Source organism: Oncorhynchus clarkii, chromosome 26 (genome assembly GCF_045791955.1).
Source record: "Oncorhynchus clarkii lewisi isolate Uvic-CL-2024 chromosome 26, UVic_Ocla_1.0, whole genome shotgun sequence".
NCBI classification, from domain to species: domain Eukaryota; kingdom Metazoa; phylum Chordata; class Actinopteri; order Salmoniformes; family Salmonidae; genus Oncorhynchus; species Oncorhynchus clarkii.
The window spans coordinates 17471085-17609220 of record NC_092172.1 but is presented as its reverse complement, the minus strand read 5'-3'; the positions used below and the strand labels follow the sequence as shown (position 1 = coordinate 17609220).

The 138136-nt window shown below is 44.8% G+C and overlaps 1 long non-coding RNA gene across 1 annotated transcript; it reads left to right on the top strand.

Annotated features, from left to right (window-relative positions):
* Positions 1–38771: 38771 nt before the first annotated feature.
* LOC139384825 (uncharacterized) lies at positions 38772–100699 on the top strand. The gene is made up of 3 exons (XR_011628882.1): positions 38772–38851; positions 92849–92889; positions 100506–100699. It is a non-coding gene; the product is annotated as an uncharacterized lncRNA (long non-coding RNA).
* The last annotated feature ends 37437 nt before the right edge of the window (positions 100700–138136 follow it).

Below are 138136 nucleotides of genomic sequence, written 5' to 3'. Positions count from 1 at the left end.
TCCACAATTTGTAGTTTTGTACCTACCCCCATATTCACCTTTTCTAAATCCCATAGAGGAATTCTTCTCAGCCTGGCGCTGGAAAGTGTATGATCGCCAACCCTATGCCTGCATGCCGCTTCTCCAGGCAATGGAGGACGCATGTGGGGACATAGAGGTTGCCTCTGTCCAAGGTTGGATACGCCATGCTAGGAGATACTTCCCTCCATGTGGGGACATAGAGGTTGCCTCTGTCCAAGGTTGGATACGCCATGCTAGGAGATACTTCCCTCCATGTGGGGACATAGAGGTTGCCTCTGTCCAAGGTTGGATACGCCATGCTAGGAGATACTTCCCTCCATGTGGGGACATAGAGGTTACCTCTGTCCAAGGTTGTATACGCCATGCTAGGAGATACTTCCCTCCATGTGGGGACATAGAGGTTACCTCTGTCCAAGGTTGGATACGCCATGCTAGGAGATACTTCCCTCCATGTGGGGACATAGAGGTTACCTCTGTCCAAGGTTGGATACGCCATGCTAGGAGATACTTCCCTCCATGTGGGGACATAGAGGTTACCTCTGTCCAAGGTTGGATACGCCATGCTAGGAGATACTTCCCTCCATGTGGGGACATAGAGGTTGCCTTTGTCCAAGGTTGGATACGCCATGCTAGGAGATACTTCCCCCCCCCCCCTCCCCCCCTACCAATTCCTGGACTGCCCCCACGGGACCCCACACACACAGTTGTGTTCTTTACTGTATTCTAAAGAATATACTTTTGGTTTACATATGTTTATGGTTTTGTTGTATGCTACTGTATACAACAGTAATGTTTGGTCTAATAAATATGTTCTGTTTCTACATTGCATTGGTGTTTACAGTGTACTTGTTACCCCTCTCAGCAGATTACTTTCAGTGTAGAACATGGTATTGAAATGCAGATATAAGCCTATGAAATACCAAAGAGCTTTAGATTTAGAACAACAGTGTTTACATGGTATATCCATTTGATGCAAATGCTTCATTCTGACATGTGTTTATGGCATTTTGAAAGTAGTGTTACATTTTGAAGGAGATGTTAGGCATTTTGCATTTTGTGTGTGCAGTTTGGGGAATTGTGTGTAGAGTTTTGAAAAAGGGAGACAGTTTTGAAAATGTGTGTAAGCAGTTGGAAAAAACTGTAATGAGGTGAGAGGATGTCATCAGTATGAGTAGTGAGAGCAGGGTTTGTATGGTTTCTGTGAGTGATGCTGGGGTTTGGCTAGCCTAGTGTAGAGGAGGTTGGTTTACCTCATAATTTCAGGCATATTGAGTCCTCTCCATTTCCCACAGAAATAACAATTAGGCCAAATGGTTGACTCATTAAATATCTCAAACAAATCCTGAATTAGTACAAATGTGAAAAATGCCTAAAGCTAAGTTACGAATGAGGCTAAAGGAAAATATAATCAATGGTCTCAAAATAGGGATTTTTGAAGGGGAAATGATGACTGTAGTGCTATTGAAGGCGCATTTTTTACAATTACATAGGCTGTTCTCATGACAGTTGGGAATTTGGTAATTGCCTCCGTGTTCCTTAATTTCATCAAATGATTGTCATTATGCGTATAATTTCTGGCGGTCAAATGGCATTGAGGAATTTGCTGGGTCATGAAATCTGAGCAGAGTGAGTGAGGGAAGTGGTGTAAGTCTATCTCTGTGTGTGTGTGTGTGTGTGTGTGTGTGTGTGTGTGTGTGTGTGTGTGTGTGTGTGTGTGTGTGTGTGTGTGTGTGTGTGTGTGTGTGTGTGTGTGTGTGTGTGTGTGTGTGTGTGTGTGTGTGTGTGTGTGTGCGCGTGTGGGTATGTGTGTGTGTGTGTGCGCGCGTGTGGGTATGTGTCCAGAGTTATGCTAACAATCTCCCTCAGAAGGTAGGGTGACCATACTCTGCACCACTCACTGTCTCCCACCATCATCACCACCACCTTGCGTTTTGGAGAACGCGCACAGAATCACCGAATCCAGACATTAAAATAGTATTAACAAATGTTGAAATAAATATTGAACTCAGTAGGAAATCAACTAAATCTATTGAATCTATTAGAAAATGCATACATTTTCCCAAGATTATCATGAAATGAAAAAAAAATGCATCAGTGATTCGTTTTTTCCTTCAACTTTCGAAAGAGGCAACTGCACAGGAACGCCCCTGTCTGTGTGCACTACCACTTAATGTAGCCGTTAGCAATGATACTGTCATGATGTTGGACTGGGGGGTAGGTTTATGACAGTCATAAATACCTCTTCCCCCACTTTTCCTCTCTCTACCCTACTGAGGTTACATTTGCAAAACCCTTGGTTAACATAGAGATTCTGGGAACATCAGAAGGTGGGGGGAAATTAACTATATTCTGGTAATCCGACCAATGGAACATATGCGGTGGTACTTAATGAATATGATGTCAGTTCGGTTGTCATCTGAGACATTCTTATCAATGATAAGATTACATAAACTCTACAGTGGAAAGTCTACACATCAGAGTTCGGATTCACATGGAATTGTTATTTAATTTAAATGTTTGAATATGAAATTATTCGTGATGGGATGAAATGGGATTTTAGCTTCTAAAATGTGAGATTTGGGTTTTCATATCAATCAATCAGTGGCCCGCCCCTGTGAAGGGACATGGGCTTTAAAACTTTTCAAACACACCCTCCTCTCCCTTCCTATATAAGCCCTTGACGACAATATAACCTCCTGTTCCGAAGATGTGAGGACGACGGTCCGATGTCAGAATGGTTCAGATAATAACTACAGAACGAAGCCAACATCAACGTGAGCTTTGGTTGCGAATGGTATGAACTTTGAACTCTTATTCACTACAGAAGTGATACCTCCTAGATGTTGAGTTGGCAACAGCAGATGCAACGAGGGTTAGGAAGGAACAGACATAGTATCCCGTCTATCACCCAACGACGTTACTACAACGTATCCAATTGACAACCAGAGACATTCTTCAAAGGACTCGGTTTGGCAACACGACCTTCCATCTACCACCAACCTACCGAAGCGCAGCTCAGAGTAAATATTTATTGCATTTTCCTTTTCATAATGGGCGGTAATTTAGAATGCATCAGATACTGTATTTACAATAGCACAGCTTCTCCCTGTCCCCCTCAGTCTTCCCGCTCTTTCACTCAAACCCAGCCCCTTTTATTTTGTGTAACCAAATGTCATATCTGTTCCGTACGCTATGGACGTTTTCCTTTATGACGTCATTTGTAATCAAGTTATAATTCATTCTGTGTATGTGTAATTCTGTGTGATTAGTTAGGTATTTAGTAAATAAATAATTAAACCCAATTTTGTATTGCTGGTTCAACTTGTTAGCCAGGGTTCGTGCAGATAACCAAGAATTTACAACTTTCAGATGAGACTGAATTAAGATGAAGATTAATATTGGCTGCTATTGATGTAAAATATTACTAGGTCTTTAAGAGTTTATTTGGAAGTTAACAGCTCTATAAATATTATTTTGTGGTGCCCGACTCTCTAGTTAATTACATTTACATGATTAGCTCAATCAGGTAATATTAATTACGGATAAATTATTTTATTGAATAGCATGTCATATCACTTAATCCGGCATAGCCAAAGACATGACAATACTGATGTCATGACAACCGTCTTCTGGTAGATGGAAATGCTTTCCAAAAAACTAAATTAAACGTTATCTACAAAGTAGCCTATGTCTACCTGGCAGAATTATATCATGATTATTTGCATCAATCTAGTGGCCATTTGTTTTATAAACTTTGCAACCACATCAGCACTACAGAAACATAGTTAAAGGCTTTTGCAGAATGTACAAGTTTAGCCACCTTATGCCGGGCGGACGACATTTAAAATCCCATCATGGCTGAGCCTCATACAAAAAAACACATCTTTATTGTAGTTTTTTGTGTTGCCAACGTAATGTTTCACACACTTAACGATGTGGCACAGACGGGGGTCGGAAACTACAAGATTCTTCACTTGGTCGTGAGGAATCTGGATACCACACTGTCTCGACAAGGATGTGATGTGATTAGATAGCTAGAAAGAGCTATGGCTCAAAGCATCCTAAAATGTTTTCAGTCACACATTCACACTTGCCATACAGAGTTGAAATATCTATCTAATACATTTTGAATTGAATAACATTTAGTGTAAAGAGCTTGTCAGAGCTGAAACGACACTTTGGCAAGTACAATTGCATACTAGTAGTAGTCATCGCTCCTGCTCGAGAGTACACATTCTGGGTGATGTGATACAAAGTCAACATCTCACTGGCTCCTTTTCTGGAGAGCTCTCATTGGCTATTGCTGATCACCGTTCTTGTCTCCAATCTCCAAAACTTGTCTGGGGCAGATAAATCGGGGCCAAAATCATGTAGTGTACATCTGGCTTTATGCCACGATAGTGCCGTCCCAGACAAAATGTCCACGACTAGGTCTGCTGATTAAGTACCGCTACGTGCAGGCTCCGACAATGTTGTAGCAGTGTCAGGATTGTTTTGCTTTTATTGTGTAGTGTGGCCTCACAAGCCAATCGCAGAATGTGACGACAGTACTGAAGCAAATCGTACAATTTTAATTTGGTGACATCACACCAATGTGTTATGTGACATATGATAATCTTGAAAGAGTGAATCAGATGTACAGTCTGCAAAGGACTTAACCAAACAACAGTCTATGGTTGTTAGATTTTTCCCTGGCCTCCTGATGTGGTTTAAGCGTTGTTGTTGTTTTTGTTTTTTAATGTAAAAAATATATATCTTTTGTGAGTAAAAACCAAAAAAAAACAGGGAAAAACTTAATTTAGGACTAAACTGGCAGGGTAGCCTGCCAGACAAAGAATACAACTGATTTTATAGGGCCCTACTTTCTTGTAATACACCAACACCACTACTCTCTATGGCTTGTTTAACATAACCTCTAATATCAATGGCACATATTTGTGTCTCTCTGTGCCACGTCCTCCCCCTGTCTTCCTTCCTCACTCAATCACTTCTTTCTCCTTCTCCTGGGCTGTGCATTCTTCCCCGGCCAGAGCATTCCTGGCATTCTGAGCTGTCGGCCCACGTTCTGGGCTCATTGGAAGCTGGGGGTGGAGTGGAGGGAGTCCTGGTGGGTAGTTCTGCCCACAGATACTGTATGCTTCCCCCGGACTCTGGGCCCTGGGGATGGAAAGGTCCCTAGCCTAGCTCTATGGTTGTTACAGCCCAGCCTGGCACCATGCTGCTGTCACTACACTACACTGAACTGCACCTATAGCCTCATATTTATTTTACCTTTATCTAACTAGGCAAGTCAGTTAAGAACAAAATCTTATTTTCAATAAAGGCCTAGTGGGTTAACTGCCTGTTCAGGGGCAGAATGACAGATTTGTACCTTGTCAGCTCGGGGATTTGAATTTGCAACCTTCCGGTTACTAGTCCAACGCTCTAACCACTAGGCTACCCTGCCACCCCAACCCTATAGCCTCCTATAACCTCCTATAGCTTCCTGTAGCCTTATATAGCCCCCTATAACCTCCTATGACCTCATATAGCCTCCTCTAGCCTCCTATAACCTCCTATAGCCTCCTATAACCTCCTATAGCCTCCTATAACCTCCCATAGCCTCCTGTAGCCTTATATAGCCTCCTATAACCTCATATGATCTCATATAGCCTCCTATGACCTCATATAGCCTCCTCTAGCCTCCTATAACCTCCTCTAGCCTCCTATAACCTCCTATAGCCTCCTATAACCTCCTATAGGCTCCTATAGCCTCGTATAATCTCCTATAGCCTCCTGTAGCCTTATATAGCCTCCTATAACCTCCTATAGCCTCCTATAACCTCCCATAGCCTCCTGTAGCCTTATATAGCCTCCTATAACCTCATATGATCTCATATAGCCTCCTATGACCTCATATAGCCTCCTCTAGCCTCCTATAACCTATAGCCTCCTATAACCTCCTATAGCCTCCTATAACCTCCTATAGGCTCCTATAGCCTCGTATAATCTCCTATAGTAGTTGGTCAGATTAAACCTGCGCTCTGAATGCTGTCATGAGTATCTCCACTTTTTACTTTTAATAATTATTAACATCCATATTGAAAACACACATTGTGTGACATCAATGTGTTTAGACTTGTTGAAGTAAAACCAGAATACCAGAAACCTCATATTCCAAGGTCAGGACATTCCAAGTTTAAATGTAGAAATATTTGCAGGATTTTGTATATGTATATACAATATATTGTATTGTATATATTTTGTATATGTTATTGGAAATTCAGAGAGACAATGTGAGTTTCCCAGAAAGAGAGGGGGGAGAATAGAGAGCAAGAGAGAAAGGGACCGAGGGGGTTAGAGGGTATATCCTGATTTATAGCAAGGCCAGGGAGCAGAGACCTGAAGGTGCAAAGGCAGTGCTTCAAATAGAGATTGCTGGTGGCCTCTGGTGTGATCGGCGACCCAAGGTGAGGCACTTAACGATTTATATCTCTCATATCCCCTCATCTTCCCTGCATTAGCATGCACTGTGGCTGGGCTGTGATGGGGCTGAGCAGGGTCCCGCAGGCAGCTCCTCGCCAGCCAGGGCCATCCAGCTCCAAGCCCAGACCCTGGCCCTTCTGACTGACCCAGGAACAGGGCTACAGAGAGGAGCTCAAGCTGTAGCCCCCCTCACAGCGATAGTCATGATCTCACACAGGCTGGGTCAGAGGTGGGCTGGGTCAGAGGTTGGCTGGGTCAGAGGTGAGGTGGGGTTATGCTAGCCTGGCAGACAATTTACCAGTGCTCGTCTGTACTTCCGTGGGTACTGTTGGTTCCAATGTCTGTGTGTGTGCTAAGAGGACCTGTATGTGTGTGAATGAGAGCAGTGCAATCCAGTGCAGTACAATCCAGTGCAGTACAATCCAGTGCAGTGCAGTACAATCTAATGCAGTACAATCCAGTGCAGCAAAATCTTGTGCAGTGCAGTACCATCCAGTACAGTACAGTACAATCCATTGCAGTACAATCTAGTGCAGTACAATCTATTGCAGTACAATCCATTGCAGTATAATCCAGTGCAGTGCAGTACAATCCAGTGCAGTACAATCCAATGCAGTACAATCTAGTGCAGTACAATCCAGTGCAGTACAATCTAGTGCAGTGCAGTACAATCTAGTGCAGTACAATCCAGTGCGGTACAATCCAGTGCAGTACAATCCAGTGCAGTACAATCCAGTGCCGTATAATCCAGTGCAGTATAATCCAGTGCAGTGTAATCCAGTCCAGTACAATCTAGTGCAGTGCAGTACAATCTAGTGCAGTGGAGTACAACTAGTGCAGTACAATCCAGTGCAGTACAATCCAGTGCCGTATAATCCAGTGCAGTATAATCCAGTGCAGTATAATCCAGTCCAGTACAATCTAGTCCAGTGCAGTACAATCTAGTGCAGTGCAGTACAACTAGTGCAGTACAATCCATTGCAGTACAATCCATTGCAGTACAATCCAGTGCAGTACAATCTAGTGCAGTGCAGTGCAATCTAGTGCAGTACAATCCAGTGCAGTACAATCCAGTGCCGTATAATCCAGTGCAGTATAATCCAGTGCAGAACAATCTAGTGCAGTAAAATCCAGTGCAATGCAGTACAATCCAGTGCAGTACAATCCACTTAACCAGTCCATTGTTTTACCCAGCTATTCTGTACAGATGTGGGTCTCCTTTTTTTTCACTCACTCACACACACACACACACACACACACACACACACACACACACACACACACACACACACACACACACACACACACACACACACACACACACAGTACGCAGACTCTCCCAGCCCCACATCTGTCTGAAGTTGAGGCTGGCTAATGAGGAAATGTCTTCTCAGTTGAGTGGACTTGATGCGAGGAAAACCTACAGAATCAGCCCAACAGCTTCATCTGTCCAGCATGTGTGTGTATGCGAGGGGTGTGTGTGAACGAGGGGTGTGTGTGTGTGAGCAAACGTGCCGCTCCACTCTTAACATATTTCACCACATGGGACTGGCGTTGACATCCCCCATGCCCTGCGATCCTTCAGGAGCAGATTTAGAGTGATTTTCAGAGCAATTATACCTGCCACTTCTGACTGGTAGAGTTGCCCTCCTCTCAGCTCATGTCTTCATGCTAGGGAACTGACCCAGTGGTAGTGCAGCGGCAGGGCCTGTCTCCATGCTCCAGGGCCAGGGCTTCCTCAACTCAGCCCAGGAAGAAGCCCTTTCTCTAGCTACAGCCACTGTGGCCTGCAGTCTGACAGCCTGGAGCCTGGATGCCATTTGCAGTTAGTGCGAGGTGATAATGAGTTGCCAGGCAGATTGTCTGTCACCAGTAGGCTGTGCCCTTGTTGTCTGGCTGGTGGAGTTGGACTGTGTGGCCCACAGACGGGGTTTGGAGGGTCCTTGTGTAGAGGTGTAAATTACAGCATTACACGGGGGGATTGGTGACCTCCTCGCCACAACCCAGAGGTCATCCCCATATGTCCCCTACGCTCCCCTAGACACACATAGACCCCCATCCTGTCCAAAAGAGGTGCACAATTAAAGGATCTTGATTATGTTCCTATTTCTTTTGAGTTAGCTTTTGTTACTCAAGCTTTTGCATATTTTTCATATTTTATTGCAATTGTGGTTTACAGAATGAGATCCCGAATACAAACAAATATAAATGTGCTAACATTTGAATTTGTATTCCTTATAAGTGGTCATATGTAATATGTTGTAGATGTTCTATGTGCACATGCTTATGTCTATGCATGTGTGTGATCTCTCTGACCCCAGTGACCCCAGTGATCCCAGTCTTCAACAGTGGACTGTTTCCCCGTCTCGCTACCATGCAGCAGCCAGAGCACCACCATGCATCAGAGGGGCCGTAAAAGCAGGCCTAACCCATTACCCCCACTGTCCCCCACTCCACTCCAGAGACTGGGACCTAATGAGGGATCCACCTGCCTCACAATGAACCCCTCACAGTGTCTAGTGGAGGACTAGGGGTAATAAAGGAGGCTAGGAGTGTTAGGGACAATTTGATCCGTTACAATCACGTACATTACCACTTCAACTGCCATGTCCTCGCTGGCATCCATTTTATCTGAATCAAGGTAGATGGACAACACTGAGACTCATTTTCCGTGTGAGGAGCCATCGCGGGGAGCGGAGCACGTTGCACTAATTTCACAGATATTTCACAGAGACTCAAGAGAGCGGTTTAGTGTTGCAGCGCTCTTTCAAGGCATCACTAGAGGAGCGCTGAGAGAGGCTCCTGCAGGATGAGGATTTCGTCATTGTCTCCAGGAGGAATAACAGATACCAGAGGCCCAGGCAGGGATCAGGGAGCAGGGTGCAGGGAGCAGGGACAGACAGGGTAAATAAAGGTGGTGCTGTGGAGAGGAGGGGAAACACACAGCACAGCTTAATCAGGGCCTGGCTGCTCTGCTCTGCTCTGGGGGGACAGGAGTAGCTACCTGACTGACAGACAGACACAGATGCTTCTGATGCTTAGAAGAATATAACTGGCAGAGAAGAGCAGGACACAGGAAGGTGAACTTATGTAGACCCGGAAGGAGGGTTAGCTACATAGGTGTGTGTGTGACTGTGGGGAGGGTGTGTACAAATGTGTGTGTGTGTTGGCAAGTCATAAACCACGGGGGTTGCTGTAGGGGTAGGATTCCTACTGTCACTGCCCGTCCCCAGCCAGTGTAATTCTTTTAGGGGGCTCATCCCTCATCTCTCCATTAGCGTCAGCAGTCTGGAGCAACGCACAGAATCCCTCTAATTGATATGCAGTAACGTATTTGTCAACAGGAAGCGAACCCAGCTGGCACTCTCTCTCTCCACTGGGGGGCTGCCTGGGATAGGTGGAAAGCCCAAGGAGGGGCTGGCGGAAGGGGGCAGTGGCTGTGTTCCTGAGCACTGGGGCTATTTATTTTTCACCTGAACCAAATGAATCCTGTAGACAGAGCACTGACTGTATGGTGAAACACAGTGGACTAACTGTAGGTCGTGTGATGAGATACGTAAAGGAAAGGCTGCTGTTTTTTGTGTTTGGATATGGTGATGCCAGAGCAGTGGATGGAACAGTTGGGGATGCTGTTGTGGATATCGGTCAGATAAGACTCAGTAATGTGTTGTGTCTCAGTAATGAAGGATACGGTAGAGCCGGTAATCTCAGCTGCATTGTTCTGGGTCTTGACCTTTAGGTTCAAAAAGCCTCCTTCAGAGCACCAACCCCCCCCCCCCCCCCCCCCCCGCCCCACCACTATCCTCCCTACAGGAGCCCAGTGATGGGTGCTCCTCTTTATGGTCACTCTGCCCCCTGCATAGTGTAGTGCTGACTCTCTCAAAGCACCTCTGGGCCTGATAAATAATGGAAGTGGAGAGGCTTTCTCCTCTTTCTCCTGCTTCGCTCCGCACCATCAACTTCCAACGTCAGAGTTGACGACTCAGCTGTAAGGTGTCCATTATCTGGTGTGGACAGGGGAGTTGAGCAGGCTGGTCCTGCCTGGGGCCGTGGTGCTGTGTGCTAAGGTGTAGAACAGAACACAGTGGGTCCCCAGACCCCGCTGACAGCTCACTTTTACCTATGCCCTTTCCAATCACAGCTGAGCCAAGGGGAAGACAAGGCAGCCCCACACCCTATACATATTCATAAACCTCAGTTGAATGTCATGTTTACCTGTCAAGGATGTGATTAGGATGAACTGTGATCAGGTATGTTACTGAACTCCACCACCCCTGGCAGACACCCATCCTCACCCCTCCTCTCCCTCTCTGTCACCCTCCTGAGTCGCTGAGGGGAAAAACAGTCAACACAACCATTCAACAGTAAAGCGTTTGATTCCCTCTCTCTCCGTCACTATTTATTGTAATGCTTCCTGGTGTTACAGCGGTAGCTCATAATGAATTCTGATAAATTAAAGGTTGTATTGTTCTGCTGCCACGGCTGTGCTTGATCACGATGCCAATTACTGGGGGGTAATTTCCCCCCTCTGCATTTCACTCCCTAAGATCTGACAAAGGGAACTTTCTGCAGAGTGGAACAAGTTGACACACGGGTGACAGATTCTGTTTTTAATTATTCTCTTTTTGATTCAACATTACAACGGCACATTGTACATTTTCATTGTCTCCCAGCCCTTCTCCTGTTCCTTCTTTAGAGGAAAATCTGTTGACTCAATTGGAAATGTCACCCAGGAATCTTTAACCTGAATAGAAGAGTTTTGACTCTCTTTACGTGAAATGACAGACGAGGACACAGTCTGTCTTCATCTACATAGATGTACACAGACAAGTGCGCCTCTACCTAACTAGTGCAAGTCTAAAAATAAGTAAATAAAATAAACTAACATGCTGGGGGGCAGATGAGAGGAGGGCGGGGGGCTCTGCTTTTTTCATAAACAATATATGAGATGCTTTTTGCAAGTTAAATCCTTAAAGATTCACTGGCGGCTTTCCTCACAGTGCCTTTACAGGAGTGAGATTGCATGAGAAGGAAATGGCAAGTAAACATTGGGGGACAGATGAGGGGGGTGGGGGTAATAAACAGAAAACAATGCATTAAGGAGATAACGGTTGACATGAAGATTGCCGCCCCCCTCCCAATCCTCCCATCCCCTTCGCTCTGAGCAGAACCTTCTCCCTGAAGTAGCCGGGAGATGTTTGCACGCGTAACCTCTCTTCTTAGCGTGCTCGGATCACTGCGTTCCTTGTGCTGTTTGTTGCCTTTATTGGCTGACATGGAGTCACCTAGAATCTGCGTAATACCTCTCTGTGAGAGTGACCAGTAATTAAGTTGTGCAGATCAGAGTTCCCCCTCTGTTATCACTGTAACAATCAGCCTAGGATGCTTTTTGACTGCCGGTTGTGCAGTGACCTGTGCGCGTCAAGTCCTTCTCTCTTTATTGGGTTGTCTTCTGTCCACACTAATGGCCATAGGGGGCTGAGCCCAGGCTTCACCTGACCAGCACTCACAAAGCCTGCTCTCTGGAGCCGACAGGCGGAACGAAAATCACATTAACCCAGCCCAAACCAACAACCAAAACAGCACACATTCACACATCACAAAACGGGAGGTTCTCTGTGTTTGGCTCCTTTATCAGCGGTAGGTGTCAGTTTGGCTCATCATTGTTTACCAGGCTTTGTCATAAAGGGCGTCTGCCACCCACACCCCTTCAACAGGAGGGGCCTTCCTGAAGACTAGGGGCTGAGATGATTTGGTAGGAAGCCCTGCAAGTAAATAATGGCATCTCCTGACACATCAGAAGAGACAATTGATGAGTAGATGATGAGTAGTAGATCGTGTGGCACAGTCTGCTTAGTTGCCTGTTAGCGTGATGACGCTAATATGGGCTACAGGGTAGTCTTGAAGGCTTGATGTTTGTTGAATGGTAAAGGCCTTGATTCTGGGAATGAAGCGATATCTGTTGTTGCCCTTGTGCTTTGTCGACACTGCATGGTAAACCCTATCATTAATGTCTCTTAACAGGCTTCTAGATATGATCCTTCTTTTCACTAAATAACTTAATGGATTTGGCTCTTTACATTCTGTTGAAAAGAGTATTGACCATTTTTCCTTCGTTGAGTGTACGATAGAATAGTTTGTTTTATTGCATTACGTCCCTACTGCAGAAGGTCTCCAGTTCAAGGCCAGCAATATCCAGCCCATACGGCTCATTTTCAATTTCCCCACTATAATCACATGGGAATTACATTTTCCTCTTGTGCTCACTGGCTGCAGTTAAGGACAGTTTGATGGACGCAGACCGGTTTAATTTTCCAACACTTAGCAGTAGCTTTGGGGCACCTCACATGTGTCCTGACATATGAGCCTTTTGTCACAATTAAAGGGGTTCTGGCCCTCTGCCAGGCTACTGTGCCAGTCTGCTTCCCTCTTCACTGAACTCTCTGCTCAGCTGTTTGTCTCAGTCGGTCTAGTATCAGCCATATTACACACCAGAGGACTTTATGCGCCACAGGTCAGACATGTGGACGAGTGCCAAACAAAGCACACTCACTCAAATCAAATGGTCCTGAATGGCTCTGAATGGCATTGTGGGAATCTAGGCCACTGGAGCCAGGCATCTCAGACTCTGCCTTTAGGCTCAAAGGGGAAGGAATTGAAGGTGAATTAAAACCAAATTAGCCATCCCAGCCATCATCCATTGGCATGCTAGTCATTTTCTTGTGTAGAACCTGAGCTCGATTTTTTAGGCCTCCATCTCCTATCTCTCTCATCTTTCATCTCACTTTGCAACTCTGTCCAGGAGGCATCCAGGCACATTTATTTTCCTACCCTTCACATTGCACCTCATCATAAACTCCCTCCACCTCCACAATGCTACGGAGACTAAATCAACCCTCTGTATCTCCCAGTCGACACTCCCTCCCTATTCCAGGCGCAGGGAAGCAGTGGGGAGGGCAACAACCAGCCCTGGCAGTTTGTTGTTTTTATTTAATGTGTTTCTACTTCCATGTCATATTTTCTCTATTTAATTGATGCCCAGGCCTGTGCTGGTGCCCAGCGCAGCATTGAGAGGATGCTTCCTCCAAACAGGCCCTTATCCTCCTCTAATAGGCCTGGCTCTCCTCTGAGGCCTTCAGCTGTGTCAGGCCACTGCTGCCTCACTGCACCTCTGGTTTTACCCACTGCCGTGTAGCCCATTAGTTCTCTCTCCAGGCCTCACTATTCCCTGCGCTCATCCCTCTGCCACCCCTCCCTCCGCTACACCACCTTCCCTGAGGCCCCATCCCTCACCTCTGCACCCCCTATGTTTCATCAGCCATAATATGAGAATGTTTTCACAGTAAACATTTTTCATCTTGTTCTTCCTGTATAAGTAAGAAATCCAGCTCTCCTGCACCGGTGTGGCCTATCTGTTTCATTTGTGTTCTGGAGGTTCTGGAGGTTCTGTGGGCTCTGGCCCAGCCATCACTTCCTGCCCTGCTCTTCCTGCCTGGGAAGGCCTCAGTGCAGCCCTGCTGTTGAGATGGGTGGTTGGGGGGGTTAAGGCCTAGGTGGTGAGTGTGTTGTAGGTGAGTGTGTGTCCGGCTGAGACGGCAACCCTTTGGTGTCCACTGGTGTTTCTGGGCTATGTTTGTCCAAGCCTGCACCTCTGCCTGGGTGAGACCACCCGGCTCCTGCAGCCTCCTGCTGCCTTTCCACATCAGAGGAAAGCTGAAGAATAAAAGAGACCAGAATATCTAAACGCCTTGAGGGCATGGCAGTAGACTCATGGGCCACCCTTGAATCATTGATAGATCTGCAAAGCAGTTTGTTCTACCGAATTGAACAATGATATGTCATTATCACAACTTTGGGGGAAATCTATAAAATCAATGGGGACGCCGGTGGAACGGGATTAGTATTACTAAAGCGCTGAGAGGGTGTTAAAGCGTCTGAGTATGGATCCCAGTTGCGGCTCCGATCAATGGCGTTTGTGGACACTAAGCTCAATAACAAGCCTTCCAAGAACTGGGAAGACGAAGAAAGAAATAGATGTGAAAAGCACATTTGCTGGGAGAAGAGCTAATATCCTGTACGCGCCCGGCTGAACATGAGCTGTGGAGACGTTGGCGAGAGAGAGAGAGAGAGAGAGAGAGAGAGAGAGAGAGAGAGAGAGAGAGAGAGAGAGAGAGAGAGAAGGGAGTGGAGCAGTGTGGAGGGAATGGATTCCTCCGCTCAAATGGTACCAATACAAATAGAGGTGTCGTTATAGATATCCTTACATCATTGGTATTGGCAGATGGGTAAAGAATGTCAAATACATTGTTTTCAATGGGGGGGGGGGGGGACACACCTGTTATTTAGCGTTTGTGTCTGTATCGAGGGAATCGAATTGATTTAGAAAGGGTGTCTTTTAAAAATACAATCGATGCCTTTAGGTTATTGAAAGGGAATATATTTCCGAATGTACTTTTTTTCAGAGGAACAATTCCCTTCAAAGTGTCAATAGTCATTGGTCTCCCCTCCGTCAGAGTTGCGGAGGGTGAGTGAGATGACTGAGGCTAGATGGACAGCTCTGTTTGCATGCCTCCTGCATGGGAGAGGAAGGTACGAGGTGAGGCAAAGACACAGTAATTGGATCTGTAAAAGTCCAATTTCCTGTTTGGTGCCAAAGTCCCGACAAGATGACAAAAGATGCTGTGTTTAAAGAAGGGAGATGTTTGGCCATAAGGATAGCATTAATCTTGAGGGGAATGACAGCCCAGTAGAAATGAGGCATTTCCCTCAACACGGAACAAGAGGAAAGAAAACGAGCGTGTCCACTTTATCCTCACACTGCTGCTTAAAGAGCCTGGATATCCTTCTGGGCTTCCTTTTATTAAAATCCATCACAGTGGCTCGCCTTAGATTAGTTGAGTGGAGACTGCTTGTTTAGATGGAAAAGATACTACAGCTTAGTAGCATTCCAGTTAGGAAATAACTATGATATGGTCCATGATGAACGCTGTGAGGTTATATAGTAGCCTCTGCTCAAGGGCTTCTCATGCATTTCATTGGCTTTTCAATTTATTAAGGAGATTTCGAATACTTGAGAGCAAATTGTTCTGAGTATATTGTCTCTGCAATTGCTGGGAGCTCAAAACATCTTTACCTGATGTACCTTCATCAAAGGCAAAGAGATTGCCACATTTACATAGCCAGACAATATATTTCCGTTGAAATGTGTTCTATGTATAATCAAGTAGATTATAAGAAACAAAGACAGCAAAAAAGGTCAAACCTTGTAGCTAAAATAATACTAATCCAGATAATAAAAATGTCATTAAAGTCTTCAGTCCCGTCAATGAATCACATTAACAAGTGTACTTGACAAGAGCAGATAAACTGTTTCCACAAAATACTGTCAAGCTGATGGCTCAGCCACATAAAATATCATTTGCTGTATTAATTATGAGCTTGAAATATCAACCCTGCCCAGATCACAACCACACACACACAGACTTGAGTGGTTCTGATTTGCATATAAAATGTGTTTCTCCATCTGTCAAACCATTCTGAGAGAGCAACAGGACATTTTCTTTCTGTCAGAGCATCTGATTGGGTGCTCGCGTGTTTGCTTTTAGATTGCACGTTCAAACAGTAACCGGGACCCGGTCCAAAAGTGACTGTCAGGAGCCAGGGAGACTGGGAGATATGTAGCTAGTGAACTGTGGACAAACAACTCCTGTTACCAGAGAACACAACTGGGCCGTCTATCTCTCTGCAGTGGGAAACAGGTAGCACCAGGAGGACAACCCAACACAACTCAACAGACTGCAGGGAAGAAAAGACAGAGACAGAACAGATTGCTGGTTTAGAAGTGAAAGACACAGCTTGAAGGGAGAAAGTAAAAGGCAGATGAGATATCGTGGCAGGAGAGGGGGAATGTGAAAAAGGGAATGAAAACAAAGAGAGTTAGAGCCCTAACTACTTTGAATGGGGGCCAGTCTTTTCACCCATGCTTTGACAGAGATGAGAGATAGAGGGAGGAAAACAAGAGAGATGAGAGATAGAGGGAGAAATTAAAGAAAAGGGTGTAATTAACCAGCTTAATGAGTTTGTGGCTCTTTTGTAAGCATGGAGTTTTTTTTAAAGGAAGCCTGGCTTTTCAGGGTAGAAAATCTTCTCTTTCAGAGCTGTCAAAGAAGTTTCTGGTAGAGCAGTTATCACAGCATGTCAAATTGCTCCAGCTCCAGAAATAATTTGGATTTTTTTCCTGTTCGCAGAATGCTGCGAAACAAAAGCCCCCCCCGGTCTAATTTGCTTTGGTAGGGTCCCTCTGGGTGGGGGGTCCACGCGGACAGTGAGGGCCCTGTCTCCTTGGGGATTAGGGGATAGGGAGGGGTAGGGGTGAGGCGAGGGACGGGGGGTGGGGGGGTGAAAGAGCCTTCTAGCAATTTTACCCAAAATGCTGCAATTGTCCCCAAGATTGAACAGTGCAGAGCAGCAACGCTTATTTTCCCCTCTATTCATCATCTCTCCTGTATTTACTTATCTTTGTCTCAAAAGGGAAAAAAATCCAAGTGTTTAAAGGGCCCTTTCATGTGGAGAAAGGTTTTTAACAGAACACACCAACTCTGACACGGCTGAGTTAAACTAAGCTACGGTTATGTTATGAAGACAGTATGAATGGCAAATGAGTACTTTTCTACTTCTCATTGGTATTATACACTGAATTAGATCCTTGATTTCTTCAAATTACATTTCCCTAGGGCCTCAGTATAATGCCTTTTTGGGGGGGGGATGAGGTGTGCAATTTTGTGGTGTCAAATTAGCACAAAGAAAATGACACCATTATTCAGAGGAGGAACAGTTCTCTACTATTTTTACATCAATGTGCCATATGACTTGATGTTATTTTTCTTTGAAAATAAATCCCTTCATAAATGATGCATCTTTGGCGAGAGATCATTTGACAAGAGATAATAAAACAGTAGGAGCTGTGCTGGATTTACATTCTAATAAATGCAGACAAAGGAAGTTCACATAGAAAGATATTTCCCCTCTCTGTTTGCAATGAAATAAACCTAATTGACGTTGTCCTTTTCAATGAATGTCAAAGCTGACACAGCTGTACTTTACTGAATCTACAAGAGATTTACTTGACATTAATGCTGTCAGCTCCTCATTTCTGGCTGCTAGATGAAGAAGACTTTCATCATGTCACTACAACTGCAGTTGCAGCTTCTCATCGAAGGTAAAGGAAGGTTGTGGTTGTCTTTGATGATCAGTATGACAGTGTGAGGCCCACCTAGTCCAGGCCTGTCCTCACTCACTGAGGCTAGCTGGGCTCAGGATCCTGGAGTGTGTTTACTGGGCCGGACCCTGAGCCAAGGCTGATGGCTGTGTCAGCTGTACCAGAGATCATCATTCTGATTGGCCACACTCTCTCTAGTGGCCATGCAGAGGAGGAATGAGGACTGTTGTATGGACAGTGATGCGTTATGAACACAGTTATGTCTATAGTCCTGTTTGCATTGGGTGCTTTGGGAAATTTCAAATATCATGTTCTCAGCTATGTAAAATGGCCACGCTCACTGATAACAATATTATAGGCTCGCACATGCTGAAGCTATTATCACATGAACGTACATGTGCAGACACACACACTAGCCATTTCAAAATTATATTTTTATGGAGTTAGCTTGTTATTTTCAATGCTCAAATGCATTATTTCTTGCTTCATTATTGCATGTTTTGATGTAATTTCTGAGTGGGGCCGAGGAGAAGAGATTTGTTCAAAGTGGACCTTGAAATTAAGTGAATGAGCCTCTTGTCCAAACCGTCTTTGTGACCTAGGAAGAGCAGAAGGTTAATGGCTGGATGCACACTTATAAAATAACAAGGCCATCCGGGTAATGAGTTGAGGACACAAATTTCAAATAATTCCAAACTCGGTCCTAATAAGTAATACTTACAAAGAATACTTGATTAGCTTTCGCCTCCAAACACATCCTCACCTTGTGAACCCTTGCACACAACATTTGGTTGTTTTATGCAGTATGAATATTGAACATTGCCTCCCTTGCTGGCTGTTTAGCTTCACCACGACTTGTACAATTACGCTGGGTATAAAGGAAGGTGATCTGAATGCCGTTATCACTGATGTTACCTGCTGCTCTTGGAAGGGAGCCAAGCGAAATCAGCTCTTGAGATGGATATTTTGCCCTCAGATGAACTGTTGTATCAGTAAATGTGTAGTATACTGAAAGGTCCAAAATAAATGAAATGGAGTAACTCCTGCATAGTTGGCACTACAGACAGTACTGAGATACAGACATTCAGACAGACACTATGAAGAGGCACCTCGTCACAGCCCACCCACAGCTCCTACTGAATTTACAGCTCCTCTTCAGGAGAAAAGTCTCAAACAATTATCATTTTTCCCGTCCAACTTAATTACTGATATTTCAGTGTAATGTGTGTCTGATCTGAGGGAGATAATTAGGTGGGATATTGAGGAGGGCCTCCAGGGGCCCAGGCCTGGTGGATCAGGGCCTCAGAGATGACGAGGAGATGCCATCTTCTCAAATTATTCTGGGGGGGGGGGGGTGTGTGCTCCCAAGCAGCTTATGCAGCGAAGGCCTGGTAATTAAATGATGATTTAACCTGCTGAGTGTGGAGCAGCATGGCCAGGCCAGGCCGGGGGTGGGAGAGCACTGACAGGATTTACACTTAATGAATTAATAAAGCAGCACCAGCGCTGTGTGGTGAGCCATTCAGCAGGCAGGAGACTTCTGCTCTCTGTTTATCCACCTACCTCCTCTGCAACAGGGGAGGCTCAACCCAGTCTCTCTCTCTGTGTGTGTGTGTGTGTGTGTGTGTGTGTGTGTGTGTGTGTGTGTGTGTGTGTGTGTGTGTGTGTGTGTGTGTGTGTGTGTGTGTGTGTGTGTGTGTGTGTGTGTGCGTGCGTGCGTGCGTGCGTGCGTGCGTGCGTGCGTGCGTGCGTGCGTGCGTGCGTGCGTGCGTGCGTGCGTGCGTGCGTGCGTGCGTGTGTGTGTGTGTGTGTGTGTGTGTTCAGTGTTAGTTTTCTTAAAGTGTGTGTATTGACTGCAGTATTTTGCTAATGCTCATATTTCTCTTCGTGCATACTAATTCTCTGTTGATTAATTAGGCCTCTCTGTGGGGAACATTAAAGTACATACAATTAAAAACTCCAAGAACACTCAGAAATGTGCTGACTCCCCAACATCGACATTTAAAACCCTGAACCCCATGAGGGGAACATCCTCCAGTCCAAATGGTAAACTGCTGGATTGGTCATTTGTTTTACTCCTCAGGTTTGGTTCCTGACAAAATAGGGAAGAGATCAGTAATATAGTGGATCAGAAGCAGGCCCCCTCAGACATCCGTCAGCCCTTCCCTACTACTGTACTGTAACTGTAGTGGTATACCTCCCTTCAGAAACAGAGAGACAGAGGGACTGGAAGAGGAATAGAAAGAGAGAGTGAAACAGAGACAAGTGATCCAGAGAGGAAGAGAAGGAGCGAAGCCACCATATTGTTCGCTCGCTGTGCCTTTTAAAAACCTCCCTTCCTTCTTTTTCCACCATCACCGAGGTCATTAAGATGGACGCCCGGATTACAGGGAAAGACACCTAGTAGCCCTGTGCCTTCACTGGCTCATTGTGCCTCTCACTCCTCTCTTCCCCACCCCTCCCAAACCACCGTCACTACTGTATAACCCCTTGCACCCCACTCTCTCCCACCCAGCCCCCGCCCTAGTTCCATCCCCCGCCCCAGCCAGCATAACAGACAGGCCCAGTTAACAGTCTCAAAAAGCGGGGAAAGAATGCCGAGCAGAGAGGTAAAATGACTGGACCACAAATGACAGGTGTAGTTAAAATAGTGAGACGCAGAAAGGCTTGAGGACAGAGAGCCGCAGCCACGCTGTAATAAGCAGGATGAGGGAGCTCAACCGTTCCCTGTGTTTTCCTCTCGTTCACTCTCCCCTTCCTCAGGCAAACAAAATAAAAATAAGAGAAAGTTAACTTTTTTCTTCAGACAGCTCCTCTGTTAGTTTGGCTGCCTCACATCCTGCAGGTCTAATCTAACACAGTGTTTTTGAAATTCCAAAATGTATTTAAGATTAATTATTATATTAAGCAAATTTACAACAGTTATGAAACGTCAGATTGCAATTCCAGTTATTATGAGTTCTAATGAAAAGTAGCCTTCAGTTTGTCATTTCTGGGCTCAGGCTGTTTAATTGTAAATGAGACGGGGGAAGCCATTTTGTTTGGGTAGTGGACCTGTCTGGCAAGTTTAGATGGACATGGGGGATTTGTCCTCCACTGCTGATCTGCATCTTTTTTCTATTCTTCTCATCCAATCTCTCTGCCCAATTTTATCTCCACCTCTCCATTACGTCCAGCCCTGCCTCATGTTTAAAATAATCCGATCTTCCCAGGAGCATCTCTTGGAGGGCTGGATAGGATGGGGGAGATGAGATGTATGTGGAGGCAGAGCAGGAGAGGAGCGGGGCCATGCTGGCTCTACTGTAGCTGGGCTGGGGAGGGACCAAGCCTTATTCCCCCTTTCCCTTATGTGTTGGTTGAAAGTTTTAGTCTTATTGACATTGTGCCTCTACACAGGCCCTCTCAGAATTAGACTGTCCTTGTGGGATTGTGTGTTGTTTGTGCAAGTAAATGTGTTAGTGAGAGTGTGTTGACAAGTTACCAGCCAGAGCGGCACCACATGTGTACATACATTCATCCAAGCAGAGGTCACACACATACAATACTTTACAGGTCACCCAAAACAAACAAGCACACACTCACACAGACACACACATACACTCATAAATGTCTCTCATCTATACCCTTTAGTGATTGCAGACCTCAGGAAGTGTGTGTATGGACGGTCAATCATGCAGTGTGTGTGTGTGTGTGTGTGTGTGTGTGTGTGTGTGTGTGTGTGTGTGTGTGTGTGTGTGTGTGTGTGTGTGTGTGTGTGTGTGTGTGTTCGTGTGTGTGTTCGTGTGTGTGTGTTCGTGTGTGTGTTCGTGTGTGTATGTTCATCTGCGTGTGCGTGCGTGTGTGATCAAACACAACAGCTCCCAGTCGTATTCATATAAAACAATACAGAGGAACAGGAATTAGATAGTTCTCCCACTCATCTCTTCCTCCCCCTCCCCTCCCATCTCCATCACCCTGGGCCTCTACCTATCTGATGAGTATTAAAATGATTTTTAATGCTGCAGTTAAAATTAGCAGTAATGGAGGAAGAAAGCTGCCAACTGCCACCACAATTATTGATGCACAGGTATTAAACTTCATAATGTAGAAATTACTCTTTCAGGAGACTGAAAAGATTTGGCATGGGTCCTCAGATCCTCAAAAGTGTCACGACTTCTTACGAAGTCGGTTCCTCTCCTTGTTTGGGCGGTGTTCGGCGGTCAACTTTACTGGTCTTCTAGCCATCGCCGATCCATTTTTCATTTTCCATTTGGTTTTTCTTGTTTTTCCACACACCCGGTTTTCATTCCCTCAATACGTGTTGTGTATTTAACCCTCTGTTCCCCCCATGTCTTTGTGTGGTATTGTATGTTGTAAGTGCTTGTGCACATGTTGACTGGTGCGCTTCGGGTTTTGTACCCATGTTGATATTTTCTTGATGCCGTTGGTTTTAGAATTAAAATGCTCTGGCTATTACCTAGTTCTTCTCTCCTGCGTCTGACTTCCCTGCCACCAGTTACCATCATATGGAGTCAGCAGGAGCAGGTGCCCCTGGTATGGGGATCGAGGAGCGTGTCCAGGAACACACAGCAATGCTCCACCATCTCGGCGCCGCCATGGACCGCGTCGTCCAAGCTATGGACCGCTGGGAGAAACGGAGAGTTCCTCCAGCACCTCCACCAGCACAACAGCGGCTTCCACTACTCGCTCCCCCTGCACCCGGTTCCAGTGGGATTCGCCTCGCCCTCGTACGATGGGGCGGCTGCCCGCTGCCAGGGTTTCCTGCTGCAGTTGGAGTTATACCTGGTAGTGCGTATGGCCCAGTATATCACCAGGGCCAAGCTTCCTGCCATCCAGGACCTCTATACCAGGCGGTGTCAGAGGAAAGCCCTGAAAAATTGTCAAAGACTCCAGCCACCCTAGTCATAGACTGTTCTCTCTGCTACCGCATGGCAAGCGGTACCCGGAGTGCCAAGTCTAGGTCCAAGAGGCTTCTAAACAGCTTCTATCCCAAAGCCATAAGACTCCTGAACATCTAATAAAAGGGCTACCCAGACTATTTGCATTGCCCCCCCCCCCCCCTTCTAGCTGCTGCTACTCTCTGTTATGATCTATGTATAGTCACTTTATTAACTCTAACTACATGTACATATTACCTCAATTACCTCGACACCGGTGCTCTCGCACATTGACTCTGTACCTGTACCCCCTGTTAATAGCCCCACTATTGTTATTTTACTGCTGATTTTTAATTATTTGTTACTTTTATTTTATTTATTTATTTATTTATTAAAACTGCATTATTGGTTAAGGGCTTGTAAGTAAGCATTTCACTGTACCTGTTGTATTCGGCGCATGTGACAAATAACATTTGATTTGATTGCTCCAAGACAAAGTAGTGGCATCCTTTTTGATCTTGAGTAATTTATGGATACAGTGGGGAGAACAAGTATTTGATACACTGCCGATTTTGCAGGTTTTCCTACTTACAAAGCATGTAGAGGTCTGTCATTTTTATCATAGGTACACTTCAACTGTGAGAGACGGAATCTAAAAATCCAGAAAATCACATTGTATGATTTTTAAGTCATTAATTTGCATTATGTTATGCTGTTATGGTATGAAGGTTTGGCTTGGAAAGTCTCATTGATAAGAATTTGAAGTGCCAATAAGGTACTAGAGATGTCTTTCTCATGTTAGAATATGAAATCCCTCGATTTTGTTTAATTGCTTGAAACCCAGGCCAAAAATAACCCTCAAACCTCCTGTAAACCGGGCTCGTCATTCCTGAGCACATCCATGTGTGTTGTACAGTCCCTTGGTCCAGGTGGGGTGCCATCAGCCAGTAGTAGTAGTAGTAACACTGACAGGCCTGCTCAGCTGACTCCCCTTCTATGGACTGTGGTGTTTTGGTGGTGGTGCACTTGACTGACAAGACGTGTTGGTAAGTAAGACTGGGCGGGCCGGCAGTCTGAGGGAGCTCAATGTGTCTGCTCTCTCTCTCTCTTCCTGGGCAGAGGGGGAACATCTGTCTCTATTAGCGGTGTAGGTGTGGTTAACTCTGTACAAGAAACCCAGGGCATGTTATTCATGCAATATTAAGGTGACGAGGTAGGAGTGCTCCTGTGGGGATGGATGGAGCTGAGCTCGTCTCTGTTGCGCTATGCAGGCAGATGGATGGAATGATTGGTATGGGCCGTCGAATGCTGTGAAGAGATAAGGCAGAGAGAGAGAGAGAGAGAGAGAGAGAGAGAGAGAGAGAGAGAGAGAGAGAGAGACAGACAGAGAGAGACAGAGACAGAGAGAGAGAGAGAGAGAGAGAGAGAGAGAGAGAGAGAGAGAGAGAGAGAGAGAGAGAGAGAGAGACAGAGAGAGACATTGTTACGAGTGTGGTGGCAGATCTGTTAGGGCTCACTCTGACTGTATCAACTGATTCCCTTACCACCATAGTCTCTTCTCTCCATACCTTTATGTTATGGTCAAGATTGGTAATAACACAGGAAGACAGCATATTAGAGTCTGGTAACTAGCACATGACTGTTAGACTGAGTTCTGCTGTGCTAGATAGGGATCTGTGGTGATTGAAGTATTGACACATTATGCAGCTGGTGATATCATGGTCTAATAAGACATTCTACAGGCTATGGAGAGATGTGTGTCTGGCCTCTTATCTAACAGACAGATCTGCTGTAATCAAATGGTTCTATGCAGAGAGGGAGTTCTGAGGAGAGTGACATTTAGAGGAACACACACATACTCAGGGCAAATGCTACAGTATCCCTGCACATTGTACATGGGGTACTGGTACTGGCCCTGTATGTAGCTTCTTTTCTTATTTCTGGTGTATTTCTTTGTTTTTTTTATTAGTTCTCCTATTTTGATATTGAATACTGCACTGTTGGGTAGGGCTTGCAATACGCATTTCAGTGTACTTGTGCATGTGACAAATACAACACACACACAGAGAGAGTGAGGCAGCATGCAACAAACAGCACAATGTGTGTATCAGGTTGTCGTTCCAACAGATGAATATTAGTGCTGTGCCTCGCTAATGTCCATTCTGTTACTGTAAGACGGAGAATCCAGTTGAAGTGAACCCAGGGAAAACAGGCAGTAGACGCAGAGCTTCTACTGAGTTTGTTGGAATAGATCCCCTCTGCTGCTCTCCCATCAAGGGTATCGAATGAATAACATTACTTTAGTGTGATTGAAACTGTGCAGAGAAAACACACACACACACACACACACACACAAACAAACACAAACACATACACACACACACATAGTACACAAGAATAACACATTGTTTTACAGCACCGTTTCTGAGATTGTGTTCCTTTTTATATCTGCTGTTTTTGGGGAGTGTATACACGTTCTGTGCATATTTCTATATGCCTCCTGATTGGTTGCTACACCACCACCTCCTATGCCATATTAAACACGAGCCGTTCATTCAAAGCCAGCGTTTGTTGGCAGCAGTCTTGCGTCTTTTTTTAGCAGGTCTAGGACTCTGCAGCATTGCTCCTTTGCTGCCAAAATCAAAGGCAGCGAGGGGAATTCTGAACAAACCTCTAGTGTTCCCAGTCTGTGTGGATAGGTCCTACTGTAGCCTGGTTTGTATTACAGACATATTCCCTCTACCGCTCGCACACTCAACACTCAACACTCAACTGGGACAGACATACCGCTGAGTCACTGCTCAAAGAGGGGTCCCACTACTCATCTCACACACTGAGAATAAAGAGAGGTGCACCTGCTGGCACACTGCTAATATAGTCAAGTATGTGTGTGTGCGTGTCTGTGTGTGTGTGTGTGTGTGTGTGTGTGTGCGCGCGTGCGCGCGTGTGTGTGTGTCTGTGTGTGTGTGTGTGTGGTCTTATTCTACTATCCTCGAGGGGACCTGAAATCCCCAAATGTCCCCACAAGGATAATAAAACAATGAAAGTTCTCCCTTGTGGGGACATTTCCATGAGGAAAAAGACATCTCCATGAGGACAAAGGCTATTTTAAGCTTAGGGGTTAGGTTTAGGGTTAGGGTTACAATTAGGTTTAGGGGTTAGGTTTAGGGTTAGGGTTACAATTAGGTTTAGGGGTTAGGTTTAGGGTTAGGGTTACAATTAGGTTTAGGGGTTAGGTTTATGGTTAGGGTTACAATTAGGTTTAGGGGTTAGGTTTAGGGTTAGGGTTACAATTAGGTTTAGGGGTTAGGTTTAGGGTTAGGGTTACAATTAGGGTTAGGGGTTAGGTTTAGGGTTAGGGTTACAATTAGGTTTAGGGGTTAGGGTTAGGGTTAGGGTTACAATTAGGGTTAGGTTTAGGGTTAGGGTTACAATTAGGGTTTGGGCTTAGGGTTAGGGTTACAATTAGGGTTAGGGGTTAGGGTTAGGGGTTACAATTAGGGTTAGGGCTTAGGTTTAGGGTTAGGGTTGCAATTAGGGTTAGGGGTTAGGTTTAGGGTTAGGGTTACAATTAGGGTTAGGGCTTAGGTTTAGGGTTAGGGTTGCAATTAGGGTTAGGGGTTAGGTTTAGGGTTAGGGTTACAATTAGGGTTAGGGCTTAGGTTTAGGGTTAGGGTTACAATTAGGGTTAGGGGTTAGGGGTTAGGTTTGGGGTTAGGGTTTAGGATTAGGGTTACAATTAGGGTTAGGGGTTAGGTTTAGGGTTAGGGTTAGGGTTACAATTTAGGTTAGGGGTAAGTAGGATTTTGAATGGCAATAAATGTCAGGTCCCCACATGAGTATGTGTGTGTGTGTGTGCGTAGGTGTGTGCATGTGTGTCTGTCGTACTTGTCACCAGCAGGGCCAGAGACATCATTAGGAGCACCTCTAGTAGAAGTATCTCTCACTTGACCTGTACAGTTATGAGGCACTGTGCTGATTGCTGCTAAAACCAGTGGAAAGCAAAGGGACGTCCATCTCCTCTGTAGCAGATAAGAGAAAACATGACAGAGGACCAGCCATTTGTCCCCTGCCACCCCTCTTAGCTTTAAACGCATGGATAATGTGAACATGACCTATTTCTACCAGGAGATATGCAAGGTATACTGTACCAAGCTATTATGATAAGTAGATATAATGGTTGCAGTCATTTTTATTCTAAGTGTTCCAATATTCCCCCACAGAGGAGACAAGCACCATCTTATTTAGCCAGTCACATGCACATAGATACACAGTAATGATGCTTTCATAATGACTATAAGAAAAGAGAGAATAGCCTCATTTGTGAGCGGGTCCCTCTCTCTTCTTTTCCCCCACTAAGTGATCTGCCATTGTCTGGCAACAGCTCCTATAGAAACATAACGTATTAAGAAATAAAGCCAAGTGGCATTAATAACACGTTAAGAGGAATTCCATTTGTCTGTGAAATGTTTGAGGGATTGCTGCCAGGGGGGTTGGGAATTAAAATGGCCCCCGGTGGCACGGCTCCGTGGATGCAGCAGGAGGAGAGAAATATTTCAAATAAGAATAATATCATCATGAAACAATTTGCAACCTTATAGGAAAACAACTCACACAAATACACACGCACACGCACACGCGCACACACACACACACAGTCTCCCTGGCCTTGAGATGACACAATACAAACGCCCTGTCCCTCACGCCCAGCAGCTGATGTCTGATATTTCATCCTTGTCGTTTTATTAAAGATATAAACAGTTTTGCATCTCCAACAAATAGATACAGGCCAATTTCCCTGACACCCACTGATCTAATGGTGCAGATTTGGCAGAAGGAGCAGGGGAGGGAAAGGGAGGAGGGCATCCGATGAGATTGTGATGGCATATTATATTTCCACATGTGAATTTAATAAATGTAAAGAATGCATTATTTTATATTGTCAGTGTTAAATGGTCCAGTGTTAGATTTGGGCGAATATGACTCCTGTCAGATGAATGAAAAGATGACAATAGAACCGCTGCCATGATGAAAAGAAAAAGCTCATGACATTACCATTGAGTCCTGTGACTATTAGCAGCGGTAGCAGAGGTAGCGGTGGTAGCGGCGGTAGCGGAGGTAGCAGCGGTAGCAGCGGTAGCGGAGGTAGCGGAGGTAGCGGCGGTAGCAGTGGTAGCGGAGGTAGCGGAGGTAGCGGCGGTAGCGGCGGTAGCAGAGGAAGCGGCGGTAGCGGAGGTAGCAGCGGTAGCAGCGGTAGCGGCGGTAGCGGCGGTAGCAGCGGTAGCAGCGGTAGCGGAGGTAGCAGCGGTAGCAGCGGTAGCGGAGGTAGCGGAGGTAGCGGCGGTAGCGGCGGTAGCGGAGGTAGCGGCGGTAGCGGAGGTAGCGGAGGTAGCGGCGGTAGCAGCGGTAGCAGCGCTGCGGCTGTTCGTCACAATGTGATCTCGCCATATTAGTATTAATAACAATGAGAATATGCTGCTGTAATACATCTGTATGTTCAGCCTCACATTAACTGATTTTGTGTGGGAATGAAAGGAGGACTTCTAATGACATCCCTTCTTTTATTTCTCTCTCTTTCATCTTATTCCTCCCCCCATACCACTTTATCTGTCTCCTCTTCATGTCATTGTTTTATCAGCCTTTTTTTCATTTAATTTCTCTTTCTTTTTTCTGTGCAGCTCCTTGTCTCTTGTTCTCTGGATCCTCAAAGTCAATCGATTACTTCCATGGTGGCTGAGGTTCCTGGCTGCATTTATCTGACGTTCTGGGTATCTATCCCTGGTTCTCTGACCTGGGCCAACTCCCCCTGCCCCGCCCCGCCTCACCCCTCGTCTCCTTCCCAACTCTGTTGGCAGCATCAATATCCGTGTCACCAGTCTGACACTGTTCATCCTGCATCGATGAACATTTGGGGAAGGCAGATTTTGTCTGGGCTGAATAATTTATAGTGCGTGATTAGAAACCCAATCCTGAGTAGAGGATTTGGTTGCTTGTATGTTTGTCTTGGATCTTTACAAAATAACATGACCCAGTCTGATGTGAGATTGGGGGGGGGGGGGGGACCAGAGCTCGCTCTCTCTCTCTCTCTCTCTCTCTGTGTGTGTGTGTGTGTGTGTGTGTGTACGTGCGTTTATGTGCACGTGTGTGATACACTGATCCTGGTCCCGTTCAGCTAAGCTCCGGTCTGAAGTGATTGTGATGTGGATGGAGAAGCAGACTGAACACTGAACAGTCTGGCCTAGCTGTCCTTTATAAAGTCCTGTCATACTCAGTGCTGCAGCCTCTCCCAGCCTGTTTTAACACAGAGCCGCTGAGCCCCAGACACACAGATTGGGTTTGACTGGCACTGTCAGCACGCAGTAACACACTCTCTCATGGCAGCTCTCCCTTTCATGTGCTCAGATTCAAACGCACATGATTTGAATATTTTATCGCTCACACAAAGATTTTTTAAACATGAAGTCGCAAAGACAGTGGAAGTGGGAAATAACATAACCACGTACAAAACGCTGTAAGGACTACATAGAGCCGAGTCAGGCCCTGGAGGGCTACTCGCCACTCACCACTTCCATCTGAATAGGAACTAACTATCTGAATAGACTGGAGTGGATTTATGGGCTGGATGAGGTGTTTGAATCAAGTGTCTGATTCAGCCCTGAGCCCACCATTCATAATGACACGTCTGAGAGTAGGCTTGTAGTCTGTCACCTGTCACAAACAGAGCAGTTCTAATGGTACACTTCCATTGTTGTGCTTTCCAGCACACGTTCCCACTACAGTCAGATACTCAAAGTGTCACTTTTTGTGGCTATGGTGAATGTAGCAAAAGCTGTTGAATGTATATACATTAGTCTAAAGCACCACAGGGTGATTTGTTCTGCATCAAGTGGTAATGCTGCCAACTATCACACAGACACAACTTAGAGGAAAATCACTGATGGCCATTCAGTTGAGACTTCGTCAACCAGACCCTTCCCTTTGTAAAAATATGATACAACGTTTTACTCTGGTAAACTTCTGCATTCATGTCAGAGTGGAATGTCAATTAGGCCTATAATGTTTTCCTGTTTTCTCTGAACCAGGCCTCTCCTCATTACTTACTGTCCATAAGAATGAAGAGTGCAATTAACAGTCTTCAGAGCTAAGATAAATCATCCTCACCCCTAGCTGAACTATTTAACTATAATATTTTTGTTGGAGGTCCAAATTATGATTTCAACGCTTGTTGTTCACGAGTGACTCTGTTACTATCTCTGCTTAGATACAGTCTTTCAGACTAAACAACACATCTCCCTGTTAAATTAATAAAGCTGTTACTAGAGACTAGCAACCTGTGTTACAATATGTGTATTTCACTGTTTTTATCTCTCTTTTGTACGGATGAAAAATAATCAAATTTCCACTACACAAAGACAATTTTTATTTTTAGAGGCTGTTCACGAGGCAAAACACAATGTTAGTGTTTTATTGTCATTCACTGTACTGTCTCGTCCCCAGCCTCAGACCCTTTGTGCTTCACAAGGCCAGTGTCGACATCATGAACTTCTCATCATGGCTAGAAGTGTGTTTGGAGGAGGGGGGTGTTACTGTTCATTAGCACAGCCAGAATGCCTGAAGGCATGAGTCGAGGAGGAGTAGGTTGAGGGTTATACAGTAGTGGGTTGTGGGGAGGCGGTTTGTATGGAAATTGACCAGCGTGCTGTAACCGTTCGTCTGGTTTGGTGTAGGGCCTTTGAAGTGAGCTGTTGAACATTGCAGCTGTCTTTGTTCTTGGTAATTGCCTAAATGATCTCCATGGAGCACCGGCCTGTGCTACAACTTAACTAATCCAACACCAGCCCACTGATTTGACAGAAATCTCCTCTCCATGCCCAAACACGCACATCCACACACAACACCCCATTCACCATTCTGTTTCGTCGTCCTCTTTATTAGTCTTGCACAGCAGGGGGTGTGATTGTTGGGTGTACTTCTGTGTTCCTGTGTTGTTGGGATGAGGGGCTCTCTGTGTGCTCTCTGAGCGCCACACGCTTAACCCCTCCTCCTTGACGTGCTCCCCTCTCGTTCTCCCCCCATTGATATGGAAATGAGACGCAGCTCCATTTGTAAATCAGGGAGGAATAATTAGTGGGGAGCACTTAGCAACAACAACAATAATACACGCCTGTGATCCAGGCTGAGCTGCCCTCTCTTTATCGTTTAACCTGCCGCTGGCAATCGGACAAGCTCACCCCTGCGCCTGAGACACTCGTGGGTGGGGGGGTATCGACAACAAGTACAGTGTTTGGCCTGCTGGAGCATCACCAAGGTTCATGAAGCCAGTGGAGCATGGAGGGTGAGCAGAGCCCAGGGCCCTGAGCACAGAGCAGCACAGAGCAGAACAGAGCAGAACAGAGCAGCACAGAGCATAACAGAGCAGCACAGAGTAGCACAGAGCAGCACAGAGTAGAATCGAGCAGAACAGAGCAGAACAGAGCAGCACAGAGCAGCACAGAGCATAACAGAGCAGAATAGAGCAGAACAGAGCAGCACAGAGCAGCACAGAGCAGAACGGAATGGAATGAAGCAGAATGGGGCAGCACGGAGCAGCACAGAGCAGAACGGGGCAGCACAGAGCAGAACATAGCAGAACGGGGCAGCACAGAGCAGAACGGGGCAGCACAGAGCAGAACGGGGCAGCACAGAGCAGAACAGAGCAGCACAGAGTAGCACAGAGCAGCACAGAGTAGAACCGAGCAGAACAGAGCAGAACAGAGCAGCACAGAGCAGCACAGAGCAGCACAGAGCAGAACGGAATGGAATGAAGCAGAACGGGGCAGCACGGAGCAGCACAGAGCAGAACGGGGCAGCACAGAGCAGAACAGAGCAGAACGGGGCAGCACAGAGCAGCACAGAGCAGAACGGGGCAGCACAGAGCAGAACGGGGCAGCACGGAGCAGCACAGAGCAGAACGGGGCAGCATAGAGCAGAACGGGGCAGCACAGAGCAGAACGGGGCAGCACAGAGCAGAACGGGGCAGCACAGAGCAGAACAGAGCAGAACAGATTGTCTGGGTTGTTGACCTCAGTGGTGTACTAGGGAGGATATGGCAGAGGGCACACTACAGAGGTCAGTAGATATCCTGAGACCTGAGCTGTACAGGTCCTGAAGGAAGAAAGAACACCTTCAACCATGTCTATGGAAAGGCTTAACTGGAGATACAGTATTTCACGTCTTCAGGGTGAAAGGTAGAACAAGTAGAAAGAGAAATGTGTGTGTAGGTGTTTGGATAAAAAAATGGTGTATGCGAGTCTTTCAATAGGAGTATGCATGTGGTATTTACCTGTGTGAGAGAGGGTAGAAGACAGTGAGAGCCGGAGAGATCTAGATCGAAAGAGCAGTGACAGGGGATAGGGGTATGGAGTAAAACAAGCCTCCATTTCAGGAATGTGATTCAATATCATTTGAGTGGGAAACCTATCCGGAGAATCATTAGGGCCAATCTACATACAGTGCTGTTGTATAGCGCAGCATTGCTTCAAAGTGCCGGGTGTCATGTGAGTGCAGCTGTGGCAAGCAGGCGTAATGAAGAGGCCCCCTCCCATTGTCCCGGGACAGGAGCAGACAGGGCCACTGGCAGGGTATCAGGTACACTAAGGTCCCATATAAAAGCCGCCCCTATGAATTATAAATCATAGGCCACTGGAGCCACAGCCTGTGGGATACAGAGGGGGCGAGAGGGGCCATGTTCCCGGAACAAAGGCCAGGGATGGGAGGGAGGGGGCTTGAGGGGGGGTTGGATGTGAGGAGAGGGAGGGGGGTGTCATGCGGTATAACGATAATGAAGGACAGAGGACTGAGTTGTTTTTCTGTTGTGGTTGTCATTGGTGGTGGTATCAGTAAGACAGGGGGCCTGTTATTCCCTTCATGTGTGCGTGTGTGCATGTGTGCGTGTGTGCGTATGTGCGTGTGTGCGTGTGTGTGTGTGTGTGTGTCAGTGTGCGTAGGATGGTACTGACCCAGCTAGGGTCCTCTGGTCCCTCCCATTGGTTGCTGGGTTGCAGACCTGGTCCAGTTGGAGGCCATTGAGTGGAAATATCGTTTTTTTGGCGAGGCATGCTGATGAAAGGTTGATTGATATGGTGTCAGGCGCTCTGTGATGGATTAAATTGTGTGTGCAGACGGCTGTGGCCCCGGCCAGTCATGGCTGTTGCTGCCACTTCCGCCAGCCACCGCCGAGGCAGCTTTAAGAAAATGTGATTTTGGCAGCTCAGAAACACACGGCAGCCCCTTTCTCTCCGCTGCCTGACTTCTATTTAGTTTGAGAGTGCACAAGTGATTCTTTATTGGATGAAATCTGCGCCGGATTGGATAAAGTGTTGGAGCGCTGAGCCATCTATCACTATCACCGCCCAGCTCCAGTTTCCTCTTAAAAGAAAAGAATGAAAGCAAAGAACAGTAGAAAAGAAGAGGTAGAGGAAAAACAGACAGGCAGAGGATGTTGGAGATTTGAAAATTAACTGTGGCAAAGTAGAAAAAAAGATCTATCCTCCAACAGCTAAGCCCGTTACCTCGGCTAACAGAAGCCAACCCTTTCTCCAATAGAATCTAGAACCTGACTCACTACTGATCTGTCTGTGACTCTCCTGCCTCTCTCCTGCCTCTCTCTGCCCTAAAAGATCCTCTGACCCTCCCTAAAGGGCAGCGTTTGTATAAAGTCCTGACCAGAGGATTCAGGAGGGGGGGGTACACTAACCCTGACACCCCAGCACCTCTAAAGGCTGATCCTAGCGCCTGCAGCCATCTCCCCCACTGCCATGAACAGATCAACATCGCCCCAGGTCTGACAGACAGAGCTGACCACCACATGGCCAGCCCTGCTGCCCACCCTCCCTCACTCCCATCTTCCACTCTCTTCCAGCCAAACAAATGAATTAGCCCAACCTGCTTGTTCACTCAAATCTGACCATCTTCACATCCATCCATTTTTAAACACCACCCTTCTTTCCCTCCTTCTCCCCATTAGTGGCATGCTCTACAGAGCAAATGGACATGGATTTATTTAGCTCAGGGCAATGCCTCTGTTCTGAGCACATCCAAACGAGAGAGAGAGAGAGAGAGAGCGAGAGAGAGAGAGAGAGAGAGAGAGAGAGAGAGAGAGAGAGAAAAAGTAGGTGGAGAAGAGTAAGGGAAATTATTTAAAAGCCTAAACTCCTATGTATTTAATTTAGTCATCCATAATTCATTCTGAAATGAGCATCAGATGATGTAAATCTGTTCGGAAGAGGCTGCCTCTTTTCCAGGCCTTTACCCCTAAAATGTGTCCGTGGCCTGAGTGTCCTGAGGCGTTGTGGTGGATGTGGTGTGGGCCCGCCAGGCTTCCCCCTTAATAAATCATAACTGAGACGTAGGAGCACTTATCTATCGTCCTGGACGGTCAGAGACCTTTAATGAGCGCTGGGATGGGGAGCAGGATTCAGTCAGCACACCCACCCCCAGAAATATTTGATTAGGAACCATTTAAACACGCTACATCCACTCAGAATGTATGACCACATCTCAGAGACCCTGAATTATATCTGCCATAGATAGGAGGATCTAACTAACTCAGTCCCTTGGTTTAGCCTTGGCCCAGGCCCATAGTGAGAGCTCTCAATGGGGCCCCTCTGAGTCTGTGGGTAGGGGACCCAGCTTGGCTCTTAGTCCAGTATTGTTCCTAAGGGGCCTGAATGATGACCTCTGTACAGATAGTGTGTTTATGATGGTCTTTCAGTTGAGAGGACATATTCAGCAGTCACAGTCGGGTCATTTGTTTCTCTGTGTCTCCAACATGGGACTGCATTGTTTCTTTGGCCAGAGCTCTCTTTGTTCCTAATACAGCACTAGTCAATGAGATGATACTAAATGAGCTCCTCCACGACATGACCGATACACCCCATTTCTGCAATTGATTAAATTAACATTAAAGGTGTTTGACCTTCATGATAGGATGACACAAAGAAACATCCACACTTGTCATCATGCTGATTGTAACTTTTTTATTGGCTGACTCAATGTATTACTTCGTGTCGATATCTACACTTGTTCAAATGTAGATTTTCTTTCCTTGACGTATTAATGCGGTTTAAAGCAGTGGATGAAGCATTGAGAGGTTGGTGTAAAGAGAGAGAGAGATCCTATCTCAGGTTAAGTCCAGTCTCTTTGATACAGCCAGACTGTCATTAGAGTGTTGCTAGGGCCCTCAGCCATAAATCCACTATTCTAAAACACCTGACCCAGTATAATGGCAAGGACATTGTTAATGCATCATTTTTGTAATAAGTTGGAAAATTGCTTAGACCTCTCAACAAAGGGAGAGTGAGTGAAGGGAGCACTGACAGTAATAATAAAAGGTAAGAAAGTCTTTCTCTTTCATTCCTTTTAAGTTTCCAACATCCAAGACTGAAGCAAACTATCAAGAAAAAAAATAATTATGCGCTTGTTTCATCTGACTCTTTCTTCCCCAGTACAGAAACACTGGGCTGATTAAAGATGACTAAAATCTAAAACCGACGAGCTACCACTTCTCCTTCCTCCTCACTTCAACTTTTATTTTTAATGGAAAATCTGCCCCGAGCTCATTTACTCAGGAACAGAGGGATATAAATGTTTTAAAATGTAACCGAAAAAGAAAGGGAAGAAAAGGGAATGGAAGGAGGAAAGGACAGGTAATCGGAGAAAGATTTCAGTCTTAATAATTCATAAAGCAGTCCCTCAACCCCTTCTTTGTCTCTGCTGACTGGTGTTTGATGAAGGTGCAGCCTTTATTTTGGCCGGGCGCTAGGTAAATGCTGGAGTCGTGGAGCCGTGTAGATTTCTCTGTGATAAAGCCAGTCAGTGTGTGAGAGACTAACCAGGGGGACGGTGAAACAGCATTACCCAGGCAGAGCAGAGCAGAGTGGGGAGGAGTGGAGTGGAGCAGGGCTTGGGCAGAAACAAGGTTAGAATGGCAAGAGAAGCCCCAGGGAAACAAGGCAGGGAATCAACCCAGATCTTACACTGACTGTACACCTTGGGTCTCAGGGACGGGGAGAGCCCTGAATATTTTCTATGCTCTGTGTGTGTGATATTTCTGTTCAGTCTAAGTGTTTTCCACCCATGGTTACAAATGAAACAGGACTCACTGTGTTGCAGTGGAGAGATATTTTCCCCCATCAGCTCAGATGCAGCATGTTTGTTCTTAACAAAAAAACCACACAAGTGATTACTGTAATTGGCAGAAATATTATTATCATTATTCTGGTGATCTCTGTAGTTTTCCCTCTGGTGGCATCTCTCATTTTCCAATCAAAGGTGTCTGTCAGCACAGGAGAGGTCCTGCATATTCGAATGCCTCCCGCTAAATGTCAAAGTGAACTGAACTGAATATTTTCTCTGAAATCATATCAAAATTAATGGTAGCCTGTAAAATGGAGAATGTGGGAGTGAGTGAGTGAGCGAGTGGGAGAGAGGGAGAGGAGAGAGGGATGAAGAGAAAGGAAATGAGATGGAAGGGGCTTGAGCTGCTCTGAGGTATGGCCCTGTGATCTCCTTTTAAATCGCGGCCCAGCATGCTCAGCGGCGCAACCACTCAGACCTGCAGCCCCTCAGGGTTCGGGCTCTCTTTCTCCTCTCTCAGCCTCCTCCTCTCCTCTTCTCTCTACTGACCGCCGGCTCCTCTCTTCTCCTTTCCACCCCAGCGATCACACCCTCCCGACCAGGACATGGTTGTTGACACTGTGTTTGAGGAAGCGTTCTGTGATAATGCCCCGGTATTGATCAGCTATTCGCGGCGTGTGCTGCTGGGAAAGAGATCTGTATTCAATCCAGGCTGATTGCTGATGCCAACGGAATAGCGAGGAGTTAGAGGAGCCCCTCTATAGGTCATCTGCCGCTGTTTGTTTTAGGGGAGACCCAGGGTTCACCAAAGGTGAGGGGCCCTCCCTCCCATCTGTAGCCCTGGGACAGAGTCAAGTTCAGCCACGGGGTCCGGGGTGTCTGGACGCTACGTCCATCTGGATCAATCTGCATACAGGGGCCAGCTGACTGACTGAGACTGAGACACACAGGCCAGGGCCAGGGAAAGGAGCAGAGGAAGGGGGTAGAGGGGAGGGGGGCTGGTTTATAAAATGTGATTTTTCTAAGCAGAAGAGCGAGCTGAACGGTCACCCCTGTATATGTGTTTAATGCAATGCGAATTGATTTTCAAATAAACGTCCGTGCGGAAAACCCAATTGGTTCATGTTTATTTTCCTTATGTACTTTATGGTATGCATAATATGCATGATCCAAGGAAATCAATGACAATTATATCAGGGAAATATGTCTGGCTGTGAAGTCAGATGCTCAGAATAAAAGTGACCTAGTGCACCATTAAAGTGATCTTCCCTATCTTCCCTATGTTCCCTATGTGTGGATAGTGGTGTGTATCCGAGGCTTGAGGTTTGATGTGAGTCAGTGGTGTGCTTCGAGTGAACCCTGTCCTCCCTGAAGGAACAGAGACCAGGGTGGTGTGTTGGGAGTGAACCCTGTCCTCCCTGAAGGAACAGAGACCAGGGTGGTGTGTTGGGAGTGAACCCTGTCCTCCCTGAAGGAACAGAGACCAGGGTGTGTGCTGGGAGTGAACCCTGTCCTCCCTAAAGGAACAGAGACCAGGGTGTGTGCTGGGAGTGAACCCTGTCCTCCCTGAAGGAACAGAGACCAGGGTGGTGTGCTGGGAGTGAACCCTGTCCTCCCTGAAGGAACAGAGACCAGGGTGGTGTGTTGGGAGTGAACCCTGTCCTCCCTGAAGGAACAGAGACCAGGGTGGTGTGCTGGGAGTGAACCCTGTCCTCCCTGAAGGAACAGAGACCAGGGTGGTGTGCTGGAAGTGAACCCTGTCCTCCCTAAATGAACAGAGACCAGGGTGGTGTGTTGGGAGTGAACCCTGTCCTCCCTGAAGGAACAGAGACCAGGGTGTGTGCTGGGAGTGAACCCTGTCCTCCCTGAATGAACAGAGACCAGGGTGTGTGCTGGGAGTGAACTCTGTCCTCCCTGAAGGAAAAGAGACCAGGGTGGTGTGCTGGGAGTGAACCCTCTCCTCCCTGAAGGAACAGAGACCAGGGTGGTGTGCTGGGAGTGAACCCTGTCCTCCCTAAAGGAACAGAGACCAGGGTGGTGTGCTGGGAGTGAACCCTGTCCTCCCTAAAGGAACAGAGACCAGGGTGGTGTGTTGGGAGTGAACCCTGTCCTCCCTAAAGGAACAGAGACCAGGGTGGTGTGCTGGGAGTGAACCCTGTCCTCCCTAAAGGAACAGAGACCAGGGTGGCGTGTGGCCGGCTGCCTCTCCTACGTAATGCTGCTCTGCTTATATTGTCTATTGTCTGTGGTGGTGGCCCTCTCCCCGCTCCACGCTAGACTTTTGACCCTTTTTATTTGGCTGTCCGATTCCAGCTGCCCTGCAATCTAGCAGGCATTAGAATACAGAGCAGATGCTCGGGGGGGCTCGGCTCTGAGTTACTGCTAATAGGCTGCTGCTGCTGAGATACCAAATCATTTTCATAGTGCCTCAGATAGGTTTGAGACACGCTGCTCACTGCAGCATGGGGGAATACTGTTATTTTTGTTTTCAATTATTTATGTTTTTTTTTAAACAAAAACTATAGCAATGCATTTGTGTAATTTTAGCCAAATTCAATTTCAGTTGCGTGAGTTCTGGTCGTGTGTGTGAGAGTGTGTTTAGGGGGGTGTGTGTGTAGGGGTGTGTGTGTCTCGTGTGTGTGTCCCTAGGCTAGACAAAACATCCTGCTCCCTGACATTCCCCCCTGTCACTGCAGAGGCCTGTGCGTGTGTGTGTGTGTGTGTGTGTGTGTGTGTGTGTGTGTGTGTGTGTGTGTGTGTGTGTGTGTGTGTGTGTGTGTGTGTGTGTGTGTGTGTGTGTGTGTGTGTGTGTGTGTGTGTGTGTGTGTGTGTGTGTGTGTGTGTGTGTGTGTGTGTGTGTGTGTGTGTGTGTGTGATCAATCTCACGTGGATCAGTCATGGTGTCAGGGTAGCAGTGTCTCTGACTCTCTACCTCTCTTTCTCTCTCCTCTCTCACTCCCTCTCCCATTTCTCTCTCTCTCTTCCTCTCTTCCCTGGCTCCTGTCCTTCCCTCCTTCCTCTGGGCTGTGTAGGAGGGTCAGGTCAGGAGAACAGGACTGAGCCCAGAACACACATTCTACTGGAGGATAATTAATGGAAGCCATGCTGGACGTCTGATCTGATCCTGATCCTACCACTGAACTACTCCAACCAGGTACTGCTGATTCCCTTCCTGCTTTACTGGGGAGCTGAGCACCCTGCTCTCTGCAACTATCAAGTGAGCTGACTGGTCTGCTGACCAGCACTCACTCACTCTGACTCTCTCTCTCTCTTTCTCTCTCTTCCTCTCTCTGTCACTCCGCCACTTGCGCGCACACACACATGCGTACATGTATACACATGCGCACACGCACACCTACACACACACTTTCGCTGCTTACTTCCACAGCTTTTGCCGTATTGTGAGGAACTTGCTCCTCTGGTTATATTGTGTGGGTTTACGGGTGTACTGAAATGAAATGCTCTGAGGTGGCAAATGTTCCATGTTTGAGGTTGAGGTGGGTTGTCTGTTCTCAGTTTGCTATTGGCTGTGGGCTATGTTTACTGTTCTTTATGTGCCTGTACATCTCTGATCGACTTTCTCAAAGGTTGCACTTTTCTCTTTGGCCTGTGTTTTAGATGTGTCATTCGTTTGCTGGGACGAAACCAAAATGTCCTTCACATGCTTTGATACTTAAAGGGAATTGAAGTTTCAGTCAAATGTGTATGTCCAAGTTTTACACACTCAGGGGAAGCTCGTGCTGTATTTTAATTCTGTAAATGTTTTACTGTAAGTCAGTGAGTTTCATTGTCAGCTCTGTTGACACCATCACTCATTGTGATTTCCATGAGTTCTCATAAACACACATGTGAGTTAACTTATGCATCCTCAACGATAGCTTATACTTTCTGAAACTGCAGAAATACACTTAGCAAAATATTATTTGCATGATTTCCAAAATAGCCTTAAAAGGTCCATACTTATATATATATATAGTATATTACCCAATATTCAATGATTAACATATGTTCATAGCTTTTATAACCTCTATGCAGGACTCAACTTCTCAGAGTTACTGCAATGTGACTTGTCTGCCTTTTCAAATGCTTTAGATTTCCATTGACAGCCTGGCCTGACTTCCAGAATGTTGGGTGTTGACATGTAGGCACTTCACAGTTTTTTACAAAGGAGAAAAGGAGTTTCCTGTAAATGTCACTTGCATTTTTCGATGGAGAGAGCTGCTTCAACAGCCTGGGCAAAGAAAAGGCCGTTGAGGAGCTGCTTGTGGGGGGGGGGGGGGGGGGGGGGTGAAAGGGGGCTAATTGTCAGAGTGCTTGAAGGTGTGTGCTGGAGAAATCTCTGCTCTCTGCTTTCTCTTGAGAATCCACAGCAGCAAAATGTGCTCAGACCATCATCATTGGATGGTGTTGTATTGTAATTTCAATTTAACCACATTACCGGCCCATTTAGGAGGTGTAGCCGGGTGAACCAGTCAGAACTTGTTTTAAACTTAATTCACATGTACACAGCCCCAAGCCCAAGAGGTTAATGGCTAACAAATTAACCCCTGTGGCATTATCTTACAAATAGCCTGCAGCATATGATAACCTATAATCAATATCAGCAATTATGTGTCAGACGAAGGCCCGTGGCCGTGACCTGTCTCTCATGAAGGGACTCTCTCCGGAAACACGATCTCTTCCTCGATGCAAAGTGCCCCTAATGACAGGCAGTTTTTTAAAATAAAGAACACAGGCACCTGGGACCACCTCTCATCCTCTGGGTCTCTCACTACATCTCTCTCTCTCTCTCCCCCTCTCTCTCTCTCTCTCTCTCTCTGTCTCTCTCTCCATCTCTCTCTCTCTCTCTCTCTCTCTCTCTCTCTCTCTGTCTCTCTCTCTCTCTCTCCCTCCCTCTCTCTCTCTCTCTCTCTCTCTCTCTCTCTCTCTCTCTCTCTCTCTCTCTGTCTCTCTCTCTCCCTCACACTCTCTCTCCCTCCCTCCCTCCCTCTCTCTCTCTCTCTCTCTCTCTCTCTCACTCCCTCTGTCTCTCTCTCTCTCTCTCTCCCTCCCTCCTCCCTCCCTCTCTCTCTCTCTCTCTCTCTCTCTCTCTCTCCCTCCCTCCCTCCCTCTCTCCCTCCCTCCCTCCCTCTCTCTCTCTCTCTCTCTCTCTCTCTCTCTCTCTAGCTCTCTCATTCTGTACATTTTCTGTCCTTACCATTCCTATGCTTTTTCACTGATTAGGTCTATGGGAAATAACAGGTGGCCTATCTAAGTGTTCTATTGGGAGAGTAGCATGCTCTGAATAGTCAAGATCAAGTCCTATTAACTGGTACTATACTTACTGAGGGCACTTTATATGCAATCAATGTATTGTAATATGTTATTCATTTCCCCGTTGGACTGATGTCTGCTTTCCCAGCCTGTATTTAAATCTGGACAGAGAGCAGAGTGAGTCGGCCCAGCTATGTTACCTACACATTGCCCTACTCAAAAAAACATAAATGAATGTTTTTACTTCTCCCTGACTGGAACAAATGGGTCCTTTTCCGTAGTCACAATTGCATAAAGCATAGAAGTGTAGTATAATCAAACTCTCTATGTGTTTCAACAGTTGTTGGACATCATTAGTTTGACTAGAGTGGGTCATTTGCATTATTAGCAACTTGTTGAATTGGTCTGCTTTGTGCATAACCCGTGGAGATTACACATTGGGTAAACTCACAGGAGCATAGGTGGAGTTTTATTCTCTCCAACCAGGGAATTGGCAAGTGACACAAACCAGCTCATGCAGGTGAAGGACGAAAAAAGACAATTAATACTTTTAGTTCCTTTAGGAAAAGTGGTATATCATTTCACAGAGATGAAAGTAATCTAGAATTGGACACTTTCTACAGCCTGCATGTATCATCTTGGATGTGATGACATGTATTTGGACAGGTCATATATACTCTACATGGGCATCATGAAGTATGTTACAAAATGACTCTTCCTGCTCAAATAGATATCTGCTATTTACTTCATTGAGCTGTGCAAATGGTAGATTAGAACTGATGTGGCCTATGTTCAGATGACTGTATTATCATAGTCGTTTAGGCCTAATTGTGGGAATTGAACATGAAGTTAGAAGCACATTTGCAGGCTATTTGTTTTAATGTTTGAAAAGCTGGGCTCAGAGAAACAACATTAATATGTGATAAACCAGGAATACACGCTTACAAAACTTTTTTGAAAGCACTAACTTCCTCAACATCAGTCATTTGTCTGAATAGATTGTGCTCCAGGAACAGTTTAATAGATAAACAAATTTCCTGTGAGATCAAGGTGCAGGTAATCAACACACATAGGAATATGCAATTAATCAAATAGCCTTTAACTTTATTGTGAAATTGTGTACCTTGAATTTATGTTTTTCTTCACGTTTTTTTATCTTTTTTTTTTTTTATAAAACCAAACACAACATTTACGTTTAATGGGCTATTAGATTCTAAAGGTCTCTGAAATTGTGTCTGCTCGTTGTAACGCCATGCTTAAATTAGTTGTTCTCAATATGCTCTAATGTTTCTATAGCATTTACCTAATGTCTACAATTCAGTTTCAAATGAATAAAGTTTTGTCAGAAAATATACATGAACTCTCCACTGACTTTGTTTCCCTCTTGTGGGATATATCCTATAATATTTCCTTAAATATAGCCTAGAGTAAACGAGAAGTGTCATTGACTAAACTTGACTGCATTCAGGATAGTAGGCTACACATGGGCATACAGATGCTAATCAAACTGAACACTTACCAAATGTTTGATCTATTTGATATTTCATAATTTGATGGGATATTTTGCCTCATGGATGCTAACAGTTTCACCGTTTTCACCGTGGATTCATTTGACAAATCTACTATTCCAAGCTCTTTCTTCTAAAAATACTTAATTCTTTTCTTATTCTGTTTAGAAAACAATTATCAACTAGAGATCCCGATGCAGCATTTCGTTTCTATAAGTAAACAGCAGTGAGGGTAGACTAATATTGTAGAGTTGTGGTGTGATAATGATGAACGCTAAGGCAAATTTGAAGTGATCAAGTGGTCTAGAGAATTAGTTAATCATGCTAATAGCCACCGTATGCGTCTCTTTTGAGATTATTTTTAAAATTATAATAATAATAAATATTATTGTTATTTAATTAAATTAGTAATTATATGTAAAGCTTAGGCTAAACCCAAGAGTTTGACCTAAATCTGAGTTACATACCGGAAGGCTCTACCAAGACATCCGTGTGCCATCAGTGTTTTGAGGTAGTTTAGTCGGTCCTGAACCTTGTCACAGTCATCGGCAACGGAACCAGAGACCTCGAACTTGCCGATGTTTGGTTAGGAGTTCTAAAGATAAGCTTTCCTTCAGTGGTGATATGAGGACCAGATAAATGCCTTGGTTTGGTGTCGCCGGACGCAGTGTGACAAATGGTCACCAATGAATTTCTGGGTTATTATTATGGGATATGATCAGGCAATAGTAGTGGAATTATTGTGGATTATAATTGTGGAATATGATTCATTACATCATCATAAGTTTCATCATCACCACCCTCCTCGTATGTTTAATATTATTTTCCTAAACCGAGACTGGATCATAAGATGTGCTCTATACAGTCACAGACCTGCAGATTTATTGTCACCTTCAGTAGATACAGAGAGTAATACTATTACCTTTATAAATAGAAACACGTATTTCTTATTTATTTTTGCTGTGCCCTGAGTGTCCTTGTGGTCTAGCTTGGCTACACAGCTTGATGCACTGGTCCTCCTTTTTAAAACGGATTTTGTTTCATAAATGTTAATTGATTAATGATCAAACCTTGTTTGCGAATAGATACTTTTGCATCCTGCATTGACGTTACTATTTTTATATGACATCATTTTATGGAAGACTGCAAGCCCATATTTGCCGCAAGAGAGAGTTTAAACCTGCACCATTTGTTGAAATAACTGCGCTATGTTTTGATGTTTGAAGCCCTTTTGGTTCTTGAATAGAAGAAAAGACATTGGAAAACTATGGAAATTGTATGAATAAACGTGATTATTTATGTCTAGCAGAGGAAAGAGAACGAAAGGAGGGACTTAAACAAACGTAAAGGAGAAAAGGCTTTGCTATTTCGAAAGATTGTATAGCGACTTCAGATTGATAGAAGGTCTAAGATAGTGGCAACGTTTCAAATATGTATTATTTTTATTTGCCCACGTAATGTCAAATAAAAATACCCGAACAATGAAAACATTTGCTCCAGGTCAGTTCGCTCCAGAATTTCTGTGCAGTCTTACTATTTATACTGTCGCTCTTTGTAAAGGTAAGCAAATACAACAAAAGTATTCCTATTCCTATTACTTTGTAGATTCGTATGTTCTAATACTAAACAGGGTTAGGTGGAGTGCTGTACTGAAACAAGGAAACAGAGATGACTGCACCGCATTGCAGCAGCGTCTTGGAGAACAGGAGAGATGTTATTAGGCCTACGCTCTTAGAAAAAAAAGGTTCTGGATATAGAACCAAAAGGGGTTCCATTGCTTGCTTCATATATGATACCCCTCTATATAGAACCCTTTGGTGGGGTCCTTTGATCAGAACCACAGGGGTTATTCTTCACTGAACCAACATTGGTTCCATATAGGGTTCTATATGGGTTCTATATGGAACCAATTAATTTCGGTTCAATATATGAAGCAAGCACAGAAGGCTTTTTGGTTGTTCCCAGAACCTTTTTTATACGAATGTACTGTTAATTTAGCTACACAAATAGACACATATCTTATATTGTGTTTTATGGTTTTTAAATTGATTCATAATTTATCAATATTTTATAAATGCATCAATGTAATCGGCATTAATTTGTACTACACCAGAGAAAGAAAATTATTATAGGCTAAACTGTATTTTCTAAATGATAAAATACAGATAGGCCTATGGAAGTCAGAATGAGCAGATTTGGTCATTGTTGAAATCACCCTAATAATGGCCTTATTAGAATGTAATGAATGCTAAATGGGTACAATAAACATGTCATTGTCTGTTGGATCACTTGCCAAATTCCTCAACAGTTGGCTACGGGGTAATTAATACAGGCTATTACCCCGGGATAAAGAATAATCTTCCCTAATTGGTTCAAAGGGGGGTCGGCTAATTATTACAGTCTGATTGAAACCCTTTAGAAAATGGGCTTGTTGTGTATTCTAACCAGAAGGTTCTTACATGCAGCTCTCAGTGGTAAACACTATTCACATTCAAATGAGACTGACTAACTTTGGCACAGAAACAGACACGCGTCCGCCTCCCAGCCTCCTATTAAAGCGATTCGCCTTTGTTAGCCAGTGATGTATCAACCTGACACGTGCTAAGAACTTATTTGGTTAATTTTGTAGATGGCACAGTGCCCAAGCGTAGAGAGGGCGCTAATCCCCAACAGGCAAACAGTAAATAGGCTACTATAATCACCGAATTATAATAGAAATACCAAATGACCAAAGAGCAGTCCCGAAATACCACTAAGCTATAAGCTATATACAGTATATATATTTTTTTATTTTATTTATTTTATTGTTTTTATGTATTTTAAAATCGACTGTCTGAAATGGACGTATTCACATTTCTATATTTTGATTAAAATATGAGACTGATTTTTGTAAAAAAAAAAAAGAAGAAAAAATAAAAAATAAACTACATACATTTTCATTGTAAATCTATGTTTTTGATAAACACACATAGCAACAACAAAAACAAGAAAGCAAAATAGAAAAAAAGCATTGACATAAATGATGAAAAAAGTACATTTGAAATATAAATGTATTTACCGATATTACAGTAGCCAGCGCCTTGCACCTGTCTCTCTCGCTAGAGATTGGCACCCCCTCGCGCTGTCTGCGTTAGGGGCAGCTCTACTTGCCATGATTGGCGATGCGTGTCATATTTTGACCTCCCCCCCACACGCTTTTCCTGCGGCATTTGTCTTTGTTGTGCAATACATAGAATATGTGACCTAAATAAGCATTTTATTGTCTGGTCTTCTCTTCAGTCTGGGCTCATAAAACAGGGAAATTCAGCTGTAATTTTGCGCATTTTGCTGTAATTTTCCCGTTCTACTTTGATAAGTATGATGTTAATATGATGAGGACATGTCAATGAATTTCTCTGTAGACTGAGCAGACTGTCTGTGATACTGGGGCTAATGCAATATTAATGCTTGAAGGGTTTGTTTGATATCAGAAAGGATGTCTCTCCAAAAGTGTCCCCCACAGGGACCCTCTTAGAGGGAAGCACACATAATACTAATGATCACACTTTTTAGGGTATATCTGAAAAATATCAGGCTCCTTTTTAAGTGACAAAAATGTGAAAAGCATAGTTCGTTTAGCATATTTTTCCTTGCATACATATTTCCAGTCCAATTCTTAAAAAGCTGTTTTTTCTCCCAACAAACCTTTCTACATGTTGAAAATATTTAATAACGCTATTCTCACTATAGGGCAAAAAAATGTTAGGAAAGGAACAAATTGTGAAACAGAAATAAATACTCACATTTATCGTTGGCAATTGAAATGTATTTAAATGGCCAATCATGTCAATTGGAGGTATTGATTAAAGGCTTGTAAAGGTGTCAGTAAAATGGACTGGTGATGCATCTGGTCTTGTCCTGCAGACAGACAGGAGGGGAGGATAATGAAGCATAATGCTAGCTGAGCCTGGGCCTCCTGCAGAATAATCCCACATTATACCAAAAAACAAGTGAACACTCTCCTGGGGGCCACAAGGTCAAGTCCATGACCCCTAACCTGTATGGGTCTGTGTCTGGAGTGGAGCGTGTGTGATGCGGCTGGGCTTGGGGAGGGTCTGGGACCTGTCTGTCTATCTGTCTGTCTGTCTGTCTGTCTGTCTGTCTGTCTGTCTGTCTGTCTGCCTGTCTGTCCTTGGCCCAGGCCTAGGCATAGGCCTGTTCCTCTCAGCTTGGTTTTAGTGTACAGCCCATCTATTATTTATCCCACTTATTAAAAGTTATTTCAGAGCCGTGCCAGATGACCAGAGAAAGGGGCCTCCTGAGCGTCCAGGCCGGCTGACTGGCTGATGGCAGGCTACAGACAAACCAAATGGACACACACTGTGGAACTGCTAAAACACAGGTTATAAACAAACAGAAAATACTGGCTGAATTATTCAGATGGGCATGTGCTATAGGAGAAATAAGAGCTCTTCAATATTTCACGAGCACAATCCCAAACACAGATGAAAGTTTAATTAAAGCCAACTGCTGTTATATGTAAGTTAAGAGACAGATAAAAGCAGAAACATGCAAACATATAGCAGGGCTGTAATTATAAATCATTACGTTGTATATGTTGACTCATCTAATGTAATAGTAAAGCTCATAAGTAAATTAATATTAATTAATCATGTAAACTAAGTTTTATTGAGCATATTTTGTTTGTACTTTTTAAACAAAGTACACATACTAAAATGTTCTGCAGATAAGGAACTGTGTTGGAATTGAACACAAAGCTTGTTCTGCTAAAGTTTCAGAATAATTAGCATTCTAACTTTCAAAAATGAAATGGAAATATTACGGTTTATTGTATTGATTTTGTTAAATGAATGTCAGTTTTTATCAATATACTGCATTGATTCATTTGAATGAATTCAACAAAAAGTTTTGGGGATGTTTCAAAAAGCTTTTTTTCTAGCTAATATTTGAGTATAACCCATATGCACTTAAACCAGGGACTTTGCACATATCAAAATGCATAAAAAGCAATATTCTATTCAAACATGACTCCCTGCTCTTTGCTTGCTTTTGAATATTCATACCTTAGTTGAAGAAGTGTGACATAACCTCCCCCCCCCCCCCCCCTAATGTGATGTGTGCACACGCACCTCCCAGCTGTGTCCGGAGAGGGCTGGGGTACGGGGCGTTCGAGGGGCGTAGGGTGCAGGAGCGGACCGAGGCAGAAAGGTCAGTTGAGGCAGGAGACAGGCGGGCAGGCCGGCTGCCGGGGCTTTGAACCTAACAGATGGTGAAGGTTAGATGACGTCCCCTCGCCTGGCCTTTCCCCAGTAATTGAGGATAATTTGAGCACCAAAGAGAGTAGGCCTGTCCACTGTCAGGCCCAGAGAAGAGAGGCGAGGTTGATATGAAAATGATTTTGCAGTATAGCTGGCTTTGTGAGGCTGGCCGCGCGGCGCTCTCCCCAGCCCCGGTCCTAATCCTGGCCTGAGGCGGTGAGGATGAAGAGTGTCACCCTGGGTCCAGGCGCGACGCCATGCACATGAATACATCTCCTACCCAAACCCTCGGCCCTCTGCCCCCCATTAACCAACACTCTGCCAGGTCCCATTACACACTCCAAGTCCGAGGCTTTGGGGGCATTTTGGGGAGGTTTGGGACTGGCATTAACCCCCATCCTGTAAGAACAAAAGAGGGGCACAAAGGCTGTGTGATATCAGGGCTGTTCCCTCACCTCTCTGCTTCTCCCAACTGGCTGCATTTAAACCCATGCAAAACAGTGTGTGGCTCTCACTTTCATGTCATTTACTGTATAGACTTACTACAGCTTATGTATTGACACAATATTTTATTCTTAGTAGTTTTCCTCTGCATTTCAAAAACAGGATTTGTGTTCCATCAAAGTCTACCTTTTTTTTGTTGACAATACTGACAGGAATATGAAAAATACAAATAATGAACTAATTTGTTGCTTTCAAATACAGGCCTATCATTTATTAGAACATCTTTTATATACACTTCACCCAAATCTCTGTCCTTACATATCAGTGCAATTACAGTAGAATTAGCTGTAGGTGTACATTTAGGAAATTCCTAGCCATTCTGACTGGGGCTCCCCAGTACACTGTCCTGTCAGTAGTAACTGTGGGACCAATCCTGGCCAGAAAGTTGCCTCCTTGGTGTGATGAAGTCATTTACAACTATTGATCTGATAGTCAAACTGAGCATGTTAACCTGAAGAGCCTTGCAGGGGGTTTCTGGGAACACGCAGGCGCCCCAGGGACCCTCTCATCAGTTAAAGTAACACACAATAAACAGAGATGTAGTTTTAAAACGTTAGCTTGGCCTGGGCCGTTTCATAACTCAGTCTTGTGGTACAATGCTGTCGCACACGACCTACAGTGCTGCCTTGGCTGGTCTTAGAGAAGAACTAGTCACTGTGATATTATATACTTGATGACAGTATTAGTAATTGTTACTTTGGTTGCTTTAAATGTGTATTATCAATCTATTTGCTGTAAATTGACTATGTTTACTGATGGGAACGCCGTAAATCTGTGAGAGATTATGTGAAACACCCTGTGTAGTTACGCTCTGTCTCTCCCTGTGTTTGTATGTGTGGTAGACTGTTTCCCACTATGCCTATGTGAAAGCTCAGCTGTGTTGTGAAGCTGTACAGTAGCTCAGGGTTTTGCTCTGGTGTCTGTGAATGAATGGCTGTGTGTACTGTAGTACAGTAGCTACTGTGGTGTATCCTGTATCTGCTCAAGCCTGGTGGTTGTGTGGGCACCACAGCCCCTGGGCTCCCCCAGGTGTAGTCCACATGAATGGCTCTTTACTGGGGCCATCCCACTGTGGTGCTGCCCTCTGCTTGTCCCCCGTGTTCCCCGGGAATGGCAAGCTTTAACACAGACCCAGAGTCCCTGACCTTCCCTCTGAACACAGCCTGCCTCTGGCTCTGGTCAGGAGAGGGACACTCCTCCTTCCTCCTCCTCCTCCTCCTCTAAACACTGCCTCCAACTCTTCACCTCTCTACGCTGCTCTTGGTGCAGATGACTCTCTGGTCACCGTCAGTAGTAGGCTACTTAGTAAACTATTCAAGTTCAAGCTGAATCCTAAAGATTAATGATGTTTTATTGTCTCTGCTCAATCTCCATCCTTCTTTCAATAGAATAATAGTCAGGGGGGAAGGGGTTAAATTAGCTAGGCCAGAAGGGGATTTGACAAAACTCTCTCTCTCTCTCTCTCTCTCTCTCTCTCTCTCGCTCTCTCGCTCTCTCTCTCTCTCTCTCTCTCTCTCTCTCTCTCTCTCTCTCTCTCTCTCTCTCTCTCTCTCTCTCTATTTCTGGCTGGTGACTGGTCACAGGGGTCACTAACTGCTCTCAGAGGGGAGAGGCAGACAGAGAGAGCAGCTAGGGCAGAATACAGACGTATTCAAACAATGAAAGAACCAGCTGTTTTATACAAGCCAACACACACACGCACACACACACACACATACACGCACATGCACACACACACACATATCTTACATTTTGCCGATCCTATTACAATCAATCACAAAAATGATTTATATTTATTTGGTTCCTCACTGGGGATATCTCCGTGCAGTCTGACTGTCTGTAGTTGAGGTGCAGTCTGACTGTCTGTAGTTGAAGATGATATCTTGCATGTGTTTCATACTGCATGCAGGAGTTGGTGATCCGGGGAGGACCCGGGGAGGACCCGGGGAGGACCAGAGGAGGACCCGGGGAGGACCCGGGGAGGACCCGGGGAGGACCAGAGGAGGACCTGATGAGGACCAGAGGCTCACCCGGGGAGGACCAGGGGAGGACCCGGGGAGGACCAGAGGAGGACCCGAGGAGGACCCGGGGAGGACCAGGGGAGGACCAGAGGAGGACCAGGGGAGGACCCGGGGAGGACCAGAGGAGGACCCAGGGAGGACCAGAGGAGGACCCGCGGAGGACCACGGGAGGACCCATGGAGGACCAGGGGTGGACCAGGGGAGGACCCGGGGAGGACCAGAGGATGACCAGGGGAGGACCAGAGGAGGACCCGGGGAGGACCAGGGGAGGACCCGGGGAGGACCCGGGGAGGACCCGGGGAGGACCAGAGGAGGACCCGGGGAGGACCCGGGAAAGACCAGAGGAGGACCAGAGGAGGACCCGGGAAGGGCCAGGGGAGGACCAGGGGTGGACCCAGGGAGGACCAGGGGAGGACCAGAGGAGGACCCGGGGAGGACCAGGGGAGGACCAGAGGAGGACCAGGGGAGGACCAGGGGAGTACCAGAGGAGGACCCAGGGAGGACCAGGGGAGGACCAGGGGAGGACCCGGGGAGGACCAGGGGAGTACCAGAGGAGGACCAGGGGAGTACCAGAGGAGGACCCAGGGAGGACCAGGGGAGGACCAGAGGTTCTGTCTATAATGATCCTCTTATTATTTCACTTTTTGTTTCCAAATGGACAAAAGGGCATTCATCATTGTGTTGACCCGTGAGATCACGGCAGAAAGCACGTATTTGAAAAGTAAAATAAAAATTCACTTTTAAATAAGATCAATTGTAAACAAACCCAGGCCAACCCTTTGAAAGTCCATGCCAAGAGATTTACCTCGCCCTGTGGCAAATACTATTTCTTGAACTGGGTTTAAATTTCAAGTGTCTTGGGTTTAGAAAAACCTGGAACAAAAGAAAATGGGTCTCTTAACAGCAAATATTATCTGCTGTTAGGGCAAGATGTCAAGATTGTATTTTTGTTGTCTCAAATACGGCAGCAAGGATGGTGTATGAAACTCCCAGAATAAACCACTATATTTATTCTTGTTTACTTGCATTCAGTAGGATCACCATGAAACCATATTTGTGTGCATTGTTATAACAGAGGTACATAGACATGATCTATATTTGTTTATTTTCTCTCAACAAGCCAGATCATTTTTAGATTTCCTCAAATTCGGATTTATTCTCCATATATAAATATGTGTAGTTTTACTATTTTATTCCTGTGGTTATAGGGTATTTTACATTTTATACTGCCCTAATAAGGAAAATATATATCCTAAATTCATACTTTGAAGAGTTAGTGTGTTGATAGCTATCTGAAAAGGATAGTGTATTTTCATACACTGCTGAATCACTTCCTTTCAGCAGTAACTCTTCTTCCTTTAAATCTAGGGGTGAAAGGACATTAGGCGAGCTAGTCCCCATAGTTAGGCTCTGTGTATTTCAGGAATATTCTGATGATGGTAGCGATAACTCTGTAGTATTGGTTGGTAATAACAGAGATGGGAGGCCCAGTAATGACCTGCTCCCTTGATCAGTGTCACATCAAGCTAAGATGAAAGCGTGTGGGATTGTCTGATAGGGTCTTGGTGTGACCTCGCTCCCTACCTTCTTAATATCCCTCCTTCTTCCCTCTCTCCCATCTCCTCTGGCCCATCAATCCCCTGCTCTGAGTGGGTAATAACCCCACCTCGACACACATTTCGACTTCTCTATTTTGCTTGCAGGGGGACTTTTTTGTCTTTTGTTTGTTTTTTTAGGAGAGAACACATCCGAGGAGATGGGTAGTAATCATGAAAGAAATCTCCTGCTGCACCCCTGACTCCCTTTTTTAATTGGACACAGCTTTTAAGTGAACACAGTGGCTGGATTGACGGAGGAACAGCGCTCTCGGTGTAATTTGGTTTCTCTTTGTAGTGAGCCCTTTTTAGAGCGATTTAAACCTGGTCCAGCCCACCGGCCAGACAACCTTTTCCCGCAAACTGTTGTACCCCACCCTGACTGGCTTCTCTGTCATCTGATGTTCCACTCTACTTAAAAAAGAGTCTGAGGAGGAGAGGGAGAGAAAAACCACCCTGGCCCCGCTATCATCATTTTATTAGGATTTTCTCCATCCTATTCTTTAATCCCTCTGATGAAGTCTGGACAGGCAGAGGCATGCTCTCGCAGACAGCAATTTCACTGCACCATATGTGTCTCACACGTAGGAACACAGGGAGGAGAGGGGCCCGGCAGGAGCATGGAGAGGAGAGGAGAAAGGGGAGAGGGAGAGAAAAGACCACATTAAATAAAAAAGGGAGAGGGAGATGCGGTTGGGGTGCACTGATACCCTCTGATTCACTGGCTGCATCATCCACCCGTCTACCTACCGTAACACATATTCACCACAACCAGAAACACTGGCTCTAGAGTAAAACACAGTATAATTATGGTTAGTGATTATATTATATTACATTTACTATTATGCAGGTAAACAAATGAGCCAAGTACTCACACAAAATGGTGGCGAGCGAGCAGCAGTATACGCTCTGGGCTGGCCCCTCCCTGTGCCAAGGATGTGGTGCCGGCACCCTGGTCATGTGACCAGAGAGGATGGAGGAGAGTGCTCCGAGGCTACACTGTGTGGCTGGATAACGCCTGCGCACCTCCTCTCTTCTCTCCTCATCCTCTCATCCACTTCCTTTAGACATACATCTCAGATGTACACCTTCAGAAGGTATTCACATCCCTTGACTTTTTTTCCACTTTTTGTTGTGTTACAAAGTGGTATAAAAATTGATTTAATTGTCATTTTTTCGTGAATGATCTTCATAAAATACTCTGTAATGTCAAAATGGAAGAAAAATGGTAACATTTATTTTGAATTAATGGAAAATAAAGCACTAATATGTATTGATTAGATAAGTATTCAACCCCCTGAGTCAATACATGTTAGAATCACTGGCAGCAATTACAGCTGATTACAGTGTCTTTCTGGGTAAGTCCCCAAGAGCTTTGCACCCCTCGATTGTACAATATTTTCCCATTATTCTTTGAACAATTCTTCAAGCTCTGTTAAATTGGTTGTTGATCATTGCTAGACAGCCAAGTATTGCCATAGATTTTTAAGCCGTTTTAAGTCAAAACTGTAACTAGGCCACTCAGGAACATTCAATGTAATTTTGGTAACCAACTCCAGTGTATATTTAGCCTTGTGTTTTAAGGAATTGTCCTGCCGAAAGGTGAATTTGTCTCAACGTGTCTGTTGGATAGCAGGCTGAACAAGGTTTTCCTCTAGGATATTGCCTGTGCTTAGCTCTATTCCATTTATTGTTATCCTAAAAAACTCCCTAGTCCTTGCCGATGACAAGCATACACGTAACATAATTCAGCCACCGCCATGCTTGAAAATATGAAGACTGGTACTCAGTGATGTGTTAGATTTTCCCCAAACATAACACTTTGTTTTCAGGACAAAAAGTACATTTCTTTGCCACAGTTTTTGCAGTATTACTTTAGTGCCTTATTGCAAACAGGATGCATCTCATGGAATATTTTTTATTTTGTACCAGCCTCCTTCTTTTCACCGTGTCATTTCTGTTAGTATTGTGGAGTAACTACAATGTTGTTGATACAACCTAAATGTTGGATTCACGGTGAAATCCCTGATCTGTTTCCTTCCTCTCCAGCAACTGAGTTAGGAAGTGCGCCTGCATCTTTGTAGTGACTAGGTGTAATTAGTAACTGAACTATGCTCAAAGGGATATCCAATGCTGTTTTTTTTACCCATCTACCAATAGGTACCCTTCTTTGCAAACTATTGGACCCCCCCCGGTCTTTGTGGTTGAATCTGTGCTTGAAATTCAGTGCTCGACTGAGGGACCATAAAGATAAGTGTATGTGTGGGGTACATAGATGGGTTATTCATTTATAAATCATGTTAAACAATATTATCACACACAGAGTGAGTCCATGGAACTTATTATATGACTTGTTTAGCACCTTTTTACTCCTGAACTTGTTTAGGCTTGCCATAACAAAAGAGCTGACTACTTATTGACAAGACATTTGAGCTTTTCTTTTTCATTCATTTGTGAACATTTCTAAAAACATAATTCCACGTTGACATTATGGGGTTTTGTGTGTAGATCAGTGACACAAAATCTCAATGGAGTCCATTTTAAATTCAGGCTGTAACACAACAAGATGTGGAAAAAGTCAAAGGGGGTGAATACTCTCTGAAGGTACTGTATAGTGTTGAACTACGTTGTGACAGAGGGATGCCAAATATACTGTTTCATTTCTCTACAACACAAATGCATACATCTAATATTCATAGTAATGTAGAGCTTATACTGCATAGTTAGAAAAGTAAATGGCCACAAATAATACATTGTGAGTTATCTTTTATTTTATGTGGGGACTTTTATCCTACTGATAGTTCTGTCCAACCACATCAATATACCAGTTCATAATGCTTTATCTAAACAAATACCTTTGCATAAAATAATATTAAAATAGTTTTCTTCTTGAAAAGGAGTGGTAGGTGTTAATGAGGGGGAAAGGGAGGGCCGGGGGGGGGGGGGGGGGGGGGGGTAAAATAATTACATTTGGGTCAATAGACCTTGCTCAGTTACATGCAAGGGGAGATCCATAACCCTGTGTACACTTTGTCTGCTTGCATTTCCAGTACGCTCAGTGCTGACCAAGCAGCTTGCTCCTTAAACCTCCACGCTGGCTTTCCATATACATAATATATCCATCCCATATCCTCCAGACCGGTTTACTCCCCCACTGAAATATGTGGAGACCTCATGAGGAACACACTTCATTTGTCCCCCTCAAAGGGCAAGAATGAGGGAGGGAGAACGAGGGGAAGAGATGGAGAAGGTTACATTTAAGCAGTGATTGGGGAATATGATATTAAGGTTGTGTTTGGTGGCATTCTATTTTAGGTGAGACTTGAAGGGAATGAGAGCGACTATGTCTATTGCTGAGTCTTACCTGAGAAAACAGGACAGTGTGCTGCTCTGATACGGAACCTCTGTAGTGATGAACACAGCCCACTGTGGACTGACTGGACTGGCTCTGTCACATTGACATGTGATTTAGCACCTGCTAGAACCCAAGAAAAAAAACTCCCATCTATGGAGTTTTGTCCTGGGATCCTTCATCACTTCTCTGATTACAACTCTGTACTCATTTGTGGACCAAAAGGTTGTAATTAATTACCATGCCATTTCCATATTGTACATTGCAGAAAATATTGAATATATTTGAATATTTGTTATGATATAATACTAAAATGTTGTCGTTTTTTGTCATTTGATTAACTAAAACGTAAGCATATAGCACCACATAAGTTGAGACCTTTCACAAAAGCAGAGGTATCAATATGTGAGCTGGATTTGGATGGATAGAGAATGACACCCTTTTGTTGGTCCATAGATTTGTTTTAAATGTATTTTAAATGACAATAATGACACATGCTGTGTGATGGATGAGATCTGTGCATGGTACCTATGCAGTCCTGAGCCCAGCAGGTCCAGATCAGCAACACATTACCCAGGGGGACATGTAGCATGCAGCTATGTAGCGGGAACTCACCAGGCCGAGAGCAGTAGCAGCAGTAGCCCCTGTAGTTGTAGCTAGCGCCCAAGCTGAGAGGAGCTGTATAATACACTTCATTTGCTGCAGGGGAAACTGAGATGTCCTGAGCTATTGATCCAGGTATTGACATCATTTGATGGTTCCTTTAAAGCCTAATGTTAAGCTGGGGAGGTAAGTGAGAGGGAGTGAACAAAGGTGATCTCTCTGTCATCAGGCTGGTGTGTGTGTGTGTGTGTGTGTGTGTGTGTGTGTGTGTGTGTGTGTGTGTGTGTGTGTGTGTGTGTGTGTGTGTGTGTGTGTGTGTGTGAGTGGGTGTGTGTGTGTGTGTGTGAGTGTGTGTGTGTGTGTGTGTGTGTGTGTGTGTGTGTGTGTGTGTGTGTGTGTGTGTGTGTGTGTGTGTGTGTGTGTGTGTGTGTGTGTGTGTGTGTGTGTGTGTGTGTGTGTGTGTGTGTGTGTGTGTGTGTGTGTGTGTGTGTGTGTGTGTGTGTGTGTGTGCGTGCGTGCGTGCGTGCATGCTCAGGTGCTGTTCGTCTGGTGACTCTGAGACCACCCCTTGCCCTCTGAACCCTCTCAGACTCTCTTTCAGTATATCCCCAATCCCCACCCCATATCAACCTCAATTACTGGATGTCAGGTCAGCACCGACAGGACCAGGGAGAGCATCCCCATGTAGTTACTGATATAATATAATAAGTTGGAGATTGACCATCCGTCATTATGAACTCTAAACAAGAAATGAACAAGAGTCAAGAGCATTTTCAAATATTACAACATACATTTTGTTTTAGTTTAAAATTAGATTACAATAGGCTATAATGACAATATTTCAATTTTTTTGTAACGTACAAAATATAGACCTTGTATTGTGCATCATGTTTTTTACTTTCAGGATGCCGTGACATAAAGTATAAAAATACAGATTTTTTTTCAATATTCATGCTGATATATTCAAGTACAAACCCAGCATTTTGTGTGAAATTGAAACTGGATGCTGTGTGCCTTTTACTGAAGATAAATGACTCCCTATAAGCAATATGTTCCAATGTCCAGTTGGAGTGAGTGTGGTGCTGTCCAGTCAGCAGCATATGGCAGTGAAGCATGCACTTGACTTTGAGTAGTTCCCAGGCCCAGCCCTGCCTGGCTCAGAGGGGACAGCTGTGTGGGGCGGTTTGGCTGAGTCTGGGGATAGCTCTCTGTCCACACCTGACCTCTGACCACTAGAGTTGGTTAGAATGCTCTCACTGCAAAGGTCAGTATTTTATTCATCAAGTGTTTTAGTGCCCTGTTGTAGATTGTATGAGTTTCACACAATTATTTACCTTTTAAATGATTTGCTTCAGCAAATTAGATAACAAATGAATATAATTCATTTCACTACATTTTATGTAAAAGTTTGCATACAATTTGGTAAAGATAAAATTATCACATCTGTAAACATATGTTTGCTTTCAATTTGAGACAGTAAATTACTCAAAAACGGATTGCATTGAGAATGGATTTCAAATTGATTATAAAAGATATCCATTCCAAATTGTACAAAGAACTTAATAGTGGTGTAAAATACATAAACCTTTAGATGTGTCTTAATAGTGGTGTAAAATACATAAACCTTTAGATGTGTTTGTCATGTCACAGTTATGTTTTTGTAATTGGTTCATATTTTATATATTCCATTACTTGTGTTTTTTACTTAGCATAAGTACTTAAGATGAATATAGAAAACAAATATTGTTTACAGTGTTAACTACTGTAACCATTTCTAAATAAAGACAGATATAGACAGGCTCCAAAGTATACCTAGATCACATCTAATCAACATTTAAGATCATGAAGAATTAATGGGGAAAGGTAAAGGTAGTGATTATTGATGTAAGGATGTAAAATAATATAAATGTACAGTATTATTAAATATTATGTATACCATATTGAATCAAATGAGACTAGGGACATGTATATGTTGAATTTGTCAATATGAATGATTACATTAATTATATGAGCAATCATATTAATTTAGAGCCACCTCCTTCTATAGTAATATTATTGCTGCACTTTCTGCAGCTGTGGTATAGTTACTTTAAACAACAGACAGTAGCTGTATTGTGTGTTTTGTGTGAAATAGTGATGTGTGATTGTAGGGACTGTGGGTTCCTGAAACACAGCGCGCGTTGACTAGTGTTGTTCCCGTCAGATCTGTCTGTCGACAGGTCAGCTCCTCTCTCCATCTCTCCTCTCCGTCTCTACCAGGAATTTGTCGCTGTTACAACAGGATAATCAAAAAATGTAGGTGATTTTTTTTAGTTCACAGAATACAAGAGTTCAAATTAGAAACGTTCACTTCCCTGATGCATCTGCACTGTCTATATGCATGAGTTTGATTATTTGCATTTGTGTGCATTGATGAATATTTACACAATACACATGTAATTTATTAGTATCTGCCCAGGAGCCAGTTAAGGGTTGGTATTTTGGGCGTTCAAGGTCAGATGATGAACAGTGGTGGCACCTCATTCCCCAAACTGCATGATTGTCATGGTGGTCTCCTCCAGTCCTCCCTCTGCTCTGTGTGCATATAGAGTCCCCCTCTGTCTGCATATAGCAGGACTGTGGTTGAAGCTGATCCCCACTGACCAGCCCAGGGCCCGGGGGCTTTCCATGGGGAAATGAGCTACCTGCTGATCTCTTCAATAACATCCCACCCCAGACATCCTCCACTATTCACAGAACTAAGGCCAGACTTTATAATGTGACAGCTAGCTGTCAACGTCCATCCAGGTTATTGGAAAGGAAGTTTTAGCCAAAAATGTGAATTATCAACCAATGGAATTATTTGTGTAGGTGAGGTTTAACACTGTTACCAGGAGGACTGCTGAGAGGGAAGACCTCCCTTCCAGAATATTGATTGCTGATTAATTTAGGAAAGTTAACTCTATAGAATGGTGTAATGCTGTTGGAAGTGACTGTCACATATGGTCCTAAGTACGGCTGGCAGCAGGATGAGATTCGTACTGGATATGTCTATGAATTTGAATGTCCTTATTTTGTTATTTTATGAGAGAAGTGCTTATTTTCTACTGATTATATTCATGTTTTGACTTTGTTGGACAACAGATGCAGAGCAGATTTCAGTCTAAAATGAAGTTCAGTTTTTAAAAAGGGGTACATAAACACATTTAAATATGAGAGACACAAATGTGGACCGTTTGAAAAGGTTTGACATTACTGTACATTTAAATATCAGACACAAACGTGGACAGTTTGAAAAGGTGTGACATTACTGTACATTTAAAACAGAGAATAAAAAACTGATTTGACATACTGCTCTTGCTCATCAAAATTGCAGGGCGAATTGTGAGATTTACCACAATAAGGATGACTGATTTATCCTGAGTCTCAGGGGTCAGTGAAATGACCCTGAATCATAAAAACCCTGCTTGGTGTAGAGTAGAAAATGTGAAATAAAAAAGCTGTTCGTTTCGGGTCCCAGACCTCACAAAGATGTCAGGTTGGAATATTTTGTGAGAGGGTCATGTTCATGTCCTCATTACCAATACCAAATAGAAGTTCAATTAATCCTAATGCTTTATTTAGCCACAGTGAAATTAGTAGATTGGTATCAATTTCCCCTCATCCTCACCCAAACTACACATTTACCCAAACATTTCTGTGAAAATGAGATACAGCGAGAGGGAAAACCAAACGTTTTAGGTCAGTTTGATTCCCTGTAGTGGCCTGTGCCTCATGAGACATAGAGGCTTAAGTTCGTTTGACCTCAGCCACATAGTCGATCCCATCCAAGGTAATAGGAAGCATCTCATTTGTGTTGTCTGAGGCACAGCAACTACAGCATTCCCTTTCAAAGGTTCCCATGCAGCATCAAAGACATGCATTAATAAAGGGTGTTTTGTACAAGGTTGATTAGCTGTAATGTGCCTGTCTATGAATTCCTGTCTGATGGCAGCAGCTTCAGATGGAGGAAGAGCAGACGGTGTTGTATTTCAATATGGCTGCCTTTTATGGACGCTGGGGCTAGATGTGTATTGATCTGGATTTGATAACGATTCTATTAGTTCTATTAAATGTGTATATGTTCAAGGTCTCAGTTACACACTGAGAAAGAAAAAAAGAGTGAAAGAAAAATAAATGAGTGTGTAAGGGTGGATTGTGTTGCATGTAATCTAAGAGGGGGCCATTGGTAGCATCATCAGGAAGTGTCTGGAAAGTTAGTAAGGAGTAGACAAGAGGTCTCTGTGGAGGAGTGTGTGTGTGTGTGTGTGTGTGTGTGTGTGTGTGTGTGTGTGAGTGAGTGAGTGAGTGAGTGCGTGCGTGCGCGCGCGCGCGTGCGTGCGTGCGTGCGTGCGTGTGTGTGTGTGTGTGTGTGTGTGTGTGTGTGTGCGGGTGTGTGCGTGCGTGCAAGATGCTTACGTGACGTAGCGTTTATGCATTTTTGAATGGCAGTATTTTCTTTTTTAACTTATGATCAGATAAAGTGTACTAGACGGAGTCTCGTTATATTTATTTGACCATTTAAAACACAATACAGCCACATGTGGATAATGCATTTAAAATCATTGAGGATAGCATAAAAAACGTAGAAAACATATTTCCATTGTGGTCCTCTTAAATAAATGGTTAAAAAATGAGAAACATAAACATAGTAGTCCTATTCTACACGGTAGAGCTAGCCTATTAGCCGTACACATATAACACATGGCAAAACAAAGGACCACATTGTAACAGCCTACAGCAGGGGTACCGACTCTTACCCTGCGAGGTCCGCTGGTTATCTGTTCTACCTGATCATTAATTGCACACACCGTGTGTCCCAGGTCTAAATCAGTCCCTGATTAGAGGGGAACAATGAAAGAAAGTGGAGGAACTGGCTTCAAGGTTCAGAGTTGGGTTTAATGGCTCTAGAGCATTTCATACAGACATGATCTCTTCTTCTATTGCTCCATCATTAGCCAGCTTTTGACATTCTTTTGAAATGAATATATGGTTGGCATGGTTTGGACTCCAATGCTTCCCACAGTTGTCTCAAGTTGACGGCTGGATGTCCTTTGGGTGGTGGACCATTCTTGATACACACGGGAAACTGTTGAGTGTGAAAAACCCAGCAGTGTTGCAGTTTTTGACGCACACAAACTGGTACGCCTGGCTCCTACTACCATATCCCGTTCAATGACACTTAAATATTTTGTCTTACCCAATCACCCTCTGAATGGCACAGATACACACTCCATGTCTCAATTGTCTTATGGCTTAAAATATATTGTGTAACCGGTCTCCTCCCCTTCATCAACACTGATTGAAGTGGATTTAACAAGTGACATCAATAAGGGATCATAGCTTTCACCTAGATTCACCTGGTTGTTCTATGTCATGGAAAAAGTAGGTGTTCCTAATGGTTTGTAAACTCAGTGTATAAAAAGTTATTCTTACCAGAGAGTCTGTGGTTCTGGTGTTGTATTGGTGGACATCTCTAATACAAGTCAAATAATTTGATAGGTACCTGGGGGCTCAGTCAGTAATAATTATGTAGACCAGGCCAAGTTGAATTAATACTACTGTGCCAGCCTAGCTGATTAAAATGCTCGACCTTCAGATGAGTACAAGGGGGTTTAAGTACAAATCTCAGCAGTTTTGGCTGGTCTGTAGCTTATTCTTTAGATGTTTGGTGCTGCTGGTGAACCATGATGTGCAGGCATAATCAAAGTGACACTGGACTAGCGCATCTGCCAGAGTCTTTAGGGTGTCACTATCAGATATTTTGAGGTTTGAGCAAGGAATTAATTGATTTGGTTTATCTTTTTTAAAACCTTTAAGGCCACAGTCTCAGCAGTCAGGTACCTACCTAATTCACACCCAATGTCTCTCTCTCTCTCTCTCTCTCTCTCTCTCTCTCTCTCTCTCTCTCTCCCTCTCTCTCTCTCTCTCTCTCTCTCTCTCTCTCTCTCTCTCTCTCTCTCTCTCTCTCTCTTTCTCTCTCTCTCTCTCTCTCTCTCTCTCTCTCTCTCTCTCTCTCTCTCTCTCTCACACACACAAACACACATACACATACACACACACTTTACCACACATTCCGCCATGACTGGTGAGAGTCCAGGGGCCACAGGGTCGCCTGTTATTAACACACTGACCACTTGTAGCAGCTCACTGACACAGATCAGTGGTCAGCAGGCCTGTCAATACCTTCCATCAGGGCCTGACCAGACAGACAGAGGTCATTATCAGTCATCTGGGCTTAGGGCCTCAGAGCACAGCACAGTGGGGACCTCTGGGACAGGCTGGATGACTTAGTGCTTCAACCCCCAGACAGGTCAGGTCAACGTCCCTCCGGCCAGAGCCATGCTGACCCCTCCGCCCTTCTACCTTACTCTGCCTTACACACACTCTCTCTCTTTCTCTCTTCTTTACCTCTCTCTCTTTCTCTCTTCTGTACCTCTCTCTCTCTTTCCCTCTTCTGTACCTCTCTCTCTCTCTTTCTCTCTTCTTTACCTCTCTCTCTCTCTTCTTTACCTCTTTCTCTTTCTCTCTTCTTTACCTCTCTCTCTTTCTCTATTCTGTACCTCTCTCTCTCTCTTTCCCTCTTCTTTACCTCTCTTTCTCTCTTCTTTACCTCTCTTTCTCTCCATTTTTCTCATATACACATTGAGCTGGAACAAATAGTGCTAACCAGCAGTCCAGCACATCTTCAGATTGTCTCAGTAGTTCTGAGACTATTTATTTAATGTGTGTAGATGAACAGAGCCTCCAAGCCTTTAATGTGGCTCAGACTGTTACATATGGAAGAGTCACATCCCAGCCATGTCCTTTTCATTTCATTTAGCAGCGAGAGGCAGATAAATCTTTAGGAAAACACTCGTTTGGAAGGAAGGAATGCATTCGGAGGGAGGCAGCCTCTGGAAAGTTATAGGAATGTATATTTAGAGAAATTAACATAAGACATTTTACACAGTCCATGAAGAATATAATCCATGCATAATTGATTGGCGGCGTGATTGCCTGAGTTTACTGTAATTTTTCTATAGTGAGAGAAAGTCTCTCCTCGGGCTGTTTAGCCTAATAGATTTGAGGATATTTCATTTAGGGCTGTCCAGGAGCAGAGCAGCTGCAGTGCTGCAGTGATTTCTTTCTCTTCCAACATGTATAACTTTATGCCACTGAAATGTCTCTAATTTAGCAGGCAAAACCAAGGTCACAAACACTCTAATTGCCTGCCATTTTGATAAAATCTATCAACTTGTTTGTTCCAGTTTGAAAAGCCGGTGAGTGGGCTCTTTCCCTGTTTGTATGTTCAGTGCGGTTGCATTGAAAATGAGGCTGTTTGCTTTCATATGTGTCTTTTATAACCAATGCCATAACCCTCTGACCCCTGCTATGGCTGCCATTGTCCTTTAGAACAGGCCAGAGTACAGGAAGGAGATTCAGAGTTCAGATTCAGAGTTTATAAAGAAATAATGCAGAGCCCTGACGATTTTCAACATATTATTTTATATGTTTTATTTATAGCTTTTGTTGTTTTCCACCAAAGGCAGCCATTATACTAGGTCAAGATATTTGTTCTCCACCTTAGAAACTACTTTTAGAAAATAGGACCTCACTCTTGATAATGCTCCACAATAAACACTGGAATTTCAATTTCAAACTCTGGCCTTGTACCAATTGTACTGTATACTTCTTAAATGCCAGTGGATCGATAAATGAACAAGCTAATTTAGGAATTTATGGCTATATAAAGTAATAGCCTGACACACCTGACGCCAGGACTGACTCCTGTAATTTAGTCTCTCTGCGTCGTGAAGCTCTCATGGTGCAGAAGGACATATGAGAGAGAGGAGGACAGTGAGTTGATGATGGCAGTTCTCTGTGCCTGGCTCTAGGGAGCGTTGTGACTAGGCCGTAGTGTAGTGGAGCCACTGTCTGGGCCCTGCTTCGTTATCCCCTTTCTAACCATCCACATCGACGGCCACCTCCACCCGCCCTACTGGGGCCCCAGCCGCCCCACTGCCACCGCACCAACCACTCGGCCGAGACGAGGGGCAATGAACTCCGAAACACGCCATTCATCTTCCAGATGGAGTGATTTAGCATGGGCTGTGTTCCCCCTGCTCCCTTACCCCTACTCCCTTACCCCTACTCCCTTACCCCTGCTCCCTTACCCCTACTCCCTTACCCCTGCTCCCTTACCCCTGCTCCCTTACCTCTGCTCCCTTACCCCTACTCCCTTACCCCTACTCCCTTACCCCTGCTCCCTTACCCCTACTCCCTTACCCCTGCTCCCTTACCCCTGCTCCCTTACCCCTTCTCCCTTACCCCTGCTCCCTTACCCCTACTCCCTTACCCATACTCCCTTACCCCTGCTCCCTTACCCCTGCTCCCTTACCCATACTCCCTTACCCCTACTCCCTTACCCCTGCTCCCTTGCCCCTGCTCCCTTACCCCTGCTCCCTTACCCCTGCTCCCTTACCCCTACTCCCTTACCCCTACTCCCTTACCCCTACTCCCTTACCCCTGCTCCCTTACCCCTGCTCCCTTACCCCTACTCCCTTACCCCTGCTCCCTTACCCCTGCTCCCTTACCCCTACTCCCTTACCCCTACTCCCTTACCCCTGCTCCCTTACCCCTGCTCCCTTACCCCTACTCCCTTACCCCTACTCCCTTACCCCTACTCCCTTACCCCTGCTCCCTTACCCCTACTCCCTTACCCCTACTCCCTTACCCCTGCTCCCTTACCCCTGCTCCCCATTCTGCAGAATCAACATTTATTTCTTTAGCTGGATGTTTTGTTACTATGACAATAGAAATCAAGCAGTTGAGATGCATTTGGAACATTCTGTGTATAACTGACCGTTAGAGAAAAGTAACAGAGGAAAAAGGAATACGTCTGACTGGACCATGGTGCTCTATGGGGAGTTGAAATCTAACGGGGGGTAAACTCCTCCTCTTTCCTACTGAGCTTTACCAATGAGGGGAAGGGGCACACCTATTTTTATTTCACTCCCGTAATTTTCTCATCACTCAGAAGCAGCCACCTGTCTCTTCCCAAGATTCCCTTCCTTTGTCTCTTAAATAATACGCCTGCATCCGCATGTTGGATGGGGATGACCAGGAGGGAACAGAGAAAAGGTGTGTGAGAGAGGGGAGCAAGAAATGAACAAATAAGGGGGAATGCAATAGAAAGAGAGGGAGGGGGATTTAAAGAAGAGAGGGGACCTTTTTTCTCTGTGGCTCTTGTCGTGTCTGGCCATCAGTAAGCAGCAGCCATGTCTGTAAGGGGAGCCATTTTCTCACCCCTCTCATTACCACGTTTTATATTCAGCAGCTTTGAGAAGACGCTGGTCACCACTCTGCTCACCCCCCCCGCGCACCCATGGCAGGCATCAGCTGTGTGTGTGTGTGTGTGTGTGTGTGTGTGTGTGTGTGTGTGTGTGTGTGTGTGTGTGTGTGTGTGTGTGTGTGTGTGTGTGTGTGTGTGTGTGTGTGTGTGTGAGAGAGAGAGAGGAGGGGGTGGGGGTGCAGGCATGGGGGTAAGGGGGCAGCATGAGGGGGGGAGACAGACGGACCCCTGGGTTGGAGGCCAGAGCTCAAGTTCATCACCACAGACAATGAAAAGCTCTTCAGAAAGCAAATGGGCTCTCAGTGATATTGGCCTTGGTAGCAGTGGGGCTTCAGCTGAGCATGCACACACAGCCATCCCCCAAACCACTGCAGACCCCTCTCTCTCCCTGAGCCACCTTCATTACGCTCGATACCGCTGCACCTCTGCTTCTCCCCACCACAGCCCATCTCCAGAGCCCACTACTGTTAATTATATGCTATGAGCACCTCTAGCCACAGTGACAGTGTGTGGAGCAGTATGTGTTTCTGGGCATGCGCACTGAGTCAGCCTCTGCTGTGACTAGAGCACACGATGGTGACAGAGCTAGTCCCCTCCTCCTTCCCTCCTCCCTCCTCCTCCTCCTCCTCCTCCTCCTCCTCCTCCTCCTCCTCTACCTCCTCACACCCCCATGCAAGGGCAGCTGCTCCCCCAGCCCAGCGTAACTGCCATTGTGAGGATCCACTGGTGGTGTGAAATTAAACAGCCCTGTCAGTCCGTCCGTCCGCCGTCCCCTGATGATAAGTGGCGTGCTGCCCACATGTAACTCTGGTTATCTGCTGTAACACTGCAGGTCAGCCCACTAAGGTGATCATGGGAATTAGAGTTCTGGACTCTAAAAAATCTCAGCGTGGAGAAAAATGTACTTGTTCGTAGTGGTTTTTCCTATTCAGTTTTTTTGGATGATGTTAAGTAAACTGTGATACTCAGTGGTTGATATACAGGCTAATGGCAAGCAGACTGTAATGTGCTAGATCTATCGACTGTACCATGACCCATCCAGGTGAAGTGTTTTATGCTAAAGACCCTAACTGGTGCTCCCTTGTCCTATTTTGCATATGTTTCTGATGAAAGTGAATATAAATAGCAAACGTCAGGGTGTTATGACGTGGAAATAGGACATTCTCTGCATTGGATGTACAGTATTCAATACATAATGAAAACATATTATTCACAGGACTACTCAAGGAGGTAAGAGCAGTAGTCTTCAAAAACTAAATGAGGTGATGGAATTAATGAAAAGGCCATTATTGCCAGAGCAAATTATATTTTTGAAATGAATAGTTAATATTTTATTATTACTATATATTGTTAATGCACTCTTTGCATTTTTGCTAATATAATGTATCCTTCCACACTCATTTCACCACTCAGCCTTGATGAGTACTTCAAATGTGAATTAAAGCACTCCATTTTTATGAAGAAAATGAGTAATAATTCAGAAATATTAATAATATATAATAATGCTATTCAGGAAAATGGAAAGTTCAAAAACAGAGGGGAGAACAGAGAGTGATTGCTGTACCTGGGATGGTTTGGTGTTTAGTGTGTGACGCTACAGGTCAGAGAGGTTGGTCAACAGAATGCAAACAAAGGTCTGACCGCTGGTCATCGCTGGTCATCACAAATGAGCGGTCTGGTCTGAGGTAGGCTGAGCTGGGCTGGTGGTTGGATCTGGTAGCTAATTGAAGCTGAGCACTGACAGGTCTCCTCATCTCCTCCTGTACTTAACCCATTTAGAAGTCACTGCTAACACGGACTTCTCATTAATATGAATTATCCTGCGTGTTAATTTGAGCCAATCCCCATCTTTAAACACGGTGAGGATGATAGGGCTGTGAGGTGCTGCTGAGGGACAGACTCTCTATCTGACTATATGGGGTCAGGAGGAGGAGGAGGGGAGGATCTTTCTCTCTCGCTTTCTTTTCTCCTTCAACTCCACCCTGTCTTTCTCTGTCTCTTTTCTACCTCTCTTCCACTCTCTCTCTCAATCTAAGACGATTCTGCGAAGGAAATGAATTCCTTTGTTTACCATGACTTTTAAAAATAACATTAGAAATTCTCATGATTATGATAGTATGAAAAGGTGATTCTACGCCAGCGGGAGCGGAAACTATTTTGGGGATCTCAGATGGTTCTGGCAATTCTCACATATAAACTTCATTGGGAGGAAGGATGTTTGACATGCTTCTTACATTTGTATCACAAACCACTTTTGAGAAAATCAAGATGAAAGTGACCATTTTAGGCCTTTCTAGACCTGTACCTGCCTCTTGTAAGACCCTGTGATCTGTGAACTGTACATGATGCAGATAACATCTTGCTGTTTTATACTCCTTATAGTGTGATCTAACACATGGAGTATGTCTGCATTCAACAACAACAACAACATGTCACATTCATTTACTCAACATAAAATGATTCATTTCTCAAAACGACCCTTTTTGATTTGTTAACTCTAAGACATTGTTTGGAACAATATAGTGTACAAATAAATCCTATTTTCAGAGTGGCCTGGCAACTTGCTGAATGTGCAATCCTAAAGAAGGGCTGTGATTGGTTAGTGAATGTCAATTTCTATGTATAAAATGGGTCATATCATTAAAAGTACCAGAGAGCCCACTCTGGAAATGTGATGTGTTTTAAGAGTATATTGTTACAAACAATGTGTCTAAAAATAAGCTAAGTAAGACAGGGTAGTTTTGAGATGTTGATATTTTTTATGTTGAATAAATGAATGTGAAAATGTGTATTTCTGAATGCAGACATACTCCATGTGTTAGATCACACTATAAGGAGTATAAAACAGCAAGATGTTGTCTGTATCATGTACAGTTCACAGATCACAGGGTCTTACAAGAGGCAGGTACTAAAAAGGCCTAAAATGGTCACTTTCATCATGATTGTAAAAATAATTGTTTGTTATACAAATGTGAAAAGCATATTAAACATTTTTCCTCCCAAGAAGTTGCGAGAATTGCCAGAACAATCTGAGATACCAAAAATATTCTCCTCTCCTCTCATTGGATGGTAATGTCAATGGAGTCATTTTACAGCTATGCTTAAACCCTAATGGTGCTGTAAGAGTGACCTGGGTCAGCCCTGGCTCCCCATCTTTTCCTCCAGCAGCAGAAGGGCCTGGGTCAGCCCTGGCTCCCCATCTTTTCCTCCAGCAGCAGAAGGGCCTGGGTCAGCCCTGGCTCTCCATCTTTTCCTCCAGCAGCAGAAGGGCCTGGGTCAGCCCTGGCTCTCCATCTTTTCCTCCAGCAGCAGAAGGGCCTGGGTCAGCCCTGGCTCCCCATCTTTTCCTCCAGCAGCAGAAGGGCCTGGGTCAGCCCTGGCTCTCCATCTTTTCCTCCAGTAGCAGAATGGCCTGGGTCAGCCCTGGCTCCCCACCTTTCCTCCAGCAGCAGGCAGCCAGCACCTCCTGGTGTACTAGGGGTGTTAACAGGCTCTATATTGGCTGGTCTTCTAGGGGTGACAGGTGTGACCACAATGATATAAAGAACAGTATTGGACAGTACATTATGTGCCATGGTGTTTGATTATGGGTGGCGTGTGGATATGGATTTGCACGCCATCTTCATGCCTTCTGTAGTCTATAGTTTTGTCCCATATTCTTCTTATTAATGTTATATTCAACCTGCTTTTTGAGCTACTTTGATGTGCCGTGCACAGTATTTTAGTGATGTGATGCAGCCCATATTGATCATGACTCTGGATTGATAGACAATCTGTGTTTGAACTTGAACTTGAATGTGAGTGTCTACCACCAGTGGTCATATAGAGCCTGTTGTGATTGGAGGTTGATGCTGGCCACTGTGTTTCTCTGGTTAAGCCGTCCACTCCTCCCGGCTCTCCTCTCACTGTGCTGACAGGGTCTTGGGGGAGCACTGCGTGGTCACAACTCCTGGCTCTGTGCTGGTTCCCGTGGGGATGCGGGGGCCGGGGGGGGGGGGGGGGGGGGGGGGGGCTGTTGGTCAGTGTGGCAGCTCCAGCTTACACAGTCATTTTCAGGCTGCCTGCAGTCTCTCTAGGTTTTTAATGTGGATGTGGACGCAATACAGAGTATTGCGTCCACATCCACACATACACACATACAGAGTTTTTGAACCCCTGCTGAGCTGAGATTTAGGGTAAAGACCGTGCAGGGAGAAGTATACTGTCTTTAGATCCATTTGATACTGTATATAAAATTCAGTTCTATAGAATCAGCACTTAGAAATAAGTAGGATGAAATGACTGAGGGACTAGAAAATTGGCAGTGGTTTGACATATAGTTTCTATGAAGGAAATATTGCATTGTTTTGAAATGTTCCAAAGATGTCCTCAAAAGTGCAGTCGTTAACTGTTGCCATATGGCTAAACTCAACAAGAAAACCAAATGTTACAGGAAGTGGGTTAGATAGAGCTGTGTAAGTAATTATGAACATACAAATATGTAGATATAGTATTTTTCATTTATTATAATAATATTTCTTATATTTCACCTAATCAATAAATCGCTGTAATATTATCATAAAATAGCAGTTTTTTTCCACTCAGATGTTTGAGACTGAAATATGACAGTGTTCTCTAAATGTAAAGCATAGTAGTCACAGGCAACCACACACACACACACACACACACACACACACACACACACACACACACACACGCACGTGCACGCGCATGCGCACGCACACGCACACACTGAAGTGAATTGAAGTCATTTTGATGAAAAATGAGGGGCAGGCTGATTTGGGACAGCTTGGTGGAGCCGGCAGTGATGCCATTAAGCGGCACCCTGGCTGATAAGGCGAGCAGAGTTATTGAATAAATAAATAAATTAAAATAATATCTTATGTATTCTTTTCACCTCCCTTCAGGCCCCCCATCCCAAATCCTGACCAGTCGGCCCTTCCCCCCTAACCCCCAGCCGGGACCCCGCCTCCCCCAAACACCCACATCATTTCCCTGCACCCCTTCACTGCTGATGCAGGCACCGACCGCCGCTCCTGGAACCTTCCCCTTAGCATCCATCCACCAGCATATATTTAAAAAACTGGAATGCAGCTTCACAATAAATAATACATTTGACTAATACACATTCAGCAGGAGTCAGTGTTTACCCCCCCCCCCCACCCACACATTCAGCAGGAGTCAGTGTTTACCCCCCACGCCCACGCGTCCAGAGGAGGGAGAAAGACAGAATCCAAGGAAAGAAGAGTTTCCTCCAGAACACAGAGCAGTGACGGCTCGATAATAGGCTAAAACAACTAGCATGAGAGCAAGGGAGTGAGGGAGAGAGAGAGAGAGAGAGAGATAGAGGGAAAGAGCGAGAGAGAGAGTGAGGGAGAGGGAGAGGGAGAGGGAGAGGGAGAATGAGAGAGAGCGAGAGAGAGAGAGAGAAAGAGAGAGAGAGAGAGAGAGAGAGAGTGGCAAGCATATTATAACTCATCCATGTGGATCTCCCTAGTAGATTGGGAACAATCCCTTGTTGAAATTGTCTCCTAAACACTTAGAGAGAAGGAGACAGCACGGAGCAGCCTGCCAAGCTCATTGTGTTCCTGTGTGTGTATTCTCACACTGCCTGCTATCCTAGCCAAGGTAGAGAGACCTCTGAGAGAACGCGTGCATGTGTGTGTGTCTGTACCGGTGCCTGTCTTGCGAGCCAGCCAGCGAGTGAGCGAGAGAACGTGGCGTGTGTGTGGAGGAGAGAAAGAGAGAGATGGTATTATGCACTGTGGATGTTGCCTCGTGTTTAACCAGCCTGCCTGCAAGCCCAGGTACTGCCTGCCTGCGCGCCGGCTACTAAATAAGCAGCACGTTCACCGTCCCCTTAAGGACAGGAGGCTAGGCTGCAGAGTGTGAAATCACACTAATAGTCAGTACAGTAGCTAGCGCTGAGCAGGAGCCAGAGCAGGAGTCAGCTCCTACATGACTTACTACTGTAGGTAGAGGACAAGCAGCACCAGAAGAGACAGTGGGGATTGGACGTCAGAGGGAAAAGAAAGAGAAAATACAGAAAGGTCAGTAAATTCCTTTTTTATTTTTGCTCTGTGGAATGTATTCTCTTCTTCTTCTTCCACTCTGAGTCCAGTACGTCTGGAACCTGGGCTGTGACTGCTGTGTTTTGCTGGAGAAACTATTGATTCTTTACAAGTTTGTGGGAAGTGTGCTACTGTTTGATCCTGCCAGGTGGGAGCAGGTGGAAAAGCTGGATGTGTGGGTCTGGCTGCTGGAGCAGGCCAAGTCATCACTAGTGTATAGACTGTGTGTGTACGTTTGTGCATGTGTGTGTTTACATTTTAGGGAGTGGGTGTCTGTGTGTGTGTTTATATAACATTTTACATTGCATTACATTTTAGTGTAAAGTATCTATATTTGTGTGTGTTATTATCATATTTGTTTGTACTCATATTTTCTGCTTGTGTAAGTTGACTGGATCAAACTGTGTGTGTGTGTGTGTGTGTGTGTGTGTGTGTGTGTGTGTGTGTGTGTGTGTGTGTGTGTGTGTGTGTGTGTGTGTGTGTGTGTGTGTGTGTGTGTGCGTGCGTGCGTGTATGTGTGTGTGTGTGCGCACACGTGTGTATGGTTGTGATGCTGTCTATATTTTTGGGAGTGAGGGGGAGGCAGGAGGGGGAGGCTAGGGGGACCCCCCGTGGTCAGTAGTGAGTGGGCCAGAGAATGGGATCAGGGGAACGGGGGCCGTGACAGAAAAATAAAAGCGGTGGCTGTGCTGAAAAGATAAATAAAAGCGCACTTTGCCACAATTTCATCCTGTATGTGTGTATGTAGTTATTCGGATGCTCCGGCCAGCACTGATGGACAGACATTCATGACTCCCAAACACGCCAAACACTAGCTGTCTCATGTGGTGACATATTACACACTGAGGGGGTCATTGGACCCGTGACCTGCACATACACAGGTGCAGGAAGCACAGTAACCCACACTGTGGTGCACGCCACACATACACACCAACCAAGATGGTGTCCGCCATTTCCTCCGCCAATGGCGTTTCATGTACAGTCAGGTCCGCATCGTCAGAGCTTTGTGGTGGGAAAAGAGTATGTTGTCTTTTACTTCTCACTTTGGTAGTTCATTTTGAAATTATTATTTTTTTGTAAATAATGTTTTTAAAATGTTGGTTCGATTTTTTCTGTTTTGAACTATAATTTATAGCATGAATGTGGTTGAGATTTGAAAGGGGGAAACGGTGGGACTTGAGGTATGTGTCAGCACTTAGACACGTTTAGCCACACTCAAAAGAAAATTGGAAAAGCCAGGACTACCAAATTGTCAGCAACACTAAAGACATCAACACAAACATTTCAGCCATCCATCATAGCTGTCGCTCTGTTTCTGTGACGACAGTGATTTATTCCAGGGCTGAAATCCATTTGAGTCTGAATGAGGACATAAACTCAGTCCAACAGGAGGACTACAGACACACACACACACACACACACACACACACACACACACACACACACACACACACACACACACACACAATCACGCTGAGCATGTTAACACAGGTACCGTAGAGAGCAGGTGTGCCATGTTCCCTCACAGCCATGTTTAAAACCACACATAAAACCACACATCCCACAATACACCATTGTAAACCTCCCTGCAGGGTCACTAGATACTAAGCAGACCAAGAGTACCCAGCTGGCAGCTAGAAGTTGTGGGAAGGTTGTATGCAAAATAACCATAGGACAACCTCGCTCTCATCCATCTCTAAGAAACATATGGTTATCAGAACGTTATGTGTTGGCTGGGTACACAATATTTACTTCTATATTTACTTCTACGTATGGTTTTGATTAAATGTAGGTTCATTATTTTTCAAATGTATCATCACATAAATGAATTGTATGCACACACACTCACACACAAGCAAATAGAAATGTAATATCCCGAAAACTACATCTAAATCCTCCTAATTGTAAATCTTGAAATGCACTGGTTTCAAAACCACAGAGTATGTTGTGCAACTTACCACCATTCACAGCATGTTGCAGTTGTGAAATATTTAGAGGACCAGCACATATTACAGTTTTTAACAATCACTTTGGCACTAATTTCAGAACCTTGTGGTCATTTTTCAAAACTCTAGACACAAAACTCAAAACGGTCATCACTTGTAACACAGGCTGCCCAATGTTCAAAACATTGCATTGTGCATTCATATCGTTAAAGAAACCTTGCACTTGCAGAATCATTGGCTCAAATAACTCATTTATCATGAAATACCATAGGACCATTCATTTAGATCACCCACACACAAGATACCGATAGTTTCACTGGGAAGTTGTTCGTACAATCATTAAATATTGTAGTACAAAATATGTGACACGTGTTTCATTATGCTACTACACATAAATACATCACTGTAAAATGACTAGTAGAGAGAATACTACAGACACAGTGGAATCATTGGAAAAAAATATGAAATGTATTGATGAAATACAATAAAATCACAACATGAATCAAAGCAAAAATAATTAGCTACAAAAAAAGACAAAACAGTTAAAGGTCATCTGCAGTGTTCCTCACCTGGCTTACTGTAAAACATCACTACAGTGTTCCTCACCTGGCTTACTGTAAAACATCACTACAGTGTTCCTCACCTGGCTTACTGTAAAACATCACTGCAGTGTTCCTCACCTGGCTTACTGTAAAACATCACTGCAGTGTTCCTCACCTGGCTTACTGTAAAACATCACTGCAGTGTTCCTCACCTGGCTTACTGTAAAACATCACTACAGTGTTCCTCACCTGGCTTACTGTAAAACATCACTGCAGTGTTCCTCACCTGGCTTACTGTAAAACATCACTGCAGTGTTCCTCACCTGGCTTACTGTAAAACATCACTGCAGTGTTCCTCACCTGGCTTACTGTAAAACATCACTACAGTGTTCCTCACCTGGCTTACTGTAAAACATCACTACAGTGTTCCTCACCTGGCTTACTGTAAAACATCACTACAGTGTTCCTCACCTGGCTTACTGTAAAACATCACTACAGTGTTCCTCACCTGGCTTACTGTAAAACATCACTACAGTGTTCCTCACCTGGCTTACTGTAAAACATCACTGCAGTGTTCCTCACCTGGCTTACTGTAAAACATCGCTGCAGTGTTCCTCACCTGACTTACTGTAAAACATCACTGCAGTGTTCCTCACCTGACTTACTGTAAAACATCACTGCAGTGTTCCTCACCTGGCTTACTGTAAAACATCACTGCAGTGTTCCTCACCTGACTTACTGTAAAACATCACTGCAGTGTTCCTCTGCAGTGAATCCAGGCCTGACACTGGTTTGCTGTGATGTCATTGCATGGCGAATCCAGGCCTGACACTGGTCTGCCCTGATGTCATTGCATGGTGAATCCAGGCCTGACACTGGTCTGCCGTGATGTCATTGCATGGTGAATCCAGGCCTGACACTGGTCTGCCGTGATGTCATTGCATGCGTCATCCACGGCCTGGAGAAGGGTGGCTTGTTCGTGAGGGCGCCTATCATATACCTTCCACCTCCATGTGGAGAACAATTCCTCAATTGGGTTAAGGAAATGAGAGTATGGGGGTAAGTACAGGGTGGTAAATTGTGGATGGGCCTGAAACCATGCTTGCACCATTTGAGCATGGTAGAACCTGACATTATCCCACACAATGACATGGGTCATGCCATCAATTCTACCAACCTGATTTAGCTCATCAAGGACGGTTACATTCGAACAGCAAATCATGTGGCTGCCTGCGACTCAATATATAGAGTATATAGAGTAGAGAGCTTTAGATGTTGTTCGACCAAACATCAGAACGGGCAAGATGCATAATCTAAGCCACGTTGACCGTGGTATGACTGTTGATGCCACACATGGTGATTCCAGCATCTCAGAAACAGCTGCCCTCCTGAGATTTTTACACACTACAGTCTCTAGAGTTTACAGAGAATGGTGCGATAAACAAAACACATTCAGTGAGCAGCAGATCTGTGGGCAAAACCACCTTGTTAATGAGAGAGGTCAGAAGAGAATGTCCAGACTCAATCAAGCTAACAGAAAGGCCACATACTCTCAAATAACAGCTGTTTAAAACAGTGGTGTGCAGAAGGGCATCTCTTAACATACAACACTGTGAATAATTCAGGCTGTTGTGGTGGCAAAAGGGGGTCCTACCCAGTACTAGATAGGTGTACCTAATAAAGTGGACAGTAATGTCAAGTCTGAAAACATGGTCTGGAAAAGTGGTACATGGGACCATAGAAACTGTGTCTGATAAAGAATGATGATGAAATATTACATCCATAGATAATGTAGTCCAATTGGTTCATGTTCCACGGTAATTGGTGTCAATGGATCTCGTTATCCTGAAACTTTCATGATCTAAACATTAATAGTAATGCAACAGTTACTTATCATTTTGAGCAGTTGTGTCAATTGATAGTTAGATCATTGTAATGAAATGAATAGACAGTCATTTCAGATGTAATGTGTGAATTGCATTTTGAAATGGTAGTACTTTGATGTTAAGTTGTATCATTTTGAACAGGTGATTTTAATTCAATGAACAAATGATCTTAGCTTTATGTGTATTGTATCCAAGCAATTGGAAAAAGTGTTAGAATTTTTTTAAATGTGCATTTTGATCATTGGTTGTGAGTTTTGTGTCTAGAGTTTTGAAAAATGACATCAACGTTCAGAAATTAGTGCCAAAATGATTGTAAAAAACTGTAATACATGTGGTAATATGAAGGCTCAAACTGGCATGTGAGATCAGCCGCTGCTCCTGTGTGTGTGTGTGTGTGTGTGTGTGTGTGTGTGTGTGTGTGTGTGTGTGTGTGTGTGTGTGTGTGTGTGTGTGTGTGTGTGTGTGAGTGAGTGAGTTCGTGTGTGTGTGTGTGAGTGAGTGAGTTCGTGTGTGTGTGTGTGAGTGAGTTCGTGTGTGTGTTAGTGTGTTGCTTGCTGTGATTTAGGTTTGTTTTTTCATATTGCTCTCTCTCTCTCTCTCTCGCTTTCTCCTGTTGACCTGTCTTCAATTGCTGATGTTTTCCCCTTTTGCTTCCCTGTCGTTGTTTGTATCTCAGATCATAACTCAGGTCCCATACTGTGCAGGCAGATTTATCTGAGCGAACATATCCCCCCCCCCCCCCCCCCCCCCCTTAGCCCTTAAGCCCTCATCACTGAATTTTCACATGTTTATGTGTGTGTGGACTATGGTTGCAAAATTCAGGGAACTTTCAGTAAATTCCCTGGTTTTCCAGAAATCCTGATTAGAGGAAAATGTGCAACCCTAATGTGGACACACTTGTCTCTGTGTGCTTGTGAGTTAGATATATATATAAGCAGAGGGAGAGAAAGTGTGTGTGTGTTTATTTATCATCGTCCATGTTTATATTGGTCGAAGGGGATTGGGGTGTCAGGAGGAGAGGAGAGTATGATGTTGTGATTTATGCAGATGTGTGGTGAGGAGCTCTGTGCTGGGCACTTAATGTGTTTGGGTCTGCTGCTATCTGGCCTGCTAATGTGGGCCTGGGCAGCAACCGTCTGGAGCTAGGCTATGCTGGAGCTGGAGGTGGCCTGGCTGTGTGTCTGTCTGGAGGGGAAAGGCTGGCCACAGAAAGCCAGACAGGCCACTCACACTCAACTACAGACCTCTTTTTCCAGCCAGAGAGCCGAGAGCAGGAAGAGATTGTTGTGCCTCAGCTGAATTAGAGAACAGCTGTAGGAAGAGAGGCGTGTGTTTTAGTGTTTGAACATATGAATTGGATGACAGTACTGGAAAAATAATGCCTTTGTTGTACATCATCCAAAGGTGAGCTATACTGAACAAAATATAAACACGACATGCAACAATTTCAACAATTTTTACTGAGTTCATATTAGGAACTTCGTCATTTGAAATAAAATCAGTCGGCCCTAATCAATGGATGTCACATGGGGTGCAGTCATGGATGGGCATGGGAGTGAAATACTGCTGAGTTTCATCAGCTGTCCTGGTGGCTGGTTTCAGACGATCCCGCAGGTGAAAAATCCGGATGTGGAGGTCCTGGGCTAGCGTGGTTATATTTGGTCTGCAGTGGTGAGGCCGGTGGGACGTACTGCCAAATTCTCTAAAATTACGTTGGAGCCGGCTTATGGTAGAGAAAATAACATTACATTCCCTGGCAACAGCTCTGGTGGACATTCCTGCAGTCAACATGCCAATTGTGCGCTGCCTCAAAACTTGAGACATCTGTGGCATTGTGTTGTGTGACAAAACTGCACATTTCAGAGAGGCCTTTTATGGTGCACCTGTGTAATGATCATGCTGTTAAATCAGCTTCTTGATATGCCACACCTGTCAGGTGGATGGATCATCTTGGCAAAGGATAAATGCTCACTAACAGGGATGTAAACACATTTGTGCAGAAATGTTGAGAGAAATAAGCTTTTTGTGCATATGGAACATTTCTGAGATCTTTTATTTCAGCTCATGAAACATGGGACCAACACTTTACATGTTGTGTTTATATTTCTGTTCAGTAATACATTTGCAGTATATTACAATTCTAAATGCAAACACAGTTTAAAAGGTCATTATATTATCTCAAAACTTGTATCTGTGAGAAAGATATCAGTGGTATTTTACTGTACATGTTGAATCACTTGCATTGTGCAGTTTGGAATATTATTCATTCAATTGTTTTTTCAACATGGGTATTGATTTTTGGATTTAGAATTTTAGGAAATGTTTAATGAAGACCTAAGTCAAGACCTGCTATTGACCATGTTGAATTCAAGCGTTTTGATTTGCGATCTGAATATATATTTCCTGACATGTGATTGGAACAGTAGTAGCGTTGGTTGTCCCATAGGCATCTTTGCTCCCACACAGTGATTGAATAGAGACTGAGGTCCGGGCCTTACTATGATAATGTGCCAAACTCGGCTCTGCTCCCAAAATCCAGGATTAATGCCTGCTTTAGGGGCTTAGCATGGGCAGCCATTCAGACGTGCATGGGATTGCCTGGGCTGCTACCTTGGTCCCCTGTTATCGCCTGCAGAGGTTGACAGGGCTAGGAGCCACTGGAGGAACTAACTGTCTCACTTTAGCACCCTGACTGACCGTATCACTCCACACTCTGTATCACTCCGCGCTTCACACTCTGTACCACTCCACACCTTCCACAGGCCATGCCACACTACCAACCTGGACATCACCTTTCTGTTTGGGCTGTTAGATGGGAAATAAGGAGTTTTTAAAGCCTGATCTTGATGTGGAAGATATGATATGAGTCATATGACATACAGTATGTAGGCTTTGTCATGTAAATACTGATGTTTCTGACAGGTGCAAACATAATCATAATGAACTAGGAATTGCTTCAACAACATTTGTCTTTCTCAAATTACAATTAATTGGATATTTCACAGGGTATGAAATATGTAAGTTATTTGTATTTTATAATCAACAATGTTCAATTTTGTATTATTACCTTGAATATGTTTACAAATGTGTCTACTGTATTATTTATTTTATATTTGCTAAATTAGCTAATTAAATACTAAATCAAATGTTTGTCCCAGCTTTGAAATGCTTAGCTCATCTAATTCTTTCCAATTAATTAATTTAAGCTCAAAACGTAGCAGCTGAGCAATTATAAACTGTGATAATTTAAAAATGAAAATGATTTAGTTCATAAAGCAATTAACTGTAGGTATATGAAGTCGTGGTAAATTGAAAAGCAAAACAAAATGATAAATTATAATTGGAATTATTTGTTGTTCGACACAGCTGTATGTCGATGCATGGGTTGCTTTGGTTTTCTCAACTGACAAGAACACCATCATGTACTTTGTTTATCCTTAGCCCCAAAATATTCTCGTTCTCTCACACACACACACGCACTCACACAAACACATGCATACACACACATGTAAACACACAACCCACACACACATACTGTAAGGTTGCTATATTGCATTGTACAACTCATATCAAGTTCTTGTGGGTGTGTAATTGTCTTAGTCCTGGTAATTTGTGTGATTTCTGTAGTGTCATAAAAATATGTTGTATTGGACTGTATAGTAGCAGTGGTACTGAACGTGTTGGTCATATATGTATTGTTGCCAATGTACAACTATTGCTGTATATTTCACCTTATAACTACTATCATGACCATACCGTGTAAAATAGTCAAGTATAGGATTACTGTGGAGCAGTATCGCTGCAATGATTTGGCAGTGAACCTTTTTGTTTGTGTGTGATTGTTGTGATATGGTAGACTTGTGTCCCACATGCCTCCGACACACGAGGCAGCTCTGTTGCCTGTGTCGGATGAGTGACACCTGCTCTCGTCCTATGAGACGTCCAGCTCTGTGCTGTCAGCGTCAGCGGAGTGTCTGGGATTGGCTGTTTCCAGACATCACATGTCAACAGCCCTGTGGAAACATCTGCATCTTGTGCTTCAGTTCAGACCCACTCCTTTTATTTTTCCTGCTTTCAAGCAGACATGGGCACATATGCAGCTGTGTTTGAAACACATGACAAATGCAGAAATATTTGACTCCTTATCAACAATCCCGAGCTGTGTATATTCTCTGAGGAGAGCAAGCACACTGCAAAGGCTCCACATGTTATGACATCACAACAGCAGATGAAACAGTCGATGTCTCTGCGGGATTAATTTAATTACATGAATGTTGTTTATTTTTCTGTCTCCCCATGACATCCTTGTTGCTTTATTTGTTGCTGTTGTTTTTTCTTTTGCATGTTAGCCAGGATGTTTTTTGCCTTATTAGTTAAATCTGTAATATCCATCAGAAGGAATAAGGGGTTGGGTAATCATGTGGGCCAGCCAGATCTGAGTCTGCCTCTGCCTCTGCACGGCGTCTATAGTACAGTGTCTGGGCTGTGGTAAATACGTATGGTCATTCCCCATCTTATTACATCTGATTATTGCACTCATGTGGATCATCTCTTTATGCCTTTCTCATGTCTGAGGAACTTTTACACTCTCATGTGTGAACCTTATGGACTGGGGGCTGCAATGTTTCAAATACGCTTCTTTATTCTGTGTCACCCCACATCCAGTGGGAGGATTCTAAATAATTCTGAAATATTTCACAATGTGCAAGAGTTGGGATGATTTGTTATCCCAAAGAAAAAAAATATGGATTTATGTTAGTATAATCCAGCCTTGACCTCATGTAGATAGGATTTATATTATGTGTGCTACAGATCAGGCGGTATAAACGATGCTGTGAAAACCCACGGTCTATTTAGATTTATCTGGGGCAGGGATGCCTTGTTATTTGTCCCTGTGCTTACTAGAAAATCTGAATATCCGAGAGGATACATTTCCATTGAGATTGATGGGCGCAAAGCAGCATGCTGCAGTGTAGTTTGGTGCAGGGACTGATCTGTGTAAGAGTAATGGCCGCTGGTTCGGCACTGTGTTGATTCCATCTTGGCTGTCCTGCAATCAGCCAGAGGAAGGGGGGGGGGGGGGTAGAACCCTTTTATTCCTCAGACCCCCTCCTTCACCACCCCTGGAATATAATCCACTGTCTCCTGACCTTCAAATCATGCCGCGCTGCAGTCATTTCAATTGGCCTGGCCGGCATTAGCGTGAAATGTCCTCTAGCCACTCTAACCGGCACATGGAAGATTTCCTCTCTCCCAGCATGGCCTCCCACCTCTTCTTCCCTCCTTTCTCTCCCTCTGCCATCATGCTCCCTGAAGTCAGGGTGGAGGGATGGAGAGAGCTTCCTCCTCCTCCTCCTCATGTTGGTAATGATCCTCCACAGGAGATGCTGCTGGTCAAAGCAGAGAAGGCCTTCACACCATTTTAGATTCAGCTTTGTTTGTGTTGCATTCTGTTATAGGGTTGAAATGATTCAAATCTTATAGGGATTGATACTGTATACTATAATAAATCAATTGTGGGCATTTTGTAATCTAATTATTTTGTGTGTAAAATATTTATCAATATTTTTTGGGGACAAATGGAAATGTACATTTACAGTATGTCAATTGTAATATTGAACTTATCTTGCCGGTGGATGCTTTTGTGTCACATGTATGATTTTAGTGTTAACCCACTAAAGGGCCTGGTATTAGTATGAGTCCAAAGAGAGCCCATGGTGTAGCCGGTGTGGTGTAGTGGGTCAGTACCGGTACTGAGTTTATTCTCATGTTAGTGATGCAGTGATGAAGTCATAAAGACTGAGGCAGGGCAATCACTAACTCACATGCCAAGGCCCAGCCTGTGTTATGTTGGTTGTAGACAGATATTTTATCAATAATTGAGAAAACCCTATTTGATATTATCTGAATATTAAAAATATATCAGAGCACAAGCAGCATTCATGGTTGTCTTTAAAAGCTGAGTCAGAGATGCGTGTCATGCGTACACAGCCTCCAAAGAGACTCTTTATTCTGAGGGGTCAAGGAAGCCTCTAAATGTTTGGTATGTCTTAGCTCAGCATAGCTAGAGACATGGTTTATTTCAAAGAAGTCACAGAAAATATGTATTTTCATCCAGAATGCGTTGTTCATTTACATGGAAAATTATAGAAATGTTTGCAGTGCAACAACTTTTCAACATGATGTCTATCATCAGCATGTCTCATAAATTACTCCTAACTCCATATTCATAACCCCTGATGAATATGTTACGCCCTAGAATTCATCTTATGATGTACTATGAAACATCTCTTAACCCTTTTGGATGCTCCTGTCTGTATCTGAAGGAGGTTGTAGAGGTATGGATTTCAAGTCCCTACTTCCTGTTTCTGTGTCGATTGGTTGACGTCAAGAGCAGGTGTGGGAGGCTGTGTGAGTCAGTGTGACGTGTCTACCTGTAAAGGAAATGTCATGGCTGTGACACTATGCTGACTGAGAGAAAGAGGAGTGACGTGTGTTTGTGAGTCATGTGAGAGATGTGTCCTCTGGCCCTAGAGATGTTTCCAGTGCTGTCCTCATCTGGAACCTTCTACAGCAGGTCCATGTCTCCTTCCTTCTGCCCTCCGGTTGTTATTACATACAGTATACTCTCTGTATGATTAATGATCCCAATGAGAGTGTCCATAACACTATAGCATAGGGCTAGAATTGAAACGCATGCAGGGGATGTAGAGCATTCTGCTATTATTGCTCAATAAACTTAGCAGCCATTACATTTGTTTTGCTTTTGTTGAGAATAAAACAGAGAGGGCTATGAGGTTTCAAATCAACAACTGGGCCACTCTAAGAGATGGACTTATTGGAATTGCATTAAGTTGATTAGAGCCAGAAATGAATCCCATTTACCACAGAGCAGTGTTAAACACACTGTTTCCCCCAGCAATGGCACCGCATTGACAGTCAGTCAGCATCAATTGAACTATGTGATGTGTATATCCTCATCCTGAGAGTTCTGGCTTTGTTCTCTTCTAATAAAGACCGTCTGGGTCTGTCTGTGGCAGCAATGTTTCATTTCCTCCTTTTCCAGAGATGGCCCTGAGTAATGCACAGTGCTTATCATACTACTGGAGAGCACTGACACAACACAACACAGCTCTCATATCTGATACCAACATGAACCTGGCTACCCCAGTCCTCGTTTCACCGCTCTGTGAAGCAGCAGTAAGGAGGAGTGTTGTTGTGTTTTAATCAGAGAATATGTCCAGCTGGACTGAACCAGGGCTGTTACATTGTGACCCCCTCTCCTCATTTACATATGGGATACATAGGGGATATGGAGGTTCAGACGTGGCTTATTGTGGTCCGTCACACATGAAAGACACACATCTACTATTGTTGTCAGAAAAGTTATTGTGTACAGCCTTGAGCTGAGAAAAACACGGAGGTATATCTGGAGGCAATAGTGTGTGTTCATATGTGAGTGTGTGTCCGTTTCCTAGTAGTAGTGAAAGGGTGTGTGAAAGGGGGGTTGTGACGGGGCCAAGCTGTCCCCGGCTGGCTGTCCATTCATTGTGTCCCCAGCCCCCTGTCTAATTAATGTGAGCCACACTCATATACGTTATTGCACCCGGGGTCTGTCACTCATTAATCATGTGACCTTCTGTGGCGCGGTTAATGACCTTGGTGGAGTAGATCAGCTGGATATGGCTGGAGCCACGGAATTCAATTGTTTCTGGAAGTGGCTACGGTCACGCCAGGCAATTTAAACGGCGGCCCCGTTCGGGGTCCTTCTCCTGGGCCAGCGCCACCTCTACCTGTGTGCCTGCGCCTGGCTAGGGGTTCTTACAGGCTACGCCACAGGGCTGGCCGAGCCACTGCCAGACAAAGCAGAGAGGGGACACAGGATGGAGATCAGCAGGGGATAAGAGCAATCTGCATCTCAAGTTCTCTCATCCTGGGCCTGTTTGGTCTGTCTCCTCTGTAAGTACTGGATCTCACTCTGCATATCTCCCCCCTCTGTGATGATCTCCCTCTTCCCCTTCCTGTCAAATTCTACTTTCTCTAGAAATTCTCAATGAATCCTTAGAGATAGCCGCGATCTAAACTTGGAGGCTGCAAACGAGGCATAGAGGCAGATAAATGAGATTAGTAACACACGGTTAAATGTCAGAATTCTCGTTAATGTTGCCACCCACTCTTTTTAGCAAGTTTTGCCAGTTAGCTGGTTTTGGCAACTTTTTTCTGTCTAATCGCCATATAATGAATCATTGTGATAATAATCCAGACTCTATAGGTGTGCAAAGTTTAAATAAAAATGGTGTCAAGGCTGCCGCCGCCTTCTCGCAATCGTAGCATTAAAATGTTGGCTTTCTTCTCGGTGACATTAAAATGGAGGGATTTTGTTTATCCATGCCTTTGTTTACTTAACATTTTGCTCAGCGGGGGGAGTTTCAGATAGCTTGTTTTCAAGACAGTCCCTGCAGACAGCGAGCAAACACTCCACAGTGTCATCAAACAGAACAATCCTCAACTTTCCCCCCTCCGCAGTCCTCCACAGCGCACACACAAATGTGCCAGAGAGGAACAACACCATCATGGAATTTGATTGAAAATGATTGTCAGAATTTTTGTGAGTCTGCACTGTAATAATATGCAGGCAGGTTTATTTTTTATTTTTTAGATTCATACACTTAAGTGTAACCCTTCACAGAGAAACCACATTGATGGATGAAAACATTGCATTTTCATGTGGCAAACTTTGGTGGGTACTGTGTCATTAATGAATGCACTGATGTGTGAAGGGATTCTAGATTCTCTATCTTTAAGGTGGCATCAACAGCCAGTTGGGCATATTCTGAAACCTGAAAAAAATAAAGGATGAGATAAAAGCAATCTTTGTGAATGGAGAAGTGAGTTCACTCCTGTATGAAATGAGTTCTGAATTGAGCTCATTCCACATTTACGTCTCCCATTCTCTTTGGATAAATGTGAACTACCATATAGTGGATCTGTGCAGCGCTGTGGTGGGATAGTGATGACTGACTAGGCTTCTGCACTCATGTCAGTTTTCACTTTTGTTGTTATTGCACACACAGACACACTATTGCATGGAATGTAAGGGAGTCTATAGCACGTTGTTTGTTAGTTATTCTGGAAAAATCTATGCTTTTTGATATAATATAACAAATATTACCAAACAATCCGACCTGAGTGTGTTTACTCCAGACCAAGGTTAAGTTAGACAGACAGAGTTTGTGTCAGGTTCAATGTCAACATAAAGAATGCCAGAGCTGGAGTATGTGTGAGGTGAATGGGGGCTGGGGCTAGGGGGGCTGGGGGTTGGGTGGAGAGGCTTGGGATGGAGCCTCCCTCCCTACCATGCCTCATTAAAGCACATTCTGTGTAACTTTCTGGCTCAACCAAACACACAGACATACCTACCATTATCTTTTTCCTTCCAATTTTTCACCCTCTCCCTTCAGTACTTCTATCACCTCTGTCTCTCCTTCCTCCATCTTTCTTCCTCTCTCGCAAGTGCAGGCTTGATTAATATTTTCCGCTGTTCTGTAACCATGGCAATGAGGTCACTGCATATGATACTTAATTGAATCTTTCCAGTGCTTTTGTGTTCATCTCCTGGTCCGGACAATAAACATCTTCTGCTGATGACTCCAACCCCCTTCCTTCCCTCGCTCCACTCCACTCCCCTCCATCTTTCTTTCTTTCTCTTCATTTTCTTGTATGAATGTATTCATTTTTTCCGTCCCTCCCCTGCTTCCACCTCAGTATTCCCTCTCCCTCTTTCTCCTCATCTATTTCTGACCCAATCTTCCTTTCTCCGCATGGCATTCTTTTATTTTTTACTCATTGTTTTCTCTCGTGTCTTGTCCTTCGCTATGGAGCAATTTTTGCTTTACTATTATCTTATCTAGCCCAGCTCTATCCTGGCTGGTTTTGTTTCTCCAGCTCTATCCTGGCTGCTTTTGTTTCTCCAGCTCTATCCTGGCTGGTTTTGTTTCTCCAGCTCTATCCTGGCTGGTTTTGTTTCTCCAGCTCTATCCTGGCTGGTTTTGTTTCTCCAGCTCTATCCTGGCTGGTTTTGTTTCTCCAGCTCTATCCTGGCTGGTTTTGTTTCTCCAGCTCTATCCTGGCTGGTTTTGTTTCTCCAGCTCTATCCTGGCTGGTTTTGTTTCTCCAGCTCTATCCTGGTTGGTTATGTTTCTCCAGCTCTATCCTGGTTGGTTATGTTTCTCCAACTCTATCCTGTCTGGTTTTGTTTCTCCAGCTCTATCCTGGCTGGTTTTGTTTCTCCAGCTCTATCCTGACTGGTTTTGTTTCTCCAGCTCTATCCTGTCTGGTTTTGTTTCTCCAACTCTATCCTGGCTGGTTTTGTTTCTCCAGCTCTATCCTGGCTGGTTTTGTTTCTCCAGCTCTATCCTGGCTGGTTTTGTTTCTCCAGCTCTATCCTGTCTGGTTTTGTTTCTCCAGCTCTATCCTGGCTGGTTTTGTTTCTCCAGCTCTATCCTGGCTGGTTTTGTTTCTCCTTGTCAAATGAACCTGCTGGGATTGAAATTAGAGGACTCAGAGCTGTTTAATGCATGTAATAATGTACATTGCCACTGCCCGTGTCCTCCTCCCTCTCCATCCCTTTCTCTCTCTGCTCCCACCCCTCTTTCTCTCTCTGTCTCCATGTCTCTCTCTCTCCTGCATGGACACACTTTCTCCACCTTTACCCCTCTCTCACCCCCTGCTGCATTTGCATACTTAAATCAGTCTCAGGCGCAATCGTTAAATTGAATTGAAAAGACCGATGATTCAAGTGATGAAACAAAGCACCTGGCATCCCAGGGAACCATTGATACACAAAGTGAGCCAGTGACACAAGGCGCTCTCCGAGCAGGTGTTCTGATTAACGCCCCACAAATTGGGGTCCTCTAAAATCCAGGCACAAGTGGAGAGACACGCGTCTCTCCTCTCCACACAGCACACAGACAGACCAACACGCAAACACACACGCTGGCTCAGCCTTTGTTCACGCAGGCATGGCAGCTAATCCGTGACAAGAGGGTGTACAGATTCAAAATACAAACACTGGAGTGGATAAAACTGGGAAGAGGAGGGAGGAGGGAGAGAGAGGGTGAGGAGAGGGAGAGAGGGGAGAGGAGGCAGGAGGGGGAGAAAGGGGGTGTCCCGCGTCTGGATATATAAAATAATAAACAAGATTCTAAACAATACGGGTGTCATGAATTTGAAACCTACTGTTTTATTCATGTTTTGATTGCCACCTTGCCCCGGTTTAGTTTTAATGCATTTCTTTGATATAGGTTTTTATATGGCCGAGTGTGTGTAGAGAATATAGATAAAGATGACATGTTGCATCACTCTTATTTCACTTGCGTATATCACTCAGGACAAATGAAGCCCAACCACAAGGTGCAGAGCTCTGATGGCTGGGCCGCTTTACAGGAAGTCAACAACATATTATTCAACCAAAAAAAGTATCTTTACAGATCAACTTGACAGGTCATTTTCCTGAATGAGGTTTCCATAGTGAGGTCCTTCCATCAACTCTAATAACTGCACTAGGTGAGGATGGAGCCTCAGAAGTATCTATAGAGCCAAAGAAAATAGAGAGAGAGAAACAAATAAAACTCAACATCAGATTTGGCATATGCACCATAAAATAACCATTAGTAGTTACCTACAATCTGAAGTGACAGTCTATCAATAATGTCACTCTGAAAATGGGACAGGTTTGTTGCTGCCTCTAAATCAATGGGGACTCCATATAGCTGAAAGCAGGCAGGTATAGGAAATGCATTAAGGCTGGACGTTGATGGGAGTGGTGTGAGCGCTGGGACACCCAGTGGCTCAGAGGGACATCGTTCAGGAGATGTGGTGGCCCTGCTCGTGATGTCTCTGAGCTGGGCAGTTCCTGAACGATGTCCCTCTGAGACCTGCCTGGGCTGGAGCTGAGTCCTGCAGGCTACACTTCACCTAACGACTGCAGTTGTATGGTATTATTCTCATATATCTAAATGTATTCAATTGCCCATCAAATATTGATGATAAGAAATGCATGCTCTTAGCTCAAAGCCTAGGGACGTCAAAAAACATCATGCAGAGTATTTGATAGAAACCTGGCGAATTTGTGTATGTAGAATTCACTGTTCACATTCGTAGTAGGGCTTTACACAGCAAAAATAAAAAATCTTGACATCCTTTTAATATATAAATATTCTTATTTTTTACAATATTCTAAATGTTTATGCATATCAAATGCACGATCACTATGCTTATGTGTGTGAAAACCTTTGCACACACTTAAGACTAATAGGGTAAACCACTTAAGTTATGTAATAAACTGGATTCATCTGAGTTAGTTTAAAATACAGCATTAACCAATCCTGACATTATGTCCCCTGACACGTCCTTCAACAGCCCCCCCCCCCCCCCCTCAAACAAACACACACGTGCCTGCGTACACACACACACACAAACCCATGCACTCCTCCCAGACGACACATTTGCATAAAATCTGACTAGGCGTTGTATGTGAATGGAGTCTGTTCATGAATGGCCCAGGCAGACATTGGCTGGCAGCTTTGAAAGACGACTAAGGAGCACGTGCCTTTTCTGCTGGCGTGTTTAAAGTGGCAGCACTTGTGTGTGTGGAGCCTACAGGATGCCGTCGTGTGCTCCCCCTCCGCCTTCTCTGTGCCGCGTGCTGGCGTAACAGGCAGGCGTGGCAGCAACAAGTGTCTGCACATTACTACGCTTGCCAGCCCCTCACTTGGCAGCCAGCCTGCCCATCTGCCTGCCCCCTTATGTAGATAAAGAGCCAATTGTGCCAGGGGAGTGCGTTGGGGGGTGGGCGGCGAGATAGAGCAGGGGGAGGGGGGAGATGATTTGCATAGCGTTGCTACGGGGACACCCATCTGATGTTAAACAGTAAAGCAGCAATTAAGGGTCATTAGTCCTTTTGTTTTGTGTTCCAGCGTGCGGCGCCGTCGCCCCAGACTGCACTGGGGCTGCCTGTGGGAATGTCAGCGCTACACGTGTCTACACGCCATCCCCCCTCCTCCTCCTCCACGCCGCCTCTCTGCTACTCAAGCTGCTTCCTCCTCCTCTTGTATACAAACCCCCGTGGGTGGGCGCGCTGCTGGCACAGACCTGGCACAGATGATGATGCCACTTTGGCAAGCCGCCCACCGTATGTCGACTAGCTGGTGACAATACAGTGACAGGAAGCACCAGAGTGTTAGCACAGCCTCTTCTGGCACGGCATAGCTCTTCTGAGATGGCTCTATTACTGTAGTTTACCCTATTAGTTTACCCTATTAGTTTACCCTATTACACTATTACTATAGAATTATTACACACCAATAGTTATACTATTACTATAGAACTACTACACACTAATAGTTATACTATTACTATGCTGAGTATAGCATAATTTACTGCACTATGACTTTGGGGTCACTTAGAAATGTCCTTGTTTTTTTAAGAAAAACAAAAAATGTGCTTTTCTTTAAAAAACAAGGACATTTCTAAGTGACCCCAAACTTTTGAACGGTAGTGTATATATAAAAAATATAAAAACCCTAAATCATGACCCTAAGAAAACAAGAAGGTAATATATAAGGTAAATATTAGTTGGTTAGTAGGCTCAAGAATGTAAGTCATAGTACAGCAAATTATGCTATACTCAGCATAGTAATAGTATGACTATTGGTGTGTAATAATTCTATAGTAATAGTGTAATAGGGTAAACTAATAGGGTAAACTAATAGGGTAAACTACAGTAATAGAGCCATCTCAGTATATTTTTGTATACCCTTTTTCTCCCCAATTTCGTGGTATCCAATTGGTAGTGACAGTCTTGTCTCATCGCTGGACTCGGGAGAGGCGAAGGTCGAGAGCCATGCGTCCTCCAAAACACAACCCATCCAAGCCACACTGCTTCTTGACACAAAGCCCACTTAACCCAGAAGCCAGCCGCACCAATGTGTTGGAGGAAACACCGTACACCTAGCGACCATTTGAGTGTATACTGTGCCCGCCCTGCCACAGGAGTCACTAGTGTGCGATGGGACAAGGACATCCCTGCTGGCCAAACCCTACCCTAACCCAGACGACACTGGGCCAATTGTGCTCCGCCCCATGGGTCTCCCGGTCGCGGCCGGCTGCACCTGAGCCTAGACTTGAGGGTATTTAGGGTATTTTTGTACAAACAAATTACACTTAGATCTTCTTTCAAATTTCACTTTGAAGCCAATATGCTTGTATTTATGTATCATAGTTCACTCAATTAATGTTTTGCATCTAATGAATGGCGAGGGCCTCTCCAACTGAAAGGGTTTTATTGTAATTAAGTGGCACACTGTGGGTGAGCCACTTTGGTACCAATATGACTCATTCTAGCCCTGCCATTCTCTCCCTGGTTCTCACAGCAGCACCACTGAATGCTACACTACATGGCCAAAAGTATGTGGACACCCCTTCAGATTAGTGGATTCAGCTATTTCAGCTACACCCGTTGCTGACAGGTGTATAAAGTCGAGCACACATCCATGCAATCTCCATAGACAAACATTGGCAGTAGAATGGCCTAACTGAAGAGCTCAGTGACTTTCAACATGGCACCGTCATAGGATGCCACCTTTCCAACAAGTCAGTTCGTCAAATTTCTGCCCTGCTAGATCTGCCCCGGTCAACTGTAAGTGCTGTTATTGTGAAGTGGAAATGTCTAGGAGAAACAACGGTTCAGCCGTCAAGTGGTAGGCCACACAAGCTCACAGGACGAGACTGCAGAATGCTGAAGCGTGTAGAGCGTAAAAAAGTCTGTCCTCGTTTGCAACACTTACTACCAAGTTCCAAACGACCTCTGGAAGCAACGTCAGCACAATAACTGTTCGTCGGGAGCTTCATGAAATGGGATGCCATGGCCGAGCAGCCGAACACAAGCCTAAGATCACCATGCGCAATGCCAAGCGTCAGCTGGAAAGGTGTAACGCTCGTCGCCATTGGACTCTGGAGCAGTGGAAACGCGTTCTCTGGAGTGATGAATCACGCTTCACCATCTGGTAGTCCGAGACGAATCTGGGATTGGTGGATGTCAGGAGCACGCTACCTGACCGAATGAATAGTGCCAATTGTAAAGTTTGGTGGAGTAGGAATAATGGCCTGGGGCTGTTTTTCATGGTTCGTGCTAAACCCCTTAGTTTCAGTGAAGAGAAATCTTAACGCTACTGCATACAATGACATTCTAGACTGTTCTGTGCTTCCAACTTTCAGAGTTTGGGGAAGCTCCTTTCCTGTTTCAGCATGACAATGCCCCCGTGCACAAAGCGAGGTCCATACAGAAATGGTTTGTCGAGATCGGTGTGGAAGAACTTGACTGGCCTGCACAGAGTCCTGACCTCAACCCCATTAAACACCTTTGGAATGAATTGGAACGCCGACTGCAAGCCAGGCCTAATCACCCAACATCAGTGCCCGACCTCACTAATGCTCTTGTGGCTGAATGGAAGCAAGTTCCCACATCAATGTTGCATCATCTAGTAGAAAGCCTTCCCAGAAGAGTGGATGCTGTTATGTCAGCAAACATTTCATGCCCATGATTTTGGAATGAGATGTTTGACGAGCAGGTGTCCACATTATTTTGGCCATCTCTATCAGCGAGGGGAAAATACTACCCCCTTCCACAACAAAACCAATTTGTCCAAAATATCTCTCACAAAAATATCTCTCATTATGTGGTGGCCATGTACCTTATAAGAATAAGGTGCTCAGGAGCAGTTATCTTGATAGTCTCCCAGGACCATAGTGAGTAGCATGGGGCAGTCAAAAACACAACAGCGTCACCTCAAGGTCAGAGAAACACCTGAAAGGAAAGCAGAGATGTATTCCCCTTTCTCGGTTCATATTTGTACAAGTAGTTTATCTCAACTAACTCATTTGTCTCTGTCTGGTGTACAATACGTCTAAGTGTCCATAGCTTCAGAGGAAAAGCACCAGAAAGCATCTCGACAGGTCAGGTGTGGTATGGAGCGTGTGTGTGTGTCTCCTGGTGTGGTAGCGAGACCCTCCTCAGCTCTGCTCAGTCTGTATAGAAAAACACTTACTGCTAATGCAAATAGCAGGGCAGCATAAATCAGGGGCCACGCGTGGCCGGGAGAATATCGTGTAATAGTTATTGCGAAATGAAGTAGCATTGGGATCAATATCCCACTATATCTCACTCTGGTGTAATGGTGCAGGGGGAAGCTGGAGGCCAGAGGAGACAGCAGTCCAGGTCTCTCCATCCCTCCACTGGGCTTATAAATCTGCCTGAACTGCAGCCTGCTACTCTGCTACCCCCTTATTAAAACACATACGGAATCAGCAGCACCCCAAAACCAGAATGTAATCCACTGACCTGGAGTCAGCCGTAACACAGAGGCATGGCTCCCCTTGTCTTGTGGCAGGCCACGGGTCAGGGATTGACTGGCCGGAAGAGGCTCCGCCTCTCACTAGGAATGAAAGGAATAGTGTTTAAACAAATGTGTTGTTAATTTCAATGTTTGGTGGTAAAATATTTAGATGCTACAGCAGTGGAGTCAGAATGGTTATGTACAGGTACAGGTACAGGTACAGGTACAGGTACAGGTACAGGTACAGGTACAGGTACAGTCTCTGTGGTCTGTATAGTTGATTTCCTGAAAGGCATTTTTTCAACTAGGAAAATTCAAGTGTACGAGGTTAAATGTATTGAATTGAACATTTGTGCACTCTGTGTCAGCCCGCCATATGTGCGATATGAAAATTATGTGAAAATCAAAGGCAGGAGGAGGGATGTTATTAAACATTCACTGCTGAGGTTCGCCCCTCCTTTTGTAAAATGTTTTTTTATGCATATCATGTCTACAAGGTTTCCTTTTCTAGCCTCTGGGTTGAAATGAAACACACTAACAAACAGCACAAAAGCTTAGCTAGCAGACATGTACGTACACAAAGAATGTGGCCCTAATGCCTGCCTCCCATTTGCCAGCTCATGTAGCCCAAGCCCATTCTTACACAAGGCCCTGTTCTGTGATAAGTGTGGCCTTATGGCTCAGTAAGAAGAACGTATACAAAAGTATGCGAATCGGAAAGCTGAGGATTCAAAATGACAATTGTGGCTTGTTGTTTTCTTTGAATGCTTTCTTCGAGGACAGTGATTGAAATGGATGAAATCAAATTGGATTTCTTATTCGATTGAAGGTTGAAGATAATGATTATCTCCTCTTGTGCCTTTCAGGTCTGTGAAGAAGGTTCCTGGTAACGCCACGGCAACAATCGGTAAGTGTGTCCTCACAAATTCATGTGTTTTTTTTCATCTTCAGTGTGAATTTCCCTGTGAGCTCTTCAAAAACCTCCGTCTTTGTCTTCTGATTTTTTATTTCATTTTTTAACCTTGCTCATTGCATTTAGTTACAAAACTCTACTATGAGGCAGAGAGGACAGTTGGTTTGGTGGAGAGTGTCCTTTCATGACAGTGGATGTGCAGAAACCCATTACAGTATTGATCTGGAAACTGTGTCCACCTGCCGTATGCCATTCCAGCACTCTGTCACTCACACAACACCAGGGATAAAAAATGGAGAGCCGACTCTCTCAAAATGTGACTTTAGTGAGGACAACGTACAGGTAAAAATCACAGACGCTGACCATGAAATCTTCTGTCACGCCAAAGCATCCGTGGTATGGAATTATTACAGAGTGATCTGTACTTTTATAGGATCGATTAAATGAGGTTTTGCCTTGCAAGCGTTGTAACATGTTCCTTAAGATGAATTTTATAGTCACACACTCTATGAATTCATAATTTTGTTAATTTAAAATGTTTCTTATGTAACAGTATAGCTTCCGTCCCTCTCCTCGCCCCAAACTGGGCTCGAACCAGGGACCCTCTGCACAAATCAACAACTGACACCCACGAAGCATCGTTACCCATCACTCCACAAAAGCCGCGGCCCTTGCAGAGCAAGGGGAACAACAACTTCTAGATCTCAGAGCGAGTGACGTCACCGACTGAAACACTATTAGGGCGCACCACCACTAACGAGCTAGCCATTTCACATCGGCCACACTTATGCATTGAACAACTTAACATGTAATCAGTCCCTAGAAAATGAAAATCTACTACGAAGGTTCTAATTAGCATGTGACTCAAATTGCTTAAAGATATACTGGTCATTATTATTTAATAAATGATTAGTATTGATGAAATATTCACTTTATAATATATTATCAATTAAGTGAATATTTCAATGATGAGGGTATGTTAGTTGGATGTTACAATGAAATGTAATGTCTCAATTGGAAATAAAATGCTTAAAGTTGAGCTGACTTTGCTAAAGCCCTGCGTCACCATGCTTATGATGGTGGATGAAATGGCAGTGCATTCAGCTATGTCCTATTTTCACTAAGGGCTCTTCTGGTGCCCTCTGAGGCACAGATTCATTATAATCAGCAACAACTGTTTTAATAGTTAACATCGAAGCCCCACTGTGTTTAATGCTAGAAGTAATTATCATATAAATACAAGGCTCTCTTTTATGCAAAATTTCAAGATGCTTTAATGTAACAAACAGATGTTATTGCAATCTCTCCTAATTAGATGTCTGCATTATGTGGTTTTACTAATCAACACCAATGAAGTGCTGTTTTATGTATTTGTATTCATTAATCCACTCAAGTGTAGTTTTATGGCTGTGAAGTGGATAAATGAACGGGCCTGCATGCTCTCTCAAAGAGGAGCCAGATGGAGACGAGAATCATTTTGTCAAGGAGTAGTAGTAGGAGCGCGCGCACACACACACACACACACACACACACACACACACACACACACACACACACACACACACACACACATGGTCTTTATGGGATCTGTGGAGGGATAGAGACATCCTTTCCAGAGCCCTTTCATTTCCAGCCTGTTCATGTTTGTTTTCTGTTCTTTGAGATTCAGGCCATGCAGATCCCTGTATGTCCATGGTGCTCAGCTCCAGCACATGGCCCTCTAGTGTTCTCTTCTCCCAGACAGTCACAGAGTGGGGCACCTCTCTTCTCCTTATCACTCCCTGGCCTCAGTGGCCTAGACTTAAACTTGGAAAAGTCAGCAGGGTCATAGGTCAAGGGTTAGCCGGGGGGGGGGGGGGTTAAGGCCAGCCTGGCTGTGCAGATCAGGGAGGGAGAGGTCAATAACACTTGGGAAGTAAGGAGTGTTGCCAGACTGCAGTGTTTGGGGGCGTTGCCTCATCTGACACCATTAACAAAGCAGAGCGTATTCGTGTAAGGCACATGTAAAGCGTCCAGTCAGACTGACCTCTGACCTCTGTGTATGGCGTTGTGTGACCAGTGGCCAGCCCCTAATCCCCTCCTCAATGAGTTGACAATCGAGAGTATTGATCAGGTCAGCTGTCTGAGGCTGGGGGTCAAGAGCTGGTCTAGTCTGGTCAGGCTAGGTCTGTCTGTCTCCTCTGTCTACAGGTAGTCATGATACAGAGTAGTTTCTGTCCTCCCCCCAGACCACCATCGTCCATGTCCAGGGCGACTTGTCCATCTAACTCCATGCTTATGCTTCTGCCCCTATGTGAAAGATCTCATACGTCTGCATGAGCGTCACTTTCTCGAGGTTAAACTAGAATTACAATTAGGCTATGTGTAAGACACAGCAAATATAACGCATTAGAGCTTGTGTTACTGACTCAGGAAATAGCTGCGTTTTCCCCATAAGACAGCACAAATTGTTAAAAGCAAAGCTTACACTGGAGAGCGGGGGTAACCTACACCCTCTCCCAAAAATCACATGCCTGTGGCTCTCCAGAGCGGCAGGCCCCTTAGAACTCCTGCCCCCCTCCAGAGCCCCCTTCTCCCCCGCTGCTCTCCTCTAGGCTCACCCTGAGACGGCCAGCCAGCTCCTACATCTGGACATGGTGAAGAAAGAAGAAAACACCAGGAAATATATAAATAAAGAGGTTCCTCACCCCCTCCAAACTGTCTCTGTCTGTCTGTCTGTCTGTCTGTCTGTCTGTCTGTCTGTCTGTCTGTCTGTCTGTCTGTCTGTCTGTCTGTCTCTCTCTCTCTCTCTCTCTCTCTCTCTCTCTCTCTCTCTCTCTCTCTCTCTCTCTCTCTCTCTCTCTCTCTCTCTCTCTCTCTCTCTCTCTCTCTCTCTCTCTCTCTCTCTCTCTCTCTCTGTTGAAGTGGCCAAAGGTAGAACAACATCTGGAGCAGCAGTTTTCTTTCTCTCTTTTTTTTCGGGGAGATCCAGGCCCCTGATAATCCCTCTCCCTCCTCATTAAAGGGAGCTGAATAAACACAGGCCTCTTCCAGTTGTTCCTGCGAATTTCCTCACCGGGCGTCAGAATACCCGAGCAGGGGCCCCTGGATCAAAGCTGCCGCTGGCCCCGGGAGTGCCAAGGGTGCCGCGCATTGGTGGGGTCGGGCCCATTACTCCTCTCTCTGGGAGCCTCCGGGGCTCCTGGGTCACAGCCTGTCAGCTCTGTGTCCCTCGTTCAGGAGGAGAGAGAGGAGGAGAGAGGGAGAGCAGGCCCAGACCCACAGCCGCTGTATTAGAGCTAAGACAGGGAGCAGGGGATCTATCCAGTCCTCAGAGAGAGAGAGGGGGGTCGAGAGAGATGAGGTGAGTGGAGTGGAGTTAGGAGAGGCAGGCTGGAAAGGGATTGTTGTGAGAACCTCTGGCTTTAGGTGCTTGGGTCTGGTATTTAGTCATCTCAAGGAGTTCACTTTTTGTTCCTGCAGTGTGTGTTGTAGGCTGTGCTCCTTCGTTCCTGGTATACACTGTGAAGTCATCCACAGGTTTAGAGTAGTGCATTAAAATGACTTGCTGTAGGGTCTAGTGGTGGGAAACCTTGTGCTATAAGCAGCTCCAAAGAAAATATAAATAAACTCAAAATTGCATTTTCATTTTCTTCCATAGAGTCAAAGGTGGGGACAGTTTCTGTGATATTGTAGAAAGAAAACAAGGTTTCTGATAGTTTATGTGAGCAGAGCCATGCTCTAATGCACTGACCCTGGTGTGACATTAATTTTCTAATTCCCTGCACTTCCTGGCAATCAACTTAGAGGGGCAGTGGTTCGCTGGGAAAGTTTGTTGTTGAGGCAATTAAAGGCAGAAAGTAAAGCAACAACAACAGCAGCAGCAGCAGAATCAACACAACAGCAGAGAACCATGCCCTGCGATATAATTGCTTACTCAATAACTCTGAGAGGTGACAAAATTGATCAAAAAGCATCCCTGGTGTATTGAAGAAAAGAAAAACAACCTATGTTAAATGGCCAATGTAATCAATGTACCCTGATACTAGAGAGGCAATGTGTCCAGGGCACATAGTACGTACTTAAAGGGGACCCTAGAGTGTGTTTACGTGAGTGTGTCTGTGTGTACTCCTATCTATGTCACCTACTTGCTTGTGTGTGTGTGTGTGTGTGTGTGTGTGTGTGTGTGCGTGCGTGCGTGCGTGCGTGCGTGTGTGCGTGCGTGTGTGCGTGTGTCAGGACCTTGTGGCCATTGTCAGGCTCCCATCAGCCCCTCCATTAGGTACTGAGCTGTGGGTCAGAGCGGGAGCCCACCTGGCTTGAATACTGATGAGGAGGAGAGCAGAGCAGGGCTGTGGACTACACACACACACAGACACATGCACACACAGGACATGTTTGCACATCACTGAAGATGTGCAAATAGACACAAATCACATATACACACGCATACATTCCACTCTCACATTTCACTCTCACATCAGACACAAATGACAGTAGAAATATACTGGTGCACACATAAACATATTACCACTAAACATGTGCAGAACATAATGGCTGAACACATGCAGACAAATACACTCTGTGCTATGAAGTTTATCTGGTTAGCAGATAAAAGCATGCGTCTCTGATTACTGCCTTTCACAGCCTATCACTGGACTCAGACATAGGCCTTTCAAAGATCACTTCATCAGGAGCAGGCAGATCATAGCTTACACATGCTGAACAAACGTCACACACAGCAGAGTACACACACCGGCGGCACAGCACAAAGGCAAATATGGCCGCGTCCTTCTCCCTCCTCTGTCCTCCTCTCTTCTCGTCTCCTCCCTGGATCTGCAGAGCAGGCACATGCTCGTGACGGGAGATATGTGGACGGTCATTACACAGAGCGGAGGAAACACGGAGCCGCCGCACACACTGGAAATGTTTTCAGACACACACCAACACACACACACACACGCAAGCACACACACACACAATGCCTGGGAATGATGAGATTTATGGGTCAGATTCCAAGCCTGGGCAGGACCCAGAGCAGGAACCATGGCCACAGACTGCTAGGCTCTACTATGTACTGTTTGGAGCTCACATGTATATACTGTAGCTGGCTCAAAACATGTTTTACTACATTTCTACTGTGATACAATGATAAATATTACTTTTGCATGTCTGTTTATATGGAAGATGTATATATGAAGAGTTTTATTACAAACTGCTGTATATTCATTTTCAGAAACGTTAGTAAATTTACTTTTATTGTTTAAAGAAATTATGAAAGAGATTAGTGTTTTTTTTAAACTATCTAATTAAGGGGTTGTTCAATGACATACCTGTATTTGTTTAAAATCTATCACTTGATGGTGATAGAAAAAGTTTTTCTTAAAGAATTCAATACAGTAATATGAGATCTGTATGTAAAAAAATTACTTTCCACATTTTAGTAATTTAGCAGATGCTCTTGTGGAGTTTGACTTATAGTAAGTGCCTTCATCTTAAGATTCATTTTAAAGGCCACATATGAGAGTCATAGAGGACACGACTATTAGATTCCAGCTAAACAATGGATATACAGTGGGGCAAAAAAGTATTTAGTCAGCCACCAATTGTGCAAGTTCTCCCACTTAAAAAGATGAGAGAGGCCTGTAATTTTCATCATAGGTACACTTCAACTATGACAGACAAAATGAAAAAAAAAAATCCAGAAAATCACATTGTAGGATTTTTAATGAATTTATTTGCAAATTATGGTGGAAAATAAGTATTTGGTCAATAACAAAAGTTTATCTCAATACTTTGTTATATACCCTTTGTTGGCAATGACAGAGGTCAAACATTTTCTGTAAGTGTTCACAAGGTTTTCACACACTGTTGCTGGTATTTTGGCCCATTCCTCCATGCAGATCTCCTCTAGAGCAATGATGTTTTGGGGCTGTTGCTGGGCAACACGGACTTTCAACTCCCTCCAAAGTTTTTCTATGGGGTTGAGATCTGGAGACTGGCTAGGCCACTCCAGGACCTTGAAATGCTTCTTACGAAGCCACTCCTTCATTGCCCAGGCGGTGTTTGGGATCATTGTCATGCTGAAAGACCCAGCCGCATTTCAATGCCATTGCTGATGGAAGGAGGTTTTCACTCAAAATCTCACGATACATGGCCCCATTCATTCTTTGCTTTACACGGATCAGTCGTCCTGGTCCCTTAGCAGAAAAACAGCCCCAAAGCATGATGTTTCCACCCCCATGCTTCACAGTAGGTATGGTGTTCTTTGGATGCAACTCAGCATTCTTTATCCTCCAAACACGATGAGTTGAGTTTTTACCAAAAAGTTATATTTTGGTTTCCTCTGACCATATGACATTCTCCCAATCTTCTTCTGGATCATCCAAATGCTCTCTAGCAAACTTCAGACAGGCCTGGACATGTACTGGCTTAAGCAGGGGGACACGTCTGGCACTGCAGGATTTGAGTCCCTGGCGGCGTAGTGTGTTACTGATGGTAGGCTTTGTTACTTTGGTCCCAGCTCTCTGCAGGTCATTCACTAGGTGTGGTTCTGGGATTTTTGCTCACCGTTCTTGTGATCATTTTGACCCCACGGGGTGAGATCTTGCGTGGAGCCCCAGATCGAGGGAGATTATCAGTGGTCTTGTATGTCTTCCATTTCCTAATAATTGCTCCCACAGTTGATTTCTTCAAACCAAGCTGCTTACCTATTGCAGATTCAGTCTTTCCAGCCTGGTGCAGGTCTACAATTTTGTTTCTGGTGTCCTTTGACAGCTCTTTGGTCCTGGCCATAGTGGAGTTTGGAGTGTGACTGTTTGAGGTTGTGGACAGGTGTCTTTTATACTGATAACAAGTTCAAACAGGTGCCATTAATACAGGTAACGAGTGGAGGACAGAGGAGCCTCTTAAAGAAGAAGTTACAGGTCTGTGAGAGACAGAAATCTGGCTTGTTTGTAGGTGACCAAATACTTATTTTCCACCATAATTTGCAAATAAGTTCATTAAAAATCCTACAATGTGATTTTCTGGATTTTTTCTTCTCATTTTGTCTGTCATAGTTGAATTGTACCTATGATGAAAATTACAGGCCTCTCTCATCTTTTTAAGTGGGAGAACTTGCACAATTGGTGGCTGACTAAATACTTTTTTGCCCCACTGTATAGCGTTTTGCCCCCAAAATTTAAATTTTCATGCACATCTAAAATATATAACGAACAAGAATCTAAACGTAAAGTGTTGGTCCCATGTTTCATGAGCTGAAATAAAACATCCGAGAAATGTTCCATACCCACAAAAAGCTTATTTCTCAAAAATGTTTTGACAAATTTGTTTACATTCCTGTTAGTGAGCATTTCTCCTTTGCTAAAATAATCCATCCACCTGACAGGTGTGGCATATCAAGAAGCTGATTAAACAGCATGATCATTACACAGGTGCACCTTGTACTGGGGACAATAAAAGGCCACTTTAAAATGTGCAGTTTTGTCGCACAACACAGTGCCACAGATGTCTCATGTTCTGAGGGAACATGCAATTGGCATGCTGACTGCAAGAATGTCCAGCAGAGCTGTTGCCAGAGAATTTAATGTTAATTTATCTACCATAAGCTGCCTCCAATGTCGTTTTAGAGAATTTGGCAGTATGTCCAACCGGCCTCACAACCGCAGACGTGTAACCTCGCCAGCCCAGGACCTCCACATTCTTCACCTGTGGGATCGTCTGAGACCAGCCACCCGGACAGCTGATGAAACTGAGGAGTATTTCTGTCTGTAATAAAGCCCTTTAGTGGGGAAAAACTCATTCTGATTGGGTGGACCTAAGCCCTCCCTGGCCCACCCATGGCTGCGTCCCTGCCCAGTAATGTAAAATTCATAGATTAGGGCCTAATTTATTTATTTAAATTGATTCCCTTATATGAACTGTACTGTAATTCAGTAAAATCATTGAAATTGTTGCATGTTGCATTTATATTTTTGTTCAGGATATGAATTAAACATCTGAGAACAGTCATATTTTACACCCACGTGAAGATACCCATGAGCAATAATTTCTGATGAAAAAACAGAGATGAGGAAGATGGTGAAGTGGTAGAAATATCAGAAGCTGTGGTGCTGCAGCTTTTCTGTTTTGATGGGGGAATGGGTGTGGGTTTGGAGGGGAGAGTGTAGTGACGGAGGGAGAGGGAGCAGGCCAGGTTGAGTTCAAGGCCAGAGAGAGTTGCAGTGACCTGGGGGTCAAGCATGAGCAGTAGGAGACAGAGGCTGGGGGAGAGGTTACGTGATGGCCTCGACGCGTCCGACCCACAGGCTTCGCAATGGGACCCTGGGGACGGCGAGGTCAGCAGGCCTCCCTTCAACACCCACGCATTACTGTGCCATTTAAAGCCACCCAGCATCTATTTCCTCCAATAAAAACGAATAACCTTTTCTGTCGGAAATCACGGCAGCCCTTAAGTGCTGACTAGAGCAGGGGCCTGACTGGATGGCCTGTAATTGTGGTGCAGGAGTCCCCCTTTAGTTTCTTTTTTGTGTTTTGGATTAGTATTGTTTTTCAGGCCCCTCTTGGTCCTCGGTGCTTTGCGTGTCATTGCCTGTGTCGCTTGGCTCACACTCAGCAATCAGACAGGAGCTGGAGAGAGACTGGAGAGAGGGGGGAAACAGCAACTCAAGGACCTTTTATAATTGGGAGGGATTTGTGGGGGGGTAGTTGGACTTTACATTTGGTGTCAGAGTGTCGGGGTGAGGCCGGGTTAAAGAGGCAGCGATAGGCCCTGGCGTGCTGCAGTGAAGAAGCTCATTGTAGCGGCAGGAGTGGGGGTGTCTGCTGTCTATTTGTTGTTGGGAGTGATGTGACATATCTTTGGAAGCCAAGAGAAATGGTTCTTCCAACTCTTTAGTCATCAGTGTTCCGTCATTTGAGAGATGTACAGCTTCCAGATCCAGAAGCATGGGCCTGAATGCTATCAGTGTATTCTTAGATTTACTCCTCACTAAATCACACTGAGGGCCTGCCTTAGCAAAGCCAGAAACTGAAAGAATTGCTTGTTTTAATCTTTATCTGTTTTTGTTACAGCACCCTTATAAAATATTTAATTCATGGCTGTTTAAGGATGTTGTTTACAGTACAAATTGTGATGAACTAGGGTTTGCATCGTGTTCAGCAGCTCTTCTCTTTTTCTATAGTGTTAACATGGAGTTTCTAATAACTGACATAAAACAAGGCTATCTTTACTCAGATACTTTTAAACAAGGCTATCTTTACTCAGATACTTTTAAACAAGGCTATCTTTACTCAGATACTTTTAAACAAGGCTATCTTTACTCAGATACTTTTAAACAAGGCTATCTTTACTCAGATACTTTTAAACAAGGCTATCTTTACTCAGATACTTTTAAATAAGGCTATCTTTACTCAGATACTTTTAAATAAGGCTATCTTTACTCAGATACTTTTAAATAAGGCTATCTTTACTCAGATACTTTTAAATAAGGCTATCTTTACTCAGATACTTTTAAATAAGGCTATCTTTACTCAGATACTTTTAAATAAGGCTATCTTTACTCAGATACTTTTAAATAAGGCTATCTTTACTCAGATACTTTTAAATAAGGCTATCTTTACTCAGATACTTTTAAATAAGGCTATCTTTACTCAGATACTTTTAAATAAGGCTATCTTTACTCAGATACTTTTGTCTTTTACAATCAGTTTTGCAGATGGTTTGATAAAGCTTTCCTTTCTAGTAATTAATGCATAAAGGAACATTTCACCGGAGCGAGAATAGACAGAGGCAATTAGGTGTTTTTCACAAAGCTCTTAAACTGACAAAATAGTCATTGTTACATTGTTACTGGCACCAATCATATTGGATCTTTACAAATGAAGCTTTAATTTCACTCCCTTTTCTGTGCAAAATCAGGATAATGATGAGTCTTACCTGCAATGCAATATGAGTAATACAAAAATAATCAAGACTAATTATAAAGTGTGTGTGTGTAGTCTAAGTGTGTGTGTGTGTAGTCTAAGTGTGTGTGTGTGTGTGTGTGTGTGTGTGTGTGTGTGTGTGTGTGTAGTCTAAGTGTGTATCACCCCATTCCTCTAACACACCCTCACCCTTCATCGACTTCTCCTTTCTTCTTCTCCAACATCTAACATCCATGATCCCCCTGTCTTTCTCACTATCTCTCCATCTCTCCCTCTCTTCCCTTCTTTTCTCATTTTTAATGGCAGATGGAGACAAATGGCTCAGCTGCCAGCACACCCCTCCAGATCAATCTGAAGCCCAACAGTAATGAACTATTTGCTAAACTTACATGATTGATTTCCATTTAATGCTTCCAGAGATGGTTTAAATGAAGACTGATATCCTAGCCCAGGGATGGGGGTCTGGTAGGCTGTCTTTGGGATGGACAGGAGCATCCGGGGTCTGGGGTAGAAACTCTCCCAATTAAAAAGTGGTAGATAAATGGCCACTCCCTGCTCGGGGAGGGAGACCCAGCTGGGGACTAGTTGAGGAGGGCTGTGCTCACCAGAGGGTACTGTTGTTGGCTTTCGTTCCCTACTCTCACTCTGTACAGATAACATGTTTCCCCCTGTAGCACATCACATTAGCGGGACGGAAGAAGGAGAGAGTTCACCTTACAAACCCACCTCCAGCCCTGCTCAGAAACTGTGGGCATTGCCATGACAACATACACAGTCCACAGATACACACAGACACATTAGGATACCTATAATGCAGTGTACATGGCCTGACGTACCTTATCTACTTCTGAGTACTTCCCAGTGCTTGTGCTGCAGTGCTTGTCTGCCTCTCTGTCTGTCTGTCTGTCTGTCTGTCTGTCTGTCTGTCTGTCTGTCTGTCTGTCTGTCTGCTTGTCTGTCTGCCTCTCTCTCTGTCTGTCTGTCTGTCTGTCTGTCTGTCTGTCTGCTTGTCTGCCTCTCTCTCTCTCTGTCTGTCTGTCTGTCTGTCTGTCTGTCTGTCTGCTTGTCTGCCTCTCTGTCTGTCTGTCTGTCTGTCTGTCTGTCTGTCTGTCTGTCTGTCTGTCTGTCTGTCTGTCTGTCTGTCTGCTTGTCTGCCTCTCTCTCTGTCTGTCTGTCTGTCTGTCTGTCTGTCTGTCTGTCTGTATCTGTAGCCCTAATCTTAGGGTTCTGGGGACGGGGGTCTGATTAAATAGTTAAGAGTGTTAATGAATAGGTTGCTGTCACAGGGCCTTGCTGAGCTTTTGTATTACTCTGGTCCATCAAGGCCCCGCTTTGTTTGCAATTTCTAATTGAATCTGTACAAACATGATCTCCCTCCGTTCCTATTGGCCCGCGCCTGTCCATGCTACTGTATCCCTCCAAGAGCCTCCTCACAGACATACATAACTTGTTTTGTCCTGTGAATGTTACTTATTGCCATTAGTGAGACTACTGTTTGTTAGGGTTGAATACAAAAGTTTTATTCATTGCTAAATTGCACTGAGGAAGCTTGCCTAATTCTTGGTCTTGTACATTATTTAAGGTAAAGTGAGGCCCTCTGTTCCTGTCAGAAAGCCACATGCCTGCTCATTACTGGTCTCCTCAGTTTGTTCTGAACACACTCATGATTTTTCTTTATTCAATTCAATGTTCAATTCCCTCTTTGTTATCTACTCCTGTAGTGATTCCATTGATTGGACACTTTTAGGAAAATCTATTTTAGTCTGTGTTGGTTGTAAAGTGTCCTATTGTCATTAATTGTGTGTGTATGTTTGTGTGTGCGTGCTTGTGTGTCTGTGAGCGTGTGTGTGTGTATCAGACCAGTGGGTCAGCTATGTCATGCTGTACTCTCCAGTGTTGGCTAAGCGTGGCACTTTATGTCCAGTCACTTACCAGCCAATGAACTTGACTTGAAACTTAGATGAATCCAATTGGTGCATAATACACCATAATGGGCAGATCAATACTAACTATGTCCAACAAAAGATACCACTGTGTGCACACACGCACTGATGCTTCTGTCAAGGGGATATCTGAATGTGGCGTGTGTGTGAGGCATGGTAGAAGCATACCTTCTGATACCTCTGATATCCCTAGCCCTATACCTGGTTGGCCCTATCCCCTGGCTGGGCCTGGCTTGGCTGGCCCGGGGAGTGTTAATGAAGCTGTGGAGGGGAGGAGGCAGTAGGAGGCAGTCTCCAGTAGCCAGATGAGATGCTAAAGTGAGGGAAATTAGTAGTGAGCTTTCTGAAGCTGTTTCCCAGCTGTCTGACGTGGTGGGGCTGTGGGATGCCCTCACCGCAACACCCAAATTAACTTCCCCCCCCCCATCACCAACACGGGATGGAGCCAGGGCTTTCTAGCCATAAATAATAAGGCTTGATGCAGAGGCAAAATAGCCCCTGAGCTAGCAGCCATTCACATCTTAAATTGGTCTAAGTGAAGAGTGGCCGGATGTTTTAATGAGGCCTGTGCTGATTTTAATTGATCGGCCAGTACTTGTAATTGTGAATGTCAGAGACTTGGGCTAAAGTGTTGGACCACTTTGAGTCTCTCAGTGAAAGTAATCTGTGTCAGACCACAGCCCTGTCATTGGAACAGTGGTCAGCTGCTGCTGTAGTAAAGAGGCAACGACTCTGATGATGGTGAGTGTGTTTCTCTCTCTGATGATGGTGAGTGTGTTTCTCTCTCTGATGAATCCCTCTCTTGTTTTGGAGTTGTGAAGGGTGAGGCCAGGCCAAGGGCTTGTGTTGCCTGACAAATTAACCTTTTCTGCTAGCCTTTCCTCAGTACGCTCTATGTGGGTCTGTGTGTGTTCTCCTGCGTCTGTTTGTGCACACTTCCTTAATTGCATTAAGAGGATGACGCACTTTCTTACTCTGTTTGAGCTCACTTTAATTGCTTGTGAATGGTGTGCTAGTGAAGCCTGGGCTGATGGCGCAATATGGACATCAATGAGCTATCTTTCATAAGGCTCTCGGGCGGGGGAGGGCTCTGATTCATAAAGGAATTTCACGCACAAAAGGAAAAAAAGCTACAAAATGCCATTGGGTTTGGCTACTGGAGTAGCATCCTCATGGAATGATATTTAATTCATTAGGGTCTCAGACATACAGGAAAAGAAAGACAGAGATTTAGTCAAAGAGAAAGAGAGGAGAGATTAATGAAAAGAGAGAAAGAGACAGAGAGAGAGAGCGAGAGCGAGAGAGAGAGAGAGAGAGAGAGAGAGAGAGAGAGAGAGAGAGAGAGAGAGAGAATAGAGCGAGAATGAGAGCGAGAGATGCAGTACGAGACCAAAAGATGGGTCAGGAGAGGCAGGGGAAGAATTTAAGGAGAGAAAGACTGATAGAGGTGAAAAAAGTGAAAAGAGACATGAAGAGAGGAGGAAAGGAGAGAGTGATAGAGAAAGAGAGAGAGAGATTGAAAGCAGTATAGATGTGTGCCCTGGTGTATTTCCCCCAGTTCAGGCAAAGTGCACTAAGGCTCAGTCAGTGACAGAGCTGGGCTGGGGATATGAACCGGACTGCTGGGTGTATTCACTAGTAGTGTGAAATGACAGCAGCATTTTACACACCGCACCCCAGTCTGACAACTCAATGTATCTAATATGCTTGCATGCATATAGGTACCAAGAGCGTTAGTGTGTTAAAGACTAGCATGTTCTTGAAAGGCTGATTGTGTTATTGTTGTTGGTCCTGACTGTTGTAAAAGCAGTGAGTGCTGAGACTGTGACTGCTCCTAGTCTTCGTTCCATAGGAGACTTAATCATAGGAGACTTAATCATAGGAGACTTAATCATAGGAGACTTAATCACAGGAGACTTCATCACAGGAGACTTCATCATAGGAGACTTCATCATAGGAGACTTCATCATAGGAGACTTCATCACAGGAGACTTAATCACAGGAGACTTCACCATAGGAGACTTAATCATAGGATACTTAATCACAGGAAACGTATTCATAGGAGACTTCATCATAGGAGACTTCATCATAGGAGACTTAATCATAGGATACTTAATCATAGAAGACTTAATCATATGAGACTTAATCATAGGAGACTTAATCACAGGAGACTTAATCATAGGAGACTTAATCACAGGAGACTTAATCACAGGAGACTTCATCATAGGAGACTTAATCACAGGAGACTTCATCATAGGAGACTTCATCATAGGAGACTTCATCATAGGAGACTTATTCATAGGAGACTTAATCATAGGATACTTAATCACAGGAAACTTATTCATAGGAGACTTCATCATAGAAGACTTAATCATATGAGACTTAATCATAGAAGACTTAATCATAGGAGACTTAATCATAGAAGACTTATTCATAGGAGACTTCATCATAGGAGACTTAATCATAGGATACTTAATCATAGAAGACTTAATCATATGAGACTTAATCATAGAAGACTTAATCATATGAGACTTAATCATAGGAGACTTAATCACAGGATACTTAATCATAGGAGACTTAATCACAGGAGACTTAATCACAGGAGACTTCATCATAGGAGACTTAATCACAGGAGACTTCATCATAGGAGACTTCATCATAGGAGACTTCATCATAGGAGACTTCATCATAGGAAACTTAATCATAGGAGACTTAATCATAGGAGACTTAATCACAGGAGACTTCATCATAGGAGACTTAATCACAGGAGACTTAATCATAGGAGACTTATTCATAGGAGACTTCATCACGGGAAACTTCATCATAGGAGACTTAATCATAGGAGACTTCATCATAGGAGACTTAATCACAGGAGACTTCATCATAGGAGACTTAATCACAGGATAGTTAATCATAGGAGACTTAATCATAGGAGACTTAATCACATGAGACTTAATCATAGGAGACTTAATCATAGGAAACTTAATCATAGGGGAGTTAATCACAGGGGACGTAATCATAGGAGACTTAATCATAGGAGACTTAATCACATGAGACTTAATCATAGGAGACTTCATCATAGAAGACTTCATCATAGGAGACTTCATCATTGGAGACTTCATCATAGGAGACTTCATCATAGGAGACTTCATCATAGGAGACTTCATCATAGGAGACTTCATCATTGGAGACTTTATCATAGGAGACTTCATCATAGGAGATGATCACAGGAGACTTCATCACAGGAGACTTCATCATAGGAGACTTCATCATAGGAGACTTCATCACAGGAGACTTCATCATAGGAGACTTCATCACAGGAGACTTCATCATAGGAGACTTCATCATAGGAGACTTCATCATAAGAGACTTCATCATAGGAGACTTCATCATAGGAGACTTCATCATAGGAGACTTCATCACAGGAGACTTCATCATTGGAGACTTCATCATAGGAGACTTCATCATAGGAGACTTCATCATAGGAGACTTCATCATAGGAGACTTCATCATAGGAGACTACAAATGACAACCCCTTTGTCCTTTTTAACATAAAGTTTTCACGTGTCACTGTTGATCATCATAATGGCCCTGCAGTCCATAAAACTTTTTATACTTTGTAAATATGAATTTTTTCATATCATATTTCAGGTATGTCTAAAGTATATTGGCAATAATAATCTAAGTAGCTCTTAAAACACAATATTAGTTTACGATCCTTTTTCTAGATTAGGAAGAGCTACACATGCATTTTCATATGTATAAATACTAAGCCATAAAGTAAATGACGTCATACATTAGGTTAATGGCATTGTTGCGACACATTATATCAGGAGCACTGAATACAATGCCTCAAGTAGCTCACACAGCTCCAGGGATGCTCTCTCTCCTCCGTCTTCCCCGTCTCCCCCCTCCCTTTTCCCCCTCTCTCTCCTCCTATTCATTTTTCTCTGCTGTTTCCCATTTCTTGCTCTGCCATATTTTTTTCCCCCACCCCCGCCATCTTGGACAGTCTGTCTGCCTCCCTCCCTCCCTTTCTCTCTCTCATCATTTTAATAGTGGACCTCAGAGCGGTTGCCATGTCGACCAGCCAGCATATTACTATGGCAACCAGTCTGTGCGTGGTGAGGCTGCTGATTAGGGAGAGATGTCTCGTGTAGCCTGGCCAGCGGAGAGAGGGAACGAGGAAGAGGGGGGAGAGGGATTGGGGTGCTTGAGGAGGGGTTGTGTATGTCTGGACATTATATGTGTCTATTTAAATAGAATGTGTAAACCTGCTCTGCTGACTATAATTAGAACATGTATGACATTTTTACCAGCTCAGATCACTCTGACACACACATAACAGTCATACTCTATACCGGATAGATCTCTCCAGCTGGATTTGAGATTATACTGCTAACCGTTACCTCAGAGTAACAACAATATGCTGTCAGACTACTTATATGTCACTGTATCTTCATATCTGCCTGTCCTGCTGTCTAGTTTGGCTCTCTCCTTTCTGCCTTTGTTTAGCTTGGTGCCTGTTCTAAAACAAAACTGACACTTAGTAACTGACACACATATGCTCATTTGAAAAAAACTAATAGCAGGAAGTTGAAACATTATAGGCAGAAAGGGACAATCTCCCATCCTCTCCTCTCCTCTCCTCTCCTCTCCTCTCCTCTCCTCTCCTCTCCTCTCCTCTCCTCTCTTCTCTTCTCTTCTCCTCTCCTCTCCCTCCTCTCCTCTCCTCTCTTCTCTTCTCCTCTCCTTTCCCTCCTCTACAGTATGTTAAGCTCATAGTGTGTTGGTCTGTGTCTGTCAGGGCTGGGCTGAGCAGGGACAGAAACAGGGAGAGCTTTTAAAGAGCTGCCCCCTCCGCCATGGACGCTAATGAACGCTGCAGAGGATGCCTCAGACCTCCCAGATCCATCAGAGAAACTAATTACAAGATCCAATTAAAGAGAGAGAGGGAGAAAGAGAAAGGAGAGAGAGAGAAAGGTGGTATAAAGAAAGAAACAGTCTCCCTCCTCCACCATTAAAACATCCAGCCTGTTAGCTCATTGAGGACAGTAATTACAGCATATTTATTATTCATCCCACAGCTAAATAAGAGCCTGACATTTCAGTAACAATAATAAGGACAGAAAAAAGCCCCACAAACTACATTCTAACTAATTGCCCTGCTCAGAGATTAAACGACTGGAAAAAATGTGTTATTTGCTTATTCATATCATCCAGAGGAACTATCGTCAGCACAGCTATGCACTAGAGATGGAATGTCACTCAGGGAATCTGACTAACGTAGGTGGTCCTCATCAGGACCAGGATGTTGTAGTGATCACTGATTATGCGTGTATTAAGGAGTGGTCGGCTATATCCCTAAGCATGGTTTTAATGTCTGGTCTCTCTGTTATGTGGGCTCTGTGGTTGGAATGGCTTGTTCTGTCTGGCCTGTGGTCTCTTCCTCATCCACTGCTTTTGAGGTAGATTATGTTTACACATTTTGCAGCCGCATTATCACAGTGAACTCAGACAGCAATGTCTTACAATGCAACAAATTATAAATTATTCTCCTGATGTGGTATTTTGCAATCTGGCTCGCTTGGTTTTTCGCCTGTGCATACAGCTCTCCATCCCTCCCTCCTCCTTCTCCTCATCTCTCCATCCCCCATCCTGAACTCTGAGGCACCTCATTAAGACAACGGCCCCCTGGCCTCATCGGCTGAGGTGAGGAATATCATATAATCATGAAGTGGAGATGGCATTGCACTCATCAGAAATTATAGATGAGTTTTATGGCGCCTAGGCAGGCCCGGCGGGCACAGGCCCGTGGACCTGGGGGACAGTGGCAGGGGTCGGGTTACTGGTGGAGGGGTCACAGCGAGGGCCTCCACCTCTTTATCACTCAGTCCCCTGCACCCTCCGACAGGGACAGGAACTACGCACACCACCCCTCCCCCCCCGAAACCACAGGGAAAGGCTTTGGTCAGACGCAACAAGCATTCAACAAATGGCACTGTACAAACCAAACCAAATCTGAGAATCAGAGTGGCTATTTCCTTCTGAGGCACAAGCCGTTGCTTAGGCATCTGCCGCCATCTTACCTTGGCTGGCTCAGAGCGCTATCAGAGATGGAATCTAGTTCTACAATACGACTCAGGTTATTGAGCCCCGGGATTTGAAGTTACCATTAAATTATAAGAAGCTGTTGTACCTGTCCCAAACACATACAGGATACTCAATCCAGGACAATAGGATGACAGTTAAGATGTTTATACTGTATTGAGGACCATAGACTTACTAACACTTTCAGGACTAATGGGTATTTCTCTGAAGCTAGAGTGCCAATAGAGCTAACAAATAAATAAAAAGTATATATTTAAACACTATTGTATTTGCTGGTTTTATTTGTTTGTTTTCGTCTTTCTTTTGTCAGAAGAACTGTTCTGATCAAACGTCTGTTCCGCTAAGCCACGTTGAGCTGTGTGTTTGTCTGAGTTCCACCTGACCTCGTCACAAAGACAAAAGAAAAGGAGCAAAATGTGTAATCAGTGACCTGCATTTGACTCTGTCCATTTCCAACCCTGTGCTCCTCCTCCTTGAGATGCCCAAGGACTCTCACCCCCCACCCCCTCCATCATCAGCCCTGCAGCCCCCTCACAGCCCTCCCCCACCCTTCTCCATCCAGCCCTGCAGCCCCCTCACAGCCCTCCCCCACCCTTCTCCATCCAGCCCTGCAGCCCCCTCACAGCCCTCCCCCACCCTTCTCCATCCAGCAAAGCAGCCCCCTCACAGCCCTCCCCCACCCTTCTCCATCCAGCCCTGCAGCCCCCTCACAGCCCTCCCCCACCCTTCTCCATCCAGCCCTGCAGCCCCCTCACAGCCCTCCCCCACCCTTCTCCATCCAGCCCTGTAGCCCCCTCACAGCCCTCCCCCACCCTTCTCCATCCAGCCCTGCAGCCCCCTCACAGCCCTCCCACACCCTTCTCCATCCAGCCCATAGCCAGCAGGCCGGCACACAGGGGGGTTTCCACACTACTTATCAGCAGATATGACCCGCGTCCTCAGACACCATGATTGATAGTTGTCATCTATAGCATAGCCAGACAAACTTCTGATGCACTATAGAGGCCAGGAGACAAGCATAGTGTTTCAGCCAGGATGTCCAGCATCCATCCACTGAGGTCCAGAGCAGAGCTGAGGCTGAGCCTGGATCCTGAATGAGAGCGGGACCAAGGGAGGAGCATGGTGCTGGTTCTGTGGAGGAGTCACAGCATGGATCAGACAGGCTCCTCTTACAACAAGAGCCTTAAAACCAGGATGAGCATTATCCTCTGACATGACAAACTGACATTTTTCTAGCTTGATATACACCCCCAGCCATTCCTCTTCCCCAATTCTCACTATTGTACACAGGACTGCACACACAAACCATACTTACATGGTCAAAACACACATACACACAAACTCTCTGACAAACACACACACACACACACACACACACACACACACACACACACACACACACACACACACACACACACACACACACACACAGAGACACACACACACACGTGCGCACAAACCCATAGTAGCACTCCAGCTCGGGGCTGTGGGGCAGTGGTTGAGCAATGCCTCCCCGGGGGGGGATATTTTATAGTTTGTGTCCATCAGTGGCATGGCCTGGGGCGTTGGGGTTGACAGTAAGTGCTCTCAACACCGGTGACACTGATTCATCTGAGCCATGACACAGATGAGAGAGGAGGGGGCAGAGGGGACAGAGGGGGGACAGACACAGGGAACCAGAGAGGGAATAAAAAATAACTTAGAGACCAGGTCGTGTCATGTCTTGTGACGATACACAGGCCCTCACTAGAGAGTCTTATGTATCTGTGTTGGAACCTAGTGTGTGTGAGAGCTCATTCAGGTAGCTGGTGATGCTAATAAGCGCCTTTTGTCTTTTCCATTGTGATCCTGTAAAGTTCTGTATGTGTGGTAATGGTTGTGTGGTAGTATGAGAGTAGCTGTTCTCTAGAACACATCCTCTGGACCACAGTGAGGCTGTTCTGAGCTGTGCTGGGCTGGGGAGCTTGGCTTGAGAGGGGGCCCCCCCAATCTAACATGGCATTTCAATTTCTCATCTTCCCTCGCTGCTGCGCCTCTTCTACATATAAATAGGGAGGAGGGTCTGAACCCCAGCCTCCAGGATGCGCATACTAAGCAATCAATGTGTCACCTCTCCCTGACAGTCCTATTTTTTTTCATACGAGCGCCTGGTTCATTTTTTCTTGTCAGCAGAAGGTAATTTGCTCTATTGTGATTCAGTCCGAAAGCTTGGTGACGAGGTGTCTGATAGGTCGCCCCCCCCCCCTCCTTCATCCCCCCCCCAGGGGCTGAATGAGGCACCCCACTACCCAGTCCCCTCTCCCCACACCCAGGCCAGCCCTCTCCATCTGAGACAGTAGGGCTGCTAAATTAGATAAGCGGGGCTGTAGCACTGTTTAATAAAAGATGCAGAGCTCCCAGGGGACGGCCTTTCTGAGGGCCGAACAGAGCCACAGCACAGACAATGGCGTTTGCATTGGCACAATGGACAGGAAGTGGAAAGAATGAACCAATCATGGAAATATATCATTTAAAGCAGCCTCGCCCCATGCACCTCTCTGTCTCTCTCTGTACCCTTATGCATCATAATGGATAATTTTGGACTCATATTTTGGGTGGAAAAAAATAGAAATATTCATGTATGCATTTATTTAGGAACTACATCCTGCTGTTGACATATGTTGGATGGAAGCTGCCGATTTCCAGCTGTTTTATGGCGTTTCAGAAAAAGCTAAATATTTCCAAGGCCATTAGAGCCACTGCATTACCATGAGCAGTAACACCTCCGACTTGCATGGACGCACTGAGAGCAGGACATAGTGTTTGAAAAAAGCTATATACGTATGTGAAGTACCCCCCATATTACTGAGGTTTCACTGGAAAATGTCACAATAAATAGGGGAGGGGAAAATGAAATGATTGGTTATCAGCTCATATTCTTTTGAATAATGTAAATGAATACTTATAGTGATATTTCTGCTGGCCATTAAGTCTTTCATTTTTAGGTTAATGGTTGTGTGTGTCTGTGTCTGTGTCTGTGTGCGTGTGTTTATGTGTGCGCTAAGGGGTGTGGAATGTTCTGGATGCTCTCATGCAGAGCACAATCACACAGAGTGGCACGGCGTCATGTCAGCCCAGTCCCCATCAGCCTCATTCACATATAATGGCTTTGTTACCAGGAGGATTTTCTCCTTCTCTCCTTCTCCCTCTCTTCTTCACCCTCTCTCCTTCTCTTCTCCTTCTCTCCTACACCCTCTCTCCTTCTCTCCTCCTTCTCTTCTCCTCCTTCTCTTCTTCTCACTCTCTTCTTCACCCTCTCTCCTTCTCTTCTCCTTCTCTCCTACACCCTCTCTCCTTCTCTCCTCCTTCTCTTCTTCTCCTTCTCTCCTACACCCTCTCTCCTTCTCCCTCTCTTCTTCACCCTCTCTCCTTCTCTTCTCCTTCTCTCCTACACCCTCTCTCCTTCTCTCCTCCTTCTCTTATTCTCCTTCTCTTCTTCTCCTTCTATTCTTCTCCTTCTCTTCTTCTCCTTCTCCTTCTATTCTTCTCCTCTTCTTCTCCTTCACTTCTTCTCCTTCTATTCTTCTCCTTCTATTCTTCACCTTCTATTCTTCTCCCTTTCTCCTTCTTCCTCTGTCCTTCTCCCTCCCTCTGTCTCCCTCTCTCCTTCTCCCTCTCTCCTTCTCTTCTTCTTCTCTTCTTCTCCCTCTCTCCTTCTCCTTCTCTTCTTCTCCCTCTCTTCTTCTCATTCTTCTCCCTCCCAATGTTTACAGGAAATACAGCATAGCCTACGCTGCCCGTGTAGACCACTAAAAGCAATAATAATTACTATTTTTGTCTTCTTTCAAGATATGTGCTTAACATTGGGAACATTCAAGCTGCTCATTTAATGAAAATGAGGAAAACATTTTTTTCACTGAGGAACATGCACTATTCTGGCAGACATATGCACTTGACTGTTCCAGACATATACAGATACAGTGATTCCCTTTACCCAATCCAATCAACTAGCCAAAAAGAGAGACATCAACCATTATGCACAACAACAAAAAACACGCACAGACACATGCACATGTGACACGAGCCTACCGGACGAGCTAAACTACCTCTATGCTCGCTTCGAGGCAAATAACACTGAAACATGCATGAGAGCACCAGCTGTACCGGAAGACTATGTGATCAAGCTGTCCGTAGCCGATGTGAGTAAGACCTTTAGACAAGTCAACATTCACAAGGCCGCAGAGCCAGACGTGTACTGCAAGCATACGCTGACCAACTAGCAAGTGTTGTCACTGACATTTTCAACCTCTCCCTGTCCGAATCTGTAATACCAACATGTTTTAAGCAGACCACCATAGTGCCTGTGCCCAAGAACACTAAGGTAACCTGCCTAAATGACTACCGACCCGTAGCACTCACGTCTGTAGCCATGAAGTGCTTTGAAAGGCTGGTCATGGCTCACATCAACACCATCATCCCAGAAACCCTTGACACACTGCAATTTGCATATTGCCCCAACAGATCCACAGATGATGCAGTCTCTATTGCACTCCACACTGCCTTTTCTCACCTGGACAGAAGGAACACCTACAGTATATCACAAAAGTGAGTACACCCCTCACATTTTTGTAAATATTTGAGTATATCTTTTCATGTGACAACACTGAAGAAATGACACTTTGCTACAATGTAAAGTAGTGAGTGTACAGCTTGTATAACAGTGTAAATTTGCTGTCCCCTCAAAATAACTCAACACACAGCCATTAATGTCTAAACCGCTGGCAACAAAAGTGAGTACACCCCTAAGTGAAAATGTCCAAATTGGGCCCAATTAGCCATTTTCCCTCCCCGGTGTCATGTGACTCGTTAGTGTTACAAGGTCTCAGGTGTGAATGGGGAGCAGGTGTGTTAAATCTGGTGTCATCTCTCTCACACTCCCTCATACTGACTGGTCACTGGAAGTTCAACATGGCACCTCTTGGCAAAGAACTCTCTGAGGATCTGAAAAAAAGAATTGTTGCTCTACATAAAGATGGCCTGGGCTATAAGAAGATTGCCAAGACCCTGAAACTGAGCTGCAGCACGGTGGCCAAGACCATACAGCGGTTTAACTGCACAGGTTCCACTCAGAACAGGCCTTGCCATGGTCGACCAAAGAAGTTAAGTGCACGTGCTCAACATCATATCCAAAGGTATGATGAGGCGGCAGGGTAGCGTAGTGGTTAGAGCGTTGGATTAGTAACCGGAAGGTTGTAAGTTCAAATCCCCGAGCTCACAAGGTACAAATCTGTCGTTCTGCCCCTGAACAGGCAGTTAACCCACTGTTCCTAGACCGTCATTGAAAATAAGAATTTTTTCTTAACTGACTTGCCTAGTTAAATAAAGGTTTTTTTTTAAAAAGTTGTCTTTGGGAAATAGACATATGAGTGCTGCCAGCATTGCTGCAGAGGTTGAAGGGGTGCTCAGTGCTCAGTGCTCAGACCATACGCCGTACACTGCATCAAATTGGTCTGCATGGCTGTCGTCCCTGAAGGAAGCCTCTTCTAAAGATGATGCACAAGAAAGTCCGCAAACAGTTTGTTGAAGACAAGCAGACTAAGGACATGGATTACTGTGGTCTGATGAGACCAAGATAAACTTATTTGGTTCAGATGGTGTCAAGGGTGGGTGGCGGCAACCAGGTGAGGAGTACAAAGACAAGTGTGTCTTGCCTACAGTCAAGCATGGTGGTGGGAGTGTCATGGTCTGGGGCTGCATGAGTGCTGCCAGCACTGGGGAGCTAACAGTTCATTGAGGGAACCATGAATGCCAACATGTACTGTGACACATTGAAGCAGAGCATGATCCCCTCCCTTCGGAGACTGGGCCGCAGGGCAGTATTCCAACATGATAACGACCCCAAACACTCCTCCAAGACGACCACTGCCTTGCTAAAGAAGCTGAGGGTAAAGGTGATGGACTGGCCAAGCATGTCTCCAGACCTAAACCCTATTGAGCATCTGTGGGGCATCCTCAAATGGAAGGTGGAGGAGTGCAAGGTTTCTAACATCCACCAGCTCCATGATGTCGTCATGGAGGAGTGGAAGAGGACTCCAGTGGCAACCTGTGAAGCTCTGGTGAACTCCCTGCCCAAGATGGTTAAGGCAGTGCTGGAAAATGATGGTGGCCACACAAAATATTGACACTTTGGGCCCAATTTGGACATTTCACTTAGGGGTGTACTCACTTTTGTTGTCAGCGGTTTAGACATTAATGGCTGTGTGTTGAGTTATTTTGAGGGGACAGAAAATTTACACTGTAATACAAGCTGTACACTCACTACTTTACATTACTTTACTTTACATTGCAGCAAAGTGTAATTTCTTCAGTGTTGTCACATGAAAAGATATACTCAAATATTTACAAAAATGTGAGGGGTGTACTCACTTTTGTGATATACTGTATGTGAGAATGCTATTCATTGACTACAGCTCAGTGTTCAACACCATAGTGCCATCAAGGCTCATCAATAAGCTAAGGACCCTGGGACTAAACACCTCCCTCTGAAACTGAATCCTGGAATTCCTGACGGGCCGCCCCCAGGGGGTAAGGTTAGGTAACAACACATCCGCCACGCTGATCCTCAACACAGGGGCCACTCAGAGGTGCGTGCTCAGTCCCCTCCTGTACTCCCTGTTCACTCATGGCTGCATGGCCAAACAGGACTCCAACACCATCATTACATTTGCAGATGACACAACAGTGGTAGGCCTGATCACCTACAACAACGAGACAGCTTATAGGGCGGAGGTAGTCCTGACCGTGTGGTGCCAGGACAACAACCTCTCCCTCAACGTGATCAAGACAAAGGACTTGATTGTGGACTACAGGAAAAAGAGTACCGAGCGCACACCCATTCTCATCAACGGGGCTGCAGTGGAGCAGGTTGAGAGCTTCAAGTTCCTTTGGTGTCCACATCACCAACAAACTAACATGGTCCAAACACACCATGACAGTCGTGAAGCGGGCACAACAAAACCTATTCCCCCTCAGGAGACTGAAAAGATTTGGCATGGGTCCTCAGATCCTCAAAAGGTTCTACAGCTGCACCATCGAGAGCATCCTGGTTGCGTGGTACTATAGAGGGTAGTGCGAACGGCCCAGTACATCCCTGGGGCCAAGCTTCCTGCCATCCAGGACCTCTATACCAGGCGGTGTTAGAGGAAGGCCCTGAAAATGATCAAAGACTCCAGCCACCCTAGTCATAGACTGTTCTCTCTGCTACCACATGGCAAGAGGCTTCTACACAGCTTCTACCCCCAATCCATAAGACTCCTGAACATCTAGTCAAATGGCTTCCCAGACTATTCACATTGCCCCCCTCCCCTCTCCACACCACTGCCACTCTCTGTTGTCATCTATGCATAGTCACTTTAATTAACTCTACCTACATGTACATACTACCTCAACTAACTGGTACCCCCGCACATTGACTCTGTACCGGCACCCCCCTGTATATATTGTTATTTTCTACTGCTCCTTTTTAATTACTTGTTACTTTTATCTCTTATTCTTATCCATATTCTTTTTAACTGCACTGTCTGTTAGGGGCTCGTAAGTAAGCATTTCACTGTTGTATTCGGCGCATGTGACTAATAAAATTTGATTTGATTTGATGTACACACACACAGCTTTAACATGTACATGCACACGCATACACTCACACACTCCTGCACAGTAAAAATGACAGAGTAAATATAACTCTGCCTCAGATAACATTTGGTCCCAGTCTAAAAAGAGTAAAACACACTCTGGCAACAGAGTTGTAAACGTTCAATTTAGTGTTGTATTTTGCATTTCACTCTGTACCGTATTAATTGAAAATAACTCTGTTACCTTTTCAACTCTCTGAAGTGTTGTTCAGTATTCTAGAGTTAATTATTCACAGTAATGTTTACTCTCACAATATAATCACAAGAGTTAATTCAACGTCTATGGAGAAAACTCAACACTATTTCGGGGGTTTATATGGTCCCATTTGAGGAGTAAAGGTGTAGAGTTTGCATTTGCAGATTTCTTACTGTGTCATATTATGGAGGCTTGCAATATGACATCCAAGCTCAATTAGTATACATTTAAGAGGGAGGATGTCCAGAAATGTTACATCATATATATAATATATATATATAATATAATATACCACAATTTACATTCAAAATAAGAGATTCGATTATTTTAGGAAAATGTATGTTACAGACCGTATCATTGTGTCACATCAGATCAAAAACAATCAATGTACATGTGAAATCACAGATACTAAAATAAACAATTCTAAAAATCAACCTACAACAGAGCATGCTGGGAAATATGACAATGACGCCTCTGTGGATAATCCATAATTTTAACTCCCTATTTCTGTTTACACTTGTGGAGTTAAAAGTACTCAGTCCCAATCAACTCCAGTTATCAACACTAACTCTAGGGAGCGTATCAATCTGTTGATGGTTAAGATGACTCCGGTAGAGTCAATAAAATAAAAAAAGTACTCTGTGATTTCAACTTTCCTTAATTTAGCAGGTGTTAAGCGTGCGTACATCTCTCTGACCACCCCCCTGATTTCATCTCTATAACGTCCCCTGTGGAATGTGTAACCATTTTAGCGCGTCGTTGAACAACGCTGCTACTGTGCACTGTGTTTCAGTAATGATCAGAGAGGGTCTATCAGACATCGTACAGCCCATAAAGCCTCTCTGATGTCAGCACATTTTCATTGTTATCAAAGGCGTATGCCGTTTTTATTATTGGGGCCTACACATTTCCTCTCAGCCCCTGCAGCCTACAGAGATTGATGGGCCTCATTTATGAATATGTATAAGATATGCACGTGGGTTTGAACTGGCCTTTGACCTTCATTTGCTCACACATAGAGGCTTTGCGCTCCTCCATCACATCACAACATCTTGTTTTAAATCTGCTCCCTTCCAGAAAACGGAATATCAAGTGGTTCTATTTCCTGTGGTGTTCTTTCTGGGTAAATAATCTGCAACGCACCTTGTGTTGATTCTCCTCAAGTCACAAGCCCATTTTAATAGAAGTATAAAAAAATATATATATATATATATATATACGTAGAGAGGAACCACATTTGATTAAAACGTTAACATGTTTTCTAGTACATTCTTTTTTTTCTTTTTTTTTTCTTCCCTTTTTCTCCCCAATTTCGTGGTATCCAATTGTTAGTAATTACTGTCTTATCTCATTGCTACAACTCCCATATGGGTTCGGGAGAGACGAAGGTCGAGAGCCATGCGTCCTCCGAAACATAACCCAACCAAGCCACACTGCTTCTTAACACAGCGCACATCCAAACCGGAAGCCAGCCGCACCAATGTGTCGGAGGAAACACTGTACACCTAGCGACCTGGTCAGTGTGCACTGCGCCCGGCCCGCCACAGGAGTCGCTAGTGCGCTATGAGACAAGGATATCCCTGTTGGCCAAACCCTCCCTAACCCGGATGACGCTAGGCCAATTGTGTGTCGCCCCATGGACCTCCCGGTCGCGACAGAGCCTGGGCTCAAACCCAGAGTCTCTGGTGGCTAGCACTGCGATGCAGTGCCTTAGACCACTGCGCCACTCGGGAGGCCTCTAGTACATTCTTTACCAGCTTTTTGCTATCCCTCTTTAGTATTCTCTGTGGCTAGATGTCTCAAAGGTGGTTGTCTTATAGCATTTTGATGCCAAAATACATCACAGTGACCGACTAAACTTCATTTCCCAGAGAGCAGTGCAGCTGCTAGGTGTGGCCTGTTCTTGTTGAGAAGGCTGCCCTCTGAGGTCATTGCTCTGGTCATGTGAAGGGGCAGCGGAGCCCCATGACAAACCGAGCTGCCACGCCGAGGTGTGTGTCAGGGGTGTTTTTCCACAAAGCATTCTATAAAAGTGTAACTGGGCTGTGTTTGGCCTTTCCTCCTGGTAGGCGAACACCGTTCAGCCAACAGGCCCCCAAAGATCTCTTAAAAAGTGCTGATCCACAGAGCCGGGTCCTGCTAGTGCTCCTGTAATCCTTTCCAGCATTTCACCTCCCTTCCTCTCCTCCTCTCCTCCTCACATTCCCTCACGCTCGCCTGCTGAGTCACTGGTATTGAGTGACAGAGGGATGGGGTCGTCGTGGGGCTTGTCAGAGCCCGGAGGTGATTATCACGACTAAACAAATCGTCAGTGCTGCTAATTGTGTGGCAGTGAAAACCATAGCTGTGGTGTGTGTGTGTGTGCCCGGGGGTGCTGAGGGACTCTGGGGCCATGGCTTTGGGGAACAGGGGCCTGGCACAGAGCCAGGGGAAGACATCAGCACCATCATTACTCAACCCCCTGCCCACCACCCGCCCCGTCATCACCAAATGTGTCACATACAACATGGCACTGTCACCACACACGCCACATCTACATATCCCCCCACCCCCCAGCACCCGCTCCCCATGTCCCTCCCTCCCTCACACTACACTCACTCCACAACAGGGCCAGACAGCCACAATCTGTCACCAGGCGCCATCATACATCACTGCATTAATAAACATGAATTAGTAATGGCACAATTAGATGGGGTTGCTCTGGCATTTACTGGTACAATAATGGTGTTCCTCTCCTCTCCTATCTCTCTCCTCCCACTCATCTCCTCTCTCCTCTCTCTCTCCTTTCCTCCTCTCCTCCTCTCCTCTCTGGGGCCCTGCTCCCCTCTGGCCAGTGCTGGATCTCCCTGTCAGATCTCAGGATGGGGCTGAGGAGGAAATGGAGGCTACGGAAGATAGCTAGTGCACGTAAAAGGGAACAAAGAACCAGAGTGTTCTCTCCCAGGCTGCTCCTGCTGGCTGTGTCCTGGAGCATGCTTCACTCTCTGCCGTCAGCTGACATCCTGCCCCCCGCTGTCGGGTTGCACTGGCTCTGACTGAGAAGGACTCCTGGAGTGAGGATACTGTGTACTGACATTCTTCTCTCTCTCTCTCTCTTTCTGTTTCCCTGTGTGTGTGTGTGTGTGGGGGGGTGGGTGGGTGGGTGTGTGTGTATGTCTGTCTGTCTCAGGTTCAGTTCCACTTTATAAGGAGGGAGGCGTTTGAACATTCTGATCTCCTGCGGCCTGACGGTACGTGGACTGCCTTCTCCACTTCAACACAACATTCCCAATACACATCACACTCACTGACTGAATGGGGCTACAAACAGCTCTTTACTATTGACACAGTAGACGCCATAAATGACTGACAATATACAGTTCAGGGGGAACATCATTCTACCGCTTGAAGGTTATTTTTTATCCATTACGTGAATCAGACTTTTTTATTTACTTTTTTCTAGTTTGTATATAAAGTGAGTATTGTATTTCTCTATCTACACACTCAAACACACAATAATACACACAATGAAACTCTTGCTGTTCTTGCCTCCTGCTTCTTCAAACTCTCCTTTTCAGCACAACGTTCATGTATGGTCGTTGTACTGAGGTTAGGTCCAAGTCTCTGACCGTGGAAACTCTCTAAGGAGAGAGCTTTTTCATTTCTGAAGCAGATGAGATATAGTGTCAGTATAAAGAGGACAACAGGAGTGCTGTGTAGAGTCTAGGACGACAGCAGTGGTTAGGAAGGTTTGATTGGGCCTTTGGTGTTTCTAGAAGAGGGCAACCCTCCACCACTCCCAGTTAGGGAGATCCCAGAGAGAGTGTATGAAATGGGGAAAGGAGAGACACTCGCTCCAGGGTTTCACTGATAATCCAGTTGTGTCTCTCCTTCACACACCCTGCCAGAGGCTCTGATATCGACACTCTCACCACCCCAAACCCCAAATCACACACCCACATACTTTTATGTTTCACGTCATCACTAATTTCCATGCTCCAGACCTGTTCCCCTGTTCTTCTAGACATGTTCCCTCCTCCCTCTCTTTCCCTCTTTCTCCTCTTTTCATTTTGTCTCTTTCACCCCTCCCCTCACTCTTTATTCAGTTTCTCTGGCAGAATCTCCTCTTTTACGCTGTCACTATTCTGCAATGTGTTTCTCCTCCTCTCCCAGGGGGCCACTGTGTTTTGTTGCCTTTTGTTCCAACAAAACAGTCTAATTGGTTGATTAGGTAGGGTTGACTGACCTGTTAATTGAATACTAATTTAGATTTGATGTCTCCCCTGCAGATTAACATCTGATGTAAACGCTGTGTGGGTAGACATCAAACTAAATTACGACAACAAAATCTACAAAGATTTAAGATGGTACTGTAGACTTGAAACATTCTGGATTGTCCAGGCCTTTGAATATAATTGTTGATTAAAACAGAAAGAAAACTCTCTTTATGTGAAATTAAACATTACATCAATCAAATAAAAATAAATGTACTCACATTAAAATGTAACAGAGACCGTGAAGGCAGTAATATCCACATTAAAATCAGCATGATTCAGCCTTATCTGATTGTGGTCTTGTTATTTATTATTGAGTATGTTCTTCATTATTTCCACTTAGTGAACAGCCATTGATGCCCCTTAGAATAAACCTAGCAGAGAATAGAAAGTGCCCTCTCAACGTTAAGCCTCACCGTGATTTCTTCATCTAAACAGTTCAACTTCAACATCTAAACAGTTCAACTTCAACATCTAAACAGTTCAACTTCAACATCTAAACAGTTCAACTTCAACATCTAAACAGTTCAACTTCAACATCAAAATAGTTCAACATCTAAACAGTTCAACTTCAACATCTAAACAGTTCAACTTCAACATCTAAACAGTTCAACTTCAACATCTAAACAGTTCAACTTCAACATCTAAACAGCTCAACTTCAACATCTAAACAGTTCAACTTCAACATCTAAACAGTTAAACTTCAACATCTAAACAGTTCAACTTCAACATCTAAACAGTTCAACTTCAACATCTAAACAGTTCAACTTCAACATCTAAACAGTTCAACTTCAACATCCAAACAGTTCAACTTCAACATCCAAACAGTTCAACTTCAACATCCAAACAGTTCAACTTCAACATCTAAACAGTTCAACTTCAACATCTAAACAGTTCAACTTCAACATCCAAACAGTTAAACTTCAACATCTAAACAGTTCAACTTCAACATCTAAACAGTTCAACTTCAACATCTAAACAGTTCAACTTCAACATCTAAACAGTTCAACTTCAACATCTAAACAGTTCAACTTCAACATCCAAACAGTTCAACTTCAACATCTAAACAGTTCAACTTCAACATCTAAACAGCTCAACTTCAACATCCAAACAGTTCAACTTCAACATCTAAACAGTTCAACTTCAACATCCAAACAGTTCAACTTCAACATCTAAACAGTTCAACTTCAACATCCAAACAGTTCAACTTCAACATCTAAACAGTTAAACTTCAACATCTAAACAGTTCAACTTCAACATCTAAACAGTTCAACTTCAACATCTAAACAGTTCAACTTCAACATCCAAACAGTTCAACTTCAACATCTAAACAGTTCAACTTCAACATCTAAACAGTTCAACTTCAACATCTAAACAGTTCAACTTCAACATCTAAACAGTTCAACTTCAACATCTAAACAGTTCAACTTCAACATCTAAACAGTTCAACTTCAACATCTAAACAGCTCAACTTCAACATCCAAACAGTTCAACTTCAACATCTAAACAGTTCAACTTCAACATCTAAACAGTTCAACTTCAACATCCAAACAGTTCAACTTCAACATCTAAACAGTTCAACTTCAACATCTAAACAGTTCAACTTCAACATCTAAACAGTTCAACTTCAACATCTAAACAGTTCAACTTCAACATCTAAACAGTTCAACTTCAACATCTAAACAGTTCAACTTCAACATCTAAACAGCTCAACTTCCACATCCAAACAGTTCAACTTCAACATCTAAACAGTTCAACTTCAACATCTAAACAGTTCAACTTCAACATCTAAACAGTTCAACTTCAACATCTAAACAGTTCAACTTCAACATCCAAACAGTTCAACTTCAACATCTAAACAGTTCAACTTCAACATCTAAACAGTTCAACTTCAACATCTAAACAGCTCAACTTCAACATCTAAACAGTTCAACTTCAACATCTAAACAGTTCAACTTCAACATCTAAACAGTTCAACTTCAACATCTAAACAGTTCAACTTCAACATCTAAACAGTTCAACTTCAACATCTAAACAGTTCAACTTCAACATCTAAACAGTTCAACTTCAACATCCAAACAGTTCAACTTCAACATCTAAACAGTTCAACTTCAACATCCAAACAGTTCAACTTCAACATCTAAACAGTTCAACTTCAACATCTAAACAGTTCAACTTCAACATCCAAACAGTTCAACTTCAACATCCAAACAGTTCAACTTCAACATCTGAACAGTTCAACTTCAACATCTAAACAGTTCAACTTCAACATCTAAACAGTTCAACTTCAACATCTAAACAGTTCAACTTCAACATCCAAACAGTTCAACTTCAACATCTAAACAGTTCAACTTCAACATCTAAACAGTTCAACTTCAACATCCAAACAGTTCAACTTCTAAACAGCTCAGCACGGACAAGTAAACCAAATGAATATGGCATGGTCAACAAATGAATAAGATTTGTGGCAATGAATGAACCATTGTTCCACGCCTACTACTTTTAGCGTGTATTGAAGAAACACGACAGGGTCTTTAAGGAATGGGGACAGTTCTCCTGTTTACTCTGAGGGGTGTAAAGCTTGTTAAAGTCTTAATGTCTCATGTTAGCACGTTTCACTGATAGACATATTATTCACAAAATGTCCTTGAGATGTTGTGAAACAAATAGGCTCAAAGTGCAAGGACAAATAGGAGGTTTTCTTATTGTGGCGGTTGTGTATTGTGTTTGTTATTTGTTATCTTTGTTATAGTTTGACTGTTTGACTTTACAAATAAGTAACTAGAACTCTATGCAGGTTTTTCTGGCTCCTGCAGCACAGAACGTTGAGAGGGTTCCTTCTGGAACACAGGAAGGCAGCATTCAGAGTGCATGTCATATCCACTGGTCTGAGATCAGGGATTCAATACTGCCTAAGACAAGTATTTATCCTGCACAGAGTAGGCCAGGTCTCAGGGCAGCATCATACAAAGTCTGTCCTCAATATTATGGTGAATCAGTCCCCAAACATCCACTCCTATGCATGGGATAAAAAAAACACACATTTAAAATCAATCAATAAAAACTTGATTTCCCTTTGGGTCATGTGACTGGTCCTCCTCTGTGCTAAGCCTTGGAGCGTTGTGCTGTACATCCATTGTGCTGCCAGTCCAGACCAGCACCTCCATAAAAAGGTGAAAATGCATCAGACTGGTCATGTGCATGTCTTTTGGATTCATGCCTGACCAAAAAAAATAGATATATCCCCAAAATACAAAAATGGATAAAAAAAAAAACAGAATCCAAGTTCCATCCATATCCATCTAATGTAGGAGGTAAATATCTCATTATTCCAGAGGGAAACCGTCTCTACCCTAGTGAGGACTTTCAATTCCATGACCAGACGCCCAATAGTCCAAAGTCCATCATTCCAAGGATGTCGACTTTTTCCTGGCATCACTGAAGTCAGTGTAACAGTATCTGAACATACTGAGTGAGGCATCCTACATTTAGCGTAGTCCTCCTCTGTCCTGATGTCTGTATCTCAAAGATGCAATTCCATGGATATGGGCCTTCAGTTTGGCCTTTAACCATCTTCATCAAGGAATTCCCTTCTGTTCCAATATAAAGCCTCCTGGTTGTCACTGATGACTGTTGTATGTTCTGGGCCTCTTCTGACCCAAGTCGTCGTTGGGTAAATTGAGAAGACATTTGCAAATCTATTTACTGGTGCTTCTCATCCAGGCGTTTTATTTTCCTAGAGAGAAGAAATTAAAATTAAAATTAAAAAGCAATCAGTGATAAATAAAGCCGTATTGCTTTCTCAGAACGAGGCCAACACAACTCAACTGCACTCCCCATACCCCTGCAACCTCACACACACACACACGCACGCACGTACGCACACGCACACACATGCGCACACAAACTCGCATACACTTACACTCACACAGACACACACAGTAGGTTTCACACACACCAGGCCGAACCAGTGCAGGCACCAGTTACCCCATGTGTGGGAATCTCTCTCCTTGTCTCACCATCTGCCACTTACCCTGCATACTTAGAGCCAGGCTCGTTAGTCGCCCCTCCCTCCTTCCCTCCCTTAACGAGAAAACGATTACAACGCATTTCTCCACAATCGCAATGGCCTCTCTTGCTCGCCTTGCGCCGCCCAAAATGTGCCTCCCTACCTTCAGCTCTCCGTCTGCCTCTTTCTCTGAGATCCCCTTCTCTCCCCTCTACCTCTTCTTCCACATTGTAGCTGCAGCCTCTGTCTCCCTCTCTTTCTCTCTTTCCCTTTCTTCATCCTCTCTGCAGCCTCTGTCTCCCTCTCTTTCTCTCTTTCCCTTTCTTCATCCTCTCTGCAGCCTCTGTCTCCCTCTCTTTCTCTCTTTCCCTTTCTTCATCCTCTCTGCAGCCTCTGTCTCCCTCTCTTTCTCTCTTTCCCTTTCTTCATCCTCTCTGCAGCCTCTGTCTCCCTCTCTTTCTCTCTTTCCCTTTCTTCATCCTCTCTGCAGCCTCTGTCTCCCTCTCTTTCTCTCTTTCCCTTTCTTCATCCTCTCTGCAGCCTCTGTCTCCCTCTCTTTCTCTCTTTCCCTTTCTTCATCCTCTCTGCAGCCTCTGTCTCCCTCTCTTTCTCTCTTTCCCTTTCTTCATCCTCTCTGCAGCCTCTGTCTCCCTCTCTTTCTCTCTTTCCCTTTCTTCATCCTCTCCGCAGCCTCTCTCTCTCTCGCTCCTCCCATCTCTGAGCTCTAGGCTGCTCTGGGTTTTAGACAGATCACTCTCACAATTGTTGATCAATACGGCTATTGATCTGCTGGCAAAATGTTTACAAAATCATCCTGGGCAGCTGCGGAGCAGCGGGGAGGGGAGGAGGGGCGGCAGGGGGGCCATGCCAATCGTAGGGGTGAGCCAGCGTGCCCACTGATTGGTCGCCTGTCTGCCCGCCTTGCCAAGGAGAAGGCTGGCGTGGACGGGGCTCTGTTTGCCTTTGTCATTGTTCCTAGCGCGTCATGGTGCTCCCGGCTCACACAGCAGAACTTTCCTAACCTCCAATGTAGCGCAGCTCGGCTTTTTTAACCTTTTCACTGCTAGATGCTGGCTACCAGCCAAACAGCAACACCCGCCTCCCCACCCCTTCCTCTCCCACGGGCTCAGACCTTAATTTGCATAAATTAATACGCCACAGTCAATGCCAGTCTCTTAACGATCCGCTGTCGTATCATTTCCTCCCTCGGCAGGGAGAGGCTCTGACGCCGCTGTACCCGCCCTCGTGCCCGCCTTCTGGCCAACGTAGCACTACACTGGCATCGGCCAGGCTGACGTGTCCCCTCAGCACTCCCCCTCCGCCCCTACTCCCGCCTCTCTTCTCTCCTCTGCCACCTCAGTATGAGCAAACAGGAGGGGAATCGCAGGCAGGCAGGCAGTCAGGCAGGCGAGCAGCAGCTGTCCATGGGGATCTCTGTGTCCCTGTCATACAGCCATAAGGGACCAGAGATCAGACTTGGAACAGCCTGGGCTTCCCTCTGCCTCTCCCTCCTGACTCACACACACACTACAGTCTGTCTGAGGGAACACACACAGCTCGTCACTGCTACTGTCTAAGGAATACAGGGGAGCAGTACTATCAGCAGGCTGCTGTATCTACAGTGGGACAGGACAGGTGCTTGGAAATGTTACAGAGGGACCATGTCACTCACAGACCCAGATACATGTAGCTGACTCAGATTTTTACTAGAGGCCTTATTGAGGTATGTTTTGAGAATCATATGTTCTTTACACTGAAACTTGTAAATACATAATGGCCTACTATGACCGGTATTCCCCTCCATCTCACTGGTTCAGGGTATGTATGAGTCGGATCTACATAGAGGTTAGAGATGAGCAGAGTGCGGTGTAACTATCTCCAGAGCACAGCCAGACTCCAGCTGTCATCCATCAGGGCCAGCCAACTCAGCCTCTGTGACCCAGAGTCAACCTCCTCCCTCTGGGGTGTGTGGCTCGGCCTGTCCCCTCCCTCTCTGGCTTCAGCTTCAGACCCTGACACCGGCACAAACCACACAGTCTGGTCCACACAGCTGCTCTAGCCGGCCTTGTTGTGGAGAATGGGGTGGGTGGAGGGGGTGGAGGTGGTGGTGAGAGATGTCTGTCTAATTAATGCTGTGTTTTTAATTAACTGCGTCAGGAAGCAGCTTCTTGTCCCCTGACTGGTGACGGTAGGGAGGGGAGGAGTAACAGAGGAGTAACAGAGGAGTAACAAAGGAGAAACAGAGGAGTAACAGAGGAGAAACAGAGGAGTAACAGAGGAGTAACAGAGGAGAAACAGAGGAGAAATAGAGGAGTAATAGAGGAGAAACAGAGGAGTAACAGATGAGTAACAGAGGAGTAACAGAGGAGAAACAGAGGAGTAACAGAGGAGTAACAGAGGAGAAACAGAGGAGAAATAGAGGAGTATAAGAGGAGTAACAGAGGAGTAATAGAGGAGAAACAGAGGAGTAACAGAGGAGTAACAGAGGAGAAACAGAGGAGTAACAGAGGGGAACAGAGGAGTAACAGAGGAGTAACAGAGGAGAAACAGAGGAAAAATAGAGGAATTATAAGAGGAGTAACAGAGGAGTAATAGAGGAGAAACAGAGGAGTAACAGAGGAGTAACAGAGGAGAAACAGAGGAGAAACAGAGGAGAAACAGAGGGGTAACAGAGGAGAAACAGAGAAGAAACAGAGGAGAAACAGAGGAGTAACAGAAGAGTAACAGAGGAGAAACAGAGGAGAAACAGAGGAGTAACAGAGGAGAAACAGAGGAGAAACAGAGGAGAAACAGAGGAGTAACAGAGGAGAAACAGAGGAGTAACAGAGGAGAAACAGAGGAGAAATAGAGGAGAAATAGAGGAGTATAAGAGGAGTAACAGAGGAGTAACAGAGGAGAAACAGAGGAGTAACAGAGGAGTAACAGAGGAGTAATAGAGGAGAAACAGAGAAGAAACAGAGGAGTAACAGAGGAGAAACAGAGGAGAAACAGAGGAGTAACAGAGGAGAAACAGAGGAGTAACATAGGAGTAACAGAGGAGAAACAGAGGAGTAACAGAGGAGTAACAGAGGAGAAACAGAGGAGTAACAGAGGAGTAACAGAGGAGAAACAGAGGAGAAACAGAGGAGTAACAGAGAAGAAACAGAGGAGTAACAGAGGAGTAACAGAGAAGTAACAGAGGAGTAACAGAGGAGTAACAGAGGAGTAACAGAGGAGTAACAGAGGAGAAACAGAGGAGTAACAGAGGAGAAACAGAGGAGTAACAGAGGAGTAACAGAGGAGAAACAGAGGAGAAACAGAGGAGTAACAGAGAGTACCACACAGCCTGGGGTCTCCTCCACAGTACTGGCCCTGAGCTCTGCTCTGCTCCTATCATCAGGACTGGGATAAACTAACAGCTCACACACACATACGCAAACACACACACAAACACATATGCATGCTCATATATACATATGTACAGCACGCACACATTATACACAAATGTACACAAGCACAGACTCATAAACACTCACACACGCAATCTCTCTCTTTCACACACACACGGCTGATGAGTCTCACACACTGGAGAGAAACATAGTAGTTATTGTAACACATGCAAGGCGAGCCACATCCCATTCATTACCAGAACATGTTTTTAGATATAATGAACTGTAATCCCTGGTCATGTTCGCTGTGGTAGAGAGTGATGTCAGCTCGGAGGGGTGTGAAACTGATCCTCACAGCCTAATGCCAGACAGCTGTTAAGCTCTCACACTACAGTGCATGCTATGCTATCGTACTGTTGTACAGTACAGTGCATGCTATGCTATCGTACTGTTGTACAGTACAGTGCATGCTATGCTATCTTACTGTTGTACACTACAGTGCATGCTATGCTATCGTACTGTTGTACAGTACAGTGCATGCTATGCTATCGTACTGTTGTACACTACAGTGCATGCTATGCTATCCTACTGTTGTACAGTACAGTGCATGCTATGCTATCGTACTGCTGTACACTACAGTGCATGCTATGCTATCGTACTGTTGTACACTACAGTGCATGCTATGCTATCGTACTGTTGTACACTACAGTGCATGCTATGCTATCGTACTGTTGTACAGTACAGTGCATGCTATGCTATCATACTGTTGTACACTACAGTGCATGCTATGCTATCGTACTGTTGTACACTACAGTGCATGCTATGCTATCGTACTGTTGTACACTACAGTGCATGCTATGTTATCGTACTGTTGTACAGTACAGTACATGCTATGCTATCGTACTGTTGTACAGTACAGTGCATGCTATGCTATCGTACTGTTGTAACGTTCTATCCTCCATCCATTTATTTGCTTCCCTTTTTCTATCCTCCCTACGTCTGTCTTTCTCCTTGTAATTTCATTTTGACATCCCCCTTCTTTGTTTCTTCCCTCCTATCCCCCTCTCTCTCTCTCTCTTTCTCTCCCTCTCTGTTAGAGAGTGCGTTACACAGAAATCAATTTCAGCTCAGGCAGCGTAACCAAACAAAGCACTGAGCTAATTTCAGCTGGATCGTAGATGCAACCTATCTTGTTCAGCCCCCCCCCCCCCCCCTCCTTTATTGGGAGACATTTTGTTCTCACTCTGCCGCCATTATGTCAATCACTGCAGACATGTGATGATGTGTGAACGCAGCTGCTAAATGGATCATGGCAGGCAATGATCATTAGAGACAAAGCTGGGTGTTCCCACCCACTAATGTATATCTCAGTCTCTGTGTTGCTGTGCATGAGGCGTTGTCTTCGGCTAGTCGGAATGCATAGGAAGATAGTTTGGCTTTATGTTTTATACTTCTATCATTGTGGCATATGTGTCTGCTTGTTTTAAGTCTGTCTGTCTTCAAGTGTTTGTTTGTGTGGGTGTGTATGTGAATACTACATATACATATGAATTGTGTACAACTTTGTCTGCATGCCTGTGAATGTGTAGCCTCATTGTTGTTTGTTGTGCTGTGACCGTTGTGGAGGAGCTGGCCCATGTGTAGAGGCCTGTGTGAGAGCGCTGGCCCGTATGTACACAGCAGTGCTGGATGAGTGGGCCAGGCCAGGCCCGCCGGCTCTGCAGCCGTCTTTTGCTGCCTGCCAGGCCTCTTAGTGAAGGAGAACACCAGTAATGTACCTTCTTGATCGGCCTCATTCCTTGCTCCACTTCTATTGATTTCAGCCAGACACAGAGGCAGGCAGAAAGAAAGGGTCTTTTCAGGAAGAAGTTAAACGGTCAAGTAGCGGGTGGAGGGTGGCTTTCAACACTTTATTGACGAGGTGAAAAAATGTCACTATTATGGAGGCCCTTTCAGGAGATAGCGAGCTGATTGGATGAGTTCCCCAGGGTCAGGCTGGAGCGCATTTCCTCCGCAGCCAAACAAGTCTGTATAATAGACCAGAGGAATGGAATGGGCTCGACCTGCTCAGGTTCTTCTCCTCGCCAAGCATCCTCTGTCTGTTACATTCCCCTGGGCGTATGAAGCTTAGAGCTCAGGGCTGAGGGCTGGTTGGAGTGCAGGGCTGCTGGTCTCCTCCTCTTTCCTCACTTCTAAGGGGCTGTGACTCAACATACTGTGGGAGAAGGGTTTCTCACCAGGCTGCTGTCTATCCTATGTTAGTAGCTGGTACTTCTGCCCTCACATCTGGGCAGGGCTGCAAGGTCACTACAAGAGGCACTGAGGTAGGGAGGGAGGGAGGGAGGGAGGGAGGGAGGGAGGGAGGGAGGGAGGGAGGGAGGGAGGGAGGGAGGGAGGGAGGGAGGGAGGGAGGGAGGGAGGGAGGGAAGAAAAGAAAATTAGCTAGTGTAAAACAGAGAAAGAGAGGAGGAACAAGATTCTGAAAGGGGGCAACCCAACCAAATTCACATGGAAGTGTGAGGTATAGATCTTTCATTTCCATTGAAAGCAAGTCTAATAAGCGGTAGATCTGTTCAATGTGTGCTATTTCTATGCTTCTCGTTCTGAAGTTAAGTTTTTTGCCTCGTTTACTTTTGGTTTTGTACACCAGCTTCAAACAGCTGAATATACAATATTTGCGTAACTGAAAAGATATTTCACAGCGGTTTAGATGGAACAATGATTCTCTACACAATGACTGCTTGGTTTGTCACATAAACTGAAATTAGGTGAACTATTAGAATTTTAGCATCCAGGAAATGGCGGAGCGTTTCTGCATAGTGCATCTTAAAATAAGGATGAGTGTGGCAGTGTGTGTGATGTTGGTGGCCTCCCCAGTCCCAGCCTGGCTCCTGACAGAGAGGGGACTGTGAGTCCTGACTAACGGCCTGGCCAGGGGTTCAACCATAAGTCACTCAGCTAGGCCGACGCTGGCTCTCTGACGTCAAGAGTGCTAATTAGCCTAGAGCATCATCTGGCTGGCCCCTCCCAGCAGCACAAGACAGACCTCTGCTAAAGGTCAGCATACCACAGCATAGACAGAGGAGCGCTTAATCTGAGGTGAAATGGTTTCTTTTCTAAATTGATTCCAGTTTGGATCAGACAAGAGCCGTCTTGTGTCTTAATTGAGCCACTTAGGGACTCAGGGGGGACAGGGGGAGGGAGCGAGGCGCTTTGAGGAGGGTTCATAAAACAGGACACATGAACAAACAAAAACTGTTCTGCTGACATCTGGACTGGAGCCTTCAGAGCAAAGGGCTGAATGAAAGGGCTTTCTCTCACATGCTCATCCAAGTGCCAGAGATTCCCCCAACACCGAATTGATTCACACACGAGGACACGCTTACGACAGCACTCAAGCAGTGAGATAAGCTAACATTGCTGAAACACTTCCAAAGTTGAGGAAATGGATGCACCCTGTGTTCACTAAAGTTTTGTCCGTCTTCCTCATGTAGAAGATCCAAATCACTTGTATAATCTTGATGCAAACATATTGAAATAAATATTTTCTCCACACTCTCAAAGTAAACTCAGTCCCATTAAAATAACCCCCTGAAGCATTCTATCGCTTTTACACCCCCTAAACAAACGCTTTCACCACATGCTTGTCATAGCCCGTGTATACATAGAAGGAAATGTTTGTGCTCTCCCACACCCACACAACTATTCACACACTGCACATTCACCCACTCCCTTATGCTGAATGCATAATAAATGTAGTGAAATAATGTTTCCAGTGAGGATGGAGATGTGATGTGAATCTCAATACGGCTCCCCCCGGACCCCCTGTTGAATTGGCGTGGTGACGGGGGTAAATGAATTTGTCGGAGTGGGGGGGTTATCACTTTGCCCAAGGCTAACTCAGAGCAGTCCACCCAGCTGTATGGAGGCTATCCAACGTGCCTCCCAGTCATTACCATGCTTAAGATTCATACTCGCTAATTTCACGAGTCTCCTTGCTCTCTTCTACATCCCATGTCCAGGCTGGGGGCTCAGAGGCTTGGGCTTGAGGTTTAACCCTCTGGTCTTCAGAGCAGACTGTTGGTCGTAATTGGCCCTCACCCACCTCCTTTCATTAAAAATTGAAAGCGAACAGGCCTTGTAAAACGCTGAATTTGCAGCGCTTAGCTATGGAGATGTGTTTTTACTGGGCTGTAATGATGGGGACTGGCTCCACTCCTCCCCTCCCCTCCACCCCTCATCACACTGCTGAGGTCAGAGGATGGAACCTGTAACGTTATGCTAGCTAACAGCTAACAGGCCTCTCAAAGAGTGAGGGAAGCACTTCAACAGGTGGCCAATCCCACTCAAACACAGACAGACACTACACTGAGTTTAACCCACACTGACCCTACCACTTCTCCAAGAAATCTCAATGAAAATCAATGGAGAGACAAACTGTATTTCCCCCTGCTCTGCTCCTCACCTTGCCTGACTCCACTGAGCTCATCTGTTCCACCGTGTCACTACTGATCTGCTGTGTCTACATCGAACTCAGCTTTGATGTTTTTAACATTACCATTAATAATGTTTTCAACATCAAAATGAATTACTTTGCAAATCCCGAACTCCACATGCTGTTAATCTTGAGCCATGGCTTAAATATTTAAACACAAACTGTCTTTATCTTAATGTATTGAGGCTAGGAATGTGGACAAAACTTGAACCCTGTGTGTGTGTGTGTGTGTGCGTGTGTGTGTGCGTGTGTGCGTGTGTGTGTGTGTGTGTGTGTGTGTGTGTGTGTGTGTGTGTGTGTGTGTGTGTGTGTGTGTGTGTGTGTGTGTATTTGTCCACACAGACTGAGAAGAGTGGGCGTGGCATTTAGCATGAAACAGCTAAACAGGTGATTTATTGTTACTGAACGTCAATGCCAAAAGTCAAGCCTCCACTGAGACCTCCCTCCTCCCAGCAGACAGCAGTTCTGACCTTGGGATTGAGAAGCAGACTCCTAATACTTCTAACCACCAAATTCAATCTAATTACACATTTCACCAAGCATCTATAAATCAGCTGATATCAAATGTATGAAACTTGGACCCAAAGGACAGAAATATCATCTAGAATTCAAGCAAATTTTTTACATGAACAAAACTTGAAATATTGAAGTTGTTACAGTTAGCTTTGCACGTGGAGTTTATTGCAGGATGTGGGGACACTAAAAAGTCATTTTGGATCAGATACTAGAGCAGTATTTTTGTGACGGCCAGATGTTCTGTTATCTATCATTCCCAGCTGGATTGAGATAGGTGAAATGAGCTGGAAAGGCTCTGTCCAAGTTCTCTGTTTTATTCATCAAACTAAGGGAAATGCAATTAGAGTTTCAGAGTTTCACATTGCCTAGCAACCCACTACTAAATAAACTTTGTAGACTCTATCCACTTCCCTTTCATCTGGTCCCGCCTCACCATAATAAAGCCCCTCCCCCTATGGGCCCTCCTACTCTCTGGGGCCCTGCTATGTGAAGACAGGGTGAGGAATGTATGAAGCATCCTAGGAAACATGAGCTGCTATTTTCCCACAAGCATGAAAAAACACAGACTATTGCTATGGAATCCATCTGACGCAATCGCTTGCCGGCGAGGTTTGGACATGGGGGGTTGTTAAAGATGTATCGCCACAGCTTTAGGACCTAAGCCCTGGCTGGACGGGGAAGAGAGGGCTTGTTGAGACTACAGTGACGTGTGTGGTTAGGAGGGGAAGAGAGGGCTTGTTGAGACTACAGTGACGTGTGTGGTTAGGAGGGGAAGAGAGGGCTTGTTGAGACTACAGTGACGTGTGTGGTTAGGAGGGGAAGAGAGGGCTTGTTGAGACTACAGTGACGTGTGTGGTTAGGAGGGGAAGAGAGGGCTTGTTGAGACTACAGTGACGTGGGTGGTTAGGACAGGAAGAGAGGGCTTGTTGAGACTACAGTGACGTGTGTGGTTAGGAGGGTAAGAGAGGGCTTGTTGAGACTACAGTGACGTGTGTGGTTAGGACAGGAAGAGAGGGCTTGTTGAGACTACAGTGACTTGTGTGGTTAGGAGGGTAAGAGAGGGCTTGTTGAGACTACAGTGACGTGGGTGGTAAGGAGGGGAAGAGAGGGCTTGTTGAGACTACGGTGACGTGTGTGGTTAGGAGGGTAAGAGAGGGCTTGTTGAGACTACAGTGACGTGTGTGGTTAGGAGGGGAAGAGAGGGCTTGTTGAGACTACGGTGACGTGTGTGGTTAGGACAGGAAGAGAGGGCTTGTTGAGACTACGGTGACGTGGTTAGGACAGGAAGAGAGGGCTTGTTGAGACTACAGTGACATGTGTGGTTAGGAGGGGAAGAGAGGGCTTGTTGAGACTACAGTGACGTGGGTGGTTAGGAGGGGAAGAGAGGGCTTGTTGAGACTACAGTGACGTGTGTGGTTAGGACAGGAAGAGAGGGCTTGTTGAGACTACAGTGACGTGTGTGGTTAGGACAGGAAGAGAGGGCTTGTTGAGACTACAGTGACGTGTGTGGTTAGGACAGGAAGAGAGGGCTTGTTGAGACTACAGTGACTTGTGTGGTTAGGAGGGTAAGAGAGGGCTTGTTGAGACTACAGTGACGTGTGTGGTTAGGAGGGGAAGAGAGGGCTTGTTGAGACTACAGTGACGTGTGTGGTTAGGAGGGGAAGAGAGGGCTTGTTGAGACTACAGTGACGTGGTTAGGACAGGAAGATAGGGCTTGTTGAGACTACAGTGACGTGTGTGGTTAGGACAGGAAGAGAGGGCTTGTTGAGACTACAGTGACGTGTGTGGTTAGGAGGGTAAGAGAGGGCTTGTTGAGACTACAGTGACGTGTGTGGTTAGGACAGGAAGAGAGGGCTTGTTGAGACTACAGTGACGTGGGTGGTTAGGAGGGGAAGAGAGGGCTTGTTGAGACTACGGTGACGTGTGTGGTTAGGAGGGTAAGAGAGGGCTTGTTGAGACTACAGTGACGTGTGTGGTTAGGAGGGGAAGAGAGGGCTTGTTGAGACTACGGTGACGTGTGTGGTTAGGACAGGAAGAGAGGGCTTGTTGAGACTACAGTGACGTGTGTGGTTAGGACAGGAAGAGAGGGCTTGTTGAGACTACAGTGACGTGTGTGGTTAGGAGGGTAAGAGAGGGCTTGTTGAGACTACAGTGACGTGTGTGGTTAGGACAGGAAGAGAGGGCTTGTTGAGACTACAGTGACTTGTGTGGTTAGGAGGGTAAGAGAGGGCCTGTTGAGACTACAGTGACGTGGGTGGTTAGGAGGGGAAGAGAGGACTTGTTGAGAATACAGTGACGTGTGTGGTTAGGAGGGTAAGAGAGGGCTTGTTGAGACTACAGTGACGTGTGTGGTTAGGAGGGGAAGAGAGGGCTTGTTGAGACTACAGTGACGTGTGTGGTTAGGACAGGAAGAGAGGGCTTGTTGAGACTACAGTGACGTGTGTGGTTAGGAGGGTAAGAGAGGGCTTGTTGAGACTACGGTGACGTGTGTGGTTAGGAGGGTAAGAGAGGGCTTGTTGAGACTACAGTGACGTGTGTGGTTAGGACAGGAAGAGAGGGCTTGTTGAGACTACAGTGACGTGTGTGGTTAGGAGGGGAAGAGAGGGCTTGTTGAGACTACAGTGACGTGTGTGGTTAGGAGGGAAAGAGAGGGCTTGTTGAGACTACAGTGACGTGTGTGGTTAGGAGGGGAAGAGAGGGCTTGTTGAGACTACAGTGACGTGTGTGGTTAGGACAGGAAGAGAGGGCGTGTTGAGACTACAGTGACGTGTGTG